General features: G+C 42.1%; 2 protein-coding genes across 3 annotated transcripts; one reads left to right on the top strand and one right to left on the bottom strand.

Moving 5' to 3' along the window:
• Positions 1-60,412: 60,412 nt before the first annotated feature.
• Positions 60,413-79,047, top strand: SPACA1 (sperm acrosome associated 1). The gene is made up of 7 exons (XM_081905410.1): positions 60,413-60,977; positions 63,107-63,163; positions 67,978-68,079; positions 68,371-68,477; positions 70,685-70,820; positions 76,434-76,554; positions 78,534-79,047. The coding sequence occupies exons 1-7, from the start codon at positions 60,824-60,826 to the stop codon at positions 78,766-78,768; spliced, it is 912 nt and encodes a 303-aa protein (XP_081761536.1). The 5' UTR covers positions 60,413-60,823; the 3' UTR covers positions 78,769-79,047.
• Positions 79,048-106,295: 27,248 nt separating this feature from the next.
• CNR1 (cannabinoid receptor 1) lies at positions 106,296-135,686 on the bottom strand. Of its 2 annotated transcripts, none has more exons than XM_081905582.1 (2): positions 134,689-135,686; positions 106,296-114,413 (listed from the first exon to the last, which is right to left on the bottom strand). In XM_081905582.1, exon 2 carries the CDS (start codon positions 114,352-114,354, stop codon positions 112,933-112,935), a length of 1,422 nt encoding a protein of 473 aa, XP_081761708.1. In that variant the 5' UTR covers positions 114,355-114,413; positions 134,689-135,686; the 3' UTR covers positions 106,296-112,932. The 2 variants fall into 2 exon arrangements, with proteins under 2 accessions (XP_081761708.1, XP_081761709.1); XM_081905583.1 differs by lacking the exon at positions 134,689-135,686 and adding an exon at positions 118,697-118,837.
• Positions 135,687-144,179: the final 8,493 nt, after the last annotated feature.

The raw sequence follows: 144,179 nt of genomic DNA, 5'->3' as shown, positions 1-144,179 counted from the left end.
GCACCTAACACACACACACCTCTCTTTTGATTTCAATTGTTTAAACTGATTCAAATCTTGCATTTTTATATTGTTGTAACCTGCCCTGGGACCTTATGACGAAGGACGGGTAAGTAATCCAGTTAATCATCCTTACCATCATCATTATTTTAAATGGAGATGTTTATCTCAGTATATTGGATTGGAAATGGTTCTAATATATATGTTTTCACTGTTGATGTTTTTATTGTTCAATCGTTTTGTAATGTTTTGTGTGAAGGGATAGGTAAATGAAATAAATAAATGTGAACAGAGAAACTATGACAGGCGGGAGTACATTATAATTCCCATACATGGAATACATTCCTAGATTAAGGAGGATGAGATGTTTTTCACTAACTTCAGGGTGATGATTAATTTGACACTTCTCAATTTATGCGGAGCAAAATACCCTGTTGGCACATGACTTTGTAATTATTGTTAGCTTGTATGCAGATTATTGTAGGGTGGCGCTGTGGTCTAAACCACAGAGCCTAGGTCGGCGGTTCAAATCCCCACAACAGAGTGAGCTCCCGTTGCTTGGTCCCTGCTCCTGCCAACCTAACAGTTCGAAAGCACATCAAAATGCAAGTAGATAAATAGGTATTGCTCCGGCGGGAAGATAAACAGCATTTCCGTGCTCTGCTCTGGTTCACCAGAAGTGGCTTAGTCATGCTGGCCACATGACCCAGAAGCTGTCTGCAGACAAACACGGGCTCCCTTGGCCTATAGAGCTAGATGAGCACTGCAACCCCAGAGTCATCCGCAACTGGACCTAACGGTCAGGGGTACCTTTACCTTTATGCAGATTATTACATAGACTTCCATGTTTATACAAAGTTTTGATATATTTTCTCCTATGGAAAATGGCTATAATGCCCCCAAATGCATTTTTGCAATTCTGGCAATTTGCAGCCTTTCAAAAATTACTTTTTCTGTGCCTCTTCTTATAGTTTCCTTTTTGGATTTGAGTTGATGTGATTTAATATTTCTATTGTGCTTTCTCAACAACAATGCTGAGCTCTGAGTGGCTCATAACAATAACAATAGCATTAAAAATGAGCAAGCATTTAAATATCCATTATCATATCCAAAACACTGTATAAGGCAAAAACAAACGGGCGCTCAGCAAACAATACAATTCAATGCAGACTGATAATGATTCAGAAATGGCTGGTTTCCTCCTGGTAGACTTCTCTTTTGTGATCCCAATCTCAGCCATCATTTTCTAACCTAGCATGGGAGTTTATTGATCTCTGGGTGTTATGTGTGAAGGTTTGGCCAGAACCTGCATTCTCTCAGCTGGAGCTTTTAGCAAAGCAAATTAGCTTATGCATAGATTTGAGGAAGCACAACACTATTGCTTCCTTGCATGGGGGAAGGAAGCGCAAAGTGCCATAAATCTGTGCTGGGCATATTGTGAAGCAAAAAATGGGGGGTGGGGGGAGAGAGGAAAGCTCAGGGAGAGAGAAGATGAGAGATGAGTGGGATTTGGTTGTTTCAGTACAGTGATATAACCTAGATATTTTGAACATCCTTCCTGAGGTGAAAAGCTTTTTAAATGTGTGAGACAGTCATTTCCAGTTCACAATTATGAAAGCCCTTTGAACAGCAATGTGTTAGGAATAAAGGTGGCATTTCTTATTCACAAGATGAAAGGGGTTAATGACATTATAAAAGGAAGGAACGTCACCTGTATGTAAATACAATGTGTAGGCATAACTCCCCGGCCTTCAGATAACAGGATGAAATGGAGGGGGAGCGATGTATGTGGAGATATTGCTGTGTGGCATAATGTCTTTGATCATGCAAGAGCTGTACTAAAATGAGAGGGGCTATCGCTGACTCTCTGGAGATGGCATCCTTCTGGCCTGGATGCATTCGCCCCAATCCCATATCTCTGCTGAATGGGAATGACTACTAAAGGGAAATGTGTCAAACCAGCTTTATAGGGCCAAAATCATAGCTAAAATATCTAAGATAATTCAAGTACCCATGAGATTCTTTTAAAGTTTGCACCTAGGAGGCAAATAACTGCTGGGGGTGCAGGAGTCTGATTTTAACTGAGAAAATGGTGTGGAAGAAAGAGTTAACCCGAAATAGACCTGATTGCATTCATTCAAGGTTGCTGCTATTATTATTATTATTATTATTATTATTATTATTATTATTATTATTATGACTATGGAAATATCCCACATCATATCCATCTGGGTCCTTGGATGAATTGTTGTCACAAGCAACATGCTAAAAAATATGACAAATAGATTTATAATCTCATTTGATGCTTTGTCTTTAGACACAGTTTTGAACCATGATTTCTTCCTCGGCTGGTTGATATTGTGGCCAGGGTGTTCAATTTGGGCCTGTGAGGGCCTGTGGCTTCAAAACCCTGCTCAGCCATGAAGTTTATTTGATAGCCTTGGGCAGATTATGGTCTCCTTAACCCACCTCACAGGGTTGTTGTGTATATAAAACTGGATTATCTCATGCCTGCCACCCTGGGCTCCTTAGAGAAAGAGATAGGATGCAAACGTAATTAACAAATAATATTGCTAGCTTGGCGAAACTGATTGCAGGAATTGCAAATGAAATAGCGTTGCACTGTGAATGTTACGAGACCTTAGCTTTGGTTAGATTTTGCCCATAATCTGTTGCTTGCTACAGATCAAGCTTTGCATTGTCTGCACCTGTAATTAGAATGAAATGGCACATTGCACTGAACATGCAGTTGATTTAAGAATAGTCTTCTCCAGCTTTGCATCCTGAATTTAGGACACTTAGAAGCAACTCATTCCAGACTCAAAAGTGTTCTCAAGACATTTGTAAAAAAGCCTTATGCATGGTCAAGACACTGAATGCCAAAATTATCCCCCCCTCCCCCACTTAGATCAGCCTCTGGCTTGCTTGCTTGCTTGCCATTAATTTCAGGTGGGAATGGCAAAGTCAAGAATTTGGTGGAATGATTGGTTGGTATCCAGTGATGTAGTTTTGTTCACACAAGGAATTCCATTGCACAATGGAATTTTCTCTTCTCAGATCTGCTCTGGAGGGCTGGGAGAAACTCCAGAACAGATTTAGGGTCTGTAGGGGGTGGGGGACAAAGGAGGAGAGGGAGGTGAAGTTGCATTGCACAGCCAGAAGTCCTTGTGCTAAGGGAACTGCTTCGTTGGTTACCATTCGCTGCAACTGAAACAGTGAACCTTGGCTGTAACAAGCACTGTTGTTAATAGCATAAGCTATGAGCTAGAAGTCCACGATTCAATTCCACTTCCAACATGAACCTTCTGGGTGGCCTTTAAAGTGCTGATGCTGTATTGATTAGTTCCATTTACAAAATATTGATCCAATAAAAACTATTTTTATCTGCTCTTTGGTTTTTAACCAGGGCAAATCCTGCTCATAACAAACAAGTCTAATAAAATGGCTCTATCATCTATCCAGTGGCGTAGCGTGGGGGGTGCAGGGGGGCCGGCCACACTGGGAGCAACATCTGGGGTTAGGGTTAGGGGGCGCAAATCCACGGGTTAGGGGGCGCAAATCCACGGGTTAGGGGGCGCAAATTACTTGCCTTGCCCCGGGTGCTGACAACCCACGCTACGCCACTGTATCTATCTATCTATCTATCTATCTATCTATCTATCTATCTATCTATCTCTATCTATCTATCTATCTATCTATCTATCTATCTATCTATCTATCTATCATCTATCTATCTATCTATCATCTATCATCTATCTATCTATCTATCTATCATCTATCTATCTATCATCTATCATCTATCTATCTATCTATCTATCTATCTATCTATCTATCTATCTATCATCTATCTATCTATCTATCTATCTATCTATCTATCTATCATCATCTATATCTATCTATCTATCTATCTATCTATCTATCTATCTATCTATCATCTATCTATCTATCTATCTATCTATCTATCTATCTATCTATCTATCATCTATCTATCTATCTATCTATCTATCTATCTATCTATCTATCATCTATCTATCTATCTATCATCTATCATCTATCTATCTATCATCTATCTATCTATCTATCTATCTATCTATCTATCTATCTATCTATCTATCTATCTATCTATCTATCATCTATCTATCATCTATCTATCTATCATCTATCTATCTATCTATCTATCTATCTATCTATCTATCTATCTATCATCTATCATCTATCTATCTTTAACCAATTCTGTTATCATTCTTTCTTTACGTGTACATGGGTTGACCGTGGATGCAGGTTTATTTGTTCTAAGTTTTATGGGGAGATCAAGAGGAAGTTTCCAGAGAAATCGGAACGCTGAAGTGGTGATCTATTTTCCTTTCTATTGCTTTGAATATTGTCTCTTATTTGTCAAGAAATAGTCAATGCAAGGCTATAGCAGGCTGGCAGAGGTAGGGCAAAAGAAAAGAAAAGAAAAAGGATGCCGCCGTCATTTTCTCAATAGCTTTAAAGGGCACTGGCTATATATTTTACAGGCTGACGTTATTATTAATTCATTCCTTCAGACATCTGTGCGCTAGAGCAACTGAGTACCGCAGATGATGTATAGTTGAAGCCACCCTCCTGTAATTATGCCTGAATAATCTAAATGCTGGATTACTGTAACATAATTATAGAGGGCTATTTTGACTATTAGCTCATTAAAAAGCTGTGATGCAAATTGGAATCTTCAAGAGTGTGCGAAAAGGATGACATACGTGTCTGCTGCGGGAGGGGAAATGTCAGCCTTCCTCAATGCTATCTTGCATTTCATTAAAGCGGAGGATGGATAGAGGCCGTAAAGGGGCCTTGCCTCGTGTCAGAGCTTTCTTCAATGAAATTGCAGCACATAGAACTGAGCCTGTCTAACACAGACGCTCAGGGAGCTGCCTTCTACGGAGTCAGACCCTTGGTCCACCCAGCTCAATATTGTCTACACGGGCTGGCAGCAGCTTTCCAGGATCTAAGACAGGGATGTCGCCCAGCCCTACCTGGAGATACCAGAAACTTGAACTCGGGACCTTCTGCATGCAAAGCAGATGCCCTACCACTGAGCTACAGCACTACCTGCAAGAATCACAGAATTGCAGAGTTGGAAGGGACCCTGCGGGTCATTTAGTCCAACCCCCTGCAATACAGAGATGCTGCCCACAGCTGTCCCTGGATGGGCTCGAACCACCAACCTTCTGGTTAACAGCTGGATGCTCTGATCTATTATGCCACCTCCAGGTATGGGTTATATTTCTGCCAGAGCCATTTCCTTGTTGGGTGATCCCACACCAGGCACAGATTAATTTGTAAGAAAAAGAGTGATTTCAGCTCACGATATGCCTTCTATCCAGCTTGCAGGGGGAAAGGGAGAGAGACACAGACAGAGAGAATTAGAACCTTTATCTATTGCTTCATTCCCATCAACTGCGAAGCCCATCACTCTCATTGAACCAAGATCCATAACCTGTCTGCAACTATTTTGCAATTCCCCAGGTGAGGCCTCAAGCCACTGCTTGAAAACCTAGTCACTAGACCTACTGGGAAGAATTTTTATATTTGATATTGAAAACTGCTATCCCTACACTAGGGCCGACATAAAACGGAGGTTCTCATGGGAGCTAGTCTTATAGGAAGGTTTGCATGGAACTATTCATTTTAGCTGCTCCCCTGTCTAGAGCTGCAATCCAAGCAGTATTTGCAGGCAAGACCTTTTCTGAATATGTAGCTAAAGTGTGTGTAATGACTGGTGCATAACCTTCCCTTTTTTTTGCGGGAAATTCCCTTATTCCAGGGCAGTTTCCCACTGCTTCCCACTGCTATCCCAGATTGTTAGATATCCCGTAGACTGTGCCCGGGACAGGTGTGGCTGCTAATCCCTTATTTTCAAGGCTGCTGATCCCTTATTTTCAAATCTGAAAGTTGACAGCTGTGGCAAAGCCCCTGTCCCTATATCCATGATCTATTGGCACTAAAGGCGGAGGTAGTATTGATTCTCTTCAAAGAACCACTAGGTGGTGCATCCATACTAGAATACAGAGGAGAACAAGGACTATGGAAATAGACTAGTAAAATATGGGTAATTATGTGGCCTCTTTGCATTGGATCAACAGGAGGTGAAACTGGGAAGGCCTATATTCAGAGGCAACTAATACATCAAACCTCTTTCTACAAATGATCAAGCATTAAGGAGGTAAAGTTCAGAAGCTGTAAAAGAAAAGAAAAACTAATACAACTCAATATATTTCCACTTGAACTCAAACAATGTCCATGTGCTTGTGTGTGTGGAGGATTATAGCTTTAGTGAACATATTTGGCCAGGATGACTCTGATGGCAACTAAAAAGCAGGTCGTCATACTAAACCCCTCTTTCTTTCATAGGTCAGTCGTAAGTTTCCTAAAGCATTGCTAAAGATACCAGTATATTTGATGCTCCTCACCTGGTTCCAAATATTATGAGGTTAGGCCAGAAACAGATTTACTACAAGACTAGCTGGTGAGGGCTTGCTGCAGGTGGTGATGGGGGGGGGGGAGAGAGAATATTCTGCTACTCAATCATTTCCTCTTTCAAACATGTGTACCCATAGAGAGAAAGTGCAGTTTTCAAAGAGGAGAGCTTGAGAAGCTGATGGGACAGCTTCTGAAGGTATATACATGGGTGTGTTGGAGGAAGTGCTGCTCTTCTCCACTTAAAAAACCCCCAAATGCTGCTGAATGAGCAATCCAGTTTTCACACAGGAATCTGGCCGACTCATGGCTTGTAGTTGATCTATTTTCTTAGATTTGCAGAGCAATCCTATACATGTTTATTCAGAGGTTAGCCGCACAGAGCTCAATTAGACTTGATCCTAGGAAAGTGTGTACAAGCCTGCCACCGGACAGTCCTAATCATGTCAACTCAGAAGTAGGTCCTATTGAATTCATTGGGGCTTACTCACAGGTAACAAATTGCTTTATTTGTCCACTTAGCAGCAACAGAGCAAAGCACTAGAGCTTCAGTTTGTTCACTGAACAACAAGATTGTAGGACTCTCAACAAAATCTTTTAAACCCTAAGGCTTTTACCCAGAATCTGACTTGACTGTGGTGAATTCCAGACGTTGATGCTTGCTTCTTCATAACATAAGGGAAAATATAATAGACCTTGGCCAATTTGGTCAATAACCTCTTTTATACATTTCTCCTTGGGATAGGCTTCAATTTTTCTCTATGGACACTCAACAAACACAATCCAGATGATCGATTTTCACTCAGCGCTGAAGGTATCCATACCTTTACCCTGTGCAAAGTGCTAAAGGGCTGTTCAGTTGTGCAGTTGGGAAGAAAAGTGCTGTAAGCATAAAGGCTTTTTTAAAATCTCCAGCTAGGATGCACACAGTATTTTTTTTTTTTTTTTTAAGGGAGATGCTATGCTCTGGAAGTAAACTCACCATGTCTTTGTCAAACAAGGCTTTACATCTACACTGCACATTTAAAGCTCTTCCTTCCCCCAATGACTCCTGGGAACTTTAGTTTGTTCAGAGTGATGGGAATGATGGCTGTGTGAGTGGTGAACTACAATTCCTAGCATTCCTTTGGGGAAGCCATGTGCTTTGACTGCATGGTGCGGATGTGACCCAAGCCTGGGAGGAAACTGCTTTTGGCACTTAGTAGCAGACGCTTGCTATGAACGGTCCTGATTGTGATAATGCAAATCATCTTTGTATGTTTGCAGTGTTTTAACGTGTGGTTTCATTTTTAAAGTTTTGATTCCTTTGAAATGAATTATCCCATTAAAACTTTTTTGAAAAGAGTGGCAAGCCTAGAATCAAGAGTAGAGTTCCTGATAAGCACATCAGTTCATTGGGAGTGCTCTCACAGGTCTGGTGTAGAAGGAATTCAGGAGCCTTAGCACAGTTAAAGAGATACTCAGGCCATAGTGGTATTTGTCTCTGTAGTGAGCAGGGGTAGTTAACACAGAGCCCTCCTGATATAGTTGGAGTCCAGCTCCCATCAGGCCCAGCCAGTATGGCCAAGGCTCAAGGATGATGAGAGGGCACCGTGTTGGTTACTCCTGGTGTACAGCATTATGGTATGGCAGGGGATAGGGGGACGGGAATGAAGTTTCTGAATCAACCCAGCAGCCGGTTGCAATTCATTCTGTTTCTTTCCAAACAATATTGGAACACAATCCATGTTAACAGATCATTTGCTGTGGAGTGCATATGCGTCATACAATAATCTGGAAGGGTGACCAAGATAAATGATGTTATTTTAGTGTGTTCAAATAAACATTTATTTTTTGGATGTTGGATGCATCAGTAGGACTACGATGGATACGATCTTAGAAAATAACATCATTTATTATGAACCAGTGACATACTGCAGTGATGTTCAGCCATTGGCAAAATAAACTAAAGAACAGAAGATCACAGTGCCTCACTATCTACAAGGTGGAAGGAGGGGCTGAGCTGGGTTGGAAATAAGCAGAGTGGAGTTTGAACTATGTGCCTCCAATAGGCCTGTGCAAATTCCCATGATAAACAAAACTCAATTCAAACCACCACCTATGTCTGCTGGCCCACCAGGTGCTTGATGACCTCTGGGCTTTTGCCATATCAAGCAGATTGGTGGGAGGGGGTGGCGGGAGCAGCAGGCTTATTGAGCCCTGAGACAGATCTTCCTTCATGGATTTGATGGGTTACAATTAGTGTAGGCCTGAAGTACCCCATTAAATAAAACAACCGTAGAGTGGGAGAAAACTCGCTGGGGGATTCTTCAGACATCCTTGGAGGGGTTCCATTGAAACTACACTGAGATGCCTCCCCCCAACTTTGCCACCTTTTTTGCATCCTGTGACATTGGTTGCAACCTCGGCCTGCTCATCTAAGGTATATCTTGCTCCTTATTTAAATCAACAGGTTAGTAGGCTTCTCTCCTACTGCCAAAGGAACCAAGGGAACTACTGCCCTTCTATGAGCAGCACCTGGGATTTCTAACAGAATTCTCAGCACCCTCATCCATACTCAATTCCCAGATTTCTTTGGAAGAAGCTATAGCAGTCATTTTGGGGTATGCCTAGAGCAGGAGTAACCAACATGGTGCCCTCAACATTTTGTTCGACTGCATGATTCCTGAGCATTGGCCATGTTGCCTAGGGTGTTGGAGTCCAATAATATCTGGAGAGCAGAATGTTGCCTACCTCTGCTCAAAGCTAGTCAAGGTTGCAACCCAGTTATTATTATCTACGATGCTTGATGAGTCCAATTTCCAAGCTAATTTGTGGATTGATACACAATTATTCTTTTGGATTTATCAGTTTTTTAAATTTTATGATGCTGTCCTCTGTTCCAGCAAAATCAGCCAAAATGCATATTTTAAGATAAGATATATTTAGAAATGCCCGCACTGAGATTAACATAATTAAATATTTTGTGAGGGTTTTTTTGTATGTTGTTTTTTTTTAAAGTTGATTAATGCTGAAATGGAAGAGAATGAACTTGTGTGAAACTGACACAATCTGGAAATAGAATGATTCTTCCATTTCTATTACTATCTTTGGACAATTACCTCCGATGTGGATAGCCCTGATACTAGCTTTTTGGCAGATCTAAACCAACTTGTCAAAAAGCTCAGCAAGCCTGGAATCCTTCACACAGCCCGTTTTCATAGTAGTCCCGCTGTGTTGTCATTGCACACAGTTACGACTGGAAGCCGTCTCAATCCACTCCTAACTCCCCGTCCTCTTTGAAGTCATGCTGAGGTGAGGGCCGACGGAGGGGAGAAGGTTCCAATTTTTAGAAATGGTTATTAAAAACGGCCCTGCTGTTCCCTGGTTTTCCAATAAAACAGCAAGAACATTTGCCTCAGAGGAGTGCTGAGAAACTCAACTTGTTAATGTGGTCCAAGACTTCTGTTTGATACTCCTTTAAGTGAAAGTTGAGATGGAGGGGCTGTTTAGGGCCAGCACAGCGACTTTAAAGGACAAACAGAATGCCTCTTAAGGTCTTTATGTGTACATCTTCTACATGGAACAGCAAAATTGAGCAAGATCCCTTTTTCAGTGTTTCAGATCAATGACTGCAGCATGCTGTGAATCTTTTCTCTTTGATTTATTTTCATGGTTTCCCTTCCCTCATACAGAAGTCACTGCTATTCTATGTGATTCTGACACAGGAGAACATATCTAGCCAAAGGCACATAACAAGGCCCCTAGCTGTCTGGATAAGAACATATGAATAGCCTTTCATTTCGTGTTCCGTATATTTGGAATGGCCTGACTGACCAAGGTTAAATTAAACACAAAATGAATGATAAATCTTTGATATCATTATATAATTTGAATACCAGTATTTTATTAACAGCATAACCATGTATGGAGCTATTTGAATGTGCAGTGTGCTATAGAAAATTCATTTTTTAAAAAACAGCAACAACAACCCTCCACCATATTTTCCCACTGAAATGATAACTGCTGAAGGTAGTGACATGAGGGTTAGTACACAGTCAATAATGTTATAAACATTCACATGGATGTCCTCTATGGAGAAAAACCAAATGAATTCAGAGAACATATTTTACTATGAGTGTAACGGTACAGTGTTTGTTTGTTTGTTTGTTTGTCTGTCTGTCTGTCTGTCAATTAGGCTCTGCCCCCCTACTTGCTTCACTCACAAACCTCTGCCATTCCCCTATTCAGGGGTCTGCAACCTTTAAGACAAAAAGAGCCACTTGGACCCGTTTCCGAAGAAAAAAACACCTGGGAGCCGCAAAACATTATAAAAATAACTTTTTTGTCACTTTTTTATTATTTCTTTGTTTGACCCCTCAGAATTACTGCTCCTCATAGAACTAAACGTTAAATTAACAAGTTACCTTTTTGTGTGTGTGTTCTTCACTCCCCTTCAAAACAGTGACCAGCGTACATGCCCCCTTTCAATGCAGTGACCAGCGTACATGCCCTTTACAATGTAGCGGGTGGGCGGATGGGAAGGTGACATCGGGACGGCGTGTGACTAACGCACGCACCGCCCCCATGCGACGTCACAGCCAGTACAGCGCCCGCCACAGTGGGGAGTGTCGGGGCGCACAATGCGCCTCCTCCCCTCGCTAGTATCCGCCCCGGAGCCGCGGCAAAGGTGTAAAAGAGCCACATGCGGCTCCGGAGCCGCGGGTTGCAGACCCCTGCCCTATATTAACCTCCTAGAGCTTTCCCTTCCCAACCCATGCAGCTACTAAGCTCACTTTACACATTATAAACTGCATTTCTGAAACTACTTGATCTACTCAAACCTTTGTGAGACAGATAAAGGAGGTGGAGCCCTCAAATAGTCCATTACAGTGGTACCTCGAGTTACATACGCTTCAGGTTACAGACTCCGCTAACCCAGCAATAGTATCTTGGGTTAAGAACTTTGCTTCAGGATGAGAACAGAAATCGCACAGCAGGGGTGCAGTGGCAGCTGGAGGCCCCATTAGCTAAAGTGGTGCTTCAGGTTAAGAACAGTTTCAGGTTAAGAACGGACCTCCAGAATGAATTAAGTACTTAACCTGAGGTACCACTGTACTTTACTTAAACCTCTACCATACCTTACAGCCACTACTTTCTCCCTTCTCACTCTCATGCCATGGCCACTCTTGTGAAACCTGCCTTCTATTTTGCCCACCCTGACTTAATGCAAATGCAGGGTTGGAACAAGGCACTACAAATCCTCCAATGGGCTGCATGATGACAGCCTTACTTTTTATTTATATAGGAAGAAATGCATATATTGTTTTATTCCTAAGTGATTTACGTAAAGCTATATAAACCATTTATTTAGAATTGTATATAAAAATTAAACGTTAAAAACAAGCTGGCATAAAATGTATCAAAGATAAATAAAACTAGCGGTATAAAACAAATATACATACTAAAATTGCACATCACAATACATCCTAAGCATGTTTACCCTGGATTAAGCCACACACTGAGTTCACTCAGACTTAGTCAGCATGCTTAAGGATTGCAGCCCAAGTCTTGTGCTGGTGGGTGTCGTGTGCTGGTTGCTTGTTTCATGTTGCTCACTCTGTTCTGTGCTGGCTGAACAGCAGGAGGAATGGAGCTGTAAGAGAAACCTTAGGCTGTGATAAAAAGAGAAGTGTCTGATCAATGTTGGGGGCGGTGGAAGGAAAGCTGGTACCCAACCTTTGTGCTTGGACTAATTGAAATCAATATGATTAGTCTCTGGTATTCAGAGGCCTTGAATTTACTCACACTACCAAACATGGATCGCACTGAGAAAAGACTAATCACCCTTTCCTGCTGCACTCACCTTCTTTAAAATAATAATTAGAAACCCACAATCTTGTTTTGACTATTTCCCCCCTTCTGTGAGAATCCTGTGAATAAAACTTCAGAAGATCAGATTCAGCCAGACAAAGGGATGCTTTTTGGTTTGAAATCACTTTTCCATTTCTTTTTCCAAAGAAAGGTGCTACCTGTGAGAATGAATATGCCTGATAACTTTAGCCTAGTGAACCATCTCAGAATATATAGCATTTAATACAAAATGGATGCCCCTTTGAACAGGATAAGGCTGTAGCAGGCAACATTTTATAAATATCTTGGCAATATTTTTTTAAAAAAAGAACCGTTCCAAATTGTTATTCACAAACAAACCTCATTCAAGGAGGCCATCAGTTGGTCCACAGAAATTTGCTTTGTAACTCTTCTTAGTTTTTAACCTCAGTTATTGATATTTAAGGAAAGCCATTCAGAACTGAGGTTTTTTTTTTGCAAATGGATACTGAATACTTTGTCATACAGTGCATAGTTGAACTGTGGAATTTACTGCCTCAATGTGTAGTGATGGACATCAACTTGGACAGCTTTGAAAGGGGTTTAGACAGTTCCATGAAGGGTAAGGCTGTCAGTGGCTATTAGTCACGATAGCTCTACCTAGGCTCCAAGATCAGAGGCAGCATGCCTGTGAAAAACAGCAGGAGTGGGCCATTGTGCTCATGTATAGCTTGTGGGCTTTCCATAGGCACCTGGTTCACCACTGTGAGAACAGAACGCTAGATTAGATAGCTCATTGGTCTGATCCCACAGGGATCCTCTTATGTTCTCCTGGGTTCATTCTTGTCTTCATCTTTTACTTCATGCTCATGTACTGTAGCTCTGGCACTGCCTGCAGTGGAGGGTTGAGCAGTGGATCGTGGAGGAACACTTTAGGCCTAGTTGCAACATCCATAATGATGTAATGGCAGCATGGATGGGGTGCCAAACAGAGACATTAGAGCTGTGTTTTCTGATTTGCCCAAGATGGAAATTGTAGTATTGCTATTTTAAGATTTTAACTGAATAAGACTGCTCTCCTTGTACCTATGGTGGATCTACACAACTTGTGCCCAAGCCAAGCCAAACACAGTCCATCAGTCATGCATTGTAGCATGTCAATAGCTAGCTGCCTCCTTTGTTTTGGGTGTCTGGGCCAGGGTGGGTGGGTTATTGAGTTTGCTGGCAGGCTGTCAAGACTGACCAGTGGACTCTGAACCAGAGCCCTGTTGGATCAGACCAAAGGCTCTTCTCCTTCAACATCTTGCTTCCACAGTGGCCAACCAGCTGCCTTTGGGAAGCCCATAGGTAGGATATGAAGACGATCACCCTCTCAATAGTGGTTCCCCAGCAGCTGCTGCTGAACCCAAAGGTTGCATGTAGCCACCATGAGTGGTAGCCATTGATGGAACTTAAGCTACAATCCTTTGCCCACGTATCTGGGAATAGGTTCCATTGAATTCGGTGGGGCTTACTTCAGAGCAGATGTGCAGAAGGTTATGTTGCTAGTCAACATTAATTTGTCCAGCCTCCTTCTAAGGGCATCACCACATTGTACTCTGCTTGTTGCATCAAAAGTTATACAAGCTTGGCATAGGTAGTTGCTTTAGCAGCCTGCCCTTGGTTTTGTGAAGTGGATCCACTTGTGATTCTCCCTCATAACAACGGATGCTGGAAGCCCTGCTGGCTGAATAGCAGAGGCAGAGAAGAGGAGAGATCTGCAGCTCTCATGTAGCTTTATTCCAGAACACAGGAACACACCCTTTTCTTTGCTGAGAGCCAAGCAAACTCCCATCCATTTAAAACTGCACCCTTAGATGTATAGGACCTCTGCCTTCTCTCCCTGAGTACTAAAGATGTGAAACAGGAGAAGGAGAATCTCCTGTGACTGTACGAGAGGAGCTTGGAATGATTCTCGATTTGCCGTTTTTCTATGGTCTGGCTGTCAGTACAGTTTGTTTCTGTTTTTACAAAGACTTAGCAGACGCGAATCCAAAGGAGTGTGGGGAGAGATACAAGGCAGACGGTGATGCATCTCTGCCATGAGAGCCCCGAACCCCTCTTTTCACTTGCCTAAATGTGCCCTGATGACAGCTCCTACGTGCGATAAAAGGGAAGGAACTGAGACATTGCACGTTTGTGTGTGTAGCGGAGGAGGGGAAATAACATTTGCTAAATGAAGACAACTGGCTGCCGACTCTGACTGAAATGGCTTCATTTGGAAGCGTAATATGCTCTGAGATGATTAAAAACGAGGGAGCTCTAATGATATGTGGAACCAATTCTTATTAATTCTGACCTGGCATGCCTCGTCTTGAGTGAAACCCTTACATTTCTGTAATGGCAATTGCCACCTTAATGATCACCATGCCCCTGAAACTCAGGACTAAATGCTACCAGAGTTCCAAGGGCTTCTTGGCAAATGATTCCCTTTGTATTACATGCTTTTACATCTTCATTTAGGCAGGCAATTCTCTCCTCTTTATCTGTACTTCATGGGCTTAATTCTTTTGGCAGCCATCCCTTCCTCCTCACCGAAAGACAATCAATATTACATTATCTTGTTAACTGCAGTGCCTCATACATGATGAGATATGTTGGAGCAAGTTCCTGTGGGACTTGTTTTTTCCAACCCTTCCTCCAATGAGTAAGGATATGAGAAGGTATGGCTGGACCATAGCCCAGACGAGATTATCATAGGGCTTTCACCTTCCTTTATGGGAGCTGATGTCTGTGAGAAATCCATATGCTGCCATTTGTGCTCGCAGCTGAGATTAATACACGATCAATGAGACAGGGAGAGAGAGAGAGAAGAGAGAGAATGAATTTGTTTGGCCCACACAGAAATTTTTAATTCTCCATGTTTGATGCTTAGGACCATGCAGCATAAAATATATTGTAGGCCACAGTTTTGTACAGGATGTAATATTATGTCACGCAGTGAGGGGACAACCTTTCTAGATTTTGTGTGATGGAATAATAGACAATGCTTGTTTAAGACGCACTTGTGGCCCACTGACTTTGCTGAGGCCTTGAAGGTAAGTCATCCGCCAGCTGCAAGAGAGGGTGGCCTGGGGCTGCTGTTTTTGAGGACAGGTGCTGCTTGAAAGATTTGCTCTGCTTAATGAGGAGGGGAAGCTGCCTGGTTTTCCCTCCATGCTCAGCCTATATATTTGGAAATGACACAAGATATTACAACAACACTGTAAATCCCTGGCACCACTCTTGTCAAGGAAATTTACCTCGTAAAAGGCTACCTCAAAAAATGCTTGCTACTGTTTTGGGGGAAGTGTGGATTCTTCCATTTGTGCTTGCAGCCAAGATCTGCTATACAAGTAGGAAGAGAGAGAAAATTGCATTATTATGTAAATCTAACAAACATTAAAGACTGTGGATAACGAGACGTTTTCGTGAGCTCCGTCATTTCTCTCTAGCAGCGAGACGGTTCTGGGGACAATGGTGCAATGATACAGGGCTGATATAGGGATTACCTTTGGAGGAAAGGTCAACAGAGACTAATATATTCAGTATACACTGAGACTTGTTTCCCCTCCCTACCACACACAATCAGAACCTATTGCATATTGTTACAGATCTAGAGTTGGTGAATGTTATAAATTAGTAAAATGGTAGAATACAGATGTTGTTTGGAGTATTGGAGGGAAGAGTCCAGGCCAGTGGAAAAAATACAGACTAAGCTTCCTTTCCAGGCCAGGGCTGGGAAAAAAACAAGAAACACAAGGGCAAATGCGTGTTCCACCTGAGGTGACTTCTCTCCCTCACAGAGCCACTCAAGGACCATCTTGCTCAGAGGGAATGGAGGGGAAGAACTAGCTTTCAAATACCTTGCTGCTTTTTGCTTGGGGTGAGGGTGGGGGTGGGGCTTAGTGTTTAACATTTTGATGTCAACCACTTTGTGAGGTTTGTCTGAAGAGTGGCATATAATACTAAATAGGGCTTTTTAAAAGCCGGAACTCAATGGAACTCAGTTCCAGCACCTCTCAGGTGGGCACCATTACCAGTACAGTCGTACCTTGGTTGTTGAATGCCTTTGTTGCTGAACAAATCAGCTCCCGAACGAATGAAATCCGGAAGTGAGTGCTCCGGTGGTTTTTGAATGTTTTTTGGGAAGCTGAATGTCCAGTGTGGCTTCCAATTGGCTGCAGGAGCTTCCTGCAGCCAATCGGAAGCCACACTTTGGTTTCTGAATGTTTTGGATGTTGAACGGACTTCTGGAATGGAGTCCACTTGACTTTCAAGGTACGACTGTATAAGAGAACAAGAATTTGTGGTGAGTTCCAGCACCTCTTTTTCTAGAAAAATAGCACAGATAGATAGAGAACGAATTAAAGAGGAACAGGGAGATCAGTTTGACAATTCCAGAACAAAGCAGTACCTTTTAAATATGCCTTGAACATCAAGTGTTGGGGTCAGGCTGTTCTTCCCTAGTTGGTGGCTTTGTGCTTAGATAGGTGTTGCAAATGGCCTCCTTCCTCTGGCTGGTGGCAGAGGTCCTAGTGCTCTTCCTTTCACTTCTGCAGTCTGAGGGCAGCTGCCATTTGGAGCTGAATGTTCTTTTTGGCAGGGAGCAGGGAAGCAAGTTCCTCGCAGCTGCTTCTTCTCTGCCCAACGGAGCGGGCCAGGCTGCTTTTCCGTCTGCCATGATGTTACCCTTGGGAGGCAGGGGACGTGACCTCTTCAACAGACCTTGATCTCCTGGGTGAAAGCCGAAGTGTGCTTTCCTTCTGCTCTCACTGTCCCGGCACAGCACTTGGGAATATTCCTACAGTATAACTTTCGGATCAAAGATGTATGTTGGATCTGCTGCAGCATGACAAAATAGATTTTGGAAATTAAAAGTCATAAATAAGATGGATTTCCAAGCAAGGGCTCTTGGTAGCCTCGGGGCTGCCAGCCATGATAATAGCTAGCCTTCATTTTATGGATTCATGTTGTTGCAGCAACGCTCTTGTCATTAGATGTGTGGTGCTAAAATGCCACTGTGCCTTAACGCATGACAATAGAATGATGATATCAGTCCCATAGTTCATATGCTATAGGTCTCTGGAGGTGGGATGGCTGGCATATGTGAGACTGAGGAATGTATTTTCAGTTAATTCTTAAAGTTAAAAAAAAAAGTGCTTCCACCTGTAACTGGATAGTGTATTCCCTGGAAAATGATGGGATGGGAACATAGCTGGCTACTGACAGGCTACCCTACCCTACCCTATTGTTATCTAAACCACCAAGCCTCTTGGGCTTGCCAACTGGAAGGTCAGCGGTACGAATCCACTTGATGGGGTGAGCTCCCATTGCTCTGCCCCAGCTCCTGCCAACCTAGCAGTTCGAAAGCACGCCAGTGCAAGTAGATAAATAGGTACTGCTGCGGTGGGAAGGTAAACTGCATTTCCATACGCTCTGGCTTCCATCCCGGTTGTGCCAGAAGCGGTTTAGTCATGCTGGCCACATGACCCGGAAAGCTGTCTGTGGACAAACGCTGCCTTCCTTGGCCTGAAAGCGAGGTGAGTGTCACACCCCATAGTCGCCTTTGACTGAACTTAACCATCCAGGGGTCCTTTACTTTACCTTTACCATGCCCCTTTATCTTAGATTTATTTATTTTTAGCAGTTTGCACATTTTCATTACTTAAAAAAATTAATCCACATGTAAACTGCAGTTCCTATGGAGGGTCTTCCAATTTGGCAAAAACCTGCTTGGTTTTAACAGTATTATGTGCTCCCAAACCCTTCACCGATCCCTTTATTGCAAACAAGTTCTTCATTCTCTTCATTCTCTGTGAGAGCAACAACAAAAACACCACCTTTAGGTAGAGTTTTCTTTTTAAAAAACTTTTTTAAAAAGTTTGAGAGTAGGTCAATGCAGTTTATGTTTGAGAGTAGCAAGGCCAATACAGCTGAGCAGAATCAATTTTTCACTACATAAATAGGAGGAGGAGAAACATTTCTTATGCAAAAATAAAGCTCTCATCCTTGATTTCTAAATGCCCCAGGGAAAAATTATTATGCGGAAGAAAAGTAAACTCTGATTTACCAATTTGCACAAAAAAGAACTCAAATAAATTCTAAAGCAACTCAAGAACTAATTCAAGGTGATAATTTCACACATCACATACCAGCCTGTAGAAGCAATTACCAGAAGATATCACAGCGGATGAGGATTTAATAAGATTAAAAATTAGGCCTTTAGTAGCTGACCAAAGTAGCTATTCACAGGGGATAGAAATCATTCTTTTTATAAGAACATAGGAAGAAGTGCCTTTCTGAAATAGACTAAGCTCCAAACAATACATGCAGTGGCATAGCGTGGGTTGTCAGCCCCCAGGGCCCCACCAAGGGGGTGGAAGGGAGGGAAATGGATGGAGTGTGCATGCACATCCAACTGCCTAATAGCGTCTGTATCACCCAGGAGATCATAGCCACAGACATAGGAAAAGAAGAGCTGTTCTGTTGTCTGGAGAGGTCACTTCCTGGTTCGCGTGGAGAAGCCTTTTCCAACAAAGCCCAGTGATAGAAGCACATAGTTGTATTGAGGCAGCACTGGGTGCTGAAGTTTTGTGCCCCTAACAATTTTGTGCCCAGAGCAACTGCCCCTGTGTCCCTCCCACGCTATGTGACGCTATACATGCAAATACAAGTAACAAAAATCCAACCACTGCTATTTTTCAAGCACCTCCCTTCTCTGCTTGTTCTTCACACATCACCTCCTTCTTCTCCATTAAATGGAACCCAGTTATTAGAGTTCTGAGATATGCCTTTGCATGTAATGTATAAAGGTAAAGGGTAAAGGGACCCCTGACAGTTAAGTCCAGGTGTGAACGACTCTAGGGTTGCGGCGCTCATCTCGCTTTACTAGCCAAGGGAGCCAACGTTTGTCCGCTCCGCAGACAGTTTTTCCGGGTCATGTGGTCAGCATGACTAAGCAGCTTCTGGTGCAACGAAACACCGACACCAAAGCAGCGCATGGAAACACCATTTACCTTCCCGCCGGAGCAGTACCTATTAATCCTAAGAATCATCTAGTCCAGCTCAATAAGTTCACAAGCATAAAGTGGAGGCAATAGACACCCCTTGTTTGTCTTCAGCTTGTCACAATGGACAGGTTCAGGATTTCACCTCAGTGGTCAGTAAGGGGGGAGGGGGGAAGTTGCCATAGATTTGGAGGAAGGGGAGGTAGAACTCCATGTGGTGCTGGCTAGAGGAGGCTGCACACAGAGACCTGGAAGCATGGCTACCTGCTGTCTTTGGACCCAAGCTTGCTGAAGCTATGAAAGAAGCAACAAGAGACACTCCTGGGGTTTCTGCACTCCCTCCATCAAGACTGAGACTGTAAATATGTGAAAAATAACCATTCTCTGCTGTGCTTCATTCCATAGGAACACAAACCCTGGTTAAGTGCCAAGAACCCAGGAATCTTGCTACTACTCAGCAGAGACTGGGGTGACCAGAAACAATACACTAGGAGATGTATTGGGAGATGTAGGAGAAATGTACAAAAATGCACGCTGATTTTTGAATGGGATTTAAAAAAAAAAAAAGCAAACTGATATGGAAATGGGGCAAACTGAATTTAAGATGAGAAAAATGAAAAGCTGAGAGGTTGAAATTAGCAGATTTGTCCATCCCTACTTTATTCCTCTTGCTTTACTGGTTTTATGTATGCTTCTTTACAGTATCTGTTGAGGTGGCCTGGTGGAATCCTCCCTCAGAGAATCATAGAATTGTAGAGTTGGGAGGGATCCCCAAGGGTCATCTAGTTCAACCCCCTGCAATGTAGGAATCTCAGCTCAAGCATCCATGGCAGATGACCATCCAACCTCTGCTTTAAAATCTCCAAAGAAGGAGAGTCCACAACCTCCCATGGGAGTCCATTCCGCTGTCAAACAGCTCTTGCCAACAGAAAGTTCTTCCTAATGTTGGTCAGAATCTCCTTTCTTGTAATTTGAAGCCATTGCATTTCGTTCCTTCCTACCCCCCCCCCCATAGAACGAGAAAACAAGCGTGCTCCATCCTCCATGTGACAACCCTTTAGATATTTGAAGATGGCTATTGTATCTCCTCTCAGTCTCCACTTTACTAGGCTAAACATACCCAATTCCCTCAACTGTTTCGTTTCCAGACCCTTGATCATCTTGGTGTCTCTCCTCTGCACACATTCCAGTTTGTCAATATCCTTAAATTGTAGTGCCCAGAACTGGACACTGTATTCCAGGTATGGTCTGACCAAGGCACCGTAGAGCAGGATTATTACTTACCTTGACCTTGACACTATACTTCTGTTGATGCAGCCTAGAATATTATTAGCTGCTGCTTCTGCTGCTGCTGCTGCTTCTTCTTCTTCTTCTTCTTCTTCTTCTTCTTCTTCTTCTTCTTCTTCTTCTTCTTCTTCATCTGCTGCTGCTGCTGCTGCAGCAGCATCACACTATTGACTCATGTTAAGCTTGTGGTCTACTCAGAACCCTAGGTCCTTTTCACATGTACTACTGGCAAGCCAGGCGTCCCCCTCTGTTGATGCATACACTGTAGGCCTTTGATACAACCAGTGCTCAAATAATATCAGTTTTGACTTTTTTGGTTTACTTTCTATATATGACCTTTGGAATGTCTCAGTGATAATGCTACAGAAATAGAGCATTTATAGTCACAAAACATGTCAGGCATCTACAGCTGCTTGCTTTAAGAGCAGATTTCCATTGAACTTGCAATAAAGGTTGATACAGTTCTTTGTTCCATTCTTTGCATGGCGTCAGAGAAACCAGTTTGGCACTATTTGTAATTTGTTTATACAGGATCCCTACAGGCCTTGGGAGTTATCCAACAAGCTTCAAGTCGGAAATCAGTGGGGGAGCCTCAAATGCACTCAGGAATGCTAGTTGAGAAATCTTAGTGTGTAGGTGTTTTAGTTAGAGAAATAACCGGTTGAGAATATTGCCCAGTTTTCTCTCTGTCAGCCATTTCCTCTTTTCTAATCAAAGGGTAATTAAACTTGTCCCAGTTCCGCATTCCCCCATTGTCTGGTCTCCTTTGCTTGATTTCAGCACCTCCTGTTCCCCAAAGATCTGTTTGGGCCCTGTTTTTTACATCACAAACACCAAAAGTTGCATTACCTTCTGAGAGTCAGAATGTTTCCAGACCTGCAACCTGAGGTGTTTTAAAATGGAGAATAGGGTTTCAACCATTTATGCACAAAATATGTATGGCCTTCCCTTTGTGGGAGGCATGGTTGTATCTGAAATCCTCTACTACATAAGCAGCAATAACTTGTGATGGGTTTAGCCTCCTCACAAGGAACACATGGGAAATTTGTTACCACATTGCACTGAACAGTTAGGAGCTGGTGTTTGTGTGAAAGAATGTACAATTGTGTATTGGAACACCTCAGCCATGATGTCCAGAAGCTATGGGGAGGTGTCTGGCACCATAGAAGTGGTAGGTGGGGAAAGGGTTAAGCACCTCTACCAGCCATCTCTCCTGTCTAGATTACTCCCTCTCAAAGCTGCTTTTGCTTTTAAAAAAACAGCTATCATATTTGTATGTGACATACATACATTTAGGCCCTAAGAGCAAAACAATGAAAAAACATCCTTTCTTCCTTTGGCAGTATAAAAGTCACACCAACTCACTTTCCATTTTCAAGTTGACTTTAAACTTCAGCTTTTGGTAATAGCATTGCTAGCCACACCTGGTAGATTTGTTCCTTTTCATTAAGCTGCTGAAATCCCTGCTCCACCATTGACAGAGAGAAAGGTGTCAAAGACAAATAAACCATTTTATTACCTCTGCAAGAGATTGCATTGTCTGGCTTTCAAAATATCCCTCTGGGTTAATACAAGACAGTTTATACACTTAATTGGCAAACCATCCTAAGTGGCCACATGCAGCGTTTTCAATCATATTCTAATTGTTTCTCAAACCGGCAGGCGCACTTTGAGAACCAGTGAATGCAGAATGTTTAGGCTGAGCTGGGCTTCACCGGTTAACATACATGATACAGGCAAATTGCCTAAATGGTCTCTGAATCATACTTCCATAATAGCTCTCTCTCTGTGTGTGTAGAGGAATAATGGAATGATGCAACAAACTGAGGGGAATAGAAGCAATCAGTGGATCAATATTTCTGATCACCAAAACAGGCCAAGGTCCCATTTCATCTCAACTGATAGTCAACACCACCAATTTTCAACATCATGTTCTCTAAGCCTTTATGGTTTTTCAGTCATCCTCTGATAATGGATGAGATCTCCGGCTAATGTCATGAGGCGACAATCTTGTGTTTATGAAGTATGGTGTAACAAAGTGAGGGTCACATCCATCTGGGTTGTAGGCTGCTGCCATTCTGTTGACTTATGTGTTCAGCAGCCAGTATGATGTAGCAAGCAGAGTGTTGAACTTTGACCAGGGAGACCTGACTTCAAATCCATCAGCCATGAAGCTTGTTAAGTGGTCAGGAAGCAGTCACCATTCCAGCCTAACTTATCTCAGGGGGTTGCTATGAGTCTAAAATGGAATAGCTGGATGTATGCCATGCTCATCTCCTTGGAGGCAAGGTGTGATACAAATGTAGTCAATGTGCTGTGGTCCTAGTTTGACAATTGCATTGCATTGCACTGTATTATATTCTGCTAAGTTGGACTACTGCTGGGTTTTCTAGTTTTAATAATGTTGTTTCAACTGGTGCTGATTGTATGCATTGTATTTTGATGTAGTGTGTAAACTGCCTTGGGGAGAATTTTATTTTATTTTTGAATACAAAATTATGAAACAAATAACCATTTCAGAGGCGGATCTTTCTCTTAGTTCCTTTGCATAGGTTTGGTCCACAATTAATACTGTATTGGCCTAAATATAAGCCTCACTTTTTTTTTCCAAATTCTGACTGTGAAAGGTTAAAGTGTGGCTTAAATTCTCAACCTTACAAAAATGGGCTTTTACGATATTGTTGCTGAAACAGACATATGGTAAAACAGAACAAAAAAAAATGTTTTATTGCCGATTTGCAAGCTTGAGACTGTTTATTTGCCATTTACAGGTGTGAGTGTGTGCGGAATTGTAGCAACTGAATAGCAATTTGGCTTAAATTGGCTCGGAGTTACAATTCTACCCACCACAGTGATTTTTAGTCTGTAACCCAATTTTAAGGGAGCGGCTTATATTCCTGTATTGTCTTTTTTTTCTCCCCCCCCCCGAATTTTAAAGGTGTAGCTTATTTGTGGGGGCTGCTTATATTCAGGCCAATATGGTACCAGTATTTCCCACTTGACAAAATCCCATTTCATGCAAGACTTTAGGGCTCTAAGAGACTGTGATGGCAACCTACTTATTTTATTGTATGATGACTATGATATTTATTTGATAGCGAAGGGCAAATATTTGACAGATTTAATGCTGAATGCTCTTGTACTCTAGTAAGTAACATGGTTACACATGTCCAGACAGAGGTGAAACCCATTGAACTCAATGGGTTATATCCACAGTTAGTTGAACTTAGAGTAGACCTAAGTAAGTCATGTCCATTAATTTGAATGGCTGTACTCTGAGTACGGCTAATATTGGATAAATGTGTATAGAATTACCGCCTAAGCCTCATTAAACTCAGTAGGAGTTACTTCTGAGTAGACATGACAAGGATTGCACGGCACGCTGCTTATTCCTCTAAGAGGGGATACAAAAGATTAACCTGGAGGCATTTCAGTTGTTTAAAAAGACAAAAATATATCTGTTCATACCAAAGTCTGAAATAAATGAAACCATTGTTTTCATAAGCATAACTATTCTATTTAAAAAGTTTCCATTCCCTGGAAATTTGATGCTGGCTCATGAATAGGCAATTAAATATTTCCTCCTTCCAGGCTTCAAGAGGACTTTTTTCTTTTTTAAGATACCTTCTTATTTCTCAGGATTCTAAGCTTCTCTCAAGGAGATCATGCATTTTATCCTCAATGAAATAATGAACAGTTTTAAAAAATATTATATAATTTTTCTTTTTGATGTACAGTATTAAAAAGATGCATGTAAGGCAGTATTTTTAAAATTAATACTCTGTAACTCATGCGATCTCAGTAGAAGGTGTAACAGGCAGAGAATCCAAATGCCCTGAAATTGCCACCTTACCTTAAAGCAAAGAGCAGGCTCTAGAGTTGATGGTTCCATCTGGAGAAAAAGAAAATCCCATTGATGAGCATACTGTGAATGCCCAGCTAGATGAATGGATCTCATGGCAGGCTGCAGTCTATATAAAGCTCAAAGATGCTGTGGTGATTAGTGCAATAGAAATCCTGACAGATGGAGGGATCAATAAAACAGCAGCAGCATGCAGTATAAAAACAATTCAATTCAATAATATCTTATTGGTTTGGCAATCTGTACATGGTCTCTGTGCGTCTATGCATTAGAGGAAGGCAGATGCCTCAGGTACTTATGTGGGAAAGACTTCTTTTAAAGAAAAACCTGAAAGCTCCAGCATTGTTGGGTGGGAAGAGAAAGGCAATTGGCAGTGGAAACCAGAAGGAGCCCTAACATATCAGGCATTAAACGCTAGGTCACAAGTAACTAACTTCATGCTTTTTGTATGTTGTTGGGCTCCAAGTCCCACCAGCCCCAGCCAGCATGGCCAATGGTCAGTCTTTTCATAAGGAGGGAGGAGAAAGATGCCATCCTCCCAGCAGCTCCAGTTCAAGTACTCAGAATAGATAAAATCCTGAAAAAACATACCCTTTCTTGAGGAAGATGTCTGGATCCTGCCCACCCAACAGATGAGCAATATTTGTTGCCTTTGGTAAACTGATTGTCAAAAAAGGCTCCCAAGAGTTTTAACTGGTGTTATCATGCCAGGACTCATGCCTGCCAAGCATACATCCCCTTGATTGAGTCCTGATTTGACACACACACACACACACACACACACACATTTATATATATATATTCTCCATTATCTCTCTGACTTTTGCAGTGTCTTCTTCTAAAGTGACTTGCAGCTTTTTCTATCATGTGGTTATTGTTATGGCACCAAGACCATCGGGGTGCACACCCAGCTAACAGTAAAGATCCAGTTCAACACTTCCAGCTATTTTGAGCTGAGAGATTGCATGAATAGGGGGTGAAGCTATGTTCCTTATTTCACAACAGTCCCAGCTCCCCAAAAAGCACAGCATGGTAGGCAGTGTTGTGGAGCAGGGCAGGGCAGCTGTGAGTTCATGGCTGCACAAGAGCACAATGGCAGATCCAATCTGGGGCTCCTGCTGGTGGGCCTACACAGCTCCAACCTCAATGGCCACCCTTCTCCTTCCTCGTATTGTTCTGATAAGGGTCAGCAATGCCACTGCTATGAGAGCAGCAGCCCTACAGCAGCACCCTGAATAAACCACATAGACTACCCCCGATGAGCCTTCCTTATTCCTCCAAAATATCCCAGCGATATATTTTCAAATTTCATGATGGACTTGACACCCTTTATATGCATGCATGCAAACGCCCAGCCAGCCACACTCCCCAGTAGCAGCAGTGTCACCCCTAGTCTGAGTTGGCTGAAAACTCGGAACTTAGGGTAGAATTAAAGATCGCAGGAAACATTGGGCTGCCACCAAAAATGGCATCTCTATGACAAGACTTCTCCCCTCCCCCCCGTAACATCTAGTACAATTTACCTTGTGTGTTGACATCATTTCTTTGTTCTCCTCATGGAAGGCATGAGGAAAAAGGAGATGGTTAGAAGTGGCTTGCAGTTATAGAGAAAACAGCTAGCTGTTTTTTGTTTTTTATTTTGGCGTGCGAGATGCAGGCTCTGGAGTCTGACACCAGTTTCCGCAGCAGATTTTGGTGTCAGCTGGAATGAAGTGCTGGAGATTTCTGTTTCCATTATCCTAGCCATGAAAATAACATATCCACCTAAGCCTAGCTGGAAGGCATGTGATATGTGCTGGTGGAACTGAGCTGGAAGGATAGGCACATCATATTTTATATCCTCGTGAAGCCCCACAGAATAGTAGGAACATCTAAAGGAGGTGGTGCCTGAAGTTGGGGTGGGGCAGGGAGGGGGGGCTTTCCTTCTTGGGCAGGACAAACGCTTTTCACAAAAAGATGTATGTTCTCAGGGTAGGCATTAGTCGGTTCTGGCACAAAGGAAGTGTTGCAATCTCTTTCTCAGGAGTTTATTGCCACTAATAAAAAATGCGCAGATGTTTTTCTCTCCTCTGGAAGACAAGATAATCATGCCTTCATTTACTTCCTTCAATTTTCCATTTTGTCAGAGGGATTAGATATACCTGGAGGTTAGAATTAAAGTGGTTCTGATAGTTGGGGAAGTGATATGAAAGTGGTTGGTTTTTTTATATATTAACATGCTGTTTACTGAGTTTAAAAATGAAGTTCCCCAGAGTTCAGGATGTCACTATCTCCTGCTTTCCTTCTTCGCCATCCTAGAAGGATTTTGCTGCTTACAAGCTTAGGCTTGAAGAAAGGAAACTTAAATCAATCAGTGTGATTAGTCACTTAAGTTTCAACGGCTGATTAAAATTTGCTCCTAGATTAATTGGCCAGGAAGAAAGCAAGCAGCTTCAACTTCCTGAATGGCCCTCCACTGCCTGGCAGAACAGATGCAGCAACCACCAAATACCAAATGTGAATACATATAAACTTACAGAAAAAAACCTGTGCATGCTTACTCAGAAGTTAAGTCCCACTGTGCTCAGTAGGGTCTGCTCCCTAGTTACGGAGCAATTCATAGTGGGGAAATCTGCCAGAGGATAGGTTGTTTCAATTGCAAGTGCCCAGAGCAGCCAGTCTGAGCACAGCTCCTAGCATGCATGTTTATGTTGTCAATCACACACATGACCAATCAGGTATTCAACCTGATGCCACACTCATCCACTGGTGTCATTGTAAATAAACATATGCAGCAGTGGTGTACTTTAACAATATGGAGATTGTCTCCAGTGCCCATCACACACACACCAACCACACCTTGGAACAAGGGAGAACAATGCAAACGGCTCTCTATTGCAGTGATGGAAAAGAGGGCATAGTACAAGGAGGCAGAGAAGGAGAGGACAGGAGCAGAGATGCCCTCACTGATGGAGCTCCACCCAGACAAGAAGTGGACAAATGAGGAGACCATCCAACAAACGAAGGCACAGCAGGAAGCAAAAGATCAACAAGATTGGGCATGCCTCAGGTACAGCAGCAGCACCCCACCCCAGTACCATGGACAGGGCCATGGGCAGCAGTAGCAGCAGGCCAGCCTGCTGAGCCCCATCCCCAGTTTCCTTGCCAGTCACCTGCATCAGCTCATGGAGGAGGGGACTGAGCTCAGCAACCTCCTCCATGAGGGAGGCCAGGTCACAGCACACATTGTCCATTGCTTGAAGGTCCTGCGCTTCCCAATCGCCTAGAGGAAAACAGTGGGTCCACTGAGACACTCCAGACCCCTTCCTGATAGCCTGTTTGCCATTCAGACCGGGATGGTGTGACCACAAGTGGGGAAGTCCTCTCCTCCATGGACACCCTTGCAGGAGTGCCAGCTTGAATAAAATATTGGGGTGGGGGCAGGTATGTCCCACCCTGCATAACCCATCACATGATGTGGCTCTCACACACCATTTGAATGGCAATGTCCATCAGCTTGGGGTTGGGGGCTCAAATATTTTATTGGGTGGGTGGTGAAGGGACCTAGGTCCCTAGCAGTTGTCTCATATGCTCCATTGGCTGGCAGCACCACTGAAGCACCTGCACACCTCCTGCCAATCTGAGACAAGAAATTGTCCAGCACTCCAGGACCTGATGGCAAGGCTTGATGGGGACTTCCAGAGCTGCTAGCAGGCATGGGTCACTTGTTGTGCTCAGTGACAGTGCGTCATGGGACATGCTCATGGAGGACTGTTCTTGGCATTCCACCAATGGGTTTCTCTCCCTACTCTACAGGGCCATACATGACCTCTCCTCACTCGGGACCTGCAACTCTATCCATTGCCTTTCATTCCCAAAGCAGTACACACTGAATATCCCCACCAGCATATGTCTCGGAGGCCCTCACTCTGCCTGACATGGAGCGCATCCAGGCAAATGGAAGTTCCCCATTCTGGATCTCCTGGTTCATGTTCACAGGTAGCAGAGCCGTCCAAAATTATCTGACACTTTCAACCCTCCACACCAAAACAGACAAATCCACTTTGCCTCAGAAATGTTAGTGCATTTAATGTAAATGTAATCAATGGATAAACAAGACATTTATCACTTTATCAATTAAAAGTCTTTAACTGGTTGATTGATCTAATATATTTGTGCTCACTTTATGGAAAGAGCTCAAAGTTGTAACCCAGATAGCCATTAGTATTTTAATCCCGTAACTCATCTTTTATACTTTATTCAATATTCCCTCAGTTTTACTGCCATATTGAAAATATTGTTTGTAAAGGGAAGAGAATTAAGAGAGTTGCATCACGCAGCAGCATATGCTATTCCCCCCCCCCCCGGGGGTGTCATTTAAAACCCAGTACATTGGAGAGAAGAGAAATCAAGAGAAAAAACAGACACACAGAGAGGACAAAAGGGAGGAAAATGAACGAAGGAAGAAGAAAGCCAAGCATCTATTTCCTTTTTCCAGTGAAATTGTATGCAGGTACAATAATAGCTGCTAGTCCAAATGGTTTAGGGAATAGGGTTTATTTCACTCAAGGGGGACAAGGAAAGAAATCAAGGTAAACAAGATGCACAATTTCAGACAAAGCTATTAGGAAGAGGGGCACCGAGTCCATTGCAGTAGGCTGCCCTTCTCCTGGCAATAATCAGGAGTTTATTTGAAACAGCTCCTGTATCAGTCTTTTCCCTCAGGCTGGCAGCAGGCTGGCAATTAGGCCTTGGTAAATCTCCAGCCCCTCTCTGCCTAAATTGTAGCTATTACAGAGTCCTTGGCGGGATGCAGGCAGGCCTCCAATCTCTCAATCACTCCCCAAGCTTGGATGCTGAACTGCTTCAGGGGGGCGTGTGCTCATTGGAGGTGGTGACTGAATAAGGCTCTACCATCTCCTTGACTGCCTACCTCCTCATACATCTTCTCTGACTGATTTCCCCCACCCCTTTCGGGCCATGTCTAATTTTCCTCGTAGCATCCCTGATTTCTCCTCAGTTTCCTACAGCTGCTTTCCTCAGATGAAAGGGAGACCTTGCCTGAGAGAAGATGGGGGCAAAACGTACAAGGTTACAGATATGAGAAGTCTTATAGCATTTTGTCCTTGGGAAGAAAGCCTCAAGAAATGCTTGCACTGTTCAGGACAAGTGCTGCTCGTACTCTAATGTTCTTTCTTTTTATTGCTTTTTGGGGGGGAGGGCCTAGCATTTTACAGAGAAAAACAGGACATTAAATATTTCATACAAGAGAGTAGCTAACAAGTACAAACCAACATGAGAGCCAGTAATATTCGCCTTTTCTTTCACAGATACAGCTTTCTATGTCACACATACTTGACCTCAAAGAACATGTCAGATCGAACCATCGATTTCTGGAAACCACCAGCGGTTTCTTTTATTTATAAAAGCAATGAAATCACACCAAGTGACCTAAAACTCTTCTACATGTACATGTCCTTTAGCCTTCTATACTGTTAGCACTCCTCCAGATGACTTATTTATTGAGAAGTCATTCTGTTTTGTTTGCACAAAACTTATGCAGAGGTTAGACATTGTCCAGTCTTTACTGAGCATTTGTTCTGATTTGTTTGTGAGGAGATTACCGTATACAACCATGAACATTTATCCTGCTCTGCTTGTGAGATGTTTACACATCTTCCTGTTAATCATGTGTTCATGTCACACTTTTCAGTGCATTTCTCTGAGCCCCTTTTTATTGAGCACTCATCCTGATTTGTGCTTTGGGTGGGTATATATAATTGTGTTTTCTACAAAGCATTTGTGCCTGCAAAGGTTTTGGGTCTGTCATTCTGCTTTCTTTTTTTGCAATAGGTGCAAGTTCTAAAATCATGTAACTTTTCATACCACAAATCATAGAATCATAGTTAATTGTAGAGTTGGAAGGGACCCTGAGGATCATCTAGTTCAACCCCCTGCAATGCAGGAATAGGCAGCTGTTCCATACGGGGATCGAACCTGTAACCATGGTGTTATCAGAACCATGCTAGTTTTGCAGTTGTTGTTGTTGGTGGTGGTTTTGTTGTGCTATGGTGCAAGAGTGACCCTTCAGGTGACAACAATGCAGTAGCATTCAGGAGTAAGTATGGACCAATGGTATCAAATAGTATGGGAAACAGCCTTATTAGAAAAATTAACCAATAAACTGAAACTGACATGGGGGAAAACAGAAGAAGACGCCTTTACCCCGGTATGGCTCCCCTTTTTCACATACACAGCCCAACAAGACAACAACAAGAATCCCCCGACAGCATATGAATCAATATGGCTAACCTGATTCAAAAATACACACTCACACCCCGCTCTCTCTCACACAAAAAACAATTCTCACTACAGCCAACCAAATACAACCAACCATATCCTAAGCCACACCCAACCTCTCTCACCACCAAGGAAATACAACAAATTAATAGTAAGAGAACCCATACAAGTAATGCTGATACAACCCCTCACACACACAAAGTAGAATAATAGAAGCATAAGCACCCCACCCCACCCCATCCGACACCCCCTCCCCTCTTCTCCCCTTTTCTTCTTCTTCCTAATTGTTTAAACTAATTCATAAACCAAGAACTCATACATTGACCACTAATAATGAAACATATGTTGTAGATATTTTTCCGCGTTTATTATGCTATTTTTGTGATATACATATGACATGAGAAAACTTGGTATACTTATTTGTATAACATTATTCTTGTTTATAAAACCCAATAAACACACACACACACACACACACACACACACACAAACCCCAATTCAGTAGCATGAGCGAATAATCACATAACAACTATTGCAAAATACAGCCCCCTCCCCAAAGGTCCGGGGAGGCTGCCTGTCACTTTCTAAACCACAGAACATTTTTTAAAAAGTGGCTTTGTTGCCCTAGGGTGGCAGAGTCCTTTAATCCACTTTAATTGTGCAAACTGAAATTGCCATTATGCTCTTGAAACTCTCCCACAAAATACTGACAGTCTGGAGGTGACCTTATATACTATAATAATACAAAGTTCAGAAGCTGATTTTCCCAAAGCTCTAATGGCATAGAAGAATGTCTTCCCACCTTTTCCACCATCAGTCTTGCTTCTCTTACTCAATAGTGTTGCTCATAGTCTTGATACGGTATTGAGAGAGCCTAGTTGAACACCATAGAATCCCCCCCCCCTTTAAATCAGAATAAATCAAAGGATAAGAAAGGTGTGGGGATTATGACCCATAACAACAGCATTAAGCAAAGGCAGTGTTGGTTCGTGAGGGAAGGGGAAACCCAAAATCCATAATAGGGCCAACCAAAATGTCACAAAACAGTGAACAATCTTTCAGCTTCTCAGAAGTCTTGTTGCTAAGCAAAGCTAGCTTGATGTTAGAGCCATGAAGTTTGTATTGGTCTCAGTTGTAAAACAGAGTATGGGAAGAGGTAATCTAAGTACATGATCGACAACATCATTGGTGATGCATTGTGGGTAGTTTTTGTATAGAACTTTAGTGAAGTTTTCTCCAACCTGGTGGCTACCAGATGTGTTGGAATACAACTCCCTTCATTCCATACCATTGGGCATGTTGACTTGGGCTGATGGGAGTTGCAGTGCAAAATATGTGAAGGCTGCTGTACTGGGTATTATCTCCAAGTAAAAGTTTCTCATACTGAGAATTAATTTATTTTCTTAAATCTGTTTTTTTTTCCACTGTCATACAGACCTGTAGCATAGGTCCTCTGCTATGGAGCAGCTTGGAGGCTTCTGGTTCTGTTGTGGTAAATCTTTCGGCATGTAGAATAATGGGGCCAAATAGATGAACTGGATGATAAATTCAATTTTTTTGCTGCAGAACGTAGCACTCTGAACTTGGACCTCATCAGCTATTTGATGGGCTTTAAAAGCTTGTACATCTGAGCCGGAAATGAAAACAGGAAAAATTATGACTCCTCCAAGCAAGCATCCAGACACTATTTTAATCAGCAGGCTCAACATCAACACATCAACTGCATTTTTATTTCCCTTAGACATTTTACCCAAATGACAGTTGAATACCACCATAACATGTAGAGACAGACGTCCAGACAGAGTGTGGCTTGTTGGTATGCGTGTGTGTGGGGGGGGGTAGGTTTTTAGGTCATGTTAGCCATGGTGATTCGTATGCTGTTAGCATTTAGGGATTTAAAGGTCAAAGCCATCTTTAAATGAATAGGCAGCCTAGGTACAGAACTGGTGCCATACAATCTGAACTCCTAACTCCCACAGGCATTCTAGAATCTACAAACCACATTCTGCACCAGTTGTCATTCCTGTTCCATTTTCAAGGCTAGACCCACTTTGAGCATGCCTACTATTTCGCACATCCAGATTCAGAGGCACTCATCCTTGGAATGCTAGGTGCTGGAGGGTGACAGTGGAGGAGAGTGATTTTCCTCATAGGAACCGCAGAAGCATCTGGAATACAGGGATGCTTGACTAGGTAGACCAGGGGTTGTCAACCTGGTCCCTACCGCCCACTAGTGGGTGTTTCAGGATTCTAGGTGGGCGGTAGGGGGTTCTACGGCACAAGCTGAATCCTCTTTCCATCGAGCACTGGTGGGCGGTAAGGAAAATTTACCATCAAGAAAGATGCATTAGTGGGCGGTAGGTATAAAAAGGTTGACTACCCCTGAGGTAGACCTTTGGTCTGCTCCAGCAGGGGTCTTCTAATACTGGGTAATCAGCATTATGCACTGCACAGGTGAGTCTGCAGTGTTAGCTTTGGGCTGTAGTTGGTGGGGTGGTAGGGGTGGTGAATCAGGTGATGTGCAAGGTGTGTTCCTCACCAACAGCATCAGAGGTGTTATCTCCCCAGGTGGAGAGATGCTTGCATGTTTGTAGTCTTCTGTTGTGATGCAAGGTGCTCTGAACAAGAGCTATTACTTTGTATGCTTATTCAGAGAGAGAGAGAGAGAGAGAGAGAGAGAGAGAGAGAGAGAGAGAGTTGAATACAGCAATGGCATTCAAATTTCCATTAAGGTTAGCCAGCACTTTCCTGAGCTTTCTTTTTTTTTTTGGTTGTTGTTCAGAAAGGACAATGGACCACCTTGACACTCTTCAGCTTCCCGGAGTGTGAAATGCACTTGCTCACTGGAGGTTGTTAGACAACCTCGGTAGCATACAAAGTGGGAAAGACTTTGAGATGCAATTTCAGCTTTTAAAACACAAAACATACTGTAATTATTCTTTCTTGTGATATAAACACTAAAATGTGAAGTTCTGCATTGTCATCTATTTCTCCACCAAAGCCAGGAAATAACTTTACCTCCTGTGATGGCAATATATATGTGGGGGGGAATTATTAAAGGGTGTTTTTTTTGTATATTGCATCCTAATAGAATTGAAGATAACTGCAGTTCTGCAGTCCTATATATCACTGCCTCATTTCCCCAGTGGCACATTTTCCTTTGTTTCACATTTTAAAACTGAAGCATTCATTTGTTGGAATAGCTTGGCAAGAAGTGGCAGTCGCAGCGATGGAGAACTTTAATCATAAGGAATCAGCGATAAGCATCTGTGTGAGTTTGCCGGAGTGCTGGATCAGAATGTGGTTTGAAACCAAATGAAAGGCATTGCGTCCTCCGAAAGGGGCATGCCCTTGAAAATAAAATGGTGTTATTTCCCAGGTGACATTGGCAGCAATCCTATACCCAACTTGCTTAGAAAGGAGCTATGCTGAATTCAGCGGCTCTTACCTTTGAGTGGAAGGTCCGTATAGTTAAAGCTATGGTTTTCCCAGTAGTGATGTATGGAAGTGAGAGCTGGACCATAAAGAAGGCTGATCGCTGAAGAATTGATGCTTTTGAATTATGGTGCTGGAGGAGACTCTTGAGAGTCCCATGGACTGCAAGAAGATCAAACCTATCCATTCTGAAGGAAATCAGCCCTGAGTGCTCACTGGAAGGACAGATCCTGAAGCTGAGGCTCCAATATTTTGGCCACCTCATGAGAAGAGAAGACTCCCTGGAAAAGACCCTGATGTTGGGAAAGATGGAGGGCACAAGGAGAAGGGGACGACAGAGGACGAGATGGTTGGACAGTGTTCTCGAAGCTACCAGCATGAGTTTGACCAAACTGCAGGAGGCAGTGGAAGACAGAAGTGCCTGGCGTGCTCTGGTCCATGGGGTCATGACACGACTAAACGACTAAACAACAACACCTTTGAGTACACTAGATAGTTCTGTCTGTTCAGAATTTTAACTCTTGGAATCTGAAGTCCTTCAGGCTTTGTTTCAATAAGTAAGACTTAAGTTTCATGGCAGTTTACCTGTTGCAGGGAGTTCCAAAGTGCAAACGGGTATTACGTGGCACCTGTAGTACTGCCAATGCTGCGGATTGAAGTGTCAAGTGGGTACATGTGAGGTAAAGCAATCTTGCAGGTATCTAGTAGCACAGATATTCTTATCATCAATGAATTTGTCTAATCCCTCCTTTAAAGCTGTCCAAGTTCATGGCCTTTGTGGTAGCAAATTCCATAGTTCAACTATACAGTATGGTGTGTGAAGGAGCATTTTCTCTTGCCTGTACTGAACCGTCCAACATTTACGGTAGCCCCAGGATCCTGCTGTATGAGAGAAGTAGAAAATCTTTTATCTGTCTTTTTTTCTGCACCCCATGCATAATTTTAAGCATGGGGGAACGGGCAATGTGCCTCAAATCAATATTGCTTTACCTTGTATCTGTTTGGCTGTTTTGGATTGGGCTTCCCAAAAGATATAAGAATGAAGCTTATCTTATTTCTGTCCCTGACTTCTTCTGTGCAATATTTCAATAATGAGAAGTTAGGATATTGGATACAATTGTAAGAAGCTCAGTGGTAGAAACTAATTAATTCCGAGGATCACTGAGATTTTGGAAACCTTCAACTTTGCTCATGGGAGCTTAGTGGGCACGTAAGCAGCTACATTACCGGTTACCTTCTGCATGTCTGAAAATCAAGGCTTGGTATGTTGAAAATGTAAATGCTAATTAGCGAGTTGAAATCTAAATGTTAATTAGTTATTGTTCTGTGCCCACGCAATTGTAATTCAATTATAACTTTACTTGAAAAATGATGCGTTTCAAATATAGCAAGGCACACATTTATCATCAACGTCTAAATCTACTCTTTGTGTCAAGGCTGACACTTGGGAATGGATCCATTATTTTTAATTATTGAAATATATTTCAAAAATGCATCATACAAAAGCACAGCACTCACAGTGTTTTTAAATGTTCAGCAGGCAAGCCCAGGTTGTCACAGACACTACATTAATAGCAAATTTGTCATTGCATGAACCAGAAAGTCTGGATTTGTTTTGTTTTTTTCTGCCGAAATAAGTCAGCTATAATTAATAGGCTACCCTCTTAAGCCCTTGGATAGATGAGGGAGTGACAAATGACTGTGTAGCAGAGTGAATTGCGAAGATACTGTTTAATGGGTCCCCCATGGGCTCAGATCATACAACTCTCCTATAAAAATGCCTTCTCTTAAATCTCCTAGCCTCATGAGACAGATTGATTCAGCTAGTCAAGAACCAGAATCGATGTGCTATGACTTAATGTTGCCAAATACTCCTAAACAACCCCAAATCAAAATGCAAAAAAGTTAGCCAGTTGGGTAAAGTTGATGCTGATGAAACCTTTCAATGGACGTCATTGCAGCAAGGTAGCTCCCCAGAAGGTCATGTATCATTTACTCTCAAGTCCTTCGAAACTTGAACCATTTGGTTTTTTCATTCCCTGCCCCACAAATTTCATTTGATAGAGAAAGAGAGAGTTGGAAGGACTTCAAATGATCATCTAATCCAACCTGCTCCCAGGAAACCACTTACTTCAGCACATTTGATAAGTGACCATATAGCCTCTGCTTAATAGAATCATGCGGTTGGCAGGGACCAAATACCTAGTAGTTCTACTATTAACTTGGTTTATCTTGGGGCGGGGGGGGGGGGAGACCCTTCATGATGCGTGGCTGTAGTCAGAAACTTCAGCCATTCAGACTTACCTTGTTTGATTTTTTAATTTTTTTTGGTAAAGCTGCCACCTCATCCTAATCTAAGCTAAAAACGGAAAAAAGTAGGTTTTTATCATGACTGAATTATGCAAGAGACAGGCTTGAGTGATGAACTCCTGCAGTTTCTCGATTTCTGCTTGTGGAACGTGGTGTTGTCCAAATGATATTTTAAAATTAATCAGCACATAATAATTGGGAAAAACCTAACCCAATAGGCATTTATTAAGATCATATTTCAAAATTATTATTTTTTAAGTGCTTGCATGTTTGCCAACCTTTGGGTATCACTCTGCATGACTTTGCTTCTACCCCCATCCATACCCATAACTCATTCTTGGACACTGTTCTGACTGGTGAACCAATTATAGCAGAGGTTTCTTTGCTGTGTACTGTCTTTCACTTCTGTTTTTTTTCCCTCTGGCTTGGATCATTGATTTATTTTCACTGGACAGGGTTGTTTCGCTAAGGAAACACGAGCCAATGCATGCTCTGGATAAGGGCCTTGTAGATATTCTCGAAAGGGGTTTGGCAATAGGGCCAGCTATAAAACGGCTTGGTTGAGGTGTCTGCTGCTGGTGTAATGTCTCATTCTTCTCTGTTCCTAGTTCCTCGTGTGTCTCCACTGGACAGCTCCCCTTCTATATCAGCATCCATGCTACACATCTGCCTTTGGACAGCTGCCTGTCCTTGCTGATGAGACAGGGAATCTAGTGGTGGAAATGGGGCACATCTGTGGATAGTGGCACATCTGCAGACACTGGTGCTCATCCTCCTTGAAGGAGCTGCCAAATTGCACACAGCCTCCTCCCTTTCCCTGTAGCCAATGGAGGCTGGTGGAAAAGAAGAGGAGGAGGAGAAACTGCAACTATTGGATATACAGAGTCCAGAGAAACTTGGAGAGGGAGAGATTTGGCTGGGCAAAGAACATAACAATAGCATGGAGGAGATGAAGCTGTTATTCTGCAATAGCATCCAGGGCCTATGATTGGTAGTGAGCCATTGCATGGGCCCCAGTCTGTGCCTGATAATGCTGACCTCAAGATGCAAGGCTTGTGCCAGACTCCATCCCTGAGCCATCAAACCCAGTCCCTGAGCTGACAGGCTCTGTTCCGGCCTCCTAACTTCCACCCAGAGCCACAGTAGTAATTTTGAGATCAAAAGCTGGCAACCCTGATTGCTGACCGTGTAATACTTAGTTTGAGAAGGCAAAGGAAAAGTAGTTGGAAAAGGCCTTGCAAAGGAGAGAACTGAAATGGTTGAGGTTCACATAAGCAAAATGTTTGTGAGATGAAGCAGATGGTCAGATTTCAGCTAACTTGTTAGGGAAAGGATTGGCAATGTTTGGTCACAACTAGATGTCTGCAGAGAAGAAGGTGGAAAATAACAACAATTGAGACGCAAATCTTGCATCAAGAAAGATTTGAGAAAGCTTGAGATATACTGAGATATGTCTGACAGGCTGTAAATAAAGCCAGCTTGCCAGCTCTGGGTTCCAAGTGCGGTTTTATTTATGGCTATTGCAGTGAACAAATAAGAATTGAATTCCCAGGACATTTACCATGATTTACAAATGACAGATTAGGAGAGCGTTCATTAGGGATTCTGTAGCAGACTTTTGGAGGAAAAGAAAGATCCCAGAGATCATCTGGAGGAGGGTGGGGGTGGCAGGATTCTGTTTGTTATGGGGGTAGAATTGCCAGCTCCAGGGCCTCAATGCTAGAGCTTTAATTTTCCTCTGAATATTGGAACTCAGTGCCATCTCTCACATTTTGTTCTTTTTCGGTGAGAGTGTCAGCGAGGCTCATAGCACGGGGAGTAAGAGAAGTGATTCTGGAATTGCTAATGCAATCAGAACATATATAAACTGCTGGGCACAGCAGTGTTGCATGAACCGATCAGTGCTTGGGGGAGGCATTGCCTTCTGCCAGGCATAAGGAAAAAACACTCTTGGGATGCATGTATACAGCCAGACAGCAGTGGTGCATTTGAGTACTTGTGCAATTTGGTAATGTATACGCCGTGATTCGTGGTAAGTTAAGTGCACTGATGACATACAAGATTTCTAAGTACTCGCCCTATAGTTGTCTTGCGTGTAACAAACCTCACTCGCTGCAATCCTGAGCTAGACATATTTACATAAGATGTTTCATGATGAGAGTGGTCTAATAATGCCTCATCATTGGCCTATTAGATTCAGGAAGCTTTTCCATATTCACATTTTAATCTCACTTTTGCCTCTCAAAGATACTGACAACAGAAGAGAGTATGACAGATGTGGAGGTTTTTTGCTCAAGAGTTAAGGAAACTCTTTCCCTGGTAATCTTAGTCAACAGAATTTTGCTTTCATATTCCGGATCAGGGATGGGAAACCAGTGACTCTCCAGATGTTGTTGGACTCTGACACTGAGGGGATGATAGGAGTTGTATAATAGTAATAGTAATAATAATAATAATAATAATAATAATAATAATAATAATAATAATAATTTAAAAAAAATTATTATTTATACCCCACGCATCTGGCTGGGTTTCCTCAGCAACTTTGGGCAGCTTCCAACAAAATATTAAAATACAATAATCTGTTAAACATTAAAAGCTTCCCTAAACTGGGCTGCCTTCAGATGTCTTCTAAAGGTCTGGTAGTTGTTTTTCTCTTTGACATCTGGTGGAAGGGCAGGTGCCACTACCGAGAAGGCCCTCTGCCTGGTTCCCTGTAACTTGGCTTCTCACAGTGAGGGAACCACCAGAAGGCTCTCGGCGCTGGACCTCAGTGTCCAGGCAGAATGATGGGGGTGGAGACACTCCTTCAGGTATACTGGACCAAGGCCATTTAGGGCTTTAAAGGACAGCACCAACACTCTGAATTGTGCTCGGAAATGTACTGGGAGTCAATATAGGTCTTTCAAGACTGGTGTTATGTGCTCAGTGGCCACTCCCAATCACCAGTCTGGCTGCCGCATTCTGGATTAGTTGTAGTTTCCGGGTCACCTTCAAAGGTAGCCCCACATAGAGCGCATTGCAGTAGTCCAAGTGAGAGATAACTAGAGCATGCACCACTCTGGTGAGACAGTCCGCGACAGATAGGGTCTCAGCCTGCGTACCAGGTGGTGAGTGGCAGGAACGGGGCCCAACAACATCTGGCAAAAGCTCACCAGGCTCCTCATCCCTCCTCCAGATCTAATATATGGAGGTGAGAGGATGGATTCCCTTATTTTGGAGTTTTATTTTTGCCTTCTGTTGGATTACAAAGGAGAAAACAGAACTCCCAGCTGGATCCATTTGTAAAATGGTGGACGCAGATCAGTGTCTCCTCTGCTGATTACAGGAGAAGACAACCTGTCATCGATTTCCATGGGGCTTCCATGGACGAGGTCTTATGCCACCCACCTATATTTATCTATCTGTCTACCTATCTATCTACATATCATAGACTAGATTATCCTCAAGTCCCTTCTATCCCTAACATTGCATTACTCAGAAGTTCCTGAATGAGAATGATTGGTCCATGAGGCAACATTTCCGTTAGTTACAGCAAGCAAAACTTGCCAACTCCAGACTTGACAAGCTGTGAGACCCAGATGAGAAATGCTTGCCTGCTTCAGTGAGGATAAATTTGCCGGTGTCTATAAAGCAGACTGGCACTGCCTGCTGTAAGATGCTATGCCAGTGGAAAATATTTCTCCTCAGTATTCCCACATAGTAGTGACAGGACTCGTCTTCCTCTTAGGAATGGTATATGGAGCAGTGTGCCTCTTTTTTAAATGAAAAAAAAAACCACACACACACACAGCATGAGAATACTCTTAAAAGACCAGAACTGGACTGGATTGGGCGTGGGGTTCCTATACTAATTTCAAAAAGAAGCCTAAGCAGTCTAGTGAGTGAAAATGAATCTGAAATAACAGTGGCCGAGGGAGGGAGAGGCTACTACAAGAGAAGGGGAAACAGGTTTTGGAGATGAATCAGTGAATTAATGCACAGACTCATAAGGCTGTATCTGACAAAGACATAAAAAAGAAATAAATGGACTCCAAGATCTGCTGTGATGAAAGGGGTTTGGAAGAGGTCAATCTCTGACTGAGCCTGCCTCAGTCAAGGCTAGACTGGCTGAAGTCCCTCATTGTGGCTCAGTCAGAAATAGTGTTAGTCCTCCATCCTGGCTCAGAGAGGGCTCAGTTGGCTGAGCCAAGGCTGTGATAAGTCTTTAAAAGGGGGTATTTTAGGGTTGTGGTGGGGGTGGGACAGGGCAAGAGGAGGTTTAACCCAATTCCAAACTGCCTAACATAGTAACCTGGAAGTTACCCTGGCAAAACAGGCGATGCAAGTCAAATTCTGTTTAAAAAGCTCGCTTTATCTCTGCCAGGCTCATTGTACTTTGTTGTTTTGCGTGGTATGATGTAGCGCAGGCATAGGCAAACTCGGCCCTCCAGATGTTTTGGGACTACAATTCCCATCATCCCTGACCACTGGTCCTGTTAGCTAGGGATCATGGGAGTTGCAGTCCCAAAACATCTGGAGGGCCGAGTTTGCCTATGCCTGATGTAGCGCAAGTGGTTCTGCATTGTGTTTGTTTGCTTTCACTATGCACTATGCTTATTTGTAAAAGAAACACAGTTATTACAAAGATATCATAGGTCTCCACTACTCCCTCCCCTCTCCAAAGGGAACTACAGTACATGCTTCAGCATTGTCCTTGCACTTCTTGCTACTCAGGAAAGTGAAGGAAGCTTAACAGCATTCTTACAGTGAGTCACACCGAACAGACTTGACTTGGGACATCCATCTGATCTTATTGGGTGATCTCCAAGGGATAAAGTTTTTTTTAAAAGAGCTACAAACATTTGTAAAACTGATTTTGCCTAATGACACAGAGAGATAATTACTGCTCTTTAATCAGGACAGTATTCTGTTTAATTAGAATCAATTTAGCTAACACCAGATAATTAAGAAATGGCTGCTTAGGAAAGATGTCAGACTAGTATAAGATGCTGGGAACTGTTCTCTTTAATTTGGAAGTTAGCAAATAAAGGCACAGTTGCTTGGGATCTCTCCATGTTCCTGGCTTTGGAGTTTCACTGATTAAACTATAATTGCTGGTGGAACAACTTGGGAAAGAAAGACTGCATTTGGAATGGAATCTATTGCATCAATGCTGTTCTCTCCCTCCCTCCCACCCTCCCTCCCTCCCTCCCTCTGTGTGGACTGCACTATGCTGAGTTTATGATTCCTCACCCATCATGAATCTTGCAGGGAGATAAGCAGAGCATCAGCAGGTTCAGAACATGAGTGATCTGTGTGTGGCTTGCTAGGATAACATCTAATCACAGAAAAGAGCTCTGTATACTCTTACTCTATGGAGTTTTTATATCAAAATTTCCCCACATGTCTGAACACAGCAAGAAAATCCACTTTATCCCTGTGGACTATACTATCCATGCATTTAAAGGAATACCCCAACTTTCCATCATAGTTTATATTCATTGTGAGGTGATAGATAGATAGATGATATAGATGATAGATAGATAGATAGATAGATAGATGATAGATAGATAGATGATGATGATAGATTAGATAGATAGATAGATAGATAGATAGATAGATAGATAGATAGATGATAGATAGATAGATAGATAGATAGATAGATAGATGATAGATAGATGATAGATAGATAGATAGATAGATAGATAGATAGATAGATAGATAGATAGATAGATGATAGATAGATGATAGATAGATAGATAGATAGATAGATAGATAGATAGATAGATAGATGATAGATAGATAGATAGATGATAGATAGATATAGATAGAGTGGTATCTCGGGTTACAGATGCTTTAGGTTACACAATTTCGAGTTGCGCACTGCACTGAACCCGGAAGTACCGGAACGGGTTACTTCTGGGTTTTGGTGCTTTGCACATGTGCAGAAGCACCAAATTGTGACCAGCGCATGCACAGACACAGTGCTGCAGGTTGTGAACGTGCCTCCCACACGGATCACGTTCGCAGCCTGAGGTTCCACTGTATAGATATAGCTATAGATATAACATTCATATGAATATGAATGACTGACTTGACTGGCTCTGGCAGATTGAGCAGACAAGACTAATAGTGGATCCAATGGTCAAGAAGGACGTTTCTGCATGTGCTGTAGAGGGAAGTGAAGGGCAGATGGGGCTCATCAACATAGGCAGGTAGCCCATCAAGGAGAAGGAAAACTCTGACCCTAAAGCTCTGCTGCCTTGTGGGACATCTTCAGAGTAAACCCTACACAAATCAGGAGGGGTGTTGGCTGAATGGTGCCTTGTACGCCTCCTTCCAGGAACCAAGCTGATGCCAAACGTATTGCTCTGCTTTCTTTTGGACCACATCAGCGAGACCAAGAGCGAGTCTTGTGGTCTGGGTAGCCCAAGACCTCCATATATGCTGCCCAGGCTTGTGCCCCCAGGAGGTCACTTTTGACTTCACCCCCATTGGCATACTCCACTGTTTCTCAAGACAAAGGGATGCCAACAACACACACACGCACACACATCCCCAAGTCAATTAAAAATAAGCACTGTTATTTACCTCAATTATTTACTCCATCCGTTGCATGGAACTCTGAAAGTCTTCTCTTCATGCAGTCACAAAACCTAGTTTTCTAGGGGGAAAAGGCTTTGTTCTTCAGCATTACCTTAACTGTTAAATCTTCATTTTTCCAGATGGTCATGTCTTTAAAATGAAAAGACATGGCATTTGTAAAGGCATTTTAGCTGTGGTTCCTGCAATGCAGCAGGGTTGGACTGGGGTCCCTTCCAACTCTATGCTACGATAGTATGTGACAGATAGGTGTTTATTTTGAATTGATCGTGCTTTGCCCAAGCAGAGGTCTCTTTCGAGATTGATGCCTTGAACTCTGGATCAATGATGCTTTTCCATGCTCCTAGCAATGATGATGATAGACTCACAGATTTGTAGCATTGGAAGGGACCGCAAGGGTCATGTAGTCCCACCCCCTGCAATGCCTGAATCTTTTGCCTAACGTAGAACTCAAACCAACAGCCCTGAGATTAAGAGTCTTATGCTTTACCAAATGATGTTGATTCTTTTTATGTGAAGAATCTTCAAATGTGTGTTAGATTTTAAAGTTAGTGCTCTTCAGTATCTGCTGGTGGGGGGCAGGGGGAAGAAACCACTCATTTTTTTCAATTTAATTTTCACAGTTACACTGACTCTGAAGTACTTTCTCTGGTCTAGGGCAGCACGTTCTGTTCTAGTGAAAAGGCTTCAGGGATGCAGGTAGAGGTGGTAATGGCTGCCAGAAATGAAGGTTTTATGATAAGTCAAGGGGGGTGTTTTTCTGTCATGCTATTAAGTAACTCTGTACCTTATTTTTCTGTCGGATCCATCATTACTTTGGGGAAATAGCTTTCACTTATGAGGCCCCACTGAGCCTTTCAGAACAGTTATCTCTTAAATTCTACAGCGAAAGATGCTGCTTTCTCCCTCAGTGAGCACATTATAATAATATGCAGTGGTACCTCAGGTTACAGATGCTTCAGGTTACAGACTCCACTAACCCAGAAATAGTACCTTGGGTTAAGAACTTTGCTTCAGGATGAGAACAGAAATCGTGCAGCAGCGGCAAGAGGCACCATTAGCTAAAGTGGTACCTCAGGTTAAGAACAGTTTCAGGTTAAGAACGGACCTTCAGAACGAATTCAGTTCTTAACCTGAGGTACCACTGTAACTGCTATTTACATGCATCTTATATCGGAAGTGACTTATCTGGTATGTGTGTGCTGCAGTCTAACCCATGGGCATAGCTATGGGGGCAGGGGGCAGCTGCCCCCTCCAAAATCAATAAATAAAAATACTTAACTAGCTGACCAACATAAGGCCTGCCCCCTGCCCCCGGCAAGTAAATCCTGGCTGAACCCATACTAACCTGCAAGTAATATTTAGAAGTAATGGATGTTACTTGAAAGATACAGAGATAAGGGAGCACTCACAAAATTATGCTGGTGTAGAAAAGGCTTGGGACGTGGGTGGCGCTGTGGGTTAAACCACAGAGCCTAGGACTTGCTGATCAGAAGGTCGGCGGTTCAAATCCCCGCGACGGAGTGAGCTCCTGTTGCTCGGTCCCTGCTCCTGCCAACCTAGCAGTTCGAAAGCATGTCAAAGTGCAAGTAGATAAATAGGTACTGCTCCTGCGGGAAGGTAAATGGCGTTTCTGTGCGCTGCTCTGGTTCGCCAGAAGCAGCTTAGTCATGCTGGCCACATGACCCGGAAGCTGTACACCAGCTCCCTCGGCCAATAAAGCGAGATGAGCGCCGCATCCCCAGAGTCGGCCATGACTGGACCTAATGGTCAGGGGTCCCTTTACCTTAGAAAAGGCTTAGTTTTGCCAGGGCTGCAGATACACAGGGATGGCATTTGGCTCTCTACATATTGTTGGACTCTCAGCTCCCAACGTCCCTGATTATTGGTCATGCTGATGGGAGTTGGGATCAAAAATTTGAAGCCCCGTAGGTTAGCCAGTCCTCCTATAGCATGGTGGTAAATTAGCTTGAACTTTGGGTGACGTAGGACCATAAACCCAGTGTTGGGTGGGAAGCATCCTATGGCTGAGCATATTGTGTCAAAATCAAAGGAACCAATGACAGGACTCAATTGTTTTAAAAGGACACATTATTAAACCACCTATTAAAGTTCTTAAAACTAAAGAAGAACCTACTTGGCCCATCACATTCCCCTCAAAATTAAAGTGGCAGCATAACCTGTCAAGGATTGTTGCTTAAAATCAAATAACTTTCAGGCACTGAGCAGGACAGTATTCTGTAATGAATATGTGCCTTCATTTTTCAAACACAGACCAAAACGAAAAGAAAAAGAAAAAAAACACCACCACACACTCATCCTCAAGCGCCAGGAAGGTGTAGAACATGCTCCCACCAGGACTAAATTTAAAAGATGTGCTTGGCAGTGATGAACACATGCCTAGCATATGGATGCAGCTGACGGCAGAGTTCCTGGACTCCGTTCAAGAGAACACTCACATAGCAGATGAGCTGTGGCAAATTTAAAACTCTACGTCACATCCTTGCCACTAAGCCTTCATTTAGTCATCTGCGAATGCTGTTCAGTTGTCAGAATATGATATCTAGCTTGTTGCCGAGTGTAAGCTGAGATATTTCTGTTCAGGATCATCCATTCTGAACACGTAACGCTGCAAGAAGAACTCATCTTGCTCTTTTCCGCTTGACAGTCGCTGGCAAGTACAGCAAATAACATGGAATCCTTTGACTCTGCTTGGAGGAGTCGCTGTCTAATAGACTTTGCCTGGCCTTCTGATACTTGATCTCGACGGCACAGTGGGGAGATGGGAAAGAGGCAGGATAGGGGCCCTTTCTCAGTACTTGCTTTTGCCAATGTGATTCTATTAAGCAAAAGCAAAACACTCTTCCTGAAAAACGCCAGAGAAGCCTAAGTACAGACACAAGTATGGTCATATCCCAGGACACTTGGCTACATTCTGTAGAAGAGGAGATGGAGAAGCAGAAAACAATCATTGTGAAAAATGTATTTCCCCTCCTTCTAAAGAGAGTAGCAATATTTTCCAAGCGGCAGTTGTGGTTATCAAACAGTGCCCTCCTGGTCATTCGAATTTACTATCTTATTTTGGCTCTCAAACCATGCTAACTTGGTTACCCAAAGCCCTCCTCTTTCTGGAATGCTTTTTCATCAGATTCAGGTGTCAACAGGAGGAAGATTTGCAGTGGTGTAGATAACAGAGCATGAATGGGCCGTCTGAATCTGCTGTGAGCTTGAGAAGAGGCGCAGCTACATTCGTGCCTATCCTTCCTTTGTTACCTTTGCCATCTGTCGAACGGTGCAGTCCAATTCTATGCAAGCTTACTCAGAAGTAAATCCCATGGATTATGTATTTTAGTGAATGGGGCTTGCTCTCCAGTGAGAAGGGCTCTAGCTCAGCAATAGAGGAGCATACACTTTGCATGCAAAAAAAGTCTCTGATTCAACCCCTGGCATTTCTTGGCACAGCTGGGGAACATCTATGCCTGCAACCCTGAAGGGCTGCTGTCATTCAATATTGGGTGGGCCAGACACGGCATAAGGCAGGTATCAGGGCCACAGTGTGAACTCCCGTCAAAGTCCCCTCCAACTCTACAATTCTATGAAAGCACCACTTCTCTGATATCTTCCCTGACTCTCAATTTATAAGCCTATTAAAGCTGCAAGCTTTGTTTTATATATTTTGCTCTCCCCCCCCCCCATCCCCACTAGTTGAGAAGAAGAAAAACATCATGTATCTGCTCTGTGATGCTTCAAGACTGGAAGCCTTAAGCTGCCACTAATGACCTGGTTCAGATGATGACTCCAAGCTCCATTGCACAAACCACAGATTTCCATATTCAGAAAACTGTGGTTTGTTGTTAACCACAATCTGGAGTTCCTATCTCGTCTCTTCAGGCCTGAAGCATGGAAATTCAGAACCAAATGTGCAAACCACCATTTGGAGGATTGCCTAAACATGATCAGAGCTCCCCGGTGAATATTTCCAGTGGGTTAAGTCTCTTAACGTATGCCCTAGCGATCAATCCATCTATCTATCTATAGGCACACTATACTGTGGTAAAAAGTTGGAAAATGAGAAAATGCCATTTGCCTTTGAGAGGATTTTGATGAGCCACAGTCTTGAATTCTGATTGCTCAAAAGTCAGATATCCCACAAGTTATGCTAATTCCATAGGAAATACGGACTTATGTATTTCCTGTGGTGCATCACCATATCCTTTTCCATTGCTGATTTTAGAAATCAAGTTAATTGGAGGTGCCAATCTTTATGATATTTAAACACTTGCAGCATCTCGTAATCCAGATAATATTATGCAAGGTGGCAGAAGGAAGAGGCGAAAGGAAGAAATGTTTTAGATTGAATAATTTTCAGGCACATTTTCTTCAATATTTATATTTTTCTTTGTAATTTTAGGAGGGCCAAATGAAACCTCAGGTACTAAGAGGATGTGTTGGGGGGTAGGAGCTCACATCAATAAGCAGATATACACCACAGGGTTGATTCTTTCTCTATAATAAACTAAATTTGGGTTTAGACATATATGATTGTGAAGTTCAGTTTAAGCTAGTAGTTTTACTGTTGGTAGTTTGGTTATTATTCTGCTTAATAAGTGCAAACCTATTCTGTTGTAAGAGATAATAAAACAAAATGAAGAAGAAGAAGAAGAGTTTGGATTTGATATCCCGCTTTATCACTACCCTAAGGAGTCTCAAAGCGGCTAACATTCTCCTTTCCCTTCCTCCCCCACAACAAACACTCTGAGGTGAGTGGGGCTGAGAGACTTCAAAGAAGTGTGACTAGCCCAAGGTCACCCAGCAGCTGCATGTGGAGGAGCGGGGAATCGAACCCGGTTCACCAGATTATGAGTCCACTGCTCTTAACCACTACACCACACTGGCTCTCATGAAGCTATATATATTATTTATTTTTGTCACGGAAGACAAAAAAAAATTGTACATGGATTTGATCACGATCATTCTTATACACACTGCTACCTGAATAGGCACACACATTGTAATCTTTTTTTCTTACAAATAAAAACAAACAAACAACGAATGTTAATGCAACAGCAATGCAAGTCAGTTTTTCCAGTTTTGTTTCTTTCAGTTTTTCCAGCATTGTTTCTTTCAGGTGAAGAGGGCAGCTGATAGAAAACCCTGAACCCAAGGACTCACTGGGGACACGCACCCCTAAATCTGGCCCTGAACGTACATGCTCCCCCTCCTTCTTAAATATTCCTGGGCTACTTCTTTAAGTTGTTTGTTTTTTAAGACAAATAATGGTTCATTTCACAGTAACATGAATTACCTGGGGGTCATGGCTGGAGTGTGGTCACCTCAACATCATACATTAAAAACAAATTTGTATCACTTTTACATCCAAACATTCCTGGGAACTGTAATCTACCCCTCACAGAGCTTCAATTCCCCACACCTTTAATGAACTACAGTTTCCATGATTCTTTGAGAGAAGCCGTTAGCTTTAAATATATGGTGTGGATGTCACTGTCATGCTGGAGATCTTCAAGGAAGGAGCTGGACCTGTTGGCAATGTTCTAGGTCTGGTTTTCCTGGTCTGAGCAGGGGGTGGACTAGTTGGGTCCCCAGATCCCTCCAGTTCAAATGGTTCTATGAGTGAAGGGTAGGGATAAGGAACCTTCTTGCTTGACTTTCAAGCCCTTAAATGCTGGTTTTGTGGGACAGCATGTAAGACCTTAGCTCTAATAACTGTGGCTGCAATGTCTGAGGAGCAATACTAAACTCTCAGTAGGGATAGGTGAACCTGTTAATTGTAGGTTCCCTTGGATTCTAATTTTTCCAGTCTTAAGTTCAGCTCTCCACATTTCCACGTATCAGTCCCCCCCCTTTCTAATGTAATCATAAACATTCACCCGCATTTTATGCAGTTTCCCCAATCTACAGTTCTGAAAAGTAATTTTCCTTGACATAGCACATTTTTCTATATTATTTGCATGAATGTATACGTGTTAACACATACAATGGTACCTCGGGTTACATATGCTTCAAGTTACATACGCTTCAGGTTACAGACTCCGCTAACCCAGAAATAGTGTTTCAGGTTAAGAACTTTGCTTCAGGATAAGAACAGAAATCGTGCTCTGGCGGCGCGGCGTCAGCAGGAGGCCCCATTAGCTAAAGTGGTGCTTCAGGTTAAGAACAGTTTCAGGTTAAGAACGGACCTCTGGAACAAATTAAGTACTTAACCCGAGGTACCACTGTACTTTAGTATATGCATTTTTGCACACATTACTTGGGTTGCGAAATTTGGAGAAGTGTGCATTCAAAAGGATCGCTATGTTTCAGTTTTCATATTGTTTTGTATGCTGCAGATCAAAGAGGTTTGCCTTTAAACGCAAACGGAATCCATTTTCTCCCCCATTCCTAGATACCAGAAATTGCTGGATGCTGCGTAGCTCCCTCTCTGCAGGCAAGAGCCTCTCGGATGCAGCAACAGAAATCTCTTGAGTGGGAAAAGTAAGACGCAAATGAAATGACGTGATACAGTGAGGCGAAGAAGACATGTGGCACGATTGGAGACTTGTTTCTGTCTGGGCTGCCACCCAATAAACGCAGGCAGAGGCTCTCACTTGCAAGGAAGAATGAGGCCTTTATTCAGGCAAGCAGACAGAGCACTCCGGAGTCCCAATTCAAGAGTTCAGGATCAGGGCAAGAAGTTCAGAATAGGGTGAAAGCGATGAAGGTGTCCCAACACATTTCCCTGCTGCTCCCACCAAGAAGATGCAGAATGGTGTGCTCAGTTGCAAGATTTTCTCGCCTTGTAGGAGCATCGTGATTTCAAGCATGCGCTGCACAGGGGTGGGCAGGTCTGTTCCCATCTGCAAGCAGGGTGCCTGGTTCTAGGAGACGACACTGCACCCTCTTGTCCAAGCTCCTGTTCAGTTGCTGCCAACCCAAGCGCAACAGGACTGTGGGGCTCATGATTGCTTACTCTAAATAAATCCCAATGAGGAGAGGAATGCAGAAAGATGAAATGCCATGGTACACCCAAAAAGGTTCAGTCCTCTATTGTCTCCTGAAATAGATGGATGCCAACCGAATCCCAATTACGTAGTTCAGTGGCCATTAACGCCAAGTGTGTATACAAAGACCGTTCTATATTATGGTTCTGAGTCAAAATGGCAAGTGCTTAACCCAACCGTCCAAGTGTCCCAAAAGATATAGTTCAACAGAACTGAAAAAAGAACTAGAAACAAAAAACCATAAGGACAGTCAGGAGAGGGCATAATTTCAAGAGGGGAAATTATGTGAAGAGAGCAGGGATGAGAATCTGTGACTCAGCTTTTCATGACCAAGTTTTATGAAACTGTAACTACCCATTTTTAATTAAAATAATTAAAATTTACAGGTACTTAAGAGCATGGCCTATGCCACATTTCAAAATTCAATATGTGTTTTTTTTCTAAAAGTGGTCCGTTATTCCTCAGAGGTCTAATCAGGAACTCGATTGCCCTTGTTAATCACATCATCCCACTGCCATTTACTTGTGGAACTCAGCCATCATTTCCACAATTGCAGGATGTCCAAGGACAAAAGAAAACAAATTGCTTCAAAGAAAACGGAAAATGTCTTTCATTTCACATTATAGTTGCTGACATTTTTTGGGGGGGGAGATAACAATATGAGGCACTTGAATTGCAGCTGCTAAGGTGATCCATTATTTTCATTCTATTGAGTGGAATTCCAAAAGAATGAAGTAAAAACTGAAGACATCCAGAGAGGATGTTATATAGCTCTTCCAGCATGTAATTGATTTCAAATGTGTATTTTCAAAATTACTTTTTAACCAATGCTTTAAAAAGAAGAAAGAATTCTGTCCAGCTGCTGGGAGTCATTATTTTCTGACCTGTTTTTAATACCCCCATCTGTCCTAATGGTTCCAGTATACACCCTGGTCTGAAAGGACTGTTTGGAGCTCCCTTGAAGGAGTGTAGTAAATGCTTATAGTCAAATGGTGTACAATGAGGGGTTGCTTTCACCACTGAAGCCTATATAGGTGCTATATCATTCCAGTGCCAGATTTACGTACAAGCTAAACAAGCTATAGCTTAGGGCCCCACTCTCTAGGGGGCCCCCAAAAAAATTAAAGGGAAAAAACACTGGATGTACATTTCCATAATATAAGATAAAAAACAAATAAAATAAAACCTACATACAGCAACAGTGTTTTATGTTGTCTTGTGTAGGCTCCTATGATGTAAGTTAATGGGCCCCGCCTGCTAGCCTGCTCCCAGAAATATCACTGGTTTGCTCATTTCTATATATAGGGTGCCTACATTCTGCATGGACTGGTCGCATGGCAATATGTACAAATGGCTTGAGGTCCATAATCATAAATTACTATATAGCATATATTCAACACAAAAAACAGCGACAATTTGTTGCTGACAAAGGACAGCTAGGTATATAAAGGGCCCCATTACCTTCAGTAGCTTAGGGCCTCATCAAATCTAAATCCAGTCCTGATTGCTTCTGCATCCTTTTGAGAGGGTCTGCTTGGGGAGGATAGTCATTATTGACCCAAGGAATTAACTCCCCCCCCCTCCTTAAAGTGCAATCCCATATATTCTTAAAATCAGAAGTATGTATTCAATGGCTTGTACCCCAACATTAGTCAGAGTAACCGACTGAAATTAATGACCATGACTAACTTGAATCCATTCATTTCACTGGGTCTACTTCAAGTAACACAAGTGTTCATAACCTTAATGTCCAGAAAATGCTGAGAATGAGAATGGGCTTCTTTACCTCCCTCTTCTATTTAATTGCTTCCCTCTTCCCTTTTCTAGCCTTGCATTATACAGGAAGCAAATGAATTGAAGTCAGTGGAGATAACATGTGTAAAAGTAGTTCATTATAATTATAATTTTCCTCTGCTTTTAATTTTAATATAAAACAGCACTCTGATAATTGCATCACAAATTAAGGACAGTAGGTATTAAGAGATGCTTGATACATCTAAATAGATATTCCAATATCTAATTAATTTTGGGAAACTTTCATTATTTAAACAAGCAAACTGATTTGCTAGAAAACAAAAGATTCAATTAAAAACTCAACCTTTAATAGTACCCTTAGAAGCCTTATTTCAATTATTTGACTCAGCCTGGGCTTTTTCTCTCCTAATCAAACTAACAATTACACAATGAAGGTCTATTATTTATTGAATGTGTGGGTCGGGAACAGATGTTATGAAGAGTTCAGAGAATCCTTAAATTTTGATTGTTTTATTATTTTACAAAAGCATAGGCAGTCTGGAGTTAATAAGATATATAACTTTTCTGAAGTCTTGCTCAAGCCTCAGGTAGGGGGCTTATTTCCCCAAGCAATTGTTTCTTTTATATTTTCCTTTATGCATATATATTTTGATGTATAAATCCCACTCTATGGTAACGGTTACTTTTTCTCTCACACCCACTCTCTCCCTCTCCCTCTTGGAAGTGAAAACCTTGAACTTTACATCACAGATAAGATCATAGTCAAAATCCAATAAAAAATGAGATACCTGAAATCTCAACTGTGTTTTTGATTTTTTAATATAATGCACAGCTCACTTAAATCCTGACCTTTACTGCAATATTCTTGGACATCCATCCCTTCGGGCTGGATTAACTATTAGATAACCTATGCTATATAGAGTGCTCAAAATATGATCTCTTGCGCATGTAATCTAGTGCTAAAGTGAGGAGTATGCCCTTTTGGCAACATTGCAATCTCTTTCGGCACCTTCCACTGCTGTCATACTGATGCAAAACTTTGTAACTGCTCCAGTCAGGCATGGCACAACTTAACAGCGCCACAATTTTTGAAGTTATTAAACTCAGCCATGTGTACATTGCTTTGGCATGTATAGCACTTCAGTGTGTGATCAGGGTATTTCCTGTCCACCCAACAACTGTTAACTGCAAAACTGTATCCATTGGCTTTATAGTCTTAAATGGGCTTAAGAGTTCCTGCTGCTCTATAAGGATCCCTGGTCCTTCTGCAAGGGTGCTAAGGGAACTGTGGGGTGGGAGGGAGGGTATTTTTAGCCTTCTCCCCAACCTACCATTCTCTGGATTTTGGAGGAAAGCCGCAACACTTAAATCAATACGAAACCAATGCCAGTTTGCAATACTTTAGAAATGCCATTGGAGGGGAGAAAAAAGGACTGCAGCAAAATATAAACCCAGGGCTGTCTTTACCCAGGGGTGCAAGGAGTGCGGGGATGTTAAATTCTTGGGGGCGCCAGGTGCCCGCCACTGAAGCCGCTTAAGCTCTTAACTATTTACCTGTTATGAAATAATAATTTCGATCAAGCTAGAAAAAAGAATACATATACTGAAATGTATACCTACTGTTTCACTAAAGAACTTTTGACTTTGTGCGCTCATTTACGAAATTAACTCTCTTACATCATAATAAAAGTTAATTTGGGGGCTAAACTAAATTTGGGGGCGCTGGGCGGATCTTTGCACCCCAGCAGCGCATACGCTAAAGACTGTGCTGTATAAACCCCCAACAGTTAGCTAACCTATAGATTGTCCCAACGAGTTTCCAGGATGATGCTAAAGTGGCTCATATATTTAAGTCATATATGATGAGTGTAAAGATAAAAGAAAGCCTTTATTCACACAGCACATAGCTATCTGTGGAACTTGCTTCACAGGAGACAGTGATGGCCACCAACTTAGATGGCTTTATTAGATTAGACAAATTGTTGCAGGAGACTATTGATGACTATGAGCCATGGTGACTATGCTCTGTCTCCATAGTTTGAGGAAGCAATACTTCTGAATAACAGTCGCTTAGCACTATAGAAAGAGAGAGTGCTCTTGTGCTCACATCCTGCTTGTGGGTTTCCCACAGGCATCTTGTTGGCCACCGTGGTGACAGAATGCAGAACTAGATGGACCATTGCCCTTATTCAGCAGGCACTTATGTTCCAGGGTTCCAAGAAGCACTTATGAACCTGTATATGTGGGAGTCATAGATGAATCCTGTTAATGGGCGAGAGAATTCTAAGGAAAAATAACCATGATAAAATGCACATCCCAGCCAATCCCAAGTCTTGTATTCACATTAGGAACGGGCTTAAAAACCCTTCTGATTAAAAACAAACAAACAAAAAACCCCGCTACTACTATGTCCCTGCTTGGAAACCATTAATGAAGGGGAATCCACCACTTTCCCAGGCCGTCTGTTCCACTGTCAAAACATCTCACACTGGGAGGATGCTTCCCCAATGTTCAATCTAAATCTGTTTGCTTCTCATTTGAACCAACTGGTTCTGGGTCAGTCCTCGAAAACAAGAGAAAATATAGTCCATCAACTACATGACACCATATATGTAAGCAATCTCAAGTTCCAAAACCTTAACAATGGCTGCTGATTTACTGCCTGGGCTGTAGCTGGGTACTGAGCTGGGATGCTAAAATTAAAACTGCATCTCAGTGCAACACAGTCGAACCCCCCACCCCACCCCACCCACAAAAAGGTGGCAGGTGGCATCTGGGTCTTAATCACAATACCCCTGGCTTCAGTTAATTAATTTATTTTAAACATTTATGTACTACTTAATTATTCACATTTTGTGGAGATATGTAAAATAATGGTATCCTGCACACCACAAAGAACACAATAAAAATGCACACTGCAGCAGGATTGGATAAGGTTTGCTTGCCTGTCTATATATGGCTCTCTTCTCAGCTCAGGGAAAACAAAGCATTTAAAGCAGGCGGAAGAGGCACCATTAAACATGGTTCTGCGTAAGATCCATAATCTGTTCATCTTACATTAAAGCTGATAAATTGTAAAATATGTACTATGTTTCTAATATAGCCCTAAATTGATCCAACAGCAAAGTTTTCAATACCAGAAAGCAATTAAAAGAAAGACCGCCTCAGCAGGTGAATGCAAATTATTTGGTTACTAGAGACCTGATCAAATAAGACAATCTAATTAACCGGTGATCAAATTAAGCAGAAGACTCTCTGAGTGAGATGTAATTAACTGGAATTGTCTGTATTATGTAGGGTGCAATCTACCATCCAATTCCTGTGAAAGCTCCATTGAGATGAATGGGATTTTATGTGAAATAGCATCTGACAAGTTGCACACCTATTCCGTTTTTTGAAATATGCATTATATGAGAGATTAGGTCAGAGTCCAACATTTAGCAAGGAAACGTCTTGATGTTTATTGGTCTTCATAAGCTCATCAGCCCAAGTGGCAAGAACAGAAAGGGGATTGTGAGGAGCTTCAAAAGGTTCACTCTGAACTGTGTGAATGGGCATTAAAATGGCAAGTGTAATTCAATTTAGCAAATGTGAAATGATGCACACAGGGGCAAAAACAATCTAACTTATCGGATCTGAACTGGCAGGGACCAACTGGGAAACAGCTCTTGGGAGTCACAGCAGGCAGATAAATGGAAATGTCGACCCAGAGTGCGACAGCTGTGAAAAAGGGAAATTGTTTTAGGGATCGTTAGGAAAAGGGTTGGAGATGAAAGTGTGATATCATAATGCAGTTATAAAAATCTATGGCATGAGCAACATTTGGAATACTGTGTTCAAGCTTTGGTCTCCTCAGCTCAAAAAGAATATTGTTGAGCTGGAAAAGGTTAAGAAAAGGGCATCCAAAATGATAATGAGGCTGCACTATTCCCCTAGAAGGAAAAGTAAAGGTTACAGCGCTTGGGACTTTAATTCTTGATATGCATTTTTAGCCTGCCTTTCACCATGTGATTCTAGCTCATTTCAAGAAAACCATTAAATACATAAAACATTACTAGTCCGTATTAAATCTTTTTTTAAAAAAAATTATGCTTTTTAGGTTTATACATTTCACTAATTTTACAATCATTTTAACATTTCAAAGCTTGACTTCCTTCCCCCTCTATCTGCAGTTCCTTAAATTTATTTTTAATATCTCCTGCATATCCTAATTAACTTCATTTGCTCATTTATTATCTACTTTAAATATATACCTTTATAAAACTACAGGTTATTACAATAATTCTGCCAATGTTCTTATCTGTTTACAATTTATCTGTAAATATTCAATAAACCATTTCCAATCTTTCATAAAATGTTTGCTATCTTGGTTTCTTATTCTGCATATTCCGTATGTTTTCGCATCCATTCTTCCTTTGCTGGGACTTAGGCTGTATTAAATCAAACCAGAAACAGTCAGAAACGGCAACAATTCTACAGTGGGAGATATCTTCTGATCTTATTCTCTACCCCAAAGGCCTGTGGAAAAAAGGGGCCTCTTGACCTGACATAAAGGGTATACAATGAAGAAGCCAGGCACAGCTTGGACAGACTGAGTGCCACCAAAGAGAAAAATCTCTCACTTCTGAAATTCACAGGATGGCAAAATTGCCAGCAGGGTTTCCACTGCACATCTTAATAGGATGAAATACGTTAAGTTTGGAAAAGAGTAAGGTGAGCATGTCTGGATAGAGAAAAATATTCCCTCTCAAAATACTAAAATCCAGGGTTATCTAACAAAGCTGAATGTGTGAAGATTCAGCAAGTTCTCCTTCATACACCAGTTGAACCACGGAATTCGCTACACAAAATACAGACAGCCATCGATCTAGGTTCGAAACGTATTTTTTATTTATTTCATAAAACCTATATACTACTTGGCAGTAAATAAAATAAAATCCCCCCACCTTGGCAGGACAAAACTATCGGCAATTACTAGTCATGATGGCAATGTATACATCTCCTCCGATATCAGTGGTGATGTGTCTGCGTATCCCTGTTGCTATAGAGTGCTATTGCACACACGTCCTGCTCATGTGATTTCCTCTCCCATCTGGTTAACCACTGGGCGGACAGGATGAGGAACTAGACTACTTTTGGCTTTATCTAGGAAGGATCTTCTTATGCTCTTGATGCATCCTGATGATAGGTTGTGCGGTTTTTTTTTTCATTTAGGAAGCAGCCTTCTTCCTACACATTCGCAGCTTTAAGCAAAATACAGCCAACCACTGACAGATCTCTTCCTCCGCTACTTTTTATGGATGACAATTATTGCTGTTTCCTGCTTACCTGGAAAATGGAAATGAGGACACTTCATGACAATGTTACCTAGGAAAATATCCAAGTGCCTACCTTTAAAATATATTCCATTCTGTGGTTCTAAAATAGTGGCTGGGATATACTTCTAAAGTCTTTCCCTGCTGTAGCTGTTTTCAGTAAGTCTAACCCCGGGTGCAGTGGAAAGGGGTGGGATGCGGATACGTACACACCATATATTGAAAGCACATTAACTCCCCACCCCCACATCCTGGGTACCATATTTTGTTAAGGTTGTTGGGAACAGTAGCTCTGGGAAAGGTAAGCTAGTGTTCCCAGGATTCTTCGAGGAAGTGATGTGTTTTTAATGCATAACGTATACTTAGCCCAAGGAAGCCTTCCAGGATCCATCACTAGCCCAGGAAAACCTTCATAAAGAGTTAACAAAATGTTTTTTAAAATGTGGTTTCAGGACAGCAGCAGGTTCAATCACTGTAGCTTTCCTGAAGAGAAACAACTGATAAGGTTTACAGTTTATCTGCTGATAAAATTGAATTAATTTGAATTTTATTTTATACTGTTTTATTTTATTATATACTGTGCCCTTGAAACTTTGCAGCATTTGCTTACTAGATCCTCAATAGTATTATAGTTTTTTTGGAACTCAGTAGAACTTTCTTCTTAATAGATATGCAGACGATTACACTGTTAGAAGAAATAGGTTTAAAAATGCACATTGGCAGAAAGATGAAATACATTTTAATATGCAAAAATTCATTTATTTAAAAAAATATATAAACCACAATAAAAAGGCTTTCTAAGCGGAGTACAAGTAAAATTATAGATAAAATATTAAATTACAATAAAATGCATTAAACATTAGCACAAACTATTCTGATTTCCCTGCAATTTACCATGCTAATATAAAATTTCAGCAAGACCCTTCAATCTAAGGTTGTGACTCTAAGTACATTTATTTGAAAATTTTCCACTGAAAAGAGTAAGAAATTACAGGATTGAATACATCTAAAGCTGCAATCTTATGCACATTTACAGCAAATCAAGCCAGTCCCACTTAGCACAGTGAAGAAGAGGAGTTTGGATTTGATATCCTGCCTTTCACTTCCTTTAAGGAGTCTCAAAGCGGCTAGCAACCTCCTTTCCTTTCCTCCCCCACAATAAACACTCTGTGAGGTGAGTGGGGCTGAGAGACTTTGAAGAAGTGTGACTAGCCCAAGGTCACCCAGCAGCTGCATGTGGAGGAGCGGAGACGCGAACCCGGTTCCCCAGATTACGAGACTACCACTCTTAACCACTACACCACACTGGCTCTCAGTGGAACTTACCTCGGAGTAAACATGTAGATAGTTGTGCAATTAGTGTATTTATATAGCTTTTCCCATTGTGCATTAAATTCAAATACATCATTACATTAAGCCTTACAACAGCTACCAGGATAGGCATGTAGTATGAGCCCTTTTCTAAATGGAAGGTTAATGCCAATGAATAAGATCTTGTCTTAACAGATAAGTTCATACCTAAGAACTGGACTCAAAGGTTCCAGTTAGTAGCACACATGTTTAACCACTACCCCTATTTCAGTAGCCTGCAAGAGCTCATACCACAATAAACCAAGATACCATCACAATTTTTGACTTTCATGAAGACTCCAGTTTCCCACTTAGATGCATTTATAGTCTCCAGCTAATTATTTGACCACCTCAATGAGTTTTCTCCCAATATGCCATAATCATTATTTTCCTCATTTCCTGGAGGAAAAACGTGTTCAGTTTTCAGAGGTGTTTGAGACAGGGAGTTTTGCTTGCCTTTGTGTGGGAGAAATTACTGGCAGGAAATTAAGCTAAACGAATTAGTTTTGCCCTCTATAGAGAGGTCTGTAATGTTTCCCATCTCACTGCCTTGTCTCAATCCAGCTTTCTGTCAATGTCCACTCCTTTGTACTCAGAAACCTTTATACTGGTTGACATTTAACTATTCCGGAGGACGATAGCTGTTGTGGCTACTGAAGGAGATAATAATTGAAAAGAGACAGATTTTTTGATAGCTGAAGATTATTTGTTGCCATTGCTTTAAGAGTACCAGCACAAAAACCTTTGATTACAGCTCCCAAATTCAAAGGGGAATCTGTGAAGAGAAAGGATAAAGATGTCATATTGAACATTATCCATACTATTAAATGGATTCCTTATTTCACCAAAATGGTCAAAATCTCCCCCAGCAAGAATGGCACAGAATACCAGATATACAGTAGTTATTAAAATATATAGACTATTTTATCCTAAGGACTCAAGAGTACCTAATACAGTATCTATACTTAGTAATAGCTCTTCCTACTTCCTGCCAGAGGCATCTACATTTGTTCTACTGTCAGATGGAGAGACCACAAACACTTCAGAAAGAAAACTCAGAATGCAAGTGTTGACAAAGTTAACATGACTACAAGTTATGAATGCCCTGCAGAGGTCAGTTAGCTGTTCATGTGGAACACCGCATTGCAATTAGTCAAAAAAGGATTTGTACTGGTGTGAAAGAATCATGCCAACGATGCAGTGATCCATCCATACATGAATGGGTTTAGAAGTTCTGGGGCACCCAGAGGCCTCATAACAGCCACAATGGGTGGGTCAGCTCAAAGACCTGATGAGATTTCGGATGCCGAGTAGAAGCTAACTGAGCAAAACTCAGTAATCAAGACAACCAGCACTTTTGTTATACAGTGGTACCTCGGGTTAAGTACTTAATTCGGTCTGGAGGTCCGTTCTTAACCTGAAACTGTTCTTAACCTGAAGCACCACTTTAGCTAATGGGGCCTCCCGCTGCCACCGCGCCGCCGGAGCACAATTTCTGTTCTCATCCTGAAGCAAAGTTCTTAACCCGAGGTACTATTTCTGGGTTAGCGGAGTCTGTAACCTGAAGCGTCTGTAACCTGAAGCGTCTGTAACCAGAGGTACCACTGTATTCCAAAATGCTAAACAAAAGCCTATGGTTGCATTTCTATACAGTTACCACTTAACTCAAAGGAATTTACTCTGAGTGGGCATGTATAGGACTAAGCTATAAATCCAGAACTGTTAAAAACCAATACAGGATATGCAAGTGGAGAGACCCAGGTTTTGTTTTGACTTGTCTGCTGGCTGTTTATGTGCAATTCTTGCGAAGTGCTTCTCAGGGAGAAAACACTTGAGCAACACCTCCAGAGACACTGCAGATTAGATACCACTCCCTTGGCTGTCAATCCTCCTGCGCTATGGAAAAGCACAAGGTTCTCAAAGGCATTATTAGTGTGTTATCTGAAAATCGTGAGGACAGTTCAGGAGTCTGTTTTTAGAAAAGGTGGTGGTTGCGAGGGTGCGAGGTTTGAGTTTCTGAGATCAGTAAAGATGCAAAGCACATTTTCTGAAGACCTCCATAGATAGATGGGCTCAGGAGGCAGTCCCCAAATACTTTCATATAGGGAGAAGGCGCACCGTGTGTGCATGTGGGGGGTGACTTTCCAGTTTCGGGGTGGGGAGAAGGAAGAGAAGCAGGATCGGGGCGAGCGGCCTCCTCCTTCCTCGCCCCCCGCGTCTTCCCAGCGCCGCGTGCCGCTCGAACGCTGAGCAAGGCCTCATTGTGACGCCTCAATGGTTGCCCCTTTGCGAGCGCCTCCGCGCGGCGGGCTCGGCTGAGGGCAAAGGCCGCGGCGGGCGCTGCAGAAAATGGGGTTCTGCAAGGCCGAGGGCACGGGGAAGCTCGTCCTCCGGGTGGGCCTGCTCCTGACGCTGCTGGCCAGCGAGCCCGCGGCCGCCTTCAACGACACCATCTCGGTCGACGTGGCCTTGTCGGAGCCGCTGCTGCATCTGGAGGAATCGGGTGAGCGGCGAGCGGCTCACCCCCGTCCGGAGCCTGTCGAGCCCGCGGAGGGCGGTCTGCAGAGAGGCGCCCTTTCCCACCAGCGAGAGCTTCCCTCGGCTCTGTTCGCCTTTGCACTTCCGCTGTCTTCATTGTGCAAACGGGCCTTGGGCAATTTTCCAGGCGAAAGCGCACCCCTAAGGCAACAGCCCCGCGGCGAGGCTGCTGCTGCTGCTGCTTCTAGCTGCCTCTCCTCCTCCTCTCTTTTCCCCGGGCCAAGTTCCAGCCTCAGAGGCTCTCCGGCGCTTCCTTTTCGCTCGCTGCGCCGCCCGGCTGCTGCTCTTTGCAGGTCCCTTCCCATTTCTCCCCTTGAGAAGCTGGAACGATGTTAGGTCAAAGCGAAGGTGTTTCGCGTGTGAAGCCAGCTCTTTGCCAGGCTGAGTGAGAGTCGCGGGTTTTTTGTTTTTTGAAAAGTCAATGCTTAATCATCCCTCCCTGGGATGCGAGATCCACCTGCCGTCTTTTATGTCACGAATTGGATGCGCTGTCAGTGCGACATCGTTGTGCAAGGACTTGCTTTCCAAAAGTGGACCATCCCTCCAAGACTGTGACTGTGTACATACTACTCCCGGCCCATTCTGAGAACAGGATGGTAGACTAGATGGGCCATTAGCCTGATCCAGGAGGCTCTTATTACGTTTTTAACTCTCCAATGATGATTGTTCATGTGTAAAACTCCTTACGGGACGCAGGTGGCGCTGTGGGTTAAAGCCTCAGCGCCTAGGACTTGCCGATCGAAAGGTCGGCGGTTCAAATCCCTGTGGCGGGGTGCGCTCCCGCTGCTCGGTCCCAGCGCCTGCCAACCTAGCAGTTCGAAAGCACCTCTGGGTGCAAGTAGATAAATAGGGACCGCTTACCAGCGGGAAGGTAAACGGCGTTTCCGTGTGTGGCTCTGGCTCGCCAGAGCAGCGATGTCACGTTGGCCACGTGACCCGGAAGTGTCTCCGGACAGCGCTGGCCCCTGGCCTCTTAAGTGAGATGGGCGCACAACCCCAGAGTCTGTCAAGACTGGCCCGTACGGGCAGGGGTACCTTTACCTTTACCTTAAAACTCCTTACATAACTTTTTTTCCACTAGATGTTAGGCTGCAGTGCTATACACACTTACCCGGAAGTCTGTGCCATTAAACATAATAGGATTTACAGTACTTCTGAGTAAACATGCATAGGCTTGTACAGTGGCACCTCGGTTTTAGAACATCTCCGTTGACAAACAGTTAGGTTTTTGAATGCTGTAAACCTGGAAATAAATGCTTCAGTTTTCGAACACCATAAACCCAGAAATAAATGCTTCAGTTTTCGAACACACCTCGGAAGTCGAACATGTAATGTGGCTTCCGCTGTGTGCAAGATCCTGAAGCCTATCTGCCAGCTATTGAGTTTCAGTTTTTGAACGTTTCAGAACTTGAACAGACTTCTGGAATAGATTACGTTCGAAAACTGAGGTACCACTGTACATAGCTTTGATTTGGCAAGATGAAAAGTAAGGCATCCTGCAGTATAATAACGATCTCTACTACATATTTACAATGTGATTCACCAGTCACTGAAATAAAGATAATGTTGTGCTTTTCAATTTCCCTGCTGGACTATATTAAAAGAATATCATGTAGGATGTACACCCTATTTCTCAAAATCAGTTAATATTTAAATAATGAGATGTGTCCAGCTTGATTTGTTTTAGTATAATTTATTGCTCCAGAAATCCTGGTTTCTTTCCCATTGCTCCACTGAATGAGAAAATGTTATGCTTCAGGTGAAAAGCACTGGGGAAGAGTTTCATGACTACAGGTGGGTGAGAGTCACCCAATGAACCCTGTCAATGGAAGTCTTGCACAAGGGCTTTGGCTTGCACAGTGGGGCTTCCCCCCTCCTGCCCCGTCATTCTTCCTGCACCTGCCAAAATTTGCTCTGAGGGGGTTAGGAGAACCTCCAGAACATCACGGGGGGGGGGGATCTTTCCACCTCTCAAGCTGACATGCTTGTGCAGACAGAACATTTGCAATACCATAATGTTGAATTCCACCCTATATTTTTGTATACTTAACTTACTTCTGTAACCTGCTTTTTGTAACTTGATATCTTTTTCAGAAGCAAATCTGACACAACCCAAGGAAGTAGAATTTGGAGAATGCACGGTTACATGTGGTAAGCAGAAATGCAGATGGATAAAACATAGTATAATTGGGTGGGTTTTGGTTTTTAAAAAAACTTTTTAGGAACAATATACTAACATTAGCTGTTGAACCATTGTAATTTGCATGCCCTCGTTCACCTTCCATTGATTTCAGTTGTTGATAACTATAATTAACAAAAACAATCCAGTTGATTGTCATTATAAATTTAGGTCAGATCTGTTGTTTTATTAATTTCACAGCCTGCAGGCTCTTTTTTTTAAAAAAAAACACAGCTCCTTTTGTTTATTGGCTTATGGAGCTGCCTTCACCAGAGTAACAATTTTCTCTATTTGTGAACATCTGTGAAACGTTCAGAAGCTGAAAGACCTCCTGATGCATCTCACAGATGTCTTCCCACATACAATATTTCCAGTCCTATAAAGCAAATGGCTTCTCTGCAATAGTGTATGCTGTATTCATCATGCAGCTTATGAGTTATGCTAAAGGTAGCTGAGGTCTCAAAAATGAGTGGAAAGTGATCTCCAATAGGGTAACCATTTTCTAGTCGAATATGCCTGTGTTCATGCAGAGCAAATAAAAATAGGATAATTGTTGCATCTCTTACAATGGCTCCGTTTCTCAGGTAGTTCGCAAGAGAAACAAATGTTCATAAACCTGATGGTTACGCCTTCGTCATCAGAAAGGAAATGTTTACTTCCCCCATCAGTGCAGCATATTTTTGTTATTTTGTGCCAGTAAACATTTTTTAATATTATTCTTATGTTCTTTGTTCCAGTTAATACTTTTTTTAGCGCAGTTTGCATCCCTTCCCTATTCAAAATTTGAAAAATTTGCAGAATGCTCTCCATTCTGGCAATGTTTCCATACTTTAAGTTACCCACTCCATATATTCACAGGGTTCTTTTAATTAAAAATGTAACATTTAAAAAAGAAATATGAACAGTTGGTGTTATAATGAAAGAGTTGCATTCACTGATTGTGTCACTCTCATTTAGAGTGTTTTTTTATTTTATTTTAAGGTAGCCACATCTATAATTTGGTCTATAGCAGAGAGGCTACATTGCTGTCCATTCCCCCAAATCTCAGCAAATCCTTGTTTCTTTAATACTGCCCCTCCCCTGAAATGTGTACAACCCTCTGTTTCATTGCTTTCCCCAGGATATATTTATGGTAATTGTGCAAATTCACAATATCCTTTAGATAATTGTTAGAATTCAGTGTTACCCATGTGCTCCTAGCTTTTTCCACTTCCTTTTTAAAAAATATAAATGTTTTATACTACGCTGTTGTTAATATTTTATACAGTATCTTAAAGCACTTTGTATTTGTTGTCTTGCTTTTCTTCATAACAATCTTGTCAGATAGATTTGTGCAATTCCCATTTTTACCTGAACAGGAAAGCAACATGATCAACTTGAGTTACAACTAGTGTCTCCCTGCTGAAACCCCAAAATCTGGGTTCATCCATACTGATGTCTAATTTGGGTAATAAGCTTCCTGTACAACATTAATTATTCATTGTCCATGTGACATTCTCTACCAAATCCCACACCGTACCAGGGATGCTTCAAAAAGGAGGTGTGAAAAAAATCCAGATTTATGGTAGGAAAAGTGGAGGAGAATGTCCTAAAGACAACAGAGAATTAATGGAAGTACATTATCTACATTAAAGAACAGTATGGATGACCCCTCCATTCAGCTCAACTTAACTTTTACTTTTTCTTATTCATTATTTCATCTTTTTTTACTATGTAGCTGCAAGTTGAACCATTTTTAAATTATCTTCCATCCATCAATTGTTCTAAATCCTTTTGGCTACGCTTTCTTTCTTCTCAATTTAGCACCTTAACTTAATTGAATTAACACAGTTCTTCATTAACTTCTTAGTTATTATTGATAAAGCTGTCAGATTAGATGTGGTCTAATGCCACTTAACTGCATGCCTCATTAAAGCCCCAACCCCGCCCCCCAAAGGTTGACTTGTTAATACCATTTCACATCCAGCCTTCATTGCAAATTACATTGCTAGTTTGAGGGAATTTGAATGAATATCTCAATGGCCATGTTCATTAAAGTCAATAAACCCAAATGCCTTTTTTTATGGAGTCCTAAGCCAAGGATCATGTCTTATATCTCTCCAGCACAAGTGAGGAGGAGCAAAGCTTGTGCATGGTAAGCCACAGTCAATGGCTTGTCATGACGTTCAGATGCGTCCAATGAGAAAATTAGCAGGATGGAGGTAAAAATATCCAACTGGCCAGGCAATAAAAGGAGAAAAAGTAACCAAATAGTGAAACACCAAAGGAACTTGAGATCTTCTGAAACAACCTTCTTAGGACTTGAAATTTAAATTTAGCATACACAAAAGGTTGTTGCCCCTGACCCATTTTTGCTTCATGCATCCATGGTTTCACTGCATGAACACAGAATCTGGCATCTCATATAAGATCTAGCCACCTAGAAAATTGATCTAAGTTTATTCCCTGCTCTCTACCCCCGAAGACAAAACCAGGAAAGAGGCTTAGCCAGGGCTATTTTCTCACTTTGAATGCACTTCTGTTATGGATTTGCATCTTGGTCGTGCAATTATATCTGAAAATATTTTGTAAATATATGACAACTCCAAATTTATTATTCAGGTAGCTGCAGTTAAGGCAACTTTCCTATTGCATTGGCGTAGCATGGGGGGCACAAGGGCGGTCGCCTCAAGTGCAAAATTCTTCAGGGTGCAAAATTTCAACACCCAGTGCTGCCTTAGTACAGCTGCACCCGTCGCTGGGCTCCATTGAAAACGGCTTCTCCATGCAAACCAGGAAATGACCTCTCCAGTGAACAGTACAACTCTTCTTTTCTTATCTCTGTGAATACGATCTCCTGGGTGATGTAAATACTGTTAGGTAGTTGAATGTGCATGCGTACTTCATCCGCTTCCCTCCCACTCACCCCGCCTTGCTGCCTGCCCTGGCAATCCACACTACACCATTGCCCTGTGGTGTCAGTTACAGAGGCTTTTCACAATTTGAGCTAAGAGGCAGAAAGTCCTCCCTAGTCAAAGTCTAGTGCTCCTAGTCCCACCATGCTTTACTCCAAAACTGATGAAGCCATCTTTCTGCAATCACAATTCAATCCCTAGGATTGTACTGTTACCCAGAAGTTTGTATCTTCCTGTTTTCAAGGGAATTTGGATAGTGGAAGTAGAAGGAATCATTAACAGCTGGGAGATTGGAGTTGGGGTTAAGAGTGATTGGTGGCCCAATAAAAGGAGACTATCAACACACACACACACACACAGTCTGTCCATTTGTCCATCCCTGTTTCAGAGAAGGTGTGTCCATTGTTTTCCTTTGTTATAGGTATCTCCAGTATCACCCATTATACACCCATTATGTGAGTTTTTTAAAGATCTCTCTCCAAAACAAGAAAAATGTCTTTAATAAAAATGTCAGTTCATTGCTATATACACCTCTGTTTTCTTAACCTTTGAAATGAGAAATTCTCAGCAGCTTAGCATGATTCTCGTTTTGCAACAATTCCAGTAAGTGTTGTTCGTTCCGTCTGCCACTTGAGGTAATGTTACATGTCATATAAGAAATATTACAAAATATATCAGGTTTCCTAAGCATTTAGGGATGCAAAATACCTCACCACAAGGTTGTTGTTTTTTCATATACATAGACTGTATTCTGCTTAGGTCACAAAATGTTTTTTCCCCATCTCCTCCATTCCTTATTCAATAAACAAAATATTTCTATAACGGCTGGCAATCTATTCTGTATTTACTGGGACTAAACATACTATTCTTTCCTCCCTCGCATGCCATGCCATTTGAATGAGCTGGGTACACAGTGTTTGGCAGAAGGAAAAAAGAGAAAAGCAAAGAAACACAGCACTTGTGTTGAATATGTTTGTGTTTTTGAAAATAACATGAAGTTCCCAAGTGAAATGTTGATGTCTGAGATCTGCAATTCTTATCTAATCTTAATTACATATAGGTAGTTCTTTTCCCTGTAGGCTGCAACCCTCCACACACTCACTAGGAAGTATAAGTGCCCTTTAATTCAGTGGGATTTCTTCCTGAATAAACCTGATAGGTGGAAGTTATGCAGTGCAATCTCTTTTATTATCATTTAAAAACTTGGATAATTTAAAACTGCTTAAAATGGAAGATATCATTAACATGTGGCTACAGTAACAATCAGAATTGAGCTCGCCTCAGAAAGCTTTGATTATGTTGATGAATCCACCAATTAAAGCTAGCACCAAGGTGAGATCAATGTGACATCAGATTTCCTTAATTTGCAAGAGTACTTACCCTCCTTCCTGAGAAGCCCAAATCCTGCAAGGTATTCAGCACTGTAATTTTCCATTGGTATCCATAAGAGTTTTGGATGCTCAGCACCTGATCAGAATGAGCTCATCAGAGCAAAAATGCTCCAAGCACCAGATGGTTGAGGCTTTGAAAGGCCAGGTTCACAGAGGCTGCAAGCTAGCGTTGATATTTAAATTTTAATTAACTTGTTTGTTTTTAGCAATGCATTAAAATGAAAGCGCATATAAAATTCAACTGAAAGGAGAAAGTTTTTACCTTGTGGAATGGATGGGTTACCATCATCTAAGTACACAATAGTCTCAGGCACAAATGGGTGGTATCTTCTAAATTTTGGTTATAAAGAAGACAACTGCTTTTCTGAAGGCCTTTGACAGAGACCAGAGTGTTTTGATTTTAGAAGGTGAACTTAAAGGAGTATCCACCACAGAGAAAGAGAAAGAAACCAAAATACAAACAAACATGTAATGCTACTACCTTTTTCATCTTGATCAAAGGTATTGGCATTCGAGAAGTTATATTAACCAATGGATGCCCTGGAGGTGAAACTAAGTGTATTGTTCGTGTTGAAGAGTGCAGAGGACCAGCAGATTGTGGATGTGAGTAATGATGTAATGATACAGTTATTCCCAGTTAGCTTCTGTGAATATTTATGCATCATTTCCAAAATGCCATACATTTATTCTGAGGTGGTTTAAAAGTGTCTTGTCCTGTATTGCTTCTTAGTTAATATTAGGTTTAAACATAAAAGCCAGTAACATGCAATTTATAATGATTAAATGATAATTCCTCTAACCACAGTCTGTTAGTGGAGTTGTTCGTAGTATTTTGAGGTGTACAATAATGTTTAAGTATTGGTACAAAGTGACTTTTAAAACTATGTTCTGCAGGGGGTAAACCAATTTCTGAAAGTCTTGCTAGTGTGAAGATACCATGTATTTTTGTACCTCCAGAAAATCGATTTCAATATATTTGGAAAATGTTGATTCCGGACCAGGTAAGTAATCTAGTTCCATCCTGTGCAATGTATACAGAACTGATTTTATTTCTAAAGATTCCACATAAACTTAGGCTTCCTAGAGGGTATTTATTTGCGTATAATATTGTAGATTTATAGATGCTAGAATTTAATTAAGGTTTGGGGGTGTCAAAGCTAATTTATTTGGAGGAAATAGCCAGAGCCTAGTGTGTATTTTCAGGCATTGCAAGGGGTGTGATAGACCCACCGATAAGCTTGTTCCTGGGACATTCCTATTGGACATTGTAATCCTAGTCCAATCAGCAAATGTTAATGAAGTCAGGCAAACTTTTTTTGTGAGGTGACCATCTTTAGCTATAAGGTGTTCAAAGGAAATAGGTGTTAGAAAGGGAATTTATGGAGTCTTCCTCTGTAGATAAACAGAGCTTAATTTAGGGAAGGGGTTGGCAGTGATGTAACCAGGAAGCAGAGAGGGGCAGCTAAGCTGATATGTGCCCTGCAGAGCAGGAGAGGCTGCAGAGGAAGGATGCTGATTCTACTATGGAATAAGCTAGCATGTTTTAGAGTTCTGCTGCGAGCCCCTTCATTGAAGCTTCAGGTTGTGTATATGTGTAAATAAACCATATATCATAAAGACACTGTAGGCTCCGTTGTGCCTCATTGCCAAAAGAAACGCAAACCCTGGAATCTTGTGCACTGTTCATTAGAGACTGAGGTGGCGTGGAACAATATTAATAGTTACTGGATCTCACCTTATGCCAGTGACTCTTGCATGACCACATGCTATTTTTTTTCTTCCACACTTGTATACCAATGTAAACATACATCCAAAAGACACATTGGTATCTTTAATCTGGAGTTGTAGTATGCTAGGAAAGAACAGCAGCTCCTGAAAAAGGGAATGAGATGACAAGTCAGGGTCTAGAGTACTTGAATACATGATTTAAAGCGAAGATAGTCAAATAAGTGTGTTGTGCATTTAGAGGACAGCAGAAATGATTATGTTAAAGCTGTAGAAAAGGCAAGGATGAGAGAAGATTGGGTGAGGAAAAGAAGTATGTCAGAGGTATGGCAAGTTCTATACATATAAGCTATTGCCACATAAGGAAATGGGAGGGAATAGAGTCCAAGCAAAATGAGAAAACAGTCCAAAATCTAAATTGCACATTTCCTGAAGTGGAATGAGTAGCTTCTTGGAAAGTTAAGTAAAAGAGAGAAGAGACTGAGTTGGAGATATGAGATTATAGCACATGTATTGCCTCTCTCAAGGTGGGGTGTGTGGGTGTGGGTGCGCGCACTCTCAGCAGTCTGCCATAAATGAGGCCATTGTTGTCTTATTCACAAACCCAGGTATCAGTAGTGGGTGATGTGGTGTGGCAGCAGTGCTCACCTGACCTTCTGGCAGCTGAGTCACTCCTGCTTAGTAAGAGTTATCCAGAAGAGCAAACATGAACACATACAAACACAGTGACAGCATAACTGGCTCTTTTGCAATATGTGGCAAGTTACACCATATGTATCCATATACCCTCAAAATTTGTCATCTAATTTAGAGGAGAAAATACATGATACACAAGTGTGTATCAAAAGGTTTGTGACAAACCAAACCTTAATTTTTACTTTGTTGTACTCCTCATCTAGGCAGCACTCTTTCCCTCCACCTTCCTTGGTCCCATTCCCCAAGGAGATGAAACTCTCCCAGTGTAAAAACACCTCTCCATATACCCACACTTCTATTGCTCTACTTCCTCCATGCTGGAAATGGATAAAATTGTCCTTCCTTAATCAAATTCTGAGCCTTAACTACTCCCAGAACAGGGCATAGAAGGGGAGAGGGCATGGCAAATTACAAGAAAGCCATTGCTTTCTGACATTTCCTAGAACGATCTGCTTATCACGTCATCATGCAATTCCTTCCTTAATTTAAAACAATATTGATGAAAGAGGCTTTCCTTTTAATTGGTCCCACACAGATTTTGTGTTTTTCAGAGAAGAATTAAAAATTGTCCAAAATTTATGGGTCACCCGACATTGCCTATCCACTGAAGAACTGAAGGGGAAAATAAAAAGATGGGAATTTCAGATAGTTTATGGTTTAGGATATATCATGAGGGATCACTGAAGCACCAAGAAAGAAAGAACACCCCGCCCCCAATTGTCACATAGTACATTCTTCGTTATGAGATAATCCAACTTTGTCTTTTTTGTCACCTTTGAATTGATAGCAATCACTCATTCTTCCTAATGATTCAGCTATTCTGGAGGTACACAGAGATACCCACCCCGTTGCGTTTGAGTGCGATACAATAGAAAACGATGAATTGATTGCATCTGTAAAATATACAGTGTACACAACAGCTGGTAAGTTCATGGAAGTTCATAAATATTTAGTCAGACGTTGCTTGCGTTAAATTAATCTTTATGAGAAGATCTTCACTCTCCACTTGTAGTTTGCAAACTACAAATGGAGCAATCCGGTAAACATGTGATGTTTCTTGTACTCTGCAGGAAGCGGAGGCCGGAGGGAATAGTGTCTATGGTGCAGACTCCATTAAAATGACTGGGCAATGTGCTCACTGCCAACACTTGATGCACTGCACCCATATCAAGCAGACTGTTTTGGAAAAGCAGTGTTTTAATTGAAAAAACATATATGCTGATTTATTTTAAAACTTCCTTATCTGTTAATTTGTTACTGTACTGCATAATCTGCATATCTTTTGTGCTTCTCCCCCTCACTGATTTCAAAAGACAGAAAGATCAGGCAGTTTAACAGAAGCAGCTGTTGACACCTTGTTCAATTCTCCCCAGGCCCTCTGTTGTAATCTTTCAATGCCACAGAGTAAGGATTTAACTGATGTACTTCTTGCAGCTGTCATCTTGAATTTTACCACTCAGAGTAGATCAGTTCCAGAGCTTCAAAGGAGCCCATCAGCATGAGAATATCATAATTTCCCCCCATTTCTCCCACAAGAGTTCTCTTCCATGTGCTATTGCAGTTAAAATACCCATGTCACTGGGTTGAGGCAGCAGTGGTTATAGGGGTTCCTGAAAAGGGGTTCTCTTAAAATCACCATCTTATCAACATGAAAATGATTGATGTGTGTGTCAGTTTGCAAGAAAGACATGTCTATGTGGAACAGAAATCTCCTTATGAGAACAGACCCATAACTGAATTTGTGAAATGGAAAATGGCCTTCAGACCGGTAAAAAAAACTTAAAAGAATCACTACGCGATTAGATATATGTGATTGTATCGTTGCTAGAGGGATAACTTTTATGTGGAAGCTATTCTATATGATGTCATTGTTGTTTTTATTCTGGTTTTAGGATTGTATTTTTTTTTAATATTATTTACATTTGTAGAGCCTGTTCCATTTGCTGGTCTTTTGTTTACCCCTTATTTGCTAATTGTAAAAATGTGTTTTTTAAAGGAAATAGCTAAAATTCAGGGCGGCCCAACTTTTCATACCAAGTGGGCTGAAAGAGTACGTTGACATGGAACCTGCAGGCTGCACAATACCTTCTCCCGTGTGTGTGTGATGCAAAAATCACAATGTGGGAAAAACCATGAAGCCAGCCAATGCTTCTCTCGATTCCTGCAGCTTCTGTTAATTCTGCTGGCTCAGCTCTCCCCTGCCTCCTAGAGGAGGCAGCAAATCACAAGAGCAGGCGTCAGCAAAAATCACGATGCAGGAAAAACCATGAAGCCAGCCAATGCCTCTACATGGTCAGCTTCAAAATGCATTTAATCTGGGCTGCTGTGTCTTCATGGATAGAATGTCAGCCCTCAACTGTTGAGCTGTGTCTGTTGGCTTCTTCTGATCCTTGCTCACATATTCCTGTCCTGAGCATTGGCATTGATGCATCAGCTTGTGAGGCTAGTGCACATCCCTGATGGCATGTGTCATTTTTCATGACCCTTCAGTGGTGTTGCCTTTGGTACAGCCCCACCCTAAACATTTGTGTGTCTGCCAAAGCAACATACATATGCATGCATATACACCCCTGCAGCAATGATTGCTGAGAGCCGTCATCTCTTGAAATGAAGAGTTGGGAGGTGGAGAAGAAAACTGGATTATCAGAACAATCTGCTATCAGAACAGAGCTGCTTTGGGCTCTGTTCTGTTGCTAATGGTTCTTCATGCCATTAGGACCCCAATAATGACATTAGCTTGGAAACTGAATCTAGGCTCAATTGTACACTCTGCAAATAGAATCTCCTTTCGGAGGAAAGAAGGCAGGAATTAACTCAAGTGATGACATCTTCTTGCATTAAAAATTGAGGACTTCTTTTTTTTAAAAAAGGAACTATAGGAGGGATCATGCCACTTTTTTCTCAGGTAGTGTGTAAATGATATAATGTTGTGCCTGGTGGGAAATTTTCCTATAAGAGATTATAACTGTGTTCTTGCTCAAAATGTGTGTTGCAGCAATTTTTAGTGTAGTTTTGGAGGCAACAGGGAGATGAGTGGATAGGTGTGTTAAAAGTGCAGGAAGAATCTACATGAACAATTGCTCCAGTTTCTAAGAGGGGGGTGTGTGTGTTAGGATAAAGCTGGCATAAACCAAGAGCTATCCATAAGAAGTATTTTGCACAGGATGATTTGTTTCTCATTAATGCTCTATTAATTCCTCATCATTGGTGAGGTTCTCTGTTTGGTTTTCAGCAGAGGCCTAGGCTCATAGGTCCTGGTTCTTCTCAGCAGAAATTGGAAACCCCACCCTCCATGTCTTTTCAACTTCTTCTGGCTATTGCAAAGAAAATCACCGTAATTGTTAATGGTGTTCTGCATCAGGCAACCTTTCTACTGCACGGTTGCTCTGTTCCATACTCCAGCCTATTTTGGGCCTTAGCTTACTTCTGACAAAACCAGTGACATAAGGCAGTTTATTCATGTTTTCTGATAATAGTTCTGTGTGGGAGGGAGTGTGTTGTAAGTGAAGGGGGTTATTCTCCTCCCCTTGCCATGGGAAGAGACAGCCAGACAAGATCCAGAGCATGCTCCTTGTGCCATCACCCGTGTGAGTGAGTGAGTGAGTGAGTGAGTGAGTGAGTGAGTGTGTGTTGGCAAGAACAGGGGAGGAGGTGGAGGCAGCAGCTGGCCAGTTTTCAGAAAGGACAGCGTCACCCACATGAACGTGATATCCAGTTGGCTGTGCAGAGGCAATTTTTGTAGAGTAGCTTTCATTCAGGTCATTTCCTGCGCAGGCAGGGGCTATGGCATTGCAGCACATTGCCCTGTGAAGTGCAAGCAACTTACTCAGAATGATGCTCAAGAAATAACATGTTCTCGGTAAACTGCTCCAAGAAGATAGCAAGAGAAGGGCCAAAGCACATGTTAAATTAGCTACCTACCTGCGTCTTTAAGTCTAGAGGGCCAGGGGTGGCCCTCTTGGCCACCTCCTATTATTCCAGTTCACCTTTAGCCCCTTACACTTCCAGTTTGTGTGTGTGTGTCTCCTACACTTCCATGGCAACCTTATTCTTATGCAAGTCCAGCACCTTGTTAAGGACAAAGGCTAATATAACCCCTCCTCCCCATGCTAGCAATCTGGTTTTTAAGAAACTTAAAAGCACAGATATATATATAGAGAGAGAGGGAGGGAGGGAGTGTGCTATTGTAACATGTAGTTTGGCCCTAAGATCATCTTGCCTCTGAATAATGTGACACATCAAAATGTGTTTGGCAAGCCATATTGTTCTATATTTTCTGTTTTGAGCACATTGTTGTGTTGCTGCCTCCCCCTTTTTGTCTCATTTTCCTTGTGGGGCTGCAGCCGCCTCCTTTTCTATTCAGGATTGAGTTAACACACTAAAATTGAGCTTATATAGAAAACGTTGGTTTGTTTCCAGTAATGCAGTCTTTCCCATGCTATCCCTCCTCTAAAGATAAAAGAATTCTAATGATTTTGGAACAAAAAGTCTGTCTTGGCATTCTGTTCCTTTTAACAGACCTGACGTCATTTGCACGAGGGGGGAGTTTACTTTGAACTGTGAGAATGCAGTATTGTGAACTAGGTAGTGTTGCAAACTAGGTCATCTTGCTTGCTGGATTATTCCACGGTATTTACAGTAGTGTTTAGAAGCAGGAATTCATTATGCTACATTCTCTACTAGCAGACATTTCCTGCCTCCTGCCAGAATCTCAAGCCTTTGGAGGCCTTAAGAAAAGGATTTAGGAGAATCTCTGTGTAATATTGTATGGTTATAAATCCTAGTTCAGAAACAGAAAGGATTGTGTTCTGCTAGCACACTCGATTGTTTGTAGCAGCTCAGAAAATATATACTACAGGTGAACACTATTTTATTTGATACCTTGGTGCAGGGGGGGGCGGGTATGCTCACAATGAATTTTAAAATTAAGTTTTATTTGTGAGATGCATTTAAAATATTGAGAGGCAGGGTAAAAATCCACCAAACAAACAGCATGTTCAGAAGAAGTTAAATGCAGCAACCTTCTGCCTAACTGCTCACCTGGTTGCCAGACAGCAAGGAATTCCCTGCAAGTGGGTGAGGTTGCCTCCATGCTACCTGCGATTAGAAAGGGCCTGCTATTTAACGAGCATTCATTCTGATCTGTTGGTGGGGAGGTTACACTACAGTTGCACCAAACAAGTGTTGTCCCACAATTCCTGGCTCATTTCCCTATCGCTTTCCTTTATTGCAAGGGGTCTGCTGAGGAGGGGGTTGCAGGAGGCTGGCAGAGGGATAGGTCCCAGTGCAAGGGACAATTTATTCCTTCTCTGCTACCCTGTTCCGTCTTTGTGCTGGCCATGGTGGAAGGGATGCCCCTTCCTCTGCAGCCTGCATGGAAACACAGTGCCACCTCTCCAGTGCTAGCTCACTTGGCAGAAGGCAATTCCCTGTCCCCCCCCCCTCCCTAAAAGGAAATGCAGGATACTAGGTTTCTATCAGGCTAGTAACAAAAAATAAAATAAAATAAAAGTTCAAGGTAATAATATTTGTGGACTTATTTGCATGGTTATGGTACAGCCGTCCTGGATCTATTACTTAAAAATAAAAACAGAACAGAATACATAAAAGCAAAGTAAGCTGTGCATAGGAAACTAGGTTGTCCTGAGAAGGCTAGAGTGCAACTACTCATGCTTTCTGCATGCATGTAGTTAGGCGAGCATCAACCACAGGAAGGCTTTACCTGTGATTTTTTTTAAAATGCCTTATTCTTTGCCACATTTCTTTCCACCCCATGGTGACCAACAGTGATATGTATGGCAACATGGTGGTGCTGGTTTTTAATTCACCTTCCACCAAACCAGGGCAGCTCCACTAGTAGGTGAAAATAATCATCGCTAGGTATGATGTCTGAAAGCTTCCTTGGCTGATTTATCTGGTTTCAGGAACTAAGTCATTAGCTGGTGGGTACATACATTTTCTGAGGGTTGCTTTACTCAGAGGCATTATTTGGACCTACCCCTTTAAATCTTACTGTTTCAATCTGAGGCTAAATTTTATTACTTCTGATGATCAGCATTTTATTTACATAAGCTATCTTAACCTTACACTCATTAGCATGTTATATAAGAGCATTTTAAAGGTCTACTGCAATATACTGTGTCTCTTTTGTAAATAGAAGTGATGTTCTAAGTTCTTGTGCTTATTTACTTGTTTAGTTCCTCCATATGTCGGTTCTTTGAAATTTCTGCTGCTGTGCTCTTAATCTTTCCTGGTGTGTTGCACTCTTTCAAACTGTGCACAGGGATGGTACATAGTAGTGACATAACAGTTTTGCTTAAGTTTATAGTGCATAATGGTCTGCCTTGTGATGCCTGCCTTTTAAAAGATGCACCTTTTGTACAATTTAGAATTGCTTTCTTACGTCACAGAAAAACTTGGTGGAGATTTCTATAAAACATAACAAAGCATGTTTAAAAAGAACCCTTTTTTATTTTCATCCTTTTCAAAATTCTGTTTACCAACATTTCCATAATAACAGTTTTGCCTTTCTTTAGAATTAGAAACAAGAAGGTTGAAGAAGCCAAATACAGATATAGTTTTGGTGTTTGTCCTCATAACTGGAGTTATTGTTTGTGTTGGCGTGGTCTTTGCAATAATCTTCATCATCCTTAACTGGTAGGTAAACAGTGTTGAACTGAAACAGACTTTGCAGTTGAGTAACAACGAACTGTCACATTATGGCTGCAACAAGCACCATGCCTTTTAAATCAAATTACATCACCCAAAGAATCCTGGGAGATGTAGTTTGTTAAGGGGTGCTGGGAATTGTAGTTCTGCACAGGGCAAACCAGTGTTCCCAGGATTTTTGGGGGGAAGGTCATGTGCTTTCAGTTTATGGCATTTATGTTGCAGAAGCCAAGTACAGTACTGGTCAGGAAATTGTATATGATGATGTAAGAACTCTAGAAGTTATATGCAGTACAGTACAAATATTTTGTGGAAAAGGAAGGTACTAGGGCAGACATACACTCTGGCAATGAGGCGTGAAAGCAGGCTTTCTAATGGTGCCAAGTACAAGCATCTCCATACTTTAGGTGGGAAGACAAGAACAATCCACACATAGTTGCTTGTTGCGAAATGAAATTCGTAGAAAGAGGTGCCCCACTCAAGAATCTATCTCCCAGAGCAATTGTTTTACGTAACTTCTTTTATAAGGCTGGCGAGGGGCTTCTAGATGCAGTTAAAGGGTAAAGGGACCCCTTACCATTAGGTCCAGTCGTGGCCGACTCTGGGGTTGCTGTGCTTATCTCGCTTTACTGGCCGAGGGAGCCGGCGTACAGCTTCTGGATCATGTGGCCAGCATGACTAAGCTGCTTCTGGCGAACCAGAGCAGCGCACGGAAACGCCGTTTACCTTCCTGCCAGAGCGGTACCTATTTATCTACTTGCACTTTGACGTGCTTTTGAACTGCTAGGTTGGCAGGAGCAGGGACCGAGGAACGGGAGCTCATCCCGTTGCGGGGATTCGAACCGCCGACCTTCTGATCGGCAAGTCCTAGGCTCTGTGGTTTAACCCACAGCGCCTACCACGTCCCTTCTAGATGCAGTTATGAATCTGGTTTAGCTGGTAACAAACAGTAAAGAACAGGTGAACCTGCAAAACTAGCAAAGGCATTACGAACAAACCCAAACCCTGAGGAGACTTTTAAAGGGGAAGAGGAACTGTTCCAGATACAGGAAGCATCATGGCAGATTGCAAGCAGAAAAATGGAAGAAATGAATAAAGGAAGCTGCTGGTGGGGAAATTGGCTCATGAGGCATGGAAAGGGTGAGAAGTAGAATAGGAGGAGACGAGAGAAGAGAGCATTAGAAGTGGAGAGGTCAAGAGTTTAAATACCAGTACTGTATTTAGAGTGACATTCGAAGAATGGTTGAAAAGCATTGCATTCATTTTAATGTGATAAGGTTTGTACTATAGTATGCTGTCTGTTTGGCTGAAGACAGAAAATAGCTTTTTTAGAGAGATAAAGGGGAAGGATGATGCTTTGCATGGCTCAGTCTTAGGTGGACCAATTGTCCGATCCAGGGCTTGTCCCCACTTCTTCTTGTCCTACTGCTTGCAGCCCCTGCTCATCAAAAAACACTATTTAGTGCTCAGTCAGAGCGAACAGCTATTTAGGTTTTCTCCAGATTGATGCTTGCTCTGATTTAGCACTAAAAAGTGGGGTTTTCCTGGGAAAGGAGCAGGGCGAGGGGGAAACCACTGAGACCCACGCATGGGACAAGTGTGGATGAGCCCTTGGTATAAGGCAGCTTCATCTGTTCCATTGCTCATAGTGCATACACTCCTCTGGTGAACAAGGTTTAGAGGTAGAACCGTTTTCTGACCAGAAGTCCAGAACAGGGCAGAAGAAAAGCTGGTGTACACCATTGGAAGTGATGCAACCCTTAACCATAGCTGTCAACTTTTCCCTTTTCTTGCCTATTCAGAATAAGGGAATTTCCCTTACAAAAAGGGAAACGTTGACAGCTATGCCCTTAACCTTTATTCAAGACTTTTTTAAAAAAGGATTTTCTGTCTATAGCCTGCTTTTTAAAAATGACACAAAGACAGGTGGCGTTTGTCTTACGATCTGGTTGTGGCTTATCTCGTAGGGCTGCTGTCAAAATGTTCTGGCAAACAAAAGTTTGGCGAAGCAGAGAGGAGCCAAGCTCAAGTTCATTGAGGACGTCATCGGGGCAGTTCACCGCAGTAGACCAGATGTCGCAACTAGACAACAATGCAGGAGAACCGGTTTCTACTTACCAGGAGTGGACTGGACCAACAAGAGGCAGCGAAGGAGGAGGGGGAGGGGGAGAAGGAGGAGATGCAGACAAGGGGAATTACTAGAAAAGAGAGATTATTTTATAAAAGGGAGAGATTAAAGTATGCTCGATATAGTAAGAGTACCAGGTCTGAGAAGTGCTTTTTGCCGCTCTGATTAAGCTTGGTTGTGAACATTGAGACAGTAGTGGGAAACAGCATCAACCAGACAGACTTAAGGACTGATTTCTGCTGTCAAGATTAGTCTGGTTCATCAGGAGCCTCTGCCTTTCTGTGCTGTTGAAAAGCCAAAGTGAGATGTTTTCGCATACCCAAACTCGCACAATAAAATACATTGGCACTCCAGTTCTTAATATCTATGCTGGTGTATCTGTCTGTGACATAGTTCATGCTTTGTGAGATGGTGATAGTGGAATTAGGCTAGAGCCCCAAACCCTGATCCACACTGGTAGAGGGGGTTAAGATCCAGAAGACGTCTCCACCTGCTGGTCTTGAAAGTATGGCGCAAGCAATGCTCTGAGATGGGGTCTCTGTGCTGTGCCATTCTGGCTGGGGTGGGGAGCAGGGTTTCAGAGGGCTCCGCCATTTCCTACTGCCCCCGTTGCTTCCTGGCCAGGCTTAAGATCACTCTGTTATTGACTGATACTCCAATAAATTTCATGCTGGCACAGGTGCATGCAAACCATAATCAAGCACAGGTCTTTGCACCTTTTAAGCCCATTAAAATCAATGGGTCTAAATTTCATATAGATTTACAATTTTCAGTTATACATTTTCCACAATAAAATATCCAATAAGATAGTACATTCATTGACTCCTCCTCCTTCCATTGTTCTTTTAATTTTCCCATTATTACTTCATATTCTATTCCAACCATCTAATTCCCCCCCCCCTTTACATATTACCTCTACTTACTGTAGGTTAGGCACCCCCAAACTCAGCCCTCCAGCTGCTTTGGGACTACAATTCCCATCATCCCTGACCACTGGTCCTGTTAGCTAGGGATGATGGGAGTTGTAGTCCCAAAACATCTGGAGGGCTGAGTTTGGGGGTGCTTGCTGTAGGTTATACTGTTGAATTTACCTTAATCCAGCTAACATTTTCACTTGTTTACAGTTATTTTCCAGATACTCCACAAATATTTTCCATTCCTCTCTATGAACTCTTTCTTGTTGATCTCTTATTCTGCTTTAAACCTGCTAACTGCATACCCCATCCTTTTAAGATGCCATTCCTCCTTTGGGACCTCTCCCACCCTCTATTTTTTGGCTAACAAAATCCGAGCTGCTGTAGTTGAATACATACTTTTTTCTGGCCCCTGGGAACTTCTGTCTGCACTATTCCTAGAAGAAATGCCTCCATTTTTTGGGGGGGGGATGTTCTTTTAAACAATTTTTTCATCTCATTCTAAATCATTTCCCAATAACCCTTAACTATTCTTCATGTCCACTACATATGATAAAACGTTCATTCTGCTTCTTTATATTTCCAACACATACCTAATTCAGATTTGTACATATTTGCTAATTCACTCGGCGTTGGGTACCATCTATATATCATTTTCATGTAATTTCCCTTCACAATGGGTCTAAATTTCAGTTGGAATACAGCACTTACGTTTAGCAGCCTACACAAAGTACATTTCATATCATGTCACTTGTCCTGTCATCAACCTTCCTTACTTTCCTGAAAACCTCAGGGAAGTCTGAGTACCTTAACTTTAGTTACTGCAGAACAGGGAGCAATGTTACACGTATGCAAATTGAGACAAAAAGATTTGTGCTTGAAAATGACTGTGTAGGGGAAAGGAAATAAACCTTGTATTCCCAATTTCCTTTAATAAATTCCCTTTTCTGGCACCACATTTTTATAGATCAAGTTGAGCCCCATTTTGAATTCATGGCTGCAGAACTGTTAAATAGTAAAACTATATCACATATTTTCAGTTTTATAGAAAGCAAAACTTCCAGGGGGAGGGAGGGAGAGAATAGGCTGTTGAAAGTAGCAACCATTGACATTTAATGGGGACTCAGAGTAGCTCCAGCATTAACAGCTGTGCTGGAAATTTTATAAAAGAGTTTATGCCAAATACACAAAAGTATAGACAGAACTGGTTTTCAATAACCAGAAAGCTCATTATTAAACATTTGTTCATTTTTTAAAAAAGGAGCTCATCGAAGGAAAAACACATAAGGTTTATTTCCAAAGTTCAGATATTTGTGCAGATGTTCTAATTGCACCCCCTGCGTCTCTTTAAAAGAGCTTATCAACATTTTTCATAATTGTATGTTTTTGGTTTCTTTTTAAAGAGAAAAAGAAAAGAAAAATGAACACTAACCATTACTTCTTATAGAACTCTGCATTTAAAACTGGCAACTATTTGAATCACTGAGATGGGCAATGCTTTATTGTCTTATTGAGGAAAAGCATCCTAAAATCTAAAGAGAAAACGTAGATAAGAAAGCAACCCAGAATACAATGGTGGCAGCTCTGTCCGCTGCTCCATTAGTCAAGGCCAAAGCTTTTTATTTCAGTTGCTGTTCAATGTCAATGCAATTTTCTATAATATTTTATCTTGTTAAATGTTTGTGGTTGAAGGAGAACTGTGCACTAAAAGAAATAATTAAAATGGCAAATATACAAATTATGAATCCATTTTGTACAAATTTCCTGATATGAATAGGCTGCTGAACTTTGCATTTGCAAACTCTGACAAATGTACAGAAGGTCATCGTAACTTTTGAAAAGGGAAATGAAGGACGGGGGTGGGGGGGCTGATGGGGTTTGTAGCCCAAAATATCTAAAGGGCCCAAGATTGTAGAAGGGTGTTTTATGCCAACACACACACCCCTCCACAAAAAAATACTTTAATAGAAATAGCATTTGTTTTGTTTTGCTTTTTAAGAACTGCTAATGATTCAAAAGCACAAAACACCTCTCAGGTTCTTGTTGGGAAATCCCACAGTTTGTAAATGTGTGTATATGGATGATTATACAACACCTGATGGAAACACACATAGAACACACCTTATCTTTTTTCTTATTAAAATACTTATAAATATACTTCACCTATATAGATACCAGGGCAGGTAAAACACATGTTTTTTGTTTTTTTAAAACAAACCATAAATATGCTAGGCCAGGGGTGCTTTACTGTTTTGATCCAATTCTGACAGAATAAAGCACTTGAACAATAAAGCCAGTGTGTTATGTCTATAGCATGCTACTATTGGGAAACCCCAGTTTAGTCATTCTCCATTTCCAGTGTCAATTAATCAATGATACTTACCAGGATCAGGGCCAGACATATCGTGAGGCAGGGTGAGGCTGCCATCCCAGCAGCTCATAAGGGAACCAATTAAGTTGTTGTTTGTTTGTTTGTTTATAATACAACAGGTGCTTGTGGGATTTTCACCTCACCTTGACCCAAGATGCTATTCATTTTGACCGAAGACGGGGCAACCTCAGGCAACAAAATATCTTGGGCTAGCCCAACTGCAGCCCACCTACCCTGCATTGACCCACCTGTGTAGTCTTATTTGGATTGACATAATCTTATTGGGCTGACAAGGTTATAAGGGCAACTGTGCAGATCCTGTGGTCTGTATAACTGCCTTCCAGATAAGGATATAATCTTTCCAATTGTGAATTACAGACCCCATCTGAACTTGCACATATCAGTGTAGATTCTTGATCATTCCCTGTTTCTTGAGAGGAGGGAAGTGGGACGATCTTTTTGAAATTCACAGCGTGTCTGTATACGATCTGCTCTCTTTCTCAGGAAATTGAGGAAATATTAAAATATTTTTAAGTTCATAATGTATGAGCCAGTTTCACTAAAAGTGTGATCTAATGGCATAAGTGATGGAAATAATTTTTTTCCTTGACAGTTTTTATGCATTCCTAGCTTAAAATGAAATCTTAATGATGAATCCGAAAGATTTTCATTATATTTTATTACTTCATTTAGTCAAAGACATTTAACAAAATACTAAGGAATAAACCAGGGGAGGGGTGTTCCCCTGTGGTGCCTTGTGCCATTGATTTCTTTCCAAAAAGACAGTTTTAAAAACCACATGCTCCATAAAATGAAGGAAAGTTACAGTTGAAAGCAGATCTCATTTTGTATTATTAGTGGTGATATTTTCTCCAATGTGATTAAGATTCAGGGAGCATTTCCTTTGTAAATCAAGGAATAGTTTCAGCTAAATGTTTAATGAAATTTGAAGTATTCTATGTTGCCTGTGCAATTAATTAGTGCTATGAATAATAGGAAGTCAGAATCTCACTTACTTAAAAATAAAATCTAGATTTCCAGAATAACTGACAATTGTTGCATTTGTTTTTCTGTAATAGTGAAATTGTAGACATATCTCTTCAGAAGTGAAATCCCACTTATCCCCTGGTAAGTATATAAAGGACTTCAGGATAAGATTATGAAGACTAAAATCCACACACACTTGGAAGTGAGCCCCACTGAACACAGTAGGACTTACTTCTAAGTACTATTATTATTCATTTAATTTCTATACCGCTTTACATTTATCAGATAAAATATCCAAGCGGTTTACCACACATCAGGACATCAACTAAAACAATCCAGAATAAAAACATTACTGAAGAAAGTTGGATATAAAGTATGCATTCAAAGCAACATACTAAACAGGGAACTAAAATGTTATGAAAAAGATTCCAAAATAAAACATTAAACTGCAAAATGCATATTTAACACAGCAAAGTTAACAAAAAAAAACTTAATGTTTCTAAAGAAAGCATTACCAAAGGAAGTCAAATATGAAATGCATATTTAAAATAGTGTAATTAACAAGGGACTAAAATATTATCCTAAGCATAGAACATATCTGCTGCTGTTCTGCCAGTTGTGCAAGTTTCCAGTGCAATCCTATGCAAGGAGACCATTTTGGCTGTGAGTCCTGTAAGGCCTGCTCCCTGCCCTCCTGGACCAAGTGGGAAAAGTCCTGCAAGACAGGGAACATGTCTACCAGGACTTGCAGCCAAGATGGTCTCCTTGCATAGGATTGCACTGTAACATGTTGTACGATTGTTAGACTAGCAAACCACAGATATTTGGCAAACTGCTTTTCCATGGTGCTTAGTAGAATTAGTTGGTCTTGGAAGCAATTGGAATGCAATATGGATTGTTCCCCTGGATCTGATTCTGTTTGTGATAGCTAGGAACTGCTAGCACATGATGGGTGTTCTGTCATGCAACATAGAAATATATGCCTTGAGTTAATGATAACATTCATTTCCCATCTGTGGTAAGCATTGGCATTTAATCAGGTCAACTGGGAAACAATGAAAACAGTCTCTTGCAGTATGCAAGAAGAAAGCAAGTATTTTGATAAATATGGTATTAGGTGTTTTTGTTTTCTTTTGCTGATATGCATATCAGACAACCACTAGATCGATACCCTTGTCTGTGAAGAAACATAGTATCCAGATAAATTTGAATGCTGGGGGAAAATACACACACACACACACACACACACACACACACACACGGTTTACAGTAGTGATATATTTCAAATGGTTTTGCCAAAACCTCTGGTATGAAAATGAATATTTCCCAACCCAGACCACAGAATCGTAAGTAGATACTGCTAAATTGTTGTCTATCAGAAAGTGTAAAGTTAAGCTGGTTATTCAACTTTCACACCTAAATTGCTTCATGCTTTTAATCTTAATGAAGACAGGAAATTAGAAGCACACTCCTTTTGAAATACGCTTCCCCTGCTGTTTGACCTTGCAAAAGGTGTGATCTAATCATTTCAGATTTTCATTTCCTTTTTCTTATTTCTAGAGTCTGGTTGGTTCAAGCTCCAATGTAGGAATTCACCCATATCTCTCTCTCTTGCTCTCTTTCGCTTGCTCACACACAAATGCCCAGGTCTCCTTATTACTCACACCCAGGGTTCATTCTTTTTAAAGTCTATGTTTTTTTCCTATCCGCTTGTCAATTTGACATCCCTCTCATTTCCCTTAGATACAATAAATTTGTGACTAGTTTTGTTTTGTTTTTAAAAAGTGGAAAAGCCAAGCAGAAGAAAATGGAAGATGTACCAGCAGTCACTGAAAAGATTTTCCACTTGCTGTTCTTTTGCATGTCTCCCATAGGCAGGTTTCCCACTCTTGGTATTAGAATTCACTTTTAGGTTGCACGGCAAACTAAGAAGCACACGCCTCTCCTTGAAGGGAATATGCCAGTTTCTGTACATCCTCAGCAGATGTACTGTACTGATATTTCAGGGGTGGGGGACATTTGGCCCTCTGGAAGTTCTTTCTTTGATTCCAACTTACATCAACCTCAGCCAGTGTGACCAGCGATTAGGAAGGGTAGGAATTGGAGTCCATCATCTTCTGGGTGGGGGGGCACAGGTTCCTTACCCCTGCTATATGAAATACTGCAGAGGAAAGAAGGCTTATGTGACATCATAGTGATGTCAAATGATTGACAGTTGGGTGGGTTCCACCTGTCAAAATATTCCAGCAAGGATGGGGGAAGACCCAGTTTTCTATTCCTGGTCAATAGTTTTGATACCTCAGATTCTAAAAGCAGCCCTGTGTCGGGAAGTTTTTAATGTTTGACACTTTGCTATGTTTTTACATGTGTTGTATGCTGCCCAGAGTGTCTGGGGAACCCCAGCCAGATGGGTGAGGTATAAGAAATAACAACAACAAGAAGAAGCAACATAGCCTTCAACATTTATTTGTTGAAAATAGGAACATCTTATTTAATAATAATAATTATTATTATTATTATTATTATTATTATTATTATTATTAATTTATTATTTATACCCCACCCATCTGATTGGGTTGCCCCAGCCATTGAGGGTGTTTGCAACATATATAAAAACATACATAATAAAACTATACAGGGCTGCCTTCAGATGTCTTCTAAAGGTTGTTACTTATCTCCTTGGCTTGGCTGTCGTATAACTCCATACCCTCCAACATTTCTCCAATGAAAATATGGATGTCCTAAGGAAAAGCAGGCCATTCTGGGATCAAATCAGAAACTGGGACGGACTGTCCCTGGAAAATAGGGACACTTGGAGGGCCTGCATACAGAACAAGGGTAAGGGTGACATCCATTGCTCCGCCCATTATTTACTCTGGCCTGTGATTCAGCCCTCTTCCTGTTCCCCATCTTATAGGGAAGTCACGAAATAGTTTCATGCTATCTAAGGCATTCTTTTTTCTTTTAATGTCGCTGACTATATAGAGGGACATTTGAGCCTGTTGTACTGATAGCAGAGGAACTTAATGGCAAAATCTGAAAGGTGCTAGGAGGGCAAGATTTAGTAAGATGAAAGTATACCAGGTAAAAGGTGAACAAAGCCCACATTTTTCAGTTGATATCTGTGATGAAGCAAATAGCTGTGTCTTGTTAGATAATCCCCCAGACGTGGGCCAAGCTGGATGTGGTAGGCAAGTGGAGTTTTCAGATGTGAGCATCTCTGATGCCTCTTTCCACTTGTAAATTCAGAATTACAAACATACACATCTCATAGCCATATCACAGACATGCCTAACTCATTGCTGCTGCTGCTGCTGCTGCTGCTGCTGCTGCTACTACTGCTGCACCAAACTTGATGGGAGACAGGGAATGGGGTGGTCCAGAACCAGGTCTCAATAAGTTTGAGCAAGAAATAGCAAGTAGGCCTGGTTTGCCCAGTGCCTTGTGGGTGGCAGGCCTACTGCAATGAGTCAGAGAACTCTGCATGCTTCAGGTTTCAAATGCAGCACTAGAGTGTGAAGCCCATGTTTTTAAGTTCCAAATACACGTTATGGACTAGAGTTTCTGAGACACCATTTTGTAGCTCTAAATTATTATTTCTATGTGATGTCTAAACCAGTCATGGGTTAATTTAATGCCCTGTGCAATTTCAAGTACATAGAGAGTACTACTACTAAATAAATGGTTAATTGGTAGCTGTAGTAGTAATCCTCAATTATAAAAGGTGTTTCATGTAAGAAATTGAAATTGTATTGGTTTTAGCTACATTCAGTGATTCCTGAATATAGGAAACCACACTTGATACCTTAGCCTAAATCAAGAAGGAGACAGGGAGACGACTGAAATTGCTTCTTAACAATGAACAAATTTATTATTTTTATTATTTATGTGTATATACTGTAATTCAAGAGAGTAATTAGCATCCCTTTGAAATCTTACCATGGAATAATATAGTTTCTGTGAAAATGGGACTGTAAGCATGATTTGTTGCTGCTAGCAAAAAGAATATAATCAGATTCTGTTTCCAAATGTATTTGCTTAAGAAGACAATAGACAATATTAGCAGTGAAACATTTATCTTTCTAGCTGAACTGGCTTAGGTGAGAGAGTTACTGCTCAGAAGCTCAGAGGGAAGGAAAGTTAATATCCTTGGTTTGGTCAGCTTGTAACTTTCCAGTTTTAACGTTTCTTCACAAATGCCACTTTCCCACAGGAAAACTACAAAAGGGAAAACAGAAAAGACAGTGCCTTTGTGATATCAACAGCTGCTATACCAGTCCTCCTCTTCTTCTTACACTTAGTTGCATGATTACAATCCCTAGCACAAACTGATACACTATGGTGAATTCCATGCTGCTAAATTAAAATATTGCGTAGCAACCGACAGGTCTTCATCTCAGACAAACTGCTGATATGTGCTATGTTTTTCTTACCATTGGACATGTCGAAGAGATTAGCCCTCGCCATTTTATCCTCTGCTCTTTGTTCCTACTCAGAGCACTTAAGGAGAGCGTTGGATGAGAGGTTCTCCTGTTAAGATTGCAGTGCAGACTGGGTATATACAATCCACCTGCAATCTTGCACACAGTTAGGCTTCTCAAATCCCACAAAGCCGGTGGAATTTAAACAGACTGTGAGGAATGCTATAGTGCTGTAATTCTACTTTGCAAGGGAAAAGGCAATCCTGCTTTACCAAACAAGCCATTTGCATCAGCATAACTGCTCCCTGCCTGCTTGCAAGGAAGGGGCAATGTCTACTCTGAATGGAGCTCTGAAAGGATGGAATTTTCCTCAAGCACATCATAAATATTTCCTTCAGTACCTTTGGTGAGGAAGCAAGGATTGGCCAGAAATACATCCCTGGAATACATTAAACAAATGGAATTCCTCTACTGGAACACACTATATACATTTAATGGAAACTTGCACCTTGAATTATAGCTTGGTGCTCCAAAGCCTGAAACAAGCTAAGTTTCTGCTTTTGCTTTTTTTAAAGAGAAGCCAGAGTTCCTGAGTTTTGTAGAACTGCAACATCTGCAGCGCTGTTATGAAACAGGTTTAAAATTGGGCTGGGCAAATTCCCTTGTGATACACCAATGAGAAAACAGACCTAGATTTTAGAAGCTGGAAGCCTAAAATTAGGATCCTAAGTGCCTAGTTACACACCTAAATAAGCAAAGTGATTTTTGAAAGTGCTGAGTTGCCTGTATCTCCTGGTTTGGGAGACGTTTGCCCCATAAACCTGCCTTGCTGTAAGCACAGCACAGGAGGAGTATTTTATTCCCTTTCGTTTGCTGATAATCCTTTTTCTTCTTTCCATTTCTTGACTGCTTAGCAGCCTTTATGATAGTGTCGGAAGGGACCTTGAAAGTAATTTAGTCTAACCTTTTGCTCAATGCAAGATCTGCAATGCGGAGTGCAACAACTGCAGCCTCTCTACCCAGCCTCTGCTAGCCTTAAATACCTCTAGCAAAGGACAGCTCAGGTTTTTCTAGGCTTTAGACTCCCTGACACCATCCTGTAGATTCAGGCTAATCTGTTGAACTCATCTTTGTTTATATATCTCTTCTTCCATCTCCTATACACATCCTCTTTGAATCTCAGCTCGTCAGAGAGCAATCTGTGCAGCCACACTGGCTTCTTTCAATATCTTGCATTTTTCCTCCCTCCCTCCCCTGTTCCCCCAACACAGGGATTTACTGCTTTCCTAAAGTGCCCCCTCCCCAAGTTATCTAACATTTATATTGAGATATGGAGGCTGTGGGTTGTGGTGAACACTGATGGATGTTTGCAGTGAGAGTTGATGGTGCAGGAAGGAGCAAAAATGAACTGCCACGGCCCCAAGCTATATAACATTCATGTTTTATATTTATATGGTTAAGAAACAGTCTGTCTAAAACTAAAGCCATTGGATCTGCCTTGAGCAAAATGCATGAGAATGAGCAGAAAGCTGACACATTTTCCTTCTGAGGGCCTGGCAACAGCTGCCACACAACACTGGGTACTCTGCCAGGAATGCCAAACACCACATTAGGACAAGGACATGTGCATGGAGCACACTTCCAAGTAATCATACTTACTAACACCCAGGGTATCCTTCTGCATATTCAAAACTGAACTCGCAGGATAACTGCACCTGCAAAACTACCTAGGAAACAATTAGGTAAAAGGTAAAGGACCCAGACAGTTATGTCCAGTCAAAGGCGACTATGGAGCCTGGATAGCTATGTGGGTTAGACCATGGTGCTGATAACACCAAGGTTGCAGGTTCAATCCCTGTATGGACCAGCTGCATGTTCCTGCATTGCAGGGGGTTGGACTAGATGATCCTCAGGGTCCCTTCCAACTCTACAGTGCTATGATTCTTTGATTCTATGACTTGTGGCGCTCATCTCACTTTCAGGCCAAGGGAGCCGGCATTTGTCCACAGGCAGCTTTCCGGGTCATGTGGCCAACCTGACTAAACCACTTCTGGTGTAATGGCACACTGTGACAGAAGCCAGAGCATATGGAAACGCCATTTACTTTCCCACTGCAGGGGTACCTGTTTATCTACTTGCACTGGTGTGCTTTCGAACTGCTAGGTAGGCAGGAGCTGGGACAGAGCAACGGGAGCTCCCCACCATTGTGCAGCTTTGTTTTTCTTCCTTAAAGGGAGCCTTCTTAATCTAATAGCTTCTTTAATTTTGCTCATTAACCTGATCATGCTCATAACGTAATGCTCTCCCCTGCCATTATCTTGGTCCTGCTGGTACCTTTCCTGATCTAGGATAGATATTCTAGCTGAACTTCATTATTGTGATTTTAGACAATTCTAATATTTTTAAAAGAGATTTGGCACTTGACGATCTCTTTCAGCTTCTTCTTCTTTTTTTAACCAATCCGCACATTTGGGGAAAATTTCCTCTTCTTTTTATTTCCTGATTTAATAACACATCACTTTCGGATATAGTGAGATATTTCCACATGAAACCTTCCTTTCCCCCTGCCAAGTGCTGAACACCATTGAAGCTGACAGTTAATGCGGCTACCAAAACATAAAGCACACAATTTCTGAAGTAGGCCGCTGACGGAGTATCATCAGTGTCCTTTGTTGCTTCCAATATAGCATCACGCGTGCTATTGTCATGTGGCCTTGTCTTCTTACACCTAACTATATCACATGTAAAGGTAAAGGTAAAGGTACCCCTGCCCGTACGGACCAGTCTTGACAGACTCTGGGGTTGTGCGCCCATCTCACTTAAGAGGCCAGGGGCCAGCGTTGTCCGCAGACACTTCCGGGTCACGTGGCCAGCGTGACAAGCTGCATCTGGCGAGCCAGCGCAGCACACGGAAATGCCGTTTACCTTCCCGCCAGTAAGCGGTCCCTATTTATCTACTTGCACCTGGGGGTGCTTTCGAACTGCTAGGTTGGCAGGCGCTGGGACCGAGCAACGGGAGCGCACCCCGCTGCGGGGATTCGAACCACCGACCTTTCGATCGGCAATCCCTAGGCACTGAGGCTTTAACCCACAGCGCCACCCGCGTCCCCTATATCACATGTACCCAGTACTAAATTACTCTTGTGGTCTGGTATCACCACTCGTAGCAGTTCTGTGGAAGAGTCTGCCTCTTTGCGGATTTCTAGCTTGTTGGACTCTTACTTCCTCTTTGATTTACAGAGCAAATGTGCCTCATTTCACTAGGTTTCAGTTCTGCCTATTATGTACCCTCCTCTATGAGCAAGCACTCCAGTTTGCCCATCCTTGCATTAGCATATAAGTATTTATATGCAGCACTGTCTCTCTCCAAATGGCCTCTCTAATTTTCTATCAAGCCTCTGCACTTGTAGTGCCTGGTTTTATCACTGGAGGTTTTTAAGCAGAGGTTGGATAGCCACCTGCTGTAGATGCATTGCAGGGGGTTGGACTAGATGACCCCAGGGAGTCCCTTCCAACTATTTGATCCTATGATCCCTCCTGTGCAAGAAAGACCCTCAATACAGTGGTACCTCGGGTTACAGACACTTCAGGTTACAAACGCTTCAGGTTACAGACTCTGCTAACCCAGAAATAGTACCTTGGGTGAAGAACTTTGCTTCAGGATGAGAACAGAAATCACGCAGCAGCAGCAGGAGGTCCCATTAGCTAAAGTGGTACCTCAGGTTGAGAAATTTACCTCAGTATGAGAACAGAAATCGTGCGCCAGCGGCAAGGCAGCAGTGGGAGGCCCCATTAGCTAAAGTGGTACCTCAGGTTAAGAACGGACCTCCAGAATGAATTAAGTTCTTAACCTGAGGTACCACTGTATTAACATGCTGCTTATTTCAAAATTGAAAATTGATTGGTACAAGTAAAGAGCTAATTTACTAAGGTCTTAAATTTACTGATACAATGTAGAAGACGCTGGGAACTACAACGGAAGAAGAAAAATATCTTCTCCGGAAGATACGGTAATGTCCAACTTTATGACTGCGTCATAGATCGGTAAATACAAATGCTCTCGTTGCGATGTTCTACGTGAATTCATAAAATATTTTACTACAGTTTATCTGATCACTGTCACAGAACATTCCTCTTGTAACTGCTTTCTTTTTACATAAACTAATCCTCGAGGTCTTCTGTTTTCTCCCCAAGCGCATGTCTCTGATGAATAGCTGTGAACCCTCCCACTTTGTCCTCTGGGTGGGAACAGATTCTTAAGTGGCTGCAGCTGTAGAAAGCGATTAAATATCACTGTCTCCCTGTAAGTAGCAGGTGGCAGCCAAAGGTTCGGGTCAAAGGGCTCCATCCCATTTTAGCACTTGCATTGAGTAACAGGGCAGGGGTGCAATGCATCAGTCCTCTTTTATCTTTTCTCCCTATTGAAAAAGGGGGGGGTAAGGGTACAATTGCAAGGTGCCTGCTGGGTTGAGAAGCATCTTTCTACATCTAACCTTCTCAGCAAAGAGTTTGATCAGAGAATAGGGTGGAGAATGCAACACAACAAAAAGAGGGGATCAAAAAGACATTGGATACAGGAGGAAAATGGCTGCCGTGTTACCTCTCCATTCCCATTTCACTATATATTCTTTTTCAAGGGAAGCAATTCTTATATTTTTGCTTTGGACTTATAGACATAAAAATACACTGCGTCTGCACTATACATTTAAAGCAGTATCATACCGCTTTAAAAAGTTGTGGCTTCTTCCAAAGATTCCTGGAAACTGTAGTTTGTTAAGGGAAGTGAGAGTTGTTAGAAGAGCCCTATTTCTCTCATCAATGCTACCATTCCCAGAGTAGTCAACCCTTCTTCCCAGGGAGTTACAGAGACAACCATTTCCTTCATTTGCCAGCAGAGTAACTCAGAAACTGAAAGGTGATATGCACATTTGGAATGGATCTATTTTTTCCAGCTCATATTTGGCCGGATGGTGCATGCCCTGTTGGATCACAAGCCGCTGAAACCATTGTTTAGTGCCCCAAAGAGACACTAAACAAGAGATTTGTTCATGTGACAACAGAAGGAATATCTCATCATGACTGACAACTGCTGTACCAGTCTTTGGGAGATCTCACACAGTCACAAAGGAGATAAAAGGCTACTCCGGCCGTTGCAGAAATAGTTGAAATAATAGACCACAAATTTGTAACAGAACAATGCCACAGCATACAGACTCATTGGGAATTTCAGTGTCTGCCCTCAAATGTAAGCATGCGGGGGGATAGTGGGCGAGACTCAATGGCCGCCTGCAAGGACTTCTGCTTGCTCAAGGGGGCTCCTCCCCCTCTCAGCACACTTCACCCCTGAAATTGGCTTGCAGTGGGGGGGGGGCGTGTCTGAAGAACCCCCAGAGCAGCACAAGGTGGGAGGAAAAGGGGTTGATTCTATTTGCCCAGCTCAAATGCTTGCACCGACAGAATGGTCAGAAGAGAACAGTGTTGAATTCCTCCTAGTATATATTAGATGGACATAGGCGGCAACTCTTTTGGCCCCACCCCAATAATTTTTTGGAGGGCAAGCCCAGGGTGCAGAGGAGGCTGAGCACGGAGCCAAGCACAGCACAGCTTCAATGGCTGGCTCCACCTCCTGCTGTGGAGAGGAAGGGGTTGGGGAAGCAGCCCTGTAGCACAAGAGAGGAGGAGCCGCTGGCCATTGAAGCCATGCTGCCGCCACATTCAGCTCCACCCTGTGGCTCCTCCCATCATCCTGATGTTGCAACGGCACATGTGTGACGTCCCAAGGCACGTGTGTCATTGCGCCACCAAATCTTCTGCATATATTGGGGCCTCTATACATGGATATGTGTTGGGGTAGGGACTAAAGGGCTGTGTCTTATCATTATGTTGTAATTTGAAGGAAGAAATAAAATGTAAATAGTGAAGCAAAGCATCTTCTTCCTGTCTTTCCCAAAGCAATGGGAAAGCTGAATCAGCTGCCAAGATGGCTGAGAGAATTTGATTCAAATCTAGGACAAGCAGGAATTAATCTGTATTTCCCTATCTTGGACCAATACAACACTCCCTCACAAGGTTGGGGGGGGGCATGGCACAGGGATTAAAAAAAGAGTAATTTGGGGAAGGGGAGATATTTTGTTTGCATGCCTTTCTACAAAAATGTGCAAGTCATACCTGCCTGCAGACACTCTCTCATAAAAAACCCATTTCTCCCTCCTGTTCTTACCATCCAGCATTTTACAATTACAGCATATCTTCCATTAAATTTAATATAATCCATCAAGAGGCCTCACTGGGGATCTCCTTCATTCCAGATTTATTTGCTAATAGACTCATGACAGCCGATGATGGCTCTCTCTTTTCGTGCGATTATTAATTGCTAATGCAGTTTTATCACTGCAATCACAGAGTTGCCAAACACACATTCACTTCTTTTGAATAGCTCCAGCCTAAATTATGGCTTCATCGTCCAAGTTTCTGCGAGAATTCAGAGCACCAATATAATATATGGAAAATAATTGAAGGGCGTAAATTTTAGCATTGTGTCTCATCTTCTTGACTGACTCCTAGCTCCTCGTTGGAACCAATTCTCTTTTGAGCACTTATACTCTTGTTCTCTGTCTCAGATTTATACAGAATGAGGCCAGTCTCTCTTGGAGCAAATTCTGTGGCCAGAGACAGGGAAGCATGAGATCAGACAAGTTGAATATGCCCAACTCTGAGGGAAAGATAAAGCCATGGGAGCCAGATACTTTGATTTCCCATCCCCCCTGATCCTAAACACAGCTACCCCACAGGAAATCTGTTCATTTCTATGGATTTTATTCCAACAGAAGTCTTTTAGCAAAGAAGTGTGTGAATTTCTGAGAGATCTATAAGGACTGTTGGAGCTTGTTTTTGTTTTTGTCTTGCTTTTTTATGCAGTTGCCCCTGGGGAAACAACTGTCGGAATGTTATGTGGGTGAGACAGCAGGTTTTCTGTCAAAGAGACTGTCCAATGTTCTTCTGAACAATGTGCAAAGAAGCCATTCTCTCAGAATAGCTCATTCTGTATTTCTCCCATCCCATGTTGTGCTTTAACATCTTGAGGCATTTGTGTTGTGGTTCTCATTGCAATTTAATTGTTTTATAATAACACTTCATTTAACTGGATAATTGACCACATGCTTAACTTTAAGTACATAAGCAGCCCTACTGGGGATGTTAAGAACGGTCCTCCCGGCTCTTTTTTCACATTAATCAGCCCATACGTTTAGCTTTCTGTTCTTGTTCCCCATGCCTTTGCACTAGTTTCAGATTGAAAGCACTCTTCGTGAACACCAACACGGGTTGTAAAATAGTATTCACACTTCCCTGTTCTCATTAGAAATACAATGTATACATTGAATAATGATATTGTCATGAGTTTGGAGTGAGAGGAGTAGGCTGTATACCCTTCTAATTCCTGGATCCAGCAAGTGTCAAAATCTAAGCAAGGATTCAGATTCATGGAATAGACAGGCTAGGTTCTTGGTGGGGTATTGGGCCATTCAAGTAACAAAAGAAGTGGCTCTGTGTCAGAGTGGGGGCCTCTCCCTGAACTCGCTGGTAGTTAGAAAGACAAAGGCCAGAGTTGAGAGTCACTTATATGAGCTAGAAACTGGAAGCAGTAGGCTGAGAAGGCAGAGAGGCGGAGTGATGCTTGATTTCTGCTGGAATCCAAGGCTATGGAAGAAACAAGACCCTCTTGGCCTATGTGTGGTCTATGTGGTTTTTGGTTTCTGTGTGGACACTGTCACACACCATTTGGTGAACCCTTCCAAAGCTAGGAATTATGACTCACCAACCCGCCTGGGCAGTAAGAGGTAGGAGCAGGCTCTGAGGGTACTTTCACATATACCCTTGCCCAGAGGAACACTCTACCTGGTCTGTCTTTTGTATCTCAGTATCTTACGGTGCATTTATTTTATTTCCCTTCATTTCAGCTATTCTTTTCATGTCCAGATTCTGTTCTGGGGGATCCCACAGATTCATCTCCCGCCCTCCAAAATATCCTGGCATGACATGCGCAGCACTCTTGAGAGACATAAGCTAACAATATTTTATTCTATATCTTATCTCTGGTAGTTGTCACCACAGAACTCCTTTCTTTTACATTCAGGCAACTATAAATTCTTCAACAGCTTCCTCAACCTAGTCTTTCTTGCAACCTGCTGGTGGCTTTCCAGTTTACCACTGATGATGACGACGACGACAACAACAACAACAACTCTGCACATCTGGCTGGGTTTCTCCAGCCACTCTGGAAAGCTTACAGCACATATAAAGACATGCTTGTTCTCCAGAGGCATAACCCAGAGGAAGAATGCATGATTATTAAATCTAAGTTATTAAATCTATTAAATCTAAGTGTTTTGTTAATTTGATTTGGTGTTGGTCATTTTTATTTTAGAATTGTGTGATATTTCAGTGGTTTTAGCGTATGTCACTGTGATATTGCTGCTACTGCCATTAGTTGATGTTTTATACATACTCTCTTAAATTAACATACAAATATTTTTTGGGGGGGATGCCTTTAAGCCTTTGAAAATAATAACCATATAGAGTGGCTGGGGCAACCCAGTCAGATGGATGGGGTATAAATAATAAAAGTATTATTATTTATTATAGTTTCCTAGTTACCAGTCTAATTCCTGAAGGTGGTAAATAGCGATTGGGTTCATTTTACTGTATAAAGATGTCCAGAACAGATATCAAATATATGTTGTATACACAGGCCTGCGACCACCTGTGGTAGAAGTTGTTGCAAACAAGGTGTTTGTTTTGCTCACTGAACATCTCATTTCTAGCTCTGATTAAATATCCCTTTTCATTTATAGCCCTGTTCAGTATCCATTAAAGGCTCAGAAAGCAATGAGTGTATATCGAACAAAGCAGTGAGGTCTATATTTTATGAGTGTCATTTGGCTTTCTGCCCCTTTCCTAGCCATGTGATAAGCTCACCTTCTAACCCTGCTTCTTATTCTTATTAAAATATTCAGCTTCTGTAGGGAAGCAGTGATTGTATTCAGAGTAACATGAATTGTACTCTTGCATATATGGTTTATGGCACTTGCTTCAATAGAAGTGGCAGTTGGTACACATAAACCCCTGGTGAATTCTAATTGCATTTTTTATTATTAATAGTATCGTGACCTTTATATTTAGCAGACTACTGGAGCTGCCATCATTTATTGTAACTTGCCAATTGCTGCCAGTTGTTCTTAGCATCCGTCTGTCTTGAGAAACAATGGCGTGCGCCTCCAGGGATGAAATCAAACTGATGTGTTAGAAGCACTGAAGTGACTTCCCTGGGGTGCAAGCTTGGGCAGTGTGCAGGTTGGTCCTGGGCTTCCCAGATGGCAAGACCCCCCTCTCGGGCTCACTGATGTGGTCCAAAGCAAAGGTGAGCAATACATTTGGCACCAGCTTGGCTGCAGGCGTTGCCAGAAGGAACGGTACAAGGCGCCACCCAATCGCTTTAGGGACTGCACTCCAGATTTGTGTAGGGTTCATTCCTTAGCCTTTTCTTCTCCTGAAGATATCCCACATGGCAGCAGACGTTTAGATTCAGAGTCTTTCTTCTCCTAGATGGGCTACCTTTCCAGGTTGACAAGCCCCATCTGTTCCTCACTTCCCTCTATGGCATGCGCAGAAACTGTCTTCTTGACCATTGGACCCACTGTTGGTCTTGTCTGCTCAATCTGCCAGAGCCTGCCATCACAGTAAGCCTAGCAGCTGCCATTTGATCCATTGCATCTCCACCAGAAGCTTGTAGAATGCTGAGATGGGCCAGATGAGATGGCAAAACAACAAATGTAAATGCTACTTTTGCACAGTGGGCTAGTTTCTACACACATTCATGGGCCTCTCTCTATCTTTCATTTCGACAATCAAGAGGCATCATCAGAGTTCAAGGACACATTTCAGTCAAGCAAAAGCACCCAGGGTGTAAAACAGAGTCCAGTCAGGTGGGCAGCCTGGGGAGAGTTTCAGGGGCCAGGTAGAGAAGGTTGTATTTAGCCCCTCGGTCTGACGGTCCTCATTCCTGGTGTGTTCAATGAAGAAGAAGAAAACAGGTGAGCTGGTTATGTGAGTTCTGTTCTGGCTTCTGTTGCATTATTAGAGCAGGGATGGGAACCAGTGGTCTTCCTGATGTTTTTAGATCACAACTCCTGCCATTCCTGACCACTGGCCATGCTGCCTGGGCTGATGGGAGAGTCGAACCATATCTGGAGGGCCACAGGTTCCTCACCCCTGCATTAAAGATTTGAGACTGCAGAAGGGGAAAAAATATTTGCCTATTAAGTGAAAATGACTCCATAATCACATCCCCATGCTCCAAATCTCAAAAGTGTGGGCAGAAGGACCATATCTCTCAGTTTAAGAGCCCTAAAGCATTTGCAGCTCAAATTTGTCACCCAGCACAATTTTCCTTTAGAATCGAAAGAACGGCAAAATCCCCCACGCTACGGGCACTGAACAGATTTGACAGAAGTAAATATATGGAAAGCAATGTCTACAGCCTCCCCCACAAACACATGTTGAGGAAAATCAGCCTACTTCTCAAATTGTGATGGAAATAATAATAATAACAAACTCTGCTGTACTTCGTGCAAGCCAAGAGTCATCAACACGTGCCCATTTGCATTTGCTTTTCCTCAGAGACAATCTGTATCCTTTCCAAGCTGTATTTATGTACAAGATGTGTCTTTCATTGTGGTATAACCTTAAAAGTTCAAATGTGACATCTACTCCCTGAGGTAGGACAGCTATGCCTAGAACGGAATCACGTAACTCATTTTCTCTTGCCATATGGTGATTCCCACCCCCTACGCCAGTCACCCCATGCTGACTGAATACTGGAGTAAAAGTCTCCATAGCCACACCATGAGTGACAATGTGTCTTGCTATGTTGGGGGTGGAGGGTTGTGCTCTGCATGTGTGTGGTGCAGCTTTTGTGGTGCTGTTGCTGCAATGGATGTGTTTTGATCCTATATTGATGGACTGAAATATTTTATATGGTTGTAAGCCTCCACGGCAGAGATGAAGGAATTTTCCTGCCTTTTCCCCCCTCATGGGGTACCTCCCAGGGGCTTCGTAGAAGTGGTGGTTAGGCAAAAGACTAGAGGCAAAAGTTGCCAGGGCAGTGGGCGTGGCTTTTGCTTTTTTGGACAATGGGCACGTTTTGAATTTTGAGAGAGTGCTGAGGAGGCCAGTAAAAAAATTACGGTACCTACTATGAGGAGGGAGTGGGAATTGGATTATTTAAAATGGCTACCATGGAGTAAATAGCATAACACAAAATTAAGAGAGACAGACACCCACAACAACCTTATGCTTGGCCGTGGCAAGTCACCTGCGTCCTGCTGGAACTGATCTTGGGGATCACAAAATACTGATTTTACTGGTGCTATCTAATAGCAACCAGAAACATTCCTCAGCACCAGGAAAAATACAGAACAACCCCACATTCACTCTAACCTCACAGAACTCGCTTAGAAGGTACCTGCACATTTTACCTCGTAACCTCCTTTCAAGAAGTGCTAGAGACTTTCTTTGTTTCTTTTTTTAATGAAATTTTAGAATCCAGGGCATCAGCGAACACATTTGTCTGCACCAGTTTGGCACCCTCTGCTTTAGCAGTAGGCTACATTTCAGCCATGCAAAAGTCAGAACAACCCCCCTCCAAAAAAACCCCCACCCCCCACTTCCATCCAGGCAACCAAGAAACAGTATTACAGTTCAAGGGCAGATTCTAGTGAGGCAAACCCACCTGAGGAAGTTGTGGAGCAGAGCCAATGAGGGGTGTGGCCTAGAGCGATGCAGCCTATGGAGTCCCCCAAGGGTGGCATAGAGAGGCATGGCGGGCCACATTTGGGTCCCAGGCCTCAGATCCCCCACCCTTGCTCTATGGGAAATCCTTTGATCCTTGTGCTTGAAGGATGGATTAAATAAATAAATATTTGTCTTGATTTGAAGGAGCTTGGATGCTTTATCGTCATTGCTGAAGCTAAGCATGTTTGGGTCTAATAATAATAATAATAATACCCCACCCATCTGATTGGCTTGCCTAGGTGAGAGACTGCTTGGAACCTTTTATATATACACGGCCTTGAATTTTATGGAAAAAAGGCAAGACATAAATGTGAGGAAAATAATAGTTAAAAAATGATATCTGTGCTTTGCTGATGGCCAGCAAAGGCGCTGGTTCCTGTGTGGTGTAGTGGTTAAGAGCGGTAGTCTCGTAATCTGGGGAACCGGGTTCGCGTCCCCGCTCCTCCACATGCAGCTGCTGGGTGACCTTGGTCCAGTCACACTTCTGTGAAGTCTCTCAGCCCCACTCACTTCACAGAGTGTTTGTTGTGGGGGAGGAAGGGAAAGGAGATTGTTAGCCGCTTTGAGACTCCTTAAAGGGAGTGAAAGGCGGGATATCAAATCCAAACTCTTCTTCTTCTTCTTCTTCCTGGGGGCCAAGGTACTATCCCTCCCATTTTTTTTTTGAAGGGGCCAGGCCTCCTCAATGTTCAGAGGGGCCCCCGCACAATATCAGTCCCACACGCACTATCAGTAACAAATTTGCTCTGGAATTCCTCATGTGTGTGATTTTAAACACTGCCATGCTGGGAGGGGGGCAATTAAATAATAATAATAATAATAATAATAATAGATTTGGATGTGGCAAACAAAGTGTATGGGGCCTGAAGCTCAGACATTTCCACATTGGATCATGTTTTTCCCCCCTGAAGGGGATCCAGCATAGGAAAGCTATGAAGACTATGAAGCAAACAGAGCAGTGAGTAAGCATGTTTCCTTTTGACAGGAAGATAAGGCAGTACAGTACAATAAAAAGGATTGCCAAATAGTGACTAATTTCTTGACAGGCGTTTTCAAGTGACTTATTCTTTTATTTACTCCTCTTGCACCTCTACTTTTCTTCAAGGAGTGCAAGATAACGTACATCTCCAGCCCCCTCTATTTTATCCTCACACAAACCCTGTGAGGTGGATTAGGCTGAAAGATCATGACTGGCCTATGAGTTGGTGGCTGTGGGGCGATTTGAACCTTCAGCTCTTGAGTCCTAGCTGAGGCATAGAAATAAATGGGATGTAAAAGTTGCAGCCGTTGATGGGCAAGCTGAAATCATTGCTTGATAAATGTAAATTTTGTAAGTCAATTCTTTTTAGTATCAGCTCATCCAGTTAGTATAGGAAACGATGAAATAACTAAGGGTGTGGTCCTCTGCCCACTTACCTGGCCTTTGACAGTGGTCATGTTTTTGTGACCTACTTGAAATTGCAAACAAATGTGATGTCTGTCTCCTGTTTCCCCACACTCCATATTAAGGGTTGGCTTAATTTTGCTTTAAAGTTGTATTACCTTTGCTCTTGTAACCTGCTTTATGATGGACGGGTAAGAAATCTAAAAAACAAATAATAAATACCTGTAAGTGTGCATAAGCTTGCAGCCTTAAAAGTTATAAGCACTATTTCTGGGCGAGGAGCTTGCAAACCTACCAGGTTAGAAATTAATACAGGGATCATTGCCTGGGAAGGTTGTTGTGTCTTGTTGTGTTTGCATGCCCTAGTGGGTACGAACATTTGTGGTTTAGCCAGATCCAGTTATGAGATTATGCTGTTTTTTAAGCGGAGATTTTATATTCCTATTACCACTGTTGCTACAACATTTTGGTGGCACATTATAACGTGTAAAGATGCTGTGCAACCTTTATATTGTTTGTCTGGTTCTGAACAGCTGTTTGGGGAATTTTAGCAATATGTGGTTTTATATGGAGACTGTTTTGCTGGATGCTCAGCCATTATGGCTTTAGGCAGATGGAGTACTTCCTTTTGTTTCCCAGCCTAAGTTCCTATTTCCTCCTACTCTAAAAGGTACCAGTTTGTCTCATTAATAATATGAAGGCAGGCCATTAAATCCCAAGAATAATTTGCATCAAGGATTGCATGATAACAACAACAATAATGAGGACAATGTATTTAGCCGATAAATGAGATATTCTGGGCTGCTTCTGCTACCCAGGTATCAGGAGAGGGCTCCCTTCAAATGATGCACTTTATCAAGAGAGAAAATCATAAACAGGGAAGCAGATGGAGGAGGAAAAAGAGCTTTGTGAGATTGACCCATCAGCAGCAGACAAAATTATGCCAAAGACAAAAGCTAGTGGTCAGTTTAACAGTTTTTTCTTGCAAAGGGTATTTCATGCACACAGATGCCCCAGGGGGGCACTTCAGCTTCATATTTCAGTTATAAATATTTTGCTATTTCCTCATGCTCTACAGTGGTTCATTGTCTAAAAAAAAACAAAATAAAATGTCAGCCCTAGGGATAGATGACATATTTCCAAGGAATTTGCCCAATCATTTCACATTCAGCAGTAAGGAGCAAGTGTTAAGCAGAGGCCAGCTGATTTAGAGTCTAAGATTAGATACCACAAGCAACTATTTAAAAACCTCTCATAATCAGCAAGATTTGGACAGATTGTAAATGAGCAAGAACAGCGCATGAATGTGAAAGCTGCTTTTCCCCTTTCCTTTTGCAGTAGAATCAAGGGTGTGTGTTCATATAGATATGGAGAAGGCTAAGGATCCTCGCCTGCTTGGTTGTTAGAGGAAGCTCTAGAAATCTCTGACATATGGTAATGGATAAAGGCCTTCCATCTGTGAAATGATGCTATTTAGTACCTTCAGCTTCCCCTTAGAGGAACTCAAGCTTGAAGACTGAAAATTCTTGTCTGAATTAAGTACTGGATCAGCAACTTACCTCTGTGGCATCAGGTGCAGTCCCTGATCTGTGTATAGATGGCGAGGATGATGTGGCCTCTGATAATTCAAATTCAATATGCACCTGCCTGGTTTGAAGCAAGGCCTTCTAAGCGTGGGTGCTGCTCGTTTTTGTTTAGGTGCTTTTAAATGGTTTTCAGTGCTCTTTTCAATAGGGTTGCTTATTTAAGTATAATTTTTAATATGTATGCTTTGAGCTGTATCTGCTTTAGCTTATGTGGTGAGCCACCTTGGGCCCTGCACTGGGAGAGAGGTGGGATGTCAAGAAATAAATAGTAGATTCATTGGGGCTTATTTTGAGGGGGACATGCTTTGGATTGGGCTGCCATTTTACTTTTCTTCCTCTCTTCTTGTGCTGAAGCCATTTGCCCCACTAATTTTTCTCCAGTGAAGCTAGTGCCCTGAAGGAGAATGGGCATGTTTCTCTGAGGCAGACCTTCATGTACCGTATTTCTTGTTGCATACATGACCACCACCACCCCCGCTACTTTTCTTCCAGCAGGGTTTACCTTTTGCTATAGGAGCCCAGCTTTGGAGAAAAGAACTTGGGGGATGGATCCAAACACACATGACCCAACCATGCACCCTTCTGGTGATTTCATTCCTATCCACACATAGGAGTGGAGAACCTGTGGCTGTCCAGATCCTGTTGGACCAGCAGTCCCACCATCCCTGACCATTGGCCATGCTTGCTGGGGCTGATGAGAGTTGGAGACCAACCACACATGGAGGGTCACTGTTTCTCCATCCCTGCCCACTTTATATCTGATTGTTGAAGTCCTGCACTTAAAGGCACTACCATCACATGTGGTTTGGCCCTTTGATTCAGGAGAGGATGCCTCTTCGCCACTTTGGATTTCCAGCAGCTAATGTTTTGAGTTCGACTTGAAAATTATTGTGGATTAGATTACATGGCCTGAGTTGCAGAAATGTTGATTGCATTGCTTCTGTGGCTTCTGCTGCCGGTGATATGTTTGATAGGATTAGGGTGTTCATTTCCCTCTGCATATTTCATTTGCAAAACACATTTGTTTTATGGATTAAGACCATTTTCTGTGCGCTTCCATTATTGCTAATGCAGATTCAGTAATGCTCTTCATCCCCACCCCAGCCCCTAAGATTAAAAATAAGTTGTGTTTCCAGAGTCCCCGTTTTTCTTTATGGAACTAGTAAGCAGAAAGTGTCTTTGATGGCTTTACAGCTTGTCTCTTCATGTGTCAGATGGCATTTTCATTTATTTTCAGATGACAGGGTGTTGTTTTTCTTAGGAATTATTTCCTTCATTTCGTCTGTCCTAGCATATCCTTGTAAGAATGTAGGAATTGTGCTGCATAGAAAGCTGCCTTCCTTCAGGTTCAAATCATAATCCATCTAGTGCAGGTATGGGGAACCTTTGGTTCTCCAGATGTTGCTGAATTACAGTTCCCACCATCCCTGGCAACCATGCAAACTGGAGCTGATGGGAGTTGTAGTTCCATAATATCTGGGAGGCCAAAGGTTCCTCACCAATGTTTTCTACTCTGCCTGGAAGTGGCTCTCCAAGGTCTCAGGCTAAAAGTCTTTCATCTGCTACTTGTTCCTTTTAATAAGAGATGTGTGTTAAAACCTGAGACCTTCTGGATGCAAAGCACATGATCTACACTGAGCTATGCTCAGTTGTCTTATCATTTCCCCACCCCCCACCCCAGAGCAGCATGACCAGTGCCATAAGTTGCCAACAAATGAACTTACAAATACACTTGAATATTCAGTGCTGATGCCCAAGTGGCAGATTGCCACAAGGGTTACTGCAGAATCCACAAGATCAAGGAGGACAGAGTTGCATTTTTTGAATATTATGTATATTCTCCTGTACAAAACACTCTCAGCCCAGAAATATGTGTGTAGTACATATGTCAGGAAAAAAATAGCTGGCTCACTATCTTGCTTAACATTTTATTTGTGACATTTCCTGCATCTGCCATTGCACATTCTCTCTCACTTGGAAGATATAATGCAGCAAGCTTGTAAAATATCATTTCCTCATATGACTGGTCAGTGAATTTTAAAACTTTGCTTTAATATGGCATTTTAGAATATTGCTTTAATTCATGCCAACATCAAGGCCCTATTCCACGGTAATATTTTGCCTTATAGGGTAGCTATTGAAGTGCTCAGACTATGCTACTTGCTCAAAGGCAGCCGTGTCAACTGATAATCTGATTTGTGGGCCAGTCCATTTCATAGGAGTGTCCTCCAACGAATTACATGAATGACCTGTCCTGATTAAACATGTTAATGTGGTTCAGGAGGCACAATTTGCAAATCAAATACTAGGTGCTTGTTGGATAGATGTTGTAACAAGCTTTCTTGCTACTGTATGTTGCTATCTTCCTTCATCATTTGCATTTAGTCCTAGATATCATGGGTATTGGGGAGACTCCACAAAAAGGTAATTTGAAGAAGACCAACGCTTTTCCACCAAAAACTTTGTATAAGCTGATAATGACTAACCAGAGCCATTAAGTCTCTACTAATTGCTGAACAGAGCTCTCATGCAAGGACCTGGCTATGCTCTTGAACTATAGCATATAGAACACAATTGGGGTCCGCACAACCCACCCAGCGGGTCTGTGGTGCCATTCACATAACAAAACTACCATAGAGATACCAGAATTTTCAAAAGTAGAGGTCCATGGCTTGGCTTTTGAAAAATAGAGGGTCTGCTGTACTTAATTAATTGGGAACCCCTGAAGTATAGCGTACCACTTAAGTATTCTAAGCAGTGCATCTCCCCTGCTGCTGGCATGTGTCTCTATGGATTCAATGCATTTATTACTGTGTTGCAGTTTCCCCGAGTCAAGCAGGAGATGCTTATGGACTAGCTAAAGTTCCTGGCCAAAGAGACCTTTGCCTGATACTGCATTTTAGTATCGAAAAGCCATTTGGGACATGTTTCTTCTATTGCTCTCGCTGAGGGATGGGGGGAAAGGGGCTTTTTCATGCACATTATAATTAACTTGTCTACATACATATCCTTCCATTTTCCAAGGTGGAGGAACCTTTGTAACTCAGTCGGTAGAGCTGAGTTACACCCTTAAATCTCAGGGTGGTGGGTCTGAGCCCCATGATCCTCACGGTCCCTCCCAGCTCTACAATTATGTATTAACATACAAGTCTGAAAGTCAACAGTCAAAAAAACCACGGGGCTTTTCAAACTAAGTAAGGTTGCTGCAAACATTCCCAAGATGAATGGCACTAAAGTAGCAACAGGTTTCCAACCAGTTATCTCAGATCTGCAACAGCAGCAGCCCAAGATCGTGTTGTATTGTGCAAGATTTTGTGTAATTAAGCCAATTGCACAGCGCAGGGAAGCAATATCAAGCTGGTTAGCAATTGAGTTGGAACTATGATGAGCTGTAATTATACTGGCTGGATAGAAAATAGCTAGCTGGCCTTTGCTTTGAATGGAGAATGTGATGAGTACCACTTAGACCAGATGGAAACACAATGGATCGCTCATCTTTGTGTCTTTCAGTTGGGAACCATGCACAATTAAGCCAAGTCTCTGTGCCTTTAAAATAAGATAAATGTGCAATAATGCTCAGATCCAGACTTAACATGAGGAGTAATTACCATTTTGACAATCCTAGCCATGTGAAAACTGTGTGCCTGCTTTGTAGATTTGTCCTATAAGCACACAGTCTCAGTTTAGGGGAAGTTGAAATAGCTATAGAAAAAATGAAAAGGGTTTACACATCCCTAAAACCAGGAGAAGGGCAGAAAGTCTAGCTTTGTTTTTCTTAATGATATTGTTATTTTGCCTCCATGATACCACAAGATACCCTAAAGAAATGCTGGTGGAATGAGAATTCAGAAATCTGGGCAGGCGTTTAAAAATCTGTGAAGTTTGAAAAATGTTATGGAAGTAGAAAAATTAGACATGAGATCTAAATAGGAATCTCCCAGGGACACCACATGACAATTTCATAGTTTCAGATTCAAATAAACATAATTTTACTTTGAATAAATAACAGTTTAATTACACTGAAGAAATAAAATATGGTATGGTAGTAATACATTGGTAATATTACAGAAGTACTATTCCGCTATAGGTAGTTTAATGGTAGAAGCTACTTTTAATGACAGTCTTACCAGTACACTTGTGTACAAAGTAATATACAAGTTGCCAACAGAAACATTGCAGCAGTTGCAAGGATGTTACCAGCTCAAACAAACATCTAACAATACAATATACTTCAAAGTGAAAAGTAATAATGTTAGATTTACAGACATTAAAAGAGATAGGCTCTCCACTCGGAAACAATAAAAATAAAAAGCTACAGAAATCCAATTTTGCAATTTCATATTATCACAAGGAAAGACTTTCCTTTCTCCGACATTGCATCCCTGGAACATTTTGAGATGTCACAGCAACTTAATTGTTCTATTCTACAAGTACAGACTTGATTATTATTATTATTTTTTAGGCCACTGCTTGTATAGCTGACATTTTAAATGTTTTTAATTTTATTTACATACATTCAACCCTATATCACCACAAGAAAGGATTTATTTATCATACAAGAGGCATTTTAATCAGTGCAAGAAAAAGAAATCCATAAGTGATTGCACGGCATTGAGGAGATAATATACAAATATACATCAAGACTGCTGAGAATCTAATATGCACATAATACAAATGGTCTCTGGTACAGATATACACAACATTTAAAGTTAATAAATACATAGAACTGTTAAACCACAGAGCTACTCGTTTCATGAGAGTGGGTATGTGAGTAGTGAAACAGTGTGAGGATAAGCTGCCAGGCTATTCCCAAGGGAATGTGAACAATTGAAAATGGCATTATCTGCAGCAAGGGTGGGAATCTATGACCCTTTCAAATCCTGCTGTACAACAGATCCCATCATCTCTGACCACTGGGCATGATGGCCAGGACTGAAAGGACTCCAACAGCAGCTGGGAGGCTGTAGGTTCCTCATCCCTGATCTAAAGGAAGCTTTATTTTCAAAATAAGCTTTCCTCAATGACAAAAACTGCCTGTCCATGCTGCCTAAGAATAGGGCAATTGCTTTAGTGGCTCAAGACTAAAACCCATGGAGTCTATTGCTCTGTCTCCAGCAGGAGACCAGCTAGATGTCTCTAGAAGTTACAAGCAGGGCTTAACAGGCGTTGCTCATCCCTGTTGCTTGTGCTGAGCATCTGATTGGCTGAGATTACCCATATTCAAAATTTATCTATTTAGGCCAGGTGGGAACCAGTGGCTCCAACAGATGTTGTTGGCCATGCTGGCTAGGGCCAATTCCTACCCTTGATTTAGGCAGTGGTGAGCTGTGAAAATTGCAGCCAGTGACCAAGACGAGCGGGGGTGTCATGCTCTGGGTATCTACTGAAGGCAGTTGAGGGAAGGGGTAGTTTGCACAGCACCATGCAGGTGGCTGCTGGCGAATGGCCAGCAGTGCCAGGCACAGCTATGAGTCAATGTCATCAGTGGCACTTCTAACCATGTGGAGTTCCTCCACATGGCTCAGCTGCCTCCACCAGACACACCATGCAAAAGCTACAGGGCTCCTTTCCTTCCTGGTTGCCATTCAGAGGTGGCACCCATCTACTGCTTTCTGGTTGTTGCTGAATTTAGGTATCTATAGCGAAATGAAACCTCTGTGCCAAGGGTCACAGGTATTGTATCTCCCCAAACAGGATTAGGAAAAACACCACCATCACCTGCGATGATTCTTCATGTACATAAGTACTTCCAGACATAGACGTGGAGGCATGCATCTACAGAAGCACCCTGCACTGGAATAGAATCCTCTTTGCATAAGAGCTCTGTGTACACCCTGGAATGTGCACCGAACTCTGACCATTCCATCGGCAATGCTTGCTTTTCTCAGCTTAGAAAGATACTTTAAAGTACGTCCCCAAAAGGACGTACTGGCCACAATATGCTTTAAGGGTCCCAGATAGCAGTGATGCAGAATCGTTTTAAAAACACTCGTCATAATAAAAGGTGTCGCACCAGTCCTCAGAAGTGACAGAAGAGTCTATACATACTTTTAGTTCCAACAGAAAGAAATAATAATGTGTTGGTTGGAAGAGGGTGGCATTTGACTAGCTTGTTTCCTGGCACCACTGGGAGGGATCAGAGTTGAGTTTATACCTTCCCTTGGCTGAATGAACTTTCCTTCCCTAAGCAGCTTCCCAGCCTTAAGAACTACTATTCTAAAACATGGCTTAAGTGCAGCTAATTTATGCAGCGTATCTAGCAGCAGTTGCATTTTTGCGCTCATTTTGTAGGGACATCACCACCAGCTCGGTTGAAAAATGTTGTTAGGACAATACACACAGCTAGAAGCACTTTTCTTTAAACTCACATATGGGAATGAAATATACTGATGAATACATACTATTTCACAGAATGTTGTTTCTTATTATATCAAGAAGCACCATGTTTAGTGCCAAGACAGCCCCTTTGTCCCGTAGTTTGTTTTTTTAATTACATAGAAGTTAAGATCTTGTACATAAACAGAAACCCATACAGTGTGCATTAAAACCACAAGAATAGTTTCAAAAATGGCTCTTAAAGTTATCTTTTTTTCTTCTCCTCTGGGTTTTCTTTCCTCCCAAACTGTTTCAGATTGAAGATGTATTGTCAAAGGAAGAAAGTAGTTTCAAACTACAGCCCACCATAGACCCAGCACCTGCACACCGAAGAATTCCTACAGCACAGGAGCCTATTTTATCTCCCCCTTCAGTATGTACACACAAGCAATTGAATGGGCTATGCTATTATGGGGGAGGGCCCTCACATACTTTAACCAATCAGAAATACAAAGTGCTGTATAGGGATATAGAAAGATAGCACAAGTCTCCAGTTCCACAGAAAGGCCTGTCACTTGGGACTGCTTGAATGTACATGCTGCAGGGGAGGGGAAAATGAGGCTTATGCCACAGAGATACCTTTGATCATGTGCTGCATCCATGGTGGCCTGCACTGAGCTCAGAATATTCAGTAAACATTATCTGGAGGTACCCAAGTAGTTACCAGAATTGTATTTTCCTTTCCTTTCCTGTTTTTTTTAAATAGAGGACGATAAAAGTTTTCCACCGCTACTGAAAGTTACACACCCTGATCAAGTGTGCTATTTCAAGTGTGTGTGTGGGAAGTTTCAATGCACATATGGAGGATGCTTGCTTGCAAGGACTTGCGAATTCGCTTCAGTGGAGGGGGCAGCTCTGCAAATGAAATAAGTAACAAATGCACAGCTGCCCTCTTGGCAGAAGTCGTGGCATATCCCTCTTGTGCATGTCTTGAAGCAAACCAGAAATAATCCAGTCCCTTTCGATTGCCAAGCTACACCTCTCAGGAACATGCGTAGAATAGAACAGACCTGTTCTACACCAAGTCCAACATTTTGTACAGTATTTGGACATAGTTATGAACAAATAAGGTTTGCATTTTTATCATCATCATCTTGCCTTTTAGCAACTTGCCTGGTGGTTTTGGCAAGCTGTTCCCCTGGATGGAATTGTTTTATTGCACAAGGCCCAGAAGCTCTTTCCGATATTTTGAATTACCATGCCTCCATTGAATTGCATTGACTGTTTTGATGAATTTGTTATTCTGGTTTGCTACTCTGTTTGATATTATAATAATTGCAATGCCTGTTGCTTTTTAACGATACTGTGATTATTGTGAGCTTTTTTGAGCTCAACACTGTTGCTGGAGAAGAATACAAACAGCAAATCAAATAGAATTCGTTCTGTAGGTGACCACCTAACTTACAATGCTGAACCAATGAACATGTTAAAACCCCCCCGTTGTGGCCCCTAGATTGTCCAGAAAGGACTGTGGCACTTCAGATGAAAAAGGTTGCCCACTCCATAGAGGTGGCAGAGCCATTTCTGGTGTAACACTTTCATTTCTGGAAAAGAACTAGTGTGAGCAGTGGTAAAATGTCAAGCACTTCACCCAGGAATGATAGCTCTCGTCTTTGCTAGATCCCCTTTAGTCATAGAACTTAAAAGCAGCATGCCACAAACTAGTATCTCTCTACCTGTTCTATAGTCCCGTGCTTCCTTCTTTCTGATAGATTGGGGCTTCCAAGAATCACTGAGCTACCGCAGGCTAGGAATTCCCTACTGTACAATGTTACTAAAGAACTCCCAAGCTGTGAGTGAGGAGGTGTTTCCTTGCTTTCATTGCTAGATGCTCCTGAAACTTGTTCTGGCACCTCCTTCCCCATCTTACATCGAAATCATACTGATATCTAGTATAGGCAGGCTTTCCCCATATACTCTTTCCGAAAGGAGCCGTATTCTAGTAAAAGTCTTCAGATGTGGAGCAGGGAGGAAGAAGACTGGAGATGGAGAAGTTTTTCATATCAGAACTGCTCTTTGATAACTTGCTCAGCTCCCAATCATGAATAGGGTTGCCTTTCCTCTCTTGAGCATCAAAGGATCAACTTGTATGGTTTCTAAAAGCAAACGATTTGCCCTAGTCAGCTTCCAAACTCATGTTACTCGGGATTTTTAGTTCTCTGCAGGCTACATGCTAGCTTCAGTTTCACTTTACATTCTGCTAGACGATGGCATTAAGTTTGCATGTTCCTGGTTTTTAATTATTTCAGTGTCCATTTTATCTACTGTTGACTGGCCCCCACAGCTCTTCGTGATCTGCCTTCACGCAGATGTGTGACAGCACTAGAGTCACACAATGCTGTCCATCTGGTGCTTGGAACGCAAGCTACAAGTTGCAGCCCAGCAACTGGAAACCCACCCCCCAATCCTCGGTGCAAGACGCAAGGATCTAAAAAAGAAAACTACCCACGTTTGGTTCCCCCTACACACTCATAGGACCTGATCAAAAAGAGGAATCTTAATATAGCAGTCTGCTTCTTTGTTTGAGCTGCCTTTGCTGGATCAGAGTAACCTTCTTTTAGCAACAGGAGGCCAACTATCTTACTATAAATGTGATTTAAGGTTGCTACCTTTCAGATGGTTGGCATTTCAATTTTTGTCTCCTGCATTCTTAGTTCTGGCAAAAAAAGAAGAAGCTACAAATGTGGAGCATCCGATTTGAGAGGGTTCTTAATTTTGTTGCAGTGGGGGCTTGATTCTGACACAAGTGGATGACTGTTTTAAATTTCCTTGCATTTGTTCACAGAGACACTCGGCTTCCTCCAATCATTCCTGTCATTATTGTGGCCGAATTCACATTAAGCCAGTCCATTTTTTTAAGCGCTACAGTACTTCTGCCATCTTAATCAGGCTGCCAGCTACATATATTAAAATACTTCTCTTCGGTTATCATATTGGGTTGTTGTTTTCAGTATGATTTTACAAGTGTGCTCAATAGATCCTGCAAGCTCATTGCTGATTGGTTGGAAGAACTCACTTTTAGAAACAGAATTCATGTGCAAAGAATGCAGTAAGGAGTACAGAGAAAACATTTGGTCACAGTTTCTTATCTTAGTAATATTAATGTAACCACGGTTATTTAGAATACGTACACGATACACACAGCTACATAGATATTAAATAATTATATATACACATTCATTTTTTTAATCTAATACTAACACTTTATCCTCTTGTTACTGAAGACTGATGTTTTGGCATTTCAGGTTTGAAATCTATTTAAACCTGGGACATAGGAACGAAACACATTTTCAAGTATACGTCACAGTGATTGAACTTTGTACATGGAACCGAACACATGTTGTCTTCGCAAATCCAATGCCAGCAACAGACCAATGAAAAAGCAGTTGCCTATTAAAGACATCACTGCCTAATAACTTTCTTTTGGGTCATGTTGGCATTCACACAATTTCCAATAAAAAGCCAACAGTCTTATAGACAAAAGATGGCATTTTTTTGAGGAGGGGGGGGGGGAGACACACAGATCTTTTCCAGTCTGAGCCAGTGTATTTTTCCGTTTCCCCCAAAGTTATTCTATGTTCCTTTGTTTCTGTTATTTCCATATTTACAGGTTTGTTTGTTTTAAAAAACTTAATAGGGATTTCAAATGTGAGCAGAAGAAATGCAAAGCCTTTCCTTTTAAGTTCACTAAAAACCACTAAGAATGTAAAAATTTCAAAATACCTTATAGGAATTCTTCAAAATACAGGAAGTATTTTCATGGTGTGGGGGTGGGGAAGGGTTACATCACCACATACTTTACATTACATCCACACAAGTCTACCTAATCACTTTGGTTAGACAAATATCAGTAACATACAGTAAAACATCATACATCTCACAAGACATGGTACAAAATTTCTTACAATCCAGTACTGCCGCTTTGGGGGTGGGGGAGGATGAAAACCTACTTACAGACAATTAACATAGTTCACACTAGAAAAAAACAAAAACCTATGATTACAAAATTTACTTTTTTGTTCTAATTAAACTGTTGTATGTTTCAATTTTCAATAAGCTTCCTAAAGTGTGTATATCTTGCTCACTGGTTAATGTGATTTTTTTTTGTATACTATAACAGCCATTATTAGTAAATTAGCATTTTGCCAATGGAAAAAAATCTGTTTTTAAAAACTTCAGTTGACTTCTTATTTGTAGAACTCAAAAGAGGGGGCTACTGCTCAAGACTCATAAAAACAGTCACTTAGAAATGATAAACTTAAAAAAAATGGTTACATTGGAGGAAACAAGCCATGAATTTCTCTTGCTTTCTCTTAATCTGTTCTCTTACGGTGTCGAGAGGTCTTTGTTTTACAGCGCCTCTGCAGTTGTGTCTGAGGAGACAGACATGGTCACTTTGGCAATCTTAACTGTGTTTTTAATACACCTTTCAGCAGCCTTGTGGACATTACCTGGGTTGTTAGCATGTCTGTGCTGGCAGTCAGACTCCAAGCTGTTATCAAGAGGCTGTGCAGTCCCATTGCAAGGTGGAAACATGCTCCTGAAAGCATGTCTCAGGTCCTTGCTCCTGAGAGCATAGATGATGGGATTCACGGTGGAGTTCAGCAGGCAGAGCATGCTGCAGAAGGCAAAGATAGTCTTCACGAGCTTGTTCATCTTCCCAAAGACATCATAGAGCATAATTGCAAGTAGAGGACCCCAGCAGATGATCAAAACCACAAGAATGAGGACCAAGGTTTTGGCCAACCTAATGTCCATACGTGTTTGTTCCGGCCTAGTAATCTGATGCACTTTACCATCCTCTGAAGTATGTATTATTATGCTCTTCTGAGTGCCGCGCTGGAGCATCCTAACAGCATGACTATGAGCCTTCCACAGTATGTACATATAGGCATACACAATAAAAAGCAAGAGTACAGTGGTGACCCCAATCCAGAACAACAGATAGTTCTCGTCTATTAGAGGAAATATATCTGAACAAACAGAATTGAGCATTTTGCAGTTCCAGCCCAGCAGAGGAAGGACAGCTATTACAATAGCTATGGTCCACATCACGCAGAATGCTACAACAGCCTTCGATCTGGTGACAATCCTCTTATAAGATAAGGGCCTGTGTATAGATATATACCTGTCTATTGCGGTGAGGAAAAGGCTGCCCACCGAGGCAGTGAACGAGGCTGTAACTCCACCCAGTTTGAACAGGAACACGTTAGGGCTGTCTTTCCGATGGAAAACATGGAAGTCAACAAAACTGTAGACGAAGATTACACTGCCCAGGAGATCAGCTACGGCCAGGCTGCTGATGAAATGGTAGGAAGGCCTGCAGCGAAGGCTTCGGGACTGCAGGATGACAATCAAGACCAGAAGGTTTTCCAGAACAGTGAAGGTGCCCAGAGTAAGGGACAGTACTGCAATGGCCAGCTGCTGGCTAGGGTTCAGAATCATAAAGCACTCCATATCCATGAAGTTATCCCCACATTGTATATTATCCTCATTATCCTTGAAGGTGGTCAAGGTCTTGTTGTAAAAATCTGTAAGGTTGATCTGATCCTGTGGGTGCCCACCCAGGATGGCATCTTCTCCTGCAGTCATTTTTGGTCGGAAATCGCCTCGGAAAGAAGACAGAGGGAATTTCTGTGGGTAGTATCCTAACTTGGAAGCCATGTCACTTTTGAAATCTTCGTACTGGATATCGCTGGAACCCATGTATAGAAGATCTGTCGTAATTGTTCTGAAGGTCGTATCTGCGAGGCCATCTAGGACTGACTTCATAACCCCAGGTGTCACTTATGCAGGCTTGTGGGGGGGAAAGACAGGAAAAGGCAGCAATCCTAGTAGAGAGGGAAGAAGACCAAACTTAATTAGCTATATGCAAACTATGCGAATTATAGGAAAAGGGCAAAAAGTATTGTAAACAGCTTAGCTGAGTAACATCCAACAATACTGCAAAGCTTATTTTACCTAATGGTGGATCTGTCTCATATTTTATATCAAGTGCACATTCATTCAGATGTAGAATGTCTAGACTGCTGGGCATGGTTATGCAATGCAATGACTGAAGGTAGAGCACGAGAAGTATTAGAGAATATATTAATTTTTATTAAATTATTATAGCTAGTTCTGCTGGATACATTTTCTAAATGGAACTTTGATGAGAGCCCCCTCAATTCCTTCATCCAAATCGATTAGACAGGGAAGTGGTAAGCGAGCATGCACACCTCCAAAAATCTTGTCCAAATCCTTAAGCCACAACCCAGGACTAGGTATCTGCAAGCCAGATTGCAGAAGTGGTAACATCAGATCAAGGAGGATGTTAGCATTTTTATCCTTAAAATGCTTAGTGAATTAATCACAGCAGATCACGGAGAGTTCTGTTGCATCACAATGCTGGCCAAGTTGGAAAAGGCCCAAATCACAGGGAAGAGCTCTACTGTGCAGTGTTGGGCATACATGACGATGGTAGAGAAGTATCGGGTAGGCTCACTAATGAGTGATTAATTGTGTTCAATCACTTACTCCAGCTGCACCCTAGAATAAATGTGAATCACCTATGATTGCTCCACAACTTTTGATACTATTGATAGCAATGTTCTGATGCCTTATTTAGAATAGCTATAGCCCTCAAAGGACTTCAATGGTTCTATTTCATTCTTTCAGGCAAAAATCCCCAGAGGGTAGACTTGGCACATGCTTGCTGGGCATCTTGGGAGACATTTGTTCATAGTTCCACGGTGGGTAAGCACTGACATGTATACTGTGCAATTTATAGCCAATGAATGAGATCATCCAGAACTTTGGAATGACATGTCACCAATACACTTGTTACAGCTGGGTCTCTACTATTCCAAACATCCAAGACCAGTTAAGCACATGAGGTCCAGCAGGCAGGGGTGGCCTGTCCTGTTTTGCTGCCTGTTACTGCTCTTGCTATTGCTCAGGTGCTCTAAGATGTTCTCACTCAGCCCAACTCCAATATGGGGAATGAGCTGGGTGGGAGAAAAGTATTCAGAAGTACCCCAAAAGCAGTGAAATGACACAAGGGAGGAGTTAGGTTTCACTCCCCTTTTCCACACGTCCACATTTACATTAACAGTAGAACTTCTGCACCAGCTTTATAGCAAATGGAGCAGAACAAGATGATGACAACAATGATTTAATCATTTTTTATCCCACCTTCTCTCCCAAAGGAGCCCAGCAAACAACAAAAGAGGAAAACAAAACAATTTTTTTAAAGAAATAAATGAATGAATAAAAATTCTTAGCAGTCACATATTGTTATAGCTAATAATTTCACAGTTTCCAGAAACAGTCATCAAAATGCCTGGAAGGTTTAAAAATTCCTCCTGAATGTTAATAATGAGGATGGCATACGTACCTCTAGGGCCGTGGGTGGCAGAAATGTATTGGAAAAAATGGAGAACTATACTGAGAAGGCCCAGCTATGGGTCAGAACCAAGTGGGCAGTGCCCAGCAGTGGCATACCAACTAGGCCTCCCCTGGCAACCATAGGGCCTGGGATTGTTTATACTGAGGGAGGTACTTTTTGAGGTACTTGGCTCCCAAGGTGTTTAAGGCTTAGGAAGCTAGTACTAACACCTTGAATTGGGCCGGAAGCCCAGTCAAACCAACAAGGTACATTCTGATTTACCTGCAGCTTCCAGACCATCTCCAAGGGCAGCCCCATGTGCAAGTGCCTAACTGTAGTTCAGTCCTGGCACCATTCTTAAAAGATCTAGTGAGAAAGGGTGTTTGTTCACAGAACATGGCAAAGAAGACAGGCCAGCCAAGATGGGGGAGATCCTTCATTGGATCTAATGACACCTTAATTTTTACTGGAAAACATCCATGGGGGACTCCATGTTTTATGAAAACAGTGTGGAAAGGGGTGGAACTAACCACCATATTGTGTTCCCATGTAATCTGATGCTGCTATTAGTCCTGCAGCAGAACACATGCACTTCATGGGGCAATTTAAATGGGGAAAGTAGTATCAGGGAAAGGTTAACCCCCCATTCCCTTTACTGCCTCTGCTTGCTCTCATCTCGGGTTATCCGTTGGATGTGTTTAGGCAAAAATGAAAATGTTAGGAAATCCAATTACAAATGTCCTATGTCTTGTCAAATTTGAGAGGCAAGAACACAGTATTCTACTTTATTGTCCCAAGGTTTAGGAACTGTCACCCCATTGATGTACTTGTGACTCTTCGCCTGCTTTTCGGGTGAAGGCAAGTAAGACTCATTTGTTCTAACAAGCATTTTTTATTGTATTGCGTTGTAGTTCTACTGTTTTAAATTGGTATTTTATGGTTGTTGTAAATGTCATTGTAATTTTAACTCTCATTTTTACTGTGGTTTTATTGATGTTTTATGTTTGGACTATGAGCTGTCTTCAGCAAATTGTTTAAGACAAGATAATTTTTTTATAAATAAATAAACATCAAAGCAACAAAACATGGATTAATATTATTTGGGGGGGCGGGGAGCTGAGAAGAACAGAAGCAAATTACTTGTGCTGCATTTCCAGATACAGTAATTGGCGATGCGCTCCATAGGTCTGCCAGTAAACAAAATAGGGAATTTGCCTTTAATTGCCAAGAGTATATATAAAAATAGCTAATCCATTCAATGACATGGGCTGGATGTACAGGAGTGGTGGGAGGCACCAGCTGGGGTGATAGCCTGTAGCTTATTCAAATCAATATGTGGAAGTCTGGTAGCAGATACCCCTTAATCTGTTTCTGCCTGTGTTCTTGGGTCACCTTTGCTCATTTCCTCAATCTTCCTTCTCCTTAACGTACACTTTCTTTGGATTCCTCTTTCTCTGTCAGTCCTTACTCTACCTACCAAAGTCTCTGGGCTTTCTTACACTTCATACAGCTAACTCCTTTCTCTGGATCCTGTGTAATGTCTTAATCCCAACAAAACTGGCAACTTCCCTTCCCTTTGCTGCAGTGCAAATTTTATTTGTCAGGGTAAGGTACTATTTATTTATTATTATTGATTACATTGGTATACCGCCCTACACCTGTCGATCTCAGGGCAGTTAGGAGTGGGAAAACCTTTTCAGCCCAAGGGCAGCATTCTCTCAAGGGCAATGTTCTGGGGGCCACATGCCAGTGGTGGCGGGGAGAGGCAAAAGTGGGTGGGGCCTGAGCCAAAATGTGGGTGGAGAAAAGGTTGTGCTTCTTACCCTTTGCATGGTAGGCTACATTCCAGCTGTACAAAAATCAGACGTTTCTACACGCACCTCTTTAAACGTCCTCTAGGCAAGCAAGGAGCATTAACATAGTTCAAGGACACATACCAACCATGCAAAAGTACTTGAGGAAGAGTCAGATCAGAGCCAGGAAGGGGGGTGGCCTGGAGAGAGGGTTGTGGCCTGAGGAGGAAACGGAGGAGGCATGGCTTGTGGAGAATTCCGGGAGCCAGAAGGGCTACATTCCGCCTCCAGGCTCAATGCTCTCTAGCCCCATAAGGAGGTTGTGGACTCTCCTTCCTTGGAAGTTTTTAAGCAAAAGTTGGCTGGCCCTCTGTCATGGGTACTTTAGTTGAGATTCCTGCATTGCAGAGGGTTGGACTAGATGACCCTCAGGCTCCCTTCCAACTCTACAATTCTATAATTCTAAGGCATGGGGGGGGGGGGAGATTGTGTGGGTCCTAAAGCAATATGGACAGAAAGTTATTTTAAAATCTATACAACATGACAGTGGATTCAACGGAGAATAAACAGTAAGTGTTGCTAATGATGAGCAGGGAAGTCCTGGCATATGACTTAGTGCTGGCTCAGCAAATCTTGGTTCATAATTAAGTCTTCCAAAATATAGAGATGGAAGCGTCTCAGAAATACTGTTATGGAAAGACTCTGCTAAGATGGACACTTCAGATGGCCATCACTCTGTATTTTTATTATGCTGTTGTTAACTGCATTTTGTATTATTCCAATTGTTTGTATTTTAATTCAATTGATGAGAAAGCACTTTTTACAGCTTTGTTTCTTGTGAAGCTAGAATGTTCACAAACATGCCATGTCATCATAGGAGCTCAGCCATTTGGTGCTGGAGCATTCATCACTACAAGAACAAAGTAACATATTTTTTTCAAAAAAAGCTCTGTACCATTGGTGTCCTTGCATAAAGTGCCAGGGGCTTTTGATCCAGTAGACGGGATCTTCTAATGGAGGAGGCGACGCCATTTTTGCCGATTCTGCCTCCTAGCAACAGCACTAGGCATGTCAGTTGGATTCTACCCAAAGTCTGCTTTTTATGACACAAAATCCTGATAATGTGAACGGAAGCAGAAATAAACCCCTTTTTAAACCTAAGTAAACTTTTAAAAGAGCAGATTTAAAATATGTGAGACTGAATTTGGAATCAATGTAGCATTTATCCACATATGTTCGTGACAGATTATACAGGTGATCAAAATTAATTCCCTGACTGCTATAATTTATAGCCATTCTCGAAGCAAAATGTATCAATATTTCATGTAGTGCAGAAATGCTAGAAAACAAATAGTTTTCTGGTGACTTAAACTGCCACACAGTTAAAAGCAAAAAGCAAAAATAACCTCACTCATTTATAATACAGGCAGAGTGTTGTACATAATGTTTCAATTAACCATTTAAAAATTTATAGAAGTGACTTTACTTAAATATGTTTATTTCTATAACACAAGGGGTTGCTATTTAAATCATTCAGTAGCAGACAGCTAGGAAAGTGTTTTTTAAACATTTTTCAATTTTTCATGAAGCCTAAGTATTCAGTGATAAGCTGCAGCGAGTATGATTTGTTAGTCTACTCAGAATAAATACCTCTTTCCCCACCTTTGAAGCACAAGAGTGTGTGAGGTCGTATGTTTATTGAAAATGCTAATAAGACATTCTTATGTTTTAACAAACGTTCAGCAAAGTACTACTCTGTATGCATATGCTTTGCCAGAACCATAGTTAATGGGATCATGAAAAGCAAATCCCACCCTGCATTTCAATTCCCCCCCCCACCCGTGCATTTAGATTCTTACAGTAATTTCCAAGTTATTGTATTTGCAGACAGAAATTTATTTGCAAGTACCAGGGAGTTCATTAGAACAGAGTTTAGACTTTGGAGGATGCTGCTGACATTAATTTTGTTTTGTTTGCTGTTGGGACTATCATAATTGCAAATCACTAGCAATGTGTATAAATGCACCTATTAAAATAGGAGGGAAAGTTTATTAAAGCCGGATCAAAACAAATTATACAATGAATTTGGGGGTTTGTTATTAATATAAATTAGGTACATATGCCTTTAAACTATGATATGTGAAGAATATAAGGCCAACCCATTACTGGACTTGGGGATCCTTCAAAATACTTTTTAAAAAATGAATCATTTCTTAGTGCTTTCTTCATGCAAGCATACTCAAGTGCTAGTAGCGCTTCATCCTATCTCAAACTTGATGACAACAAGAAGGGGGCATCAAGGGGAAACCTGACATTTGTCACTTCAAACAACCAACCAACATGCATAGCCTTCAAATAATTAAAGAAATAAAATAAACAAAGGGGGTTAGATCCAGAGGTTCTCCTCTCTGAGCAGAATACCCTTTTTCCAACAAAGAAAAGATACTTACACAATAAAAAGGGAAATGAAATCTAGCAGGCATTGTGTATCTCTTGCACAAGTCTACTTAGTGGTACAAGCTTCCACCATTTGCGCTCAACAATGCCTTTCACTAGCTCTTGGGCAAAGGTTTGCAGAACAGCTTCAGCGCCAGAATTTCTTCTGCTTGCACATTTCTGGATCCAGCCCAAGCCTTACAAAATGGTGAGCCTTTGCTGTTGAGATGGGAAGCTTAGGTTGACAGCTTTTTTGGAAAAAAAAGGATCCCTGAACTCTTAAGCATTTTGACCAGTACAGCATTAAAAAGTGCTCCAAACTCTAAAGCAGAGAGAGACAGAAAACTTAAAATGTGAGATTAATAGAAATGAAATATTTTGGGGGGGGTGCGTGGAAAAGTGAGAGTGTGATATGCAACTTTACAAAATGTAACACTGTCAGCATTCTTACTTCTATGTGTGGAGAGGAAGAGTGCAGTAGACGGACAGAACAATGTGAACTAAAATGTATGCAAAACAGAAATTTTCATGATTGCCTTAAACCCCACAGTTGTTATCAATAGTAAGCTGCATGGCTGCCCAAATAGCGTTGGCTGGGAGAGGCTCAGAGGTAGGTTAAGGCAGCATGACCAGTTCAGTACTGCTGAAATGTGAAAGACTGAAGTCCTCCCCTGGAGAGGCTAAAGGGTCCTGTGTAGATCAAGGCTTGTTCCTGCATGCCTCACATCCTGCAAACTTCCACCAAACGTTGAAATGGATCTCTCCCGCACTTCACAAAATCAGCCCTCAAGTTAACTATCATGTGGTTGTGCAGGAAGATTCTCTTGGGTACTCTGTAAATAATTTGTGAACAATTCAAATTTAATGATCCCTGGCCAAATTTAATGATCTCTGGAGCCACTTCCCAATGCAGGGTGTAGTCATCCTGGCCTATTCATTTGGAGATCAGGAACAGGCTGTAGATTCAGCCCTCCAGTTTTCCTTGCCATCTCTCAAGTGCAGATTCCCTTCTTTCCTCAGCCCTATTCAGATGGACAAATCTAGAAATGCAACATGCCAGCAGAGTGTGGATGACTGTAGACTATGCTGTATTTATAATAATAATAAGTTTTATTTATATCCCGCCCTCCCCAGCCGAAGCTGGGCTCAGGGCGGCTAACAACAATCAAAATAATCCAACATTCTAAAAACATTCATTATAAAATTAATTAAAATCAAATTAAAATCAAATTGATGGCAACCATCAAGCAAAATTCTGTTTAGAGATCAACATTTACAGCTAACTTGATAAACGGAGGTGAAGAGTTGAAAATATTTATCAAATGCCTATATTTACATGGTTATTTAATGCACATGTATATTATCTAATTAATCTTTGACCTGCTATTAATTTATTAGTCTAATTACTTGGAAATTAGAAGACTGTATTAATCTGGGAGAGGTAGTTTCAGATGGACTGTGCTTACATTTAGATGAGGGAGGTGAGGAGTTTGTTCCTCCCTTTCTTTTTTAAAGCATCAGCACAACAACCAGGTCGCTGCTCCCTTTGAAAACAGGGGCTAGAATGCCCCATGGGAACAATTCTAAATAATGACAAAGTATAAAGTGCCTGAATTACTGACAGGCAGCTTTTGAAGGCACAGAAAAGCATTTTCATGAAAATAAAACACCTGTAGCAGGTGTTGCTTTGTGTACCATATCTGCTGGATTTCTTTAGGGGCTGCCAACCATTTTGGTCTAGTGGTTACATTTTTAATTTTGAGACCACCATGGAGGGGGTGTGGCATAATATAAAATTAGAGAGACAACCACCCCTGGTAATCTTATGCCCAACATGGGAAGTCAGCTTTTTCCTGTGTGGGCTGATACAGAAGACAATTATTTTGTAAACCACCTGGTAATCATTGGATGAAGGGCAGAATAGACATTTCATAAATAATAATAACTCAGTGTGAGTTCTCTTATCCAGGAGTAACTTGAGTGTCTCTTATCATCCTATAGTGGACGATAGCAATGTTTTATGGATGGGTTTCCCCCCCCCCTCTTTTATGGTCTTATTTTCTAAATTATGCCAAAAAGGCTGAATAAATTAAATGAGTAAAATTGTGGTAGAATGTGTGGCTTAAAAGAATCACCCATATGGGCTCTCTGCCACCTAAAACTCAGTGTCACTACCTAAGAATACTGGTTTTTTTGCACCAAGTTTTCCTATCATTACCTTTTAGTATTTAGTATATATTGGTGGCTTACCCACTTACCTGGGAGTAAGCCCCATTAAACTCAGTTGGACTTACTTTTGAGTGTGCACACATAAGATTGCACTCTTAAGTGCTTGGTCATGTCTTTCTTACCTTTTTCTGGTATGAACACCCACAGGCAATGGCATAATTCATCAGATGTATTATTTATATATGGTACCGTTATATATTATTTAGTGCATTTTTGTTCTGCCCTTCATCCAAAGAGTTCAAGGCAGGATGTCTGTCCCTCAAAGATCTCCAGTGTTATTCTTCCATAATCTAGTGTCAAGTCTTTCTTTTTCAAAGAGAATCAAGCAGAAAAACTTTTCCTGAATATAGGCCTGCAACTGAAGATAACAATTCGTGTATCTAAAGGGGATTGTACCCAACAAAAGTCTAAATAAGCTATAATAAAATTTGCCATGAGTCACTTTGCTGTTATAGACCTATAAAATCAACTAGATAATCTGGGGAAATTTTACTTATGATACCTAACTCTACAAAGCATCACAGAATGGATATGGGCGTTTTCACGATTATCCCTGCAGTGACTCATAAGATTAAACACTGTTATTACTTATTTTCTGCATTTCTTTTTCACATGGGGAAAGTATAGAGCATTTGGACGGACACACACACACACACACACACACCCAGGGAATGAAGGCTTAGTAAAAAACTGGAGGTTTTCTGATTTAGAAACTGTTCTGTCTTGAAGTTTTGTCTTCACTTATAGACCTGTCCTTTCACATCACATTTGACACTGTTAAATGTGACCTTAGAAAATCTGGTGCAAAACAATTACAAGCAACAAGCATGCACTTAAAAGTTGAAGTGGTGTAGCAATAAAACTGCTAGCACATTTGCAGAGCTAAGCAGGGTCCGGTATGGTTTCAAATTGGATGAGAGAACGTGTGTTGAGATTCCTGTATTGCACGGGATTGGACTAGATCATGGGTAGGCAAACTAAGGCCCGGGGGGCCGGATCCGGCCCAATCTCCTTCTAAATCCAGCCCACAGACAGCCTGGGAATCAGCGTGTTTTTGCATGAGTTGAATGTGTGCTTTTATTTAAAATGCATCTCTGGGTTATTGTGGGGCATAGGAATTTGTTCAATATAGTCTGCCCCCCCCCATAAGGTCTGAGGGACAGTGGACCAGCCCCCTGCTGAAAAAGTTTGCTGACCCTTGGATCAGATGGTCCTTGTGGTCCCTTACAACTCCACAATTCTGTGGTTCTATGTATCAGCTCTGTGTAAGGATAGAACACTGGTCCTGAGGTTGTGCACTCCCAGACAGCATGGTTGAAGTTAATAGCGGGATTATGGGAATAGAAATGCCCACCCACACAAAGTTAATCAAAGTAAGACTGCCTAAGAATGCCCTAATATTAGTCACAAAACATCTGTTTATTATTATTGGGGTGGGGGGGGGACTCTTTAAAAAAAAATTAAAGCAGTGGTGAAGTGTCAAGCTTCAGCTGTTTGCTCTTTCTCTGACTAAAAAAGTTTGACTGACATTTTAAAAGTTGCTAACATATTTGTTGTACAAATTTACTGAGCACCAAATTTGGTAGAAGTGAGTTCCACAGATTTTGTGCTGATGCAAACAAACAAAAAAATCTTCCAGGCAAAAATGAAGCAGGCCCGTTTTTTTCAGCAAAAGTAAATAAATGTAAACATCCCCCCCACACACACATTTATGGAAGCTGCACTGAGACCATTAAAAAAACCCTCTCTGCTATAGCTCTACCCCATCTGTACTGTATATTTTAAAATAAAAAGGTGGGGTTTTTCTGGCTTTAAAATTGATAAAAGGTTTATTATTATTATTTAGTACATGTATATCAGGGACGTTTAACTCCCAAGAAACTGCGATCTACCCACAGAATAAAAAACTGGCAGTGATCTACCCCTTTTGGTGGGTTCAGGTCAAAGTTGTTGAGCATTTTTTAGGGAGGAAGGTCAAAGTTGTGGACCTTTTGGGGGGGGTTCATGTCAAAGTTGTCGATCAGGAAACAAATGGCTTCCCAGCAAAAACTACATCTTCCGTTCTAGCGATCATGCGTGAATGGAGGACGGGCCAAGGGGGTGGAGCCGGGTCCTCTTTTTCCCATGCAAAGGAAAAATCGACCACGATTGACCAAAACCTTCTGGGGATCGACCAGACGATCGCGGTCGACCAGTTGAACATCCCTGCTGTATATCTTGGAAATCTTGATGGTGTACTTGTTGAGTTCCATGATGGAAGACAAGTGGGGCGTAAATGTACTAAATAATAATACTTTTTAAAAACTCAGGTACCAAATATCTGAAGATTAGTGATATCAGTATGTTAGTATGAATCTCAGTGCTACGTAGTCTGTTCCATAATGTGGATTTGTCTGTTCAGATTGAGGGCAACACAGTTGATGGGGAGAAGCAAGTAGAAAGATCCCTCCCCCCAATTAAATCAAAATGTTTATGGCTATCTAATGAGAACTGATAAAGTAAAAGGATAGCACCTGGCTAGACAGAATTTAGTCCAACAGTTGTAGTAAGGTTTAGAGGTGTGAAAGCCTGGGGGAAACCCAGAAAAGAATAATGGGGCAATGGCTTTTCTCCCGTTTTTGCTTTTTCCGATTTTTTTAAAAAAGTTTATTAATAAAAAAAAATGTCTAAAGCAAAGCGTAAATCTATCTATGCCCTCAAAATGATATTTAAAACTTTTTAACAGGAAGTATGTATAGTATCAGGTCATTACAATTCCTGAACATTGGGGACAAGCAAGTCCTGAGTTGTACACTAAAAGTACAACTCCTAAATTCTGGAGCAAGATGTATTTCTTCCTCTTGCAAGGCACTGCCATCGTCACAAGAGAAGGAAGGATTCCGTGCTTGTGGTCTTCCTCTTGTTGGCATAGCTGGTGGATCTGTTTCTGTCTTTTTGACTAGGCCTTAAAGGACTGGGAGACAGTACAAAGCAATTAATTTTGTTGCCATCTACTTGCTGCTGTTGTAAATCTGTTGGATGCAAGATTCAAAAGCAGAAATGTAAGTGATCATAGCACTATTTCTGCATTTGACTGGATTACAAAACAAGCAGCACGCTTAGGGCTTGATGCTGAAAAGGGACTTTCAAATGTTGCAGACTGCAGAACATCTTCAAGTATTTGGCCAAGGAATGTAGTCTGAGATTCTACCAAGCATATTCGTCCTGCAACATGGCGGCAAGGCCTTTGCACAACACAGCCTCCCAAATCTCCTTGCTTCTTACCTACTTTAGGTTCCTCCATCTTCCTCTGCATTATGTTAAAGAAAATGATCTATGTTTGGAAATACTAACACTAAATCAAAAAATAAACAAAAATGTGAAAAGGTAGGAAACTTTTTGAAATTGGGCAAACCTTCAGTTTTCAGTAATTCGTGATAAATATGATGACAGTTATGAAGAAATGGATATGGATAATGCTAGAGGATGAGATGGTTGGATAGTGTTTTCGAGGTTACCAGCATGAGTTTGACCAAACTGCGGGAGCCAGTGGAGGACAGAGGTGCCTGGTGTTCTCTGGTCCAGGGGGTCACGAAGAGTCGGACACGACTAAACGACTAAACAACAACAACAAAAGCTTTAAAAAAGACGCTGATTGAATTTCATGCAGTGGTCATTTAGTATTGTTTTCCCTCCCCTCCTTTTATGAAAATGAATGATTTATGTCTGCTTGATACTGTGAAGGACTGGAAAGAGACAAAATAATTTGAAGAATAAATAATAATTTGTTTTACTATAACACTGTTGGTTTAAATTTTTCCTGGGTTTTTGCCTGTACCTCGTAAACTGACAAAATCAAAGAGATTCTAGCTTCCTTAGTGCTCATCAACTTGTAGCTACTTTTGTAACAAAAAAATGTAAAGAATAAATTCAATTTGTAATCACTGTCTGAATTAACTGTACTTTTAATGTACCAGACAAGATCATTCTATGGCAAACCAAGTTATACATGATGCATTTTATGTTTCTTAAGTAATGAAGTGACCTTTGATATGCAGTGCTTTAATGAAATATTCAATTTTTAAAGAAATTTCTGAAAAATTTGCTTTCTTCCAGAAAAAAGATCCCCCATGGTTTCAAAAATTCCAGATATTTTACATCTTTAATCAAGCTGTTGAAGGGGAAAAAAGAGGGAAGATTCTTGAGCTAGCTTAAAGTAGGTTGACAGACGACTTTAAAAAGGGCACTTTTTAATTGAATTTTATAAAGAATACAGAGTATTTGAAGGTTTTTGAGGATATGTCTTCTCATTTATTTATTTAGATCTAAGCTATTTCCTATCCCAGGGGCTCAAGGGGGTTACAATACCTTGCAAATATTAAAAATGTAATATAAAAAGACACAAGACAAGTAATATGGAAAGGTGATAATGATCGAAAGTTGAACCTTTGACCCAACTAAACATGCTTAAAGATTAGAGTTAAAGCTTGAGGGAAACCATAAACCACTGTATTTCATTCATGTATAATTATATTTAAGAAATGACCCTTTTTCTGGACAATAATGTTTGGAGTATGGGTATGGATTTCATCAGACAGTACAAATGAGATGCTGGAGGCCTAAGGTAATGTTGCACATGAAGTAGTGAATTGTTTTATGTGGGAGGAAAGGAAGAGCCAGCATGATGGATGGTGGCAGGGTTATGGACAGAAGAAGAGGCAAGAAACACATCATGAATTTTGGGAACAACAGCCATTTTCTACCAAAAATAAAACTGAGGTAAAAAGTATTGACTACATGCCTTATTTTAAGCGTATACTTCAGATGTCCATTCATAGAATGGTTAACATATTTGATATGAAGTATCAGCAAAACTATAATGAGTATCATTGATTTCCCAGCCAGGTTTGACATGGAGAGAAGTATTTTCAATGTAATAGGTTTGCAGTGTACCAGTGGTTTTTCAAAGGGTGCAGTGTGTCGCACTGGTTTTGCAGGAGAGGGTGGCAAATGTAGTGGGAAGATTCAAAGGCAACCAATATTATATTTGGGAATGAGTCATGTTCCTACAAAGCTATCGTTTTATACTTTCTGGATGTCCTGTGATCATATTATAAAGTGACTATGTTCTGTGATATAAATCAAGCACTGCCGGGAGTTGTTTCTTGTTGTTTTCCACTGCATTTCTGATCAATTAAAAATTCAGTTGTGGTGCGAGCAAGTTTTCATTCTGAAACTGTGGCCTAGAAAAAAGTTTGAGAACCACTGCAGCATACTGTCAAATGATAAATGCAGATTGGTCTGATGAGAGGCGTGAAATGGAATCTGATGTAATAGCACCAAGAAAAAGCTGAGAAATAATTGTCAGTTTTCTCAAAGAAAGAGCTGATTTTGAAAGAGCACAAACTACTCATTAAGGAAATTGTTGGTGTTTTATGATTTTGGAGACAATCCAGAACTCAATCCACAATGGGAAGTTAAATTATTCATAGAATGATTAAATATACAAGTTTATATGTGAGACATGAATGGGCCATGAGGCAATACTGTAATGTAAAAGTTTCATAGACCCAATATCAACTCTGAAAAGGGTTTTGGGACAGTATTTCAAGCCACAAACCCTAGTGCAGGTCTGTCAAAGAGGCAGTTGCCACAGATGCCATCTTATCCAAACCTCTTCACCTCTTTTGCTTCTAGACTGGCAAGTGTAGGGACAGGTGCCACCTCTTTGGTAACTGGATTTAACCCAAGAACCTCCAGTTGCGGTCTCGTTTTTTTAGACTACAAGTAGTGATGAACGCAACTGCAAATGCATTTTCTTAACATTAAACTGATGGAGGAAATCATTGATGCATCATCATGCTTGGTAAAACTCTGCTGTTAAGAAAGAAAGAAAACATACTCTCTGTCATCAGCTTAAGTGATGAACACTTCTCAAGATGATGTTTTATGCCTCTCTTCAAAGCTGAATTCAAGTTAAGTAGGTATTCAGATACATACCCTAAGGGAAACAAATAGCTGGTGAAACAGATACTTCCTAGCGTTTCAAGATATCACACCAGATTGTTGGGCCACGCGGCATACATTGAAAACGTGCAGATGCCTCTGCTTATGTAAAAAGAAAGAATTATAGTGGATAATACTATTCAGAACAACAAAATGTGGGTGATGTCACATCTGCAAGCCTCAACTGCAAAAAAAAATATGTTTAATGTAAAAATGCATTTCCATATGCTAAAGGGAGTGGATTAACTCACTCTGCACACATATAAACAACAACTATTACGTCAGCTCACTTGAGCAATGAAAAGCTTACAGATATTGAGGTAGTTCTTGGTATCAGCAAATGAAAATTGTTTATGCTGAAGTGCAAACAATGAAGCTCAGCAATATCCAATGTGTTTTAATACATGCCAGAGACAGGTCATGTGGAATATCTATCATATGTGAAATTCATACAAAAAGGCTTTCTGAAAAGAGGGAATACAGAAGTAGGGATGGGGTGGAAGGGCTCCACTGAGATTATACCAAGATGTTTAATTTGCTCTCCGCACCCCAGGCTGGATCCAGAGCTGCTCTTCTGCAAGTGGAAAAGCTCATTCTGTCCACATGAGGGACTGAGATCCCAAAGCAGGTTCCCCTGGATTGAGTGGAAGAGGGTTCTCTCTACCCCTGGGGCCCATGCCCTCACTCCCAAGCTGTTCTGCATGGGGAAATGCAGAGGGAAGATCTTTGCATTTGCAAATATCACCTTCTCCCCTTTTCTAGCTCATGGTGGATACAGTAGATCTAACCTATCTGCACACTATGTTAAAAACAGGCAGATGCGACTAAAAATAACGATTCCGTACTAATTTAACATAGTCATCAAGGGGAGAAAAGCTTTGCAAGCTTTCCTAAAATGCAGGTGTGAAAATTTACTCCAGCTGGGCTAAAATAAGATTTTTATAGTGTTACTTAATCAGCATCGTCTACTCAAGTCTTTCTAGTAAACATGACTAACTCAATACAAATGATTGCTTCAGATAAGGTCATATCTAGATCATGTAAAATATTGCAGCTTTGGTACGGCCTTTTCCCCATACGTTTTCAGTGAATAAAATTGATATACAGAAGTATCTAATTTGTTCATTAACAACAGACGGGTCTGGGCTCGGGGGGGGGGCAGTCAGATATTCTTGCCCAGGGTCTTGGATGGCTAAGCTGGACCAGCTGCTTTTTGTTTGAGGTTATAACTTTATTCTTATAAGACTCCCACCCCAGGCCTCAGGCAAGCTCTGCAGGGGCCTGCCAAGAGATCTGATGCCAGAAGATCCAATGCAAAAGACAACAGGGTTCATGAACCTTTAATTGTTGCGTAGGAAGGGGGATTTAGGTAGGTGCTGCACATTTGGAGTTTCCTACATAATCAATAAAGATAGAGATGTCTGGATCTCTACTATATCTGGTTGGCCTGCAATAGGGTAACATACTAGAAAAACATGGACTTGGTCCATTTGGGAATGTAGCAAAATAAAGGCTACTTTTATTACATAGAAAGAAACAGAAGGCTATGCTACAATTTGTAACTGTATTCTTTCAATTCAAGAAAAAAGTTTACAAAATGTTCTTCCAGATTACAAACCTAGACTTGTAATCAATTCCATAGACTTGATTCCCAAATAATTCCATGCAAATAGATGTGTTTAGCTTTTGGATTTCGGTAACAATATCACTTCACATATTTTATTCTATTGAGATCAAGCGCTCTTTAAAACACAACTATATACACACAACTATAACCCCAAATGCACACTGAGAGAGCAATTCTGTTCTTGTCTACTTAGAAGAAAGTCCCCCTGAGTTCACTTGAGCTTACTCCCAGGTAAGTCATTATAGGACTGCAGCCTTACAGTACAAGCCTAACTACGTCTACTCAGCTATGAGTTACATTGAGTCCGGTGAAGGTTATTCCCAGGTGAGTATAGGACTGCAGCCTTAGCAAACTCTTAGTTCTAACATCAAATGTTCCAGCAGTATAAGAACAGAACAGCTTAAATTTTATCACAGCTTCTATTCAAATTTATTAACATAATATCATTTTAGGCCTGCTTTGGCAAAACTGCTCTGAACTAGACGTTTAGTCCCCTACAAGTAAGAAAACAAGAGCAGCATTGTTGCAATTAAGGGCCCATTTCTCTCTGTCTTCTGTGTCCATTTGTACAGTTGCTTTAATCCTGGACGAGTCCCAGTGTTAGGATTGTTGGCAGCAGTTGACCGTACAATGCCTGAGTTTCAAAAAAGGTAAAATATTCAACTTTTCACAATGAATACATAGGAATTTTTGGGGGGATGACTTTTTTTTGGGGGGGATGCAACTCTGAAATATGGAGGAATTGCTCCGAATGGCATCCTTCTGAAAGTGAACGTTTTTGAAAACTAATAATATAGCCACGAACAAAGGAGAGTCGGAAAAAGGCCCACACCTTAACGAGAGACAAAAATGAGTTCTGAAGATGCTTTGAAGTATGATTGATTTGGTGGAGAAAATTCATAGAATCAGTTGCTTTGAAAAGGACATGAATCTTTTAGGGTATTATAAAAAACCCACCTTTCCCCATAAGAAATTAGTGAGATGCGTGGGAGTGAGTGGATGAAATAGAATAGAATAACTCTAAAATTCTTAGCTTTTTTTTTTTAGAATTCATTTGTATCACCCCTTTCCTTCATCAGTGAACCAGGTTTCCCATCCAGGCACTGACCAGATCCAGACCTGCTTCACTTCAGAAAGGGTGACAGCCTTTAGACCATATCTATGTATGATATGCTGTTTTATATGCTGTCTAGGATTTTGCTTCATTTTAATCTCTTGACTAAACTGCTTCAGTGACAGAGACTAGTACTCAAAGTTTCAGTTATGAAAGCAGCACTGAAAATTTCTATTCGATCTCAGTCTCTGAGCCTTCTTAATCAAAACTACGGTATGTTTATATATGAAAGTAGGAAGAATTCAATTAGAAATTTGAATTCAGAAACACAACGGCAAAGTTTGCCCAGGACACATCATCCATTTAGCAAAGCATTAAAAAAAAACTTGTAAGAATATCCTTTATGCAATGGAACCAATGTAATTATTTAAAGAACAACAGCTAATAAAGTTAAAGACATCACACTCTTGCAGGGCAATACGCTGCATTTTTATTTGAAATGGAATTTATTCCCAAGTAAACATGTTTAGGAGCGCAGGTGACATCCAATGTTGGTCATACTCAAGAGTAGACCCACTGAAATCAATTAATGCACTTAAATTCCTTGATTCTATAGGTATAAACTGAGTATGATTAATGTTGGATATTACTCACGATCTTGGATTTTTTCCAGGTTTGTTATTTTTCCATTACTTTCCAATTTGAGGTGTTACAGGAGGCTGATGATGTATATTAATAGAAAACATATCTTACATTCCTTGAAGACTTCTCTCTTTTGCAGTGCTCATTAGTTTTGAAATTAAATTACTGGTTTTATAAATTCAGCTCAAGATCATTTTATTCAGATAGGTTCTATATTTCATCCCAATATATTCTAAAAGGTGACTCTGTGTGTGTTTTTGCTGCAAAGCCAATTTTGAGTTAATGCAATTTTACATGTGCATATTTGGCTTAAACTAATTAGACACTCCTGCTTTCTCTCTCATTGTAAATTTACACTTGCTGCATAACATGAACTATCACCATAATGACTGCTATTTCTTCTTCTTCTTACTGAGTAGAAGAGGCAACATCTCTGTAATTTCTATTATGTGCAGTCTGTGTAAAAATAAGCTCCGCTAATTGCTGCAGTGTTAACCATCTTATTACTTAAAATGCATTTTTTAAAAATGCTGCTCTGGCTGGGTTCTTTAGGCCAAACAACAACAGCAATAATACCAGCAGACAGAGAGGTGCTTGTTCTTTAAGGCAAGGAAGAACAATAACACTAGAGGAACATACAGGAAGAGTGAGAACGACCCACCACCATATTTAAGCCTTTAAAATCATAATCATCATAATACAAATAAAACTTTGCATCATTATGGCTTAGCATGTGCAAATAAACCTCCAAAGAGATCCCCCCCCCAAAAATCTGATTGATTGAATTTATTTTCCTATATGTTTTCAAAGTAACCACACAATAGGCAACCAAGCCATATTGCATGCTGAAGGCATATTTTTTCCTTAAAAGTAAAATTCATAGCATTCTTCAAAGCAAGATAATAGCACTTATCATCTAATGTTGTTATATAGTTAAATATATATATATTAGTAAAGTGATGTCAGAAATCACCGTTTCAGCCAAGGCTTGAGACATACCTCGCCCTGGAAGCTTTTCACTGTAGCTTGTACTTTTGATAGAAGCCCACCCAAGAAAGAGTTTGTTTGTCAAAATACCTGATGCTTAACACCAAAGATTTAACCATTTCTTACTTGCTGTAGATAATTCTACTAGATTGGATGGTGGGGAGGAATCATCAAATATTTAGAGGCTATTGGATGCTCAGTGTTTTGTTTATACCTCACTGAGCATCTCTGCATCCAGGATAACCACCAGTGTACAAAAAAACAAAAAACCCTATAGTTGCCTTTTCCTGCTGTTTAGAACCTTAACTGTTGGGAGTTGGGGCGGGAGGGAAGGGGAGAGGCGAGAGAAGAGATAATACAGGAAAAATCAATAAGAATGTCTTCCATTATTAATCACCAAAGGGTTAGGATTAAAGACGAAACCCTCTATGTCAGACAAAGTCCTATGGGAACCTAGAGGTTGACTGCTCTGAAAGGTTCTGTATGGAGAAGAATGAATGCATATTAGCCATAAAACTACCAGTCTTTAGCTTCTACAAAGCTGCCTCTTGTCAGATCTCACATCCCTCCACCCCCCCCCGTGCCCCCCCATCCCCGTTAAGATCACATCCATTAACAGAAGAAATGAACCTGGAGAAAATATATTTTCCATTCACTCAATCTTGCCTCATTACATAGTCACTCTGCCCTGATCTCTTCTGGATCAGATCAATTATACCTGTAACACGAAGGAAATAAGAGAGCAGTGCACCATTTGCCATATCTAAATGACCTTTATTAACACAACACAGCATCTGCAAATTTCTGGTTGCTTTTAAGAATCCATTGATTTTGATTATGGCTCTTGTATCCAGCAATGGTGCTATCACACAATGGAACGACAAATAAGACACACCAAAATCTAGCAAAGCCACCTGAACACCGCTTTGCAGTTTTAACCTCAAATGGGTGAAGCGCAACGAAGTCTAGGCTGAGGTCTCAGGTTCAGTGTCCATAAATGACTCTCCTTTAAAGCACTAATTCATTCAATGACTGTTAATTGAGGTCACCTTCTGCCTTTTTATGCTCCAGTATAATTCCAGACTGGTTATTTTCTTTCCCTAACAAAGGACATTAGAGTGGACATTTATATTCTGGGGCCACAAATACATAAATAAAAACTTTCCTGGTTCATCAGGTACTGTGGATTTCATACAAGCCCCAATGAATTGTTATGCTTTTCCGTTTCAGACCATTTTTTAAACAGATGCCTACACTGATCCTATGTAGGAAAATTGCTCAGTTTGAGAGTGCAGAGCATTTATGCATCTGGTACTATACCTGAATTGCTGTAGGCGGCTCTCAAAAGATTCATAGTTACAACAATACAGATACTATACAAACACTAATTAGAAAGCGGTTGGGTGGGATATAGGTATATAAACATATGCGCTCTCTCGCGCTCACTCTCTCTCTGACACACACACACACACAAACACACACACACAGTGAGCTACCTATCTGTGACACATAAACTACTTGATCTTCCTAAAGTAAAGCTTTCCAAAAATCCATCCCCTGGGGAAACAGATCACGCATTAATTGGCATTTCGGAGAATGCTACTTGGCAGCAACTTCCACCGATTCGTCTGCTGATGACCGGGATCCAAAGGTGCAGTCCGGACAGAGGAATCAGTGGAGATTTTGCTCTGAGTACTGAACTCTCAAAGGCTTGCGTCTACCTTGAAACCGGCACCTTGAGGCGAGTCCAGCGAGGTCCTCGCCTTTCAAGGAGCTCGCCCCTGAAATTCGGAGCCCCGCGCGACTCCACGCGCAACTATCCTGGGCGGACGGGTCTGAGTTCCAGGCGGGCGGGGTTCTCCATTCAGCCCTGCGCGCGCGGCGAAGCGGGCAGCAACACGGCGCCCCCCGCTCCCCCTGCCTGACCTATAGCCATTGCCCGCCCGGGTCTCCTTGCCCAAAGAGCAGCAGCCCCCCCCCTCCTTACCTTTCCCCACGTTCACATGGCCCCGTCTCTCGCAGCTCCCTCGGCTGAGGGGAGGCGGCGCGGCGGGGGTGGTCCGGAGAGCGCGCGCTGGGTCTTCGCGCCTCGCGCTCCCTTCGCGGTGGAGGCGCGCTGCTGCTCCAAGGCTGACCCTCGGCCGGCAGCGAGCGGGGCGAGCTTTTCCGCCCGGCGGCACTGACTGAGGGGAGGGGAGCGGAGGGCTGGACGGGGAGGGGTGGGGGAAGAGAAGGCGGCGCGAAGGTAGGAGGAAAGGGAGAGGAGAGGGGAGCAGCTCCGCGTTCCTCTCGGCCCCTCAGGTCTGGCGCCGGCCTCGGTCTCCCGCGCCGCTCGCCATGTGCTTCTCTTCTGCGCTGCTCCTGGAGCTCTGAGAGGAAAAGGAACTGTGCCCAGCGCCCTCCCCGAAGCCCCGTCCTCCTCTTCCTCCTCCTCGGCTGCTGCGGCTTGTTGCCCGACGTCTCCCCTCCTCAACAGCTTGCCTCGCCGCACACCCCTTCTTTCCCTCCTGGTCCCATTTATGAAGCTCAGTTGCCATCACGTGTTAATGTGCCTTTGTCCTGTCGCTGGCAGCAGCGGCAGCAGAAGCGCGGCAACAGTAACTAGCGCGGAGGGAGGGAGGGAGGCAGGCAAGGAGGGAGGGAGGGAAGGAAGAACGGCATGGGGGGTGGGGGACCAAGCAAGAGCGCCAAACTTCGCGAGTGCGACGCATGAGGCGGGCAGGGAGGCGCGCTGAGTTGCGCGCGCGCGTGTGGAGGGACGGCGGGGCGAGAAAACAGGGCTCTTTCCTGGGACTGCGCAGGGGGAGTGGGGGTCAGTGGAAAGGGGCCGTTTCTGGAGTGCTGAGGGACACGCTGCTGTTCCTGCTAAGGGGCAGAAGTCCCCTGTGGGGAGAGGTGGCCGGCGAGGGCATTCGTGCCTCGGCTGCTCTCCTTGGAAAGCAAAGCGTGCGGCTCGTTTTGCCCGCGCTCCCACTCTCGGGAGGCCGTTTCGATGGCTGGCACCGGCGCAAAGATACCGGTTGCTGCTCCCGCTGCGTGCGTTGCTTGGCGAAGGCGGAATGGACGGGGGCAGGGGGGCTTCGAAGCCGCGCTCGTGAGCGCCGGAGGGGGTCGGCGCAGTGGGGCGCCCCAGCGCAGCTCGTGGGGCGCGGGGCACAGCGGGCGGGCTGAGGCGGGAGAAATAGAGCCGCGCGGGACCGGGCTGCCCTCCGGCTCGAGATACCAAGGGCGCTGGAGGGGCGGAGAGTTGAAGGAAAGTTAAGCTGCGAGGGAGGCCCTTCACGAGAGACCTGCTTTATTTCAATCTTGAAAGGTGACCTGAGGCTCCTCGTGCCGAGGGCGAGACCTCTGCTCGGAGCCACCGGCAACAGCCTAGCAACGACTCCGGCCCCCTCCTCTCCTCCTTTGCCCAGCCGCTCTCCCCACCCATCCAGTGAGGGGCTTTGCATTATTCATACTAATTTGACTCCCCTCATCATCTCGGCAGGTCTCTCTTTGGAATTACAGATTATTATTTTTCTCTCCCGGCCCCTGCACAACACGGGTGGCTCCTCAGGGAGCGCGTTTTCCCGCCCTGCCCGGCCACCCCTCGAGGCGAGGGTATTCGCGGCCCTCTGGCCCACCCCATAAACAAACAAATCAGGCTCGGTGGGTTTTCTGACCCCACCATTGCTCAGTTTTCTGACTGGGATGAGATGCCCGGGAGAGGACCCGGCTCCTTTCCTCTCCCAGCGCCTTCTGGGAGCGCACGAGCAGGCTGTTGCAGCAGCCGGAGCAAGGCGGGGCGCGGGAAAGGCGCGAAGGAAAGCCGCCGGGCGCAGTTGCTGCCGCCGGGCCTCTGCTGCTCTCCATGTGCGCAGATCTGGCTGCCCTTCGCGGGGGGCGAGAAGAGCGCAGAGTAGGTGGTGGTGTTTTTATGTTTGTCTCCGGCAGCGTCTCCCCCCCCCCTTCTCCACCCCCATTTCAGTGATCAATACTACAGCTATAACTGCAACGCATTTAGACTGAATCCTCCTCCCACACTCTGGCGCATATTCCAGTCCCGTATGATCTGTTATGCAGGGAATAGACTGGGAAGCACGTGACAAGCCGTATTTATATGGTGCTTCTAGAGTTCTCCGTGCAAAACATTTTGCAGGCAGATTTCAATAATTCTTTCCAATAACCTGGCAAGGCTGTATCATTTTTCTCATATTAGTGACAGCATTCGATCCACATACTTCTTTAAGTGTCGCCTTAAAACATCTCTGTTTTCCCTGGCCTGCTGAGATTTTAATATGCAATGCAATTGGTATGCATGTTTTCTTGGAGGTAACTCCCACTGTGGTCAGTAGGGCTTATTCCCAAATAAGCCTCCTCCGTTGTCTTTCCTTACCTCCTCCTTCCTCCCTTCCATTTATTTAAACAACACGCTGGCATTGTCATGGTTCATTCTGTTTTACACTGGGCAGCACCTTGCTTTCTCCAATGGCCTTAAGAAATAACAAAATCATATTATGTCAGAGGCACGTTTTGGAAGAAGACTTCCAGGTCTGCAGCTCAGGTCTCTTACTATTAGCATTATGCTGCACTAGCTCTTAATGTAATTTGCATTGTTGAAGGGAAGCGAGCGTAGACAACCAGTAGCCACTGGGAACCCAACAGAACCAACACAGAGCTTTTGAAATGAAGAAAATAAATACATGGAATATTATAAATGCTGCAGTGCTTTTCTCATGCCTGCCATTCTATAATCATGGCAATATTACACAATGATTTAATGAGTAATAATGCTAAACAGTGCTAAATAAATATTGGATTTGCGGTCTGGTCGCATGGATCTATCTGACCTATCATTAGAGAGCCTGGAATTGCTATGAAGGGCTGTATTGGGGAATTCCAAGTCTGGGTAGCTCAGTTGGTTAGAGCATGGTGCTGATAATGCCAAAGTTGCAGGTTCAATTCCTGTATGGGACACTTGCATATCACTGCATTGCAGGGGGTTGGACTAGATGATCCTCAGGGTCCCTTCCAACTCTACAATATGATTCTATGTGTACAACACTTCCAGGGATGGGGAAGAGGCGGGTCCTCTCCGTCAGTTTCCTAAGGGCATTCCACTCCTGGCAGATGTAGGTAAGCTTATCCTGTGCAACATTGTGCCAGGCTTTTCTGATAGTAAGGGTTGGTTGTCCAGGAAGTAGCAGCAGTGGAGACTAGTGCATTAGGGCAAATAAGGCATTGCCCCCAACAACCTCAGTCTGCCCTCTGCTAATCCCCACCTGCCTTCTTTCTTACAGCTGCCAATCCTGGGAGCAGCTTTCTCCTTAGTCTCAGTTTTGACTTTGTAGGGAGATGATGAGGACAACACAATACAGTCATACCTCTTGTTACGTTTGCTTCAGGTTAAATCTTTTCAGGTTGCGTCCCACAGCGACCCGGAAGTGCTGGAAAGGGTTACTTCCGGATTTCGCCACTCGCGCATGCGCTCAAAATGACGTCACACGCATGCGCAGAAGCGGCGAATCGTGACCCACAGACGTGGGTTGCGTTCTGATAATGTTGCAAACGGGGCTGCGGAACAGATCCTGTTCACAACCAGAGGTACCACTGTAATTAATTGGCATTGCCTGTTGTTGGCTCTGGCGCCACCTACTGTTCAGCTCCCTGCCTTCCACCTTACCAGGCACCACTAGTGGCAAGTTGCACGGTTGCCTAGATGAGTAATGTACCAGGACAGACAAAGAAGAGAGAGCAGTTCTTCACACAAAGCATAGTTAAACTATGGAATTCACTCTCGCAGCAGTCAGGGATAGCCACCAACTTGGATGGCTTTAGACAAATTCATAGAGGTTCAGACTAACTGGCTCTACTCTGCCTCCATGGTCGGATATACAGTGGTACCTCGGGTTACAAATGCTTCAGGTTACATACGCTTCAGGTTACAGACTCCGCTAACCCAGAAATATTACCTCGGGTTAAGAACTTTGCTTCGGAATGAGAACAGAAATCATGCAGCAACAGCGGGAGGCCCCATTAGCTAAAGTGGTGCTTCAGGTTAAGAACAGTTTCAGGTTAAGAACGGACCTCCGGAACAAATTAAGTACTTAACCCGAGGTACCACTGTAGTATGCTTCTGAATACCTGTTGCTGGAAGCTGCAGGAGCGGAAAGTGCTGTTCTGTTCAGGTCCTGCCTGTGGGCTTCCCAAAGGCATCTGCCTGCCCACTGTGAACAGGATGCTGGACTAGATGGGCTACTAGCCTGATCCAGTGAAACTATTGTTACATTCTTAATGGCAGCCGTGCTTGAAGCCACTGTTGTACCATTGTAAATATGCACATCACTGTGTCAGAGATATAAATGTGTGTTAGGATTCACCTTGCATTGAATGGAACTTCCGCCCTGAGACCTGCAGGTATCGGGTGGTATATAAATTTATTCAATAATGATAATGATAGACAGCTTTCAATGGTACCCTAGACTATATCATTAATCTAGCAATTTCTTTTTCACTGATAAATTTCAAGAAATGTGCCCCAGCAGCAGTAAATTTTGTGGAAGGGCAAACAAAGAGAAAGATGGCTAAGTTCTTCCTATTCCAATTGGGGATTCATATTATAAAATCATTATTATTAATGATTCATATTTATAACATTGAGGTCAAGGGGAATTTGGCACTTACTACAGCAGCCAGAAATGTACCCTTTTGCATGAAATGGTTGCCCTCTGAAAACAACTAGGTTCTCAAAGAAGAAAGAGACCAAAACTGCCTGTTCTGCCTCCCCACTCCCTTTTAATACATTAACACCTTTGAGATTGACAGCAATTCAGAATCAAGAAGACTAACTATGCTGGAGACTTCCTAGTACTGACTCTGAGATGCTTGCTAAGTCTATTTGATCCTAGCTTTCTACATGTATTTCTTACCCACCAAGCCTCTTGCTGACTGTAATCCAATTATTAAGAGTGCAATGAAGAGAGAAGCATATTTATTTTAGAAATGGCTTCGCTACCTGGAGGAAAGAGGAGTGTTACCTCATTTGTGCCCAAGAAGAGTATCTGCTGTATATCTGAAAATTCAGTGAAGCTGCTGTGCAAACAAAACACAAACAAACACCCTTCATTTTATACTGCAGTAAATCATAACAGATTTCCTTGGTTTTTACGTTTCTTTTCCTAAAGGGACCAGTTTGTTTTCACCTGCGGGGTTTGTTGTTGTTGTTGTTAATTTAATTTAAAACCTGTTAGGCTCTGCTTGCCTCACCAAAGGCCACCTTTCCCCCTTCCTAAGGTAAAACATGCTCTGTGTAAATGCCAACAGACCAGAACCAGCCCACAGAATGCTCTAGGGTGCTTCTCTCCTTCGCTGGCCCTTCCTCCTCCATGTTTACTGCTTGTTAAACAGGCTTAGCTTCAACTAGTAGAACAGATTCCAACAGCAAGATAATTATCTCTCCCCCCCACACTTCTAAATAACGATACATCAACAAAGGGCTTTTCAATGCAGAAATCTATCATCTCAGCAGTTTCTCCCCCCTTAACAGCTGAATTTGTTTATTAGTTTAGCATAACGCAGTCACAGGAGATAATTCTAAAAGAGGCAAAGTATTACTGTTGTTAGCACATTGAAAGCATAAGTCAACTCCTAGGAGGCAAGGTCTCTTCGGATTCCCCAATAAAACATTTGAGCGCCCCCCCTCAAGTTAATAGGCACTGCCATTCAAATGGTATGCATGTACCACATTGTGTGCTCAATTGGCACCCCCCCCCATTGAGAAAAAATAGTCCTTCTTCAGGTAGGAAAGATTGAAGCCTGTGGCCTGGGACAGCTTTGCATTGTCTCTTCCTCAACTGTTGAAACTTGGCCACTGAGTTCAAGCTCCACATTGGTAGCTGGTTTGTTTTCAGGAATCTGTGCAGCTGCCCTGCAGGGCTCTTAACACAGGCCTGCAGCAGTGTTTTTCCTAGGCTAAGAAAAGAGAAGAAGCGAGGAGGCTGGAAGCTTGGTTGTACCTAACCAGGGAAGTGCACAATGCCTGAATACAGTACACTTTTGCAGCAATGCAGATAGTTGTGCTGGTCCAGCACCAATCTGGGGGTTACTATATGCCAGTACTCATTTCATTTCAACGCCAGTCCGGGGGTTACTATATTGTCAGTACTCATGCAATGTAAGAGTTAACATTGGTGCAGACACAACCCTTGTGGTTCTCAGCACCAGACCCTTCCTTACCTATATTGAGCGTCCTGTGCATACTTCCTCAGAAGCAAATCATTCTTCTCAAGGAGATTAGTTTGCAAATAAATGTCCATAGGATTAGTGTTTAGTTGGTTTATTCCACTCATTTTTATTCAGGCTACCAACTTCTAAGACTAGTGAGTGCACATTGTAGCCATCAGTTAAAGTGTATGTCATATACTCTTAAAAGTTCCACTTCCCAAAGTATTCATGCTACTACTGATCCAGTGGTAGAAGCCATTGGGGAGTTATATAGAGAGAAACTAGCTGTCATATACATGAAGAAATTCTTCCAAGTCAATTGAATCAAACAATGTTTTTCAGTGCTCCATTTGCCAGCAAACACAAGCTCTGCTGAATCTAGCCAGAGTTTGGACCCCGGGATGAATGTCCTTCGAAGGAAAATTACTAGGAATACTTTGCTTCATTAAACAGTGAACAGTTAGCTTCTTCTGTATCTGGGCTGACAACTGCAACTGTCATGGCAACAGACAGCAAGAGACGGTGAGGTATGTGTTGGTTCTAGGTAGTCTACTTTTCCCTTCGTACATTTGCCCTGTAACACTTTTCTTCCTGGTACTGATTTCATGTGGGAATGTAGGCGAGAATGCCTTGCACCTCAGTCCCAGACACCTTTTCATGACAGGTTGGTTTCCCCTCTAGCTCCTTCCCAAAGAAAATCCATTAGGCAGTTCTCCAGCACTTAAGGTAAAGGTAAAGGGACCCCTGACCATTAGGTCCAGTCGTGACCGACTCTGGGGTTGCGGCGCTCATCTCGCTTTATTGGCCGAGGGAGCCGGCGTACAGCTTCCGGGTCATGTGGCCAGCATGACTAAGCCGCTTCTGGCGAACCAGAGCAGCGCACGGAAACGCCATTTACCTTCCTGCCAGAGCGGTACCTATTTATCTACTTGCTTTCGAACTGCTAGGTCGGCAGGAGCAGGGACCGAGCAACAGGAGCTCACCCCGTCGCGGGGATTCAAACCGCCGACCTTCTGATCGGCAAGCCCTAGGCTCTGTGCACTTGCCCCCGCTCAAATGAACATGGCAGAGTAATGCTTTTGTGAACCTTCCCTGGGGATTGCAATAAGAAACATTCTCAACAAACTCTGCCCAATGGCATTGTGTTTTCCATGCTCACAATGCAGTGCTCAGAACCCCTTCTGAGAAACCGGTTGGGTCTACTGAGAATTTGGCACAATCCTAAGCATGCATGCTTGGAATCAATGGGACTTCTAAATAAATATGCTTAGGATTGGAGGAGCTGCTTTTGTTTAATGTCTGAAAATCAGAAGTAATCCTACCATACACTTTCTTCCTCCTAGTCTTTTGTCTCTTTAGAATCTGGACTCTTTGTTTCTTGTTCCTGCTTCAGTGCTATATTCTTGGGTGTTATTTTGAACAGCGCTTTGCAATAGAAAGAGTTGGAACAAGCCATTACCAAACAGATCTGTTGAGAGCTAACTCCGCTGTCATCCATTGTGCCAGAAGCACACCCGCAAAATGAAGAAGGAAAAAAGAGTGACCCCACGTTGCCCTGATGAATAATTTAATTGCCTAACTTAATTGCACAAAGAGCTGGACAATAAGGAACCATTTGCATTTTGTAAAGTGTTTTGAAGTGCTCCGTGCTGCCTTGCACAAGTTTAATTTTTGTTGAAAGTGCTCCATTAATTTGCTGAACCCTGAGATAAATACCCAACCAGTGTTTCAGAGGGATTTCTCGTGCCATTCCAACCTACCCAATGCTCCTCAGATTGTGGGTGGGGAGGGATGTAGTTCAAGGTTGAAATCCACAAAGCACCTGCTATTCATATTCTTTTCAGCAGGGTTGGTACAAAAGCAGCACATACCGAGGTGGATTGCCTACATATCTAGTGGTTTGAGTACTGTTGCTGTCACAAAGATGCCCATTAGGCTGGCGATTTTTGTAACGTGGATATCAGTTTATTAGGACAAAGGCTGAGACAGTAAACTCACAGGAAAAGGAATAGCTATCATATGTTAATGACTTCCTACCGCTACTGACCTGAAACAAATTAAAACCAGTGATGCAGGCATTAAAGCCTTTCTTTCCTATCATTAACTATACCCTGAAGCTATCCCGTCCCCCCAATATTCCTCTCTCCTGTCTTCTTTTTCTGCTTTGTCCTTTTAAATTGGACCTGAGTGACAGTACACCAATTTAGCCGCAATTCTTGATAATTTGGGTTGTGCATTCACTGAAACCAAGATGAGTAAGACATGGAGTATAGTTAACTGATTTTTTTTTTAATCTATTCTTGGCAGAACTGTTAATAGGTAAGCTGATCCAATTGTGTTGGGAATAATCATCTGTCAATGTATTTATTGTATTTAGTTATTACTTTTTAAATGGGTGGCATTAGAGGTTACAAGTGGCTTGTTTTGTTTTTTGCTTTTGCTGTTTTGATGGCTAATCGTTTCTTCTCTTCTTTTTACTGCTCTCCTCAAATGCCCCATTCTTTGACACAGGGGAAAGTATATCTGAAGGCAAGTGACAGACAGAGGAATTAGGATTGATTCTTATAACAATGAAAAGGTTGCCACTTGGAACATTTTTATCTGGAATATTTCAGAGGGTGCCTGATTCTGAGGGGGAAACTGTTGTCAAATTTTCTCTCTGAGGCAGTGCTGCTGTCTGCTCCTCTTAATTCCCTCCATGTTCCATGAGTTTCAATATATACAGGGGAAAACAGAATACAGTATTCAGTGGTACCTCAATTTAAGAACAGTCTGGTTTAAGAACAATTTGGTTTACGAACTCCACAAAACCGGAAATAGAGTCTTGGTTTGATAATTTTACCTTGGTCTAAGAACAAAATCCAAACGGTAGAAGGGCACCGGTGGCGGGAGGCCACATTAGGGAAAGCGTGTCTTGGTTTCAGAATGGTTTCAGTTTAAGAACAGACTTCCGGAACGGATTAAGTTCATAAACCGAGGTACCACTGTACAGGCAGTGACTGATTTACGCATGTCCAAGTGATGCGCGACTGTGTGTGACAGGGAAGTGGCCAGGGAAGGAGGCAGGGCGGGCTTATGCATGCACTGCTAATGTACATGGAGGTCAGGAACGTAACCGCAGGGCAAAGCAGTCACTGCCTGTATAAAGTCTGTGTTCAATGTTCATGAAAAAACTGATTTTCTATATGTTTTCTATTTTGGAATCTGTGAGTGTGGTGGGTAGGGAGAGCCCCTACACTGTTCTTATGAGCCATTTAAAGAACAGAAACTTCTGCA

This window comes from Podarcis melisellensis (assembly GCF_964234715.1).
Source record: "Podarcis melisellensis genome assembly, chromosome: 3".
Classification (NCBI taxonomy): domain Eukaryota; kingdom Metazoa; phylum Chordata; class Lepidosauria; order Squamata; family Lacertidae; genus Podarcis; species Podarcis melisellensis.
This window is presented reverse-complemented; position numbering and strand designations above follow the sequence as displayed.

Bases quoted from the DNA above. Each gene is read 5' to 3' on its own strand.
- CNR1 (XM_081905582.1), bottom strand. From the start codon at position 114,354: ATGAAGTCAGTCCTAGATGGCCTCGCAGATACGACCTTCAGAACAATT.
- SPACA1 (XM_081905410.1), top strand. From the start codon at position 60,824: ATGGGGTTCTGCAAGGCCGAGGGCACGGGGAAGCTCGTCCTCCGGGTG. The intron at 63,164-67,977 runs GTAAGCAGAAAT...TCTTGATCAAAG, and splicing joins AGAATGCACGGTTACATGTG to GTATTGGCATTCGAGAAGTT. The intron at 76,555-78,533 runs GTAGGTAAACAG...CTTATCTCGTAG, and splicing joins ATCTTCATCATCCTTAACTG to GGCTGCTGTCAAAATGTTCT.